Source organism: Phoenix dactylifera, chromosome 8 (assembly GCF_009389715.1).
Source record: "Phoenix dactylifera cultivar Barhee BC4 chromosome 8, palm_55x_up_171113_PBpolish2nd_filt_p, whole genome shotgun sequence".
Classification (NCBI taxonomy): Eukaryota; Viridiplantae; Streptophyta; class Magnoliopsida; order Arecales; family Arecaceae; genus Phoenix; species Phoenix dactylifera.
Window position 1 is genome coordinate 22,431,408 of NC_052399.1, and position 128,223 is coordinate 22,559,630.

Genomic DNA, 128,223 nt, shown 5'->3' on the forward strand with positions numbered 1-128,223 from the left:
TATATTTCTACTATAATTTAAAATTATCCTTCAATAATAGTATGATTAGTAATATATTATAATATAATATATATCATTAATATAATATATAATATCAACATAATATATATATATATATATAACATTGACATAATATATTGATGGTATATTGATATATTAATTTTTCTATTAAATTGAAGGGTATTTTTGTCTTTAACTTTCAACTCAGGATCAATGCCCTGGGATGATCTTGAATTTCCGACTTTAAGGACAGGTATCCCTCACCATATTGGGCGGTGATTTGAGGAGTGGAGGTGATTTAGGATCACCGTGGTGTAACCAAATGCGTGATCTCATTACCTCTACCCACATTATCCTTGATTTCAAAACTATCACCCCATGCCAAACTCAGCCTTGCGAGCCCTAGAACATGGAATGCCGTGAGCGCCTTCCTAATAATACAGAACATGGGTACGTAACACAATTAGAAATACATTTTATGTATCCTCACGTATCCCCATGACTTTGTGACATGTGAGTGATATAATATGTATAGATCAAGTTACTCATTATATGCTAAATTGAACAAATTTATGCTTTTCATATGTTCTTATCTCTTACTAATTTTTTAATTGATGTCCTGGAAGTATCTTCGTTGGATGACATCGCCTCAACCATGCTTTGATTACACTTCGGGTTATGTAAATTTTTTACATTAAACATTTTCCCTCGCCCCAACCCTTTTTTTAATTAAATTAAATAAATAAAAAAAATATTATAAATGCTAAAAGTCACATATGGTAGCCCATAAGGAACTTTGTCTCGCAATAGTTACAGCAGCACCTGATACACTCCTAGATTATATTTAATTTCCCCTACTCCATGTGACTTTCCAGTACAATCAATTACTTATTTGCAACAAGCGAATGATTGATGCGAATCTGTACCTTTTTGTGATGCCCAAAGCCTCGTGAGCTGGGAAGGGCTACTTGCTTCATCTCACCTTCATCCCATTCTCGTCATCTTTCCTTTAACATATTTTGCCAATTCACCTGATATATGTGCTTGCAATATATGAAACGTTCAAGAGTTTGTATATAATTATTTTTAATTGAAAATGGGATGTCATGAGAATGGTTCGTTGGCAGTTCCAACCCCAATTAATTGAATAATAACAAAACATTATTTATGTTACTTCAACTTAGAAGATCAAAAAATGAGTGTGGATAAATCTAGCAAGGCGTACCCCTGGCGCACAATCAGGAATAACATATATGTACATATAATTTTAATACCATGGCCATGTCCTACCCGAAAGAAGGAAGACTAGTGCGAAAAAGAGCATCGAACAGAGCCTTTTGGATTCAAAGCGAAGCATCTAGACTGGTGGTTGAAGGGCTGGCAATAAGAGGTAGTTGAAGCCCATGGACTTGAAGAGCATAGCAGTCGCTTTCCTCGAACTTTTGTTTTTTTTGCTACAACAGATGGCTCATAGGCTATGGATGCATATAAAAAGGTTAAAAAATAGAAAGTCTCGGAGTGTTCTAGGCAACTCTCTTTTTCCAACCCACAACACCTTCTTCCTGAGTGATCGGCTATCTAATTGGCGGCCCTATTAGCCTCTCTATAAACATGCTCGGCCTGAAAAGCAACGTTGCCACTAACAATGGTCCAAATGTCTCGAAGTAGGAGGTAGTACCGAGCCACGCCATCGGTGCCTCCTGGTTCCAGCCGATCACCGTGGCCGAGTCATCTTCAAGTAGGACTGCTCTAGTCTGTAGAACATGTCGTGCATAACCCAGAGCAGCCCACACCGCCCTCATCTCCACCCTCAGAATAAAGGTGTCGAAGATCTGGCACTTGCTAGCAGCAACCACCCTAGAGTACACCGTCTGAGACACTACATGAGCAGAAGAAGAGTCTGAGGTGCCTTGAGCTATCAAAGGCCCGCCTGATGGATCAGCATGGATAATCTCTGCAGCCTGCACTTGATCCCTAACTATGATGAGCCTAGGTGTCGAACTGCTCTCCCCAAACAACCAAACATTTCTAGCCAACCAAATGTGGTAAGCAACGTAAATTACCCTGATGACCAAATACTGAGTTTGAGGTGTACCGACCCACTTCTTGAGAGCATGGGTAAAGAAACTAGACTGGTGAAGTTCCTCAGGCGGGATGTTAGACAACCTCCACACCCTTACAACTCGAACACACTGCAATAACACATGATCCATGGACTCCACTACCTCACACCCAGGGCAGATCGATCGAATGCTCAGTCCTCACTTGTTAAGGATGGCCCTTGTCCGTTGGCATCTCCTAGTCACCTTCTACAAGAATAACGCAACCCTCGAATGAAGATCAAACTTCTAGATCCAGACACAATCCAACCTTTTACTCTGCTCACTTTAGAACAAGTCGTTAAATATCCCTGACACTGACCCTCGGACTGCAAGAAGTACTCTAAACCCTCACATCTGGGATATTGCATCCAGAAACCGCCAGAGAATGCATTCTCTCTTCAAAGTGCTCTCCAAATACTCTAGCCCCATCTAGACGGAGGAGGTCGCAAACTCGCAAACTACTGACAACCTCAATATTAACCGTGGTGGGCCATAGTCTCATCCGGAGGGTGCCCATCTAGGGGTTCTCTACAAGATCCATACCATTTTATTATAAATACTCTCTCTCTCTCTCTCTCCACACATTCACACACACATCATGCATGTGCGTGCATGCACACAAATAGATCATTTGAAGAATACCGGACATGGCTCGACTAAGAGTAAAGACTATAGAGTTTACATATGATATAATATGATAAATTGAATTTCCTTCATCCAGTAGTTAACCGAGTACAAACACTCAAAGCGTTTCTAGGCAGCGTTTGCCGTTTGAACGTGGCTCGACTTGACAATTGAAATCTAGAGCAGGTGCATTTCAGGTTGGCCTGCTAATTAGTGGGCTCGACATAATATATTCAGGTTGGCCTGGAGATAAATGTGCTATGGGTTTTTGAGAACTTCTCATAGGTCAGCACACCGGCCTGGCAGAATTGGTGTGCCTATTAATTTTCAAATGCTATTATTTAAACTCTTAAACTAGACCCGGTTCTTCAAAAATTAGAATTAATATATCTTAAAATGTATCCTAGTTTGTCATGGTCCGTTACGATCTTCTTTATATCCCTTCAATGAATTCATCGTAGTCCCGCAACATACGAATATAGATTAGTCTACACAGAAAAAAGGTCCATCCCTCAAGTCTCATATCAGTTCATGCTGCACTTATCTGTTTCTAGATTTGATGGAAGATTTTATTCATGAAATATGCTTGCTCCAAAAACCTTACTATAGTCAAATATATTGAAATCATAAACTGACTGGGGCAAGCCTTGAATCAGATCATTGTTACCCATTCTGCAGGGATCACCAACTAAATTAGTCAACACATTAATTCTAACCCCATTTAAATATCAAAACGTTTTGTTCTATTTATTTCCTCTTTGTAGCTTCTGTACAGAAAGTTCATGGGAAGGAAGTTGGTGTTGTTCATACAAGGCTCTGCACTTGCTAATAAGCTGCCCAACCAATTTGTCATGCTGATGAAGTTATGCTTAAACATCAGCAAATTTGATGGATTTTGAGTCGGCAGATATAAATTTAAGTGAAAAATGTCACTGAGGACTTGCTTGGATAGTATCACCCCTTGCCATGGGGGATTGAATGAAATAATCTCATGTGCCAATTTTGAACTAGTTTTGGTGTTGAGTTACCAAAACACTTCAAACTTGGGAGCTACCTCTGCCCAAGGTAGTTATTATAATACAAGTTTTCTATGAAGTGGAAGCTGAATTAGTCTCTTTAATGCAAGTGCCGAGACTAGTTGACCCAGATGTTGTACGTAGTAAATTGGAGTGCTGGGGCAACAACATTGCGGATTGGCTCACCAGAAGGACTGCAAGCTTACAAGTTACAGCATGATTTCTTGTGGGATTCTAAGCTACCTGATGATTCCATAGTGTACAATTTCCAAGATAATGTTAATCCTTTTTCCTGCCAAAAAAAAAAAAGAAAAAGAAAAAGAAAATGCCGGAACTATTTCAAACTCCAGTAAATATAAACACCGCAGTAGAACTAGCCTCGGCAAGTTGCTTACCGGGACTAATTGTTTAGGGGCCTGAACCTATTCAAACTGGAGTATAGCGCCCTGGTGTTAGTTGAACTAGTATCGGCACTTTGGTTGCCGACACCAGTTCACCTGCATATTTTAAACCTGAGTATAACCCCCCTTTCTGTAGCTGAACTCCTTGACTCTAATTGGTTGCCGAGAACAGTTGACTCTAACTTTTCCACACTTGGGTTGCCGGAAGCAATTTAAACTCGAGTATAAACCCTTGCCATGCAGTTGAACTAGTTCCGGTAACCAAGTTGCCGGGACTACTGTTCAATAATGGAGCGGTCTGTTGCACTACTAATAGCCTGACAGGCTTGCTAATATATATATGAGTTATGGACGTGCACCTTAGAACAAAACATTTTGATTGAAATGGCTCAAAGTAAAGCTTCTTGGAGATATTATTTGCTTCATGGGCATGGGAGGTTGAAAATATTGAGATGTGTCATTAGCTTAAGATCCACTGTCAACTGCGACGCATACAAACAAATGAGCAATGGCTGGAAGATATATATATTGTCATCTCCATAGCTTTTAGGTTAATTGATTGACTAATGGATGCCGAAAGAATTAAGAAATTGCTGAACTACTATATATTTCTAATCAAAACTTCAAATGAATCTGCCAATCAGAATTTGGATTTATATTAATAAGATGTTTTCTTTTTTATGGAAGCCAACTATTATTTATTGAGCGATCAATTTGCTTAGCCAACTATTAAACTGCATATGATGCAAATTCTTGTGTATTTGGTAATCACGTATCAAATACAACGGGTTTTCCTATTCCTATACATTGTCTTTTTTTTTTTCCTTTTCTTTTTCTGTTACCTAGCATGGTCTCATCTATCACTCTATCTGAATCAACACATTAGTTGTAAAAACTGATCCTACAACATAGATAATGAGTCGACTCAGAAAAAAAAAGCATGGATAGTAACTACATGGTTTGATCAGTGAAGGAATTAATAGTCTGATCTTTTGTTATTCATATGGCAGGTAATAAGAAGATATGTTTGTTTGTTTGTTTTTTTTTTTTTTGATGATACAGGGAGGCTAAAAGGAGCCACCTAGCTTTTATTAATAAAGATAAAAGAATTTACATTTTAGAAGAGAGAACAAGATCAGTTAGAAAGACAAAGGGATGAATAATAAGAACCTGAATGAAATTCAGACAACTGGATGAGAGTAAGAAATATTCTTGATTTTGTTCCAAATTCTTCTGAAAGCTGGTAACATTTTTTTATTGCATAGAATAGAACATTCATTGAAATTATGAAGACTAGTATAAGCAATAGAAGTGGCAGAGGATTGCTTATTAAGAAAAATCCGAGCATCTCTCCTTCTAGACAACCCAGATCATTGTCACGGATCGACAACATGAGAATAATAGGCTGAAATATGTTCTAACAACATGATAAATACGTTCTTTCAACCCAAATAGAATGTCCTTGGAATGAATGCAAGAACCACTAAGAACTTGAAAGTTGGCATATATCTGGAGGGAAGATTCGAAGGATGATCACTGTTTTGCCACGTTTCCCTTTTTGTGTGGCATTTTGGATGAAAGGTACCAGAAGGAGTATGACATATTTCTGTTTCATTGTTAGATGGGAAATAGAAGAGATAAGTACTCTGGCCAAATAAAACATTGTTACCTCAGTCATGATCATGTGGATGGGCCAACAAAAAAGAGATCTCCTCTATGTCATGAAGAAGCTAAGATTTGGATCAAAAACAGTTCATATGTTGAGTAGGGAAGTTTAATAGAAGTAGGATTTGGGTTCATCTTGAGCTGATTCGTTAGTGTGAGTTACACTTTTAATAGATTGTTCCAGTCAAGGCACAACCGAGTGGGTCTTTGGACTAGCAACCTAGGAGCACTCTCCATTTTGCACTCTCAAATACCTTTTTGCTGATGAAATATTAGGATCTACCATTGGTCGTAAGATTGCAAACCTGCTAAAGAAATCTAGATCAAATCAACCTAAATTTCTACGAAGTAGTTAAGTAGTTAAATCTAAAGATTATGGCAGCTGACAAGTTTGGCAGGGTGGGCTCACGACACTACAGCACTAATGGTGACCACATAATTATTATTTTATCCTTGGCATTCAACCTGATATGTACCAGTAACTTTTGAGCATTTGATTTCATATATTTGCTAGAATGATTTATTTATTTTTTTTTCAAAAGAAACCAGACAAACAAACATGGTATTTATATTAACCACTCCACTAAAGTAACAAGAGAACAATAGATGGTAAGATGCTCTCCATGGACTGTTAACTCAAAACAACTATTGTAACAAAAACAGAATCCATAGACTATAAATATCACTCTAGTATTTGGAAAATACTACCTCACGAATTACAAGTGCATGATACCACCATAAACTTTAGGAAGAAGATTTTCTTATTCAGTAGCAACTGCAAGTCTAGTCCTGTTACTGTAATGACACAAGCTTCTCCTTTATATTTTGAAACCTAGCGACCTTGTCTGAAAATTTAGTGGTGGAATAGTAATTGAGGTAGTCTTGGAAACGGTAGCCGCTCGGATAAAGAAGTCTGGAAGCCGGAGAAATGACAGCATTACCTCCGGGATTATAGAATGTAGCAATCGATAACCGGCTTCCAGTTTTCTCAGCAAGGACTTGGTGACGAACACTGTTGTAAGTACCATTGCTCACCACCTCCACTTGATCACCTAGGTTCGCAAAGATTCTGTAACCTTCTGTTGGAGGTATCGCCACCCACTCCCCATCTTTTAAAAACTCGAGACCTGGGACCTTGTCATCCTGGAGCAATAGGATGATTCCACCAGCATCGGTGTTGTCACGCCCCGAACCCGGGGCCCGGGGCGCGAGCAGACGCCGCGCACCTACAGGGCGGAACCCGCAGGCACGCAAGGCAGATAAATCAGATCAACTATTAATAACTAATTAAAAATAAATTCCAGTTTTTAGATCAAATGTCCATATATACATAAGTCAAAAGAGAAAGTCTATATCCACTAGCTAACTACATCATGATCACTCCGTCCCGTAATCCCCATATTCATATATCATCACCTGCAAAAATGTAAATAGTAGGAGTGAGCTAACAGCTCAGTAGGCGACATCATGCAATAAAGTCATCATATAACATGTCATAATGCATATAAAGCAGCTAAACACATAAATCCAAAAATCCACACAATAATCTGTAAACCCAATCCGAGACTCAAAATAACTCAACCGCATGACTACGGCCACATCACCCAGTGGCATGGTTACACCGAAGTGCCAATACAACTCTCCGAAGAGCCGCTCCACTGAGCCAACGCACCACTGTGCCGCACCCCCTGGTGCCAAACTCACGCTCCACCGAGCCGCTCCGAAGAGCAAAACGCACCCCTGTGCCGCCACTATTCTATCACCGGTGGTCGCGGTGTCGGAACTAGTTCCTCAGTACAAGTCGACAGGGCCAACGTATCATCCCATTGGCGGGGTCTAGACTATAGTCACGCGGATTTTGAAAATCAATAAATCAACTTTCTATATCAAAATCATAATCATACTCCTCACAGTAAAGCGCATAACAATTTATGAAATTAAATATTTAATTTTAATTCTAAACATAATGCCAATAATAAATCATAACATCGACATATGCAAGATCCATGTTAAAATTCTACTTTAAAGCAATAGGTCACCTACCTGGGATCGCTTAAAAATTCCTGCCATAGATATCACGAACCCCTGGTTAAAACACAAACTTTAATTATTTAATTAACTAAGAAATATAATTTAAACTATTTCTAATCCCTTAAACCCTTAAGTTCATAGATCCAAGAATGGGCCCCTAAGATCAAACATAGACTCTAAAATCAGGATCCTTTAAACTCAAGTCAATCGTGGCCCAACACAGATTAAGCCCAATTGAGCCAAACCAGATAACAGGTCCGGATCAGATTTCGAGCCCAACCCAAACCAGCCCACAGTTCCAATTTGGCCCGACTCAGCCCAACACAGACCCCTAGCCCAACCCAAACCAGGTCTGATCAGACCATAACAAAACCCATTCATGGAATAGGTGGAACCGGTTCACAATTTAAACCCGGTTCAAAGTCTGGTTCACCCTTAAGGCACGGATTTCGATGCAAAGGAAACACCCAAAGCTCATCTGTGCCTGGTTTGAGACACCAACAGGGCACAGAAAATGATGCAAGGAAAACACCCAGCCGGCGGAAGAAGAAGAAGAAGAGGAAGAAGAAGAAGAGGAAGAAGGAGAAGAAGAAGAAGAAGAAGAAGAAGGTGGCTGGTGGTCGGCCCTCGGCGGCCGACCGTGGTCCTCGGCGGCGTGCTCGGCCAGCCGCCGTCGGCTACCCCACCTTCACAGGCGGCACCGAACGGGAAGAAAGAGAGAAGAAGGAGAGAGAGAGAGGAAGAAAAAAAGGAGGAAAGAGAGAGAGACCGGGGCTGGAAGCCCGGCCCCCCGTCACCCACCTCCGGCCGAACCCATTTCGGCCGGATTGACCTCGGCCGGCCACCGTCGGCCGGTCGATCAAAAAAAAAAAAATGTCTTTCCGAAACAGGGCATGAAATTGATTAACCTAACCTTATTCTTTCCCCTCTTAAATCCATAAAACAGTAAATGTGTAGTCTTTCTCACCTCCGGCGGTCGACGAGTGGCTTCTCCGGCGGCGATGGCGGCTCCGGCGACGCCTACGGCTCCGGCGACCGTCTCTAGAAGAGGGGAAAATGAGGAGGAAAAATGAAATGGAACAAGGGTTGGGGCTCTCAGAGAAGAGAAAGAGCGAGAGAGAGAGAGGGAGAGAGGGAGAGGGAGAGAGGGGAAGGGCGTGCGGAGATCTCGCTGGCCGTTCGGCCGGCGTGGTCTTCGTGGGCAAACCACGATGACCCAACTGAAGTCGGCACTCCTTGCCGACTTCAGTTCGGGTCTTCACACTCTAACCAACTAAAAAGAAATTTCGTCCTCGAAATTAAAAACATACCTCAATCCGAGAACAAGGCTGGATACTTTTCTCTCATCTCCTCCTCCAGCTCCCAGGTGGCTTCTCTCTCACTATGATTGCTCCACTGGACCTTGACATATGGGATAGTGCGTCTTCTCAAGACTTGGTCCTTCCTATCCACTATACGGACAGGCTGCTCCACATATGTAAGATCGGCGCGAAGCTGCAAAGGTGCCACATCAATCACATGATTTGGATCAGCAATATACTTCCTCAGCATGGAGACATGAAATACAGAATGAACTCCCGATAGAGCAGGTGGAAGTGCCAGTCTATAAGCAACAGATCCAACTCTCTCGAGAATCTCGAAGGGTCCCACATATCTCGGACTGAGCTTGCCTCGAACTCCAAACCGCATGATCCCTTTAGAAGGGGATACTCTGAGGAACACATGATCTCCGACCTGAAATTCCAATTCCCGCCTCCTGATATCTGCATAGCTTTTCTGTCTACTCTGAGCTGCTCGGAGTCGTTCTCTGATCAACTGAATCTTTTCCACTGTCTGCTGCACCATCTCTGGACCCAAGATCTTCCTCTCCCCCACATCATCCCAACAGATAGGCGATCTGCACTTCCTACCATATAGAGCCTCATAAGGAGCCATCTGTATGCTTGCCTGGTAACTATTATTATAAGCAAACTCTACCAGTGACAAGTGATGATCCCAAGAGCCCCTCATATCAATAGAGCAGGCTCTCAGCATATCCTCTAGAATCTGGATGGTCCTCTCAGACTGTCCATCTGTCTGTGGATGAAAGGCTGTACTGAAGCTAAGGGTGGTCCCTAAAGCTCTGTGCAAGCTGCCCCAAAAATGTGCCACAAACCGGGAATCTCTGTCTGATACAATGGATACTGGAACTCCGTGCAGCCGTACTATCTGCTCGATATATAATTCTGCCAGCTTCTCCAGTGTCATCCCAGTCTTGATTGCCAGAAAATGAGCTGTTTTGGTCAGTCTGTCTACGATCACCCAGACTGAATCATGACCTCTAAGGGTACGAGGTAGTCCTGATACGAAATCCATAGTGATATGCTCCCATTTCCACTCTGGAATCGGCAGAGGCTGTAGCATACCTGCTGGTCTCTGATGCTCAATCTTAACTTGCTGACAAGTTAAGCATTGCGATACATGCTGGGCAATCTCCCTCTTCATGTTATTCCACCAAAACACCGCTTTCAGATCCTTGTACATCTTGGTACTGCCTGGGTGCACTGTATATCCCGTACTGTGAGCTTCATCCATGATTTCCTTCTTCAGACCAGGATTTTCTGGAACACAGACTCTGTTAATAAACCTCAAAGAGCCATCTTCATGTATACGGAAATCTGACTGTGTACCAGACTCGATATCTTTCCTGATCTTCTGGAGTCGAGGGTCATCAACTTGCGCTGCCTTAATTCTATCAATAAGTGTAGGCTGGACTCGCAAGTTTGCCAATTTCATAGTAGCCTCATGTAGATACACCTCTATCTCTGCTCTCCTCAGATCTTCCAGAATATCCTTCTGAGTAGTAATCAAGGCTGCAATATTCCCTGAAGATTTCCGGCTCAGTGCATCTGCTACTACATTTGCCTTTCCAGGGTGATAGTGGATAGTCAGATCATAATCTTTTAACAACTCCAACCACCTCCTCTGTCTCATGTTCAGCTCTTTTTGAGTAAAGAGATATTTCAGGCTTTTATGATCAGTATATACCTGACATGTCTCTCCATACAAATAGTGCCTCCATATCTTTAAAGCAAACACCACAGCTGCAAGCTCAAGATCATGAGTGGGATAATTTTCTTCATAAGGCTTGAGCTGTCTAGAGGCGTAGGCAATAACTTTTCCATTCTGCATCAGCACACAGCCCAAACCCTTCTTGGAGGCATCACTGTAAATAATATAATCAACACCCGTGACTGGCAGAGTCAAAATAGGTGCTGACACTAGCCGGCGCTTCAATTCCTCGAAGCTCTTCTCACACTGATCTGACCACTCGAATTTCACTCCTTTGCGAGTGAGTCGAGTCAAGGGCCCAGCAATACTAGAGAAGCCTTCTACAAATCTTCTGTAATAGCCGGCTAATCCAAGAAAACTGCGGATCTCTGATACATTTGTCGGTCTGCTCCAGTCAACTACAGCTTCGATCTTCTTCGGGTCAACCATAATTCCTTCTTTAGATACCACATGCCCCAAGAACATCACCTGATCCAGCCAGAACTGACATTTCTTCAGTTTCCCATACAATTGATTCTGTCTCAAAATTTTCAAAACAATTTTCAAGTGTTGCTCATGCTCAGTATGACTCTTGGAATAGATTAAAATGTCATCAATAAACACAATTACAAATTTGTCCAAGAAAGGTTTAAATACCCTATTCATCAGATCCATAAATGCAGCTGGAGCATTTGTCAACCCGAAAGGCATCACCAGATACTCATAATGGCCATATCTGGTGCGGAAGGCAGTCTTGGCTATATCAGACTCCTTTATCCTCAACTGATGATATCCAGATCGCAGATCAATCTTTGAAAACACCTGGGCACCCTGAAGCTGATCAAACAAGTCATCAATCCGGGGCAGGAGGTACCTGTTCTTGATAGTCACTTTGTTAATTTCCCGGAAATCAATGCATAGCCTCATACTGCCGTCCTTCTTCCTCACAAATAACACTGGTGCACCCCAAGGAGAGACACTGGGTCGAATGAAACCCAGATCCAATAGCTCCTGTAACTGTTCCTTCAGTTCTTTTAGTTCAGCCGGGGCCATTCTGTAAGGAGGTCTAGATATGGGTGCCGTACCAGGGTTTAGATCAATGGCAAATTCTACCTCTCTAACTGGTGGTAAACCAGGAAGCTCATCAGGAAAAACATCAGGGTATTCCCTGACCACGGGTATGTCTTCAATTTTCTGTTCCGACTGCTCAGAATCCATGACGGCCGCCATATACACAGAGCACCCCTTCCTGAGAGACCGAATACCCTGTAAGGCTGCCACTATCTGAGAGGAGACACACCCTCCATCACCCACAAAATAAAACTCTTCAATGTCAGGGATTCGGAAAGTCACCCGCTTCGAGAAGCAGTCAATGGTAGCGTGATATATAGCTAACCAATCCATACCCAGAATTAAATCAAATTCATGTAAGTCCATGACAATAAGGTCAGCTTTCAAGTCTCTACCCTCTACAATTACTGGGCAAGACTTGCATATCAGTGAAGTGATCATCTTACCCCCAGCTGGGGTACTCACACATAATTCCCTCTCCAAGGGTGAGCAAAATATATCATGCTTATGCACATATGTAGATGAAATAAAAGAGTGTGTGGCCCCTGAGTCGAATAGTGCATATGCATAAGTAGAATGTACTAATAAGGTACCTGTCACTGCCGTGTTGGATGCCTGAGCATCCTGCTGTGTCAGTGCATATACCCGTCCCTGGGTGCGAGACCCTCCTCCTGTCTGCTGTCTGGGAGCGGCTGGCTGAGAAATCTGTGCTGGATCAGGGGGAATCTGCCGCTGAGGAGCCCTAGCGCTCGGTGGCCTCTGCACAAATCCGGCCCGGGGACAACTAGAAATCCTGTGGCCCGGCTGACCACACCCATAACAGACAATAGTCCTAGACTGGGTCTGAGGACACTGAGCCATCTTGTGGCCCTGTTGGCCACATCTGTAACATGCTCCAACCCTGGGCAGTCTCCGGGGACAATCAATGGCCTTGTGTCCAATCTGACTGCAAAAATAACAGGTTCCTGATATCACCCGGTGCTCTGGTGCAGTCCTCCCAGGTGGAGCTCGCTGTCCTGCTCCGTGACGGATCTGCACGGGTCGACGTACATGCCGCTCACTATCCGAATCAGAATCTCTGGCCCTCTTCAGCCTCCCTTTATGTGCTTCCTGCGTCTCTTTCCAGATAATCTCCATATTCTTCGCTCTGTCTACAAGATCATCATAGTCGGTCCAATGAACAGCAGCCAAGCCTCGACGCAGGTGGGGTCTCAATCCCTCCTCAAATCTACTCATCCTGGCTATAGGGTCCTGGACGAGGGAGGGTGCAAAACGAGACAATCTATCGAACTCTGCCTCGTAATCCTCAACTGACATACTCCCCTGAGAGAGACTCAGGAACTCTCTCTCCAACTCTCTGACACGGCTGGACGGAAAATATTTGGAATAAAAAGCCGTCCGAAATCCAGCCCAAGTCACAGTCCCGATATCCTGTATCATGGTCCGCTCCACTGACTCCCACCAGTGGTGTGCCCGGTCCTGGAGCATATAAGTAGCATATATGACTCTCTCCTCCTCGGTGCATCCCATGGCCCTGAAGGCCTTCTCCATCTCGTCTAGCCAGTGTTCGGCCTCCTGGGGATCTGTGGTTCCCTTGAAGGCCGGAGGAGCCAACTTCCGGAATTCTGCAATGCTCCTCCCCTGATCCGACGAGCTAGCAGAGGGATGCTGTGGCTGTGGGTCCCTCTGCTGTCTGACCAGCCCAATCACCTCCCTGACCAGTTCCAATACTGGGGTCGATCCTCCCGCCTGATCCTGTTCTGATCGGTCTAAAACTGTCGGAGCAATCTCCTCTTCCTGAACTCGCTCAGCTGGGCGAGGAGTCGCCGGATCATCTCCCATCGTCTCAATCAGACGACGAGGTGGTACACGAGCACGGCGGGGCGGCATCCTGATACAGACATAATACCACAAGTTAGGGTTAAGTCAAAAATCATCCTATGAGTTTACTACCCCACTCTTATTTCCTCACATATGTCCCTATGCTCCTAGGGTTTTCATTAGTTATTGTTCTTTTGTTCTGATGTCCCTAATGATCGTTAACCTAAGCTCTGATACCACTAAATCTGTCACGCCCCGAACCCGGGGCCCGGGGCGCGAGCAGACGCCGCGCACCTACAGGGCGGAACCCGCAGGCACGCAAGGCAGATAAATCAGATCAACTATTAATAACTAATTAAAAATAAATTCCAGTTTTTAGATCAAATGTCCATATATACATAAGTCAAAAGAGAAAGTCTATATCCACTAGCTAACTACATCATGATCACTCCGTCCCGTAATCCCCATATTCATATATCATCACCTGCAAAAATGTAAATAGTAGGAGTGAGCTAACAGCTCAGTAGGCGACATCATGCAATAAAGTCATCATATAACATGTCATAATGCATATAAAGCAGCTAAACACATAAATCCAAAAATCCACACAATAATCTGTAAACCCAATCCGAGACTCAAAATAACTCAACCGCATGACTACGGCCACATCACCCAGTGGCATGGTTACACCGAAGTGCCAATACAACTCTCCGAAGAGCCGCTCCACTGAGCCAACGCACCACTGTGCCGCACCCCCTGGTGCCAAACTCACGCTCCACCGAGCCGCTCCGAAGAGCAAAACGCACCCCTGTGCCGCCACTATTCTATCACCGGTGGTCGCGGTGTCGGAACTAGTTCCTCAGTACAAGTCGACAGGGCCAACGTATCATCCCATTGGCGGGGTCTAGACTATAGTCACGCGGATTTTGAAAATCAATAAATCAACTTTCTATATCAAAATCATAATCATACTCCTCACAGTAAAGCGCATAACAATTTATGAAATTAAATATTTAATTTTAATTCTAAACATAATGCCAATAATAAATCATAACATCGACATATGCAAGATCCATGTTAAAATTCTACTTTAAAGCAATAGGTCACCTACCTGGGATCGCTTAAAAATTCCTGCCATAGATATCACGAACCCCTGGTTAAAACACAAACTTTAATTATTTAATTAACTAAGAAATATAATTTAAACTATTTCTAATCCCTTAAACCCTTAAGTTCATAGATCCAAGAATGGGCCCCTAAGATCAAACATAGACTCTAAAATCAGGATCCTTTAAACTCAAGTCAATCGTGGCCCAACACAGATTAAGCCCAATTGAGCCAAACCAGATAACAGGTCCGGATCAGATTTCGAGCCCAACCCAAACCAGCCCACAGTTCCAATTTGGCCCGACTCAGCCCAACACAGACCCCTAGCCCAACCCAAACCAGGTCTGATCAGACCATAACAAAACCCATTCATGGAATAGGTGGAACCGGTTCACAATTTAAACCCGGTTCAAAGTCTGGTTCACCCTTAAGGCACGGATTTCGATGCAAAGGAAACACCCAAAGCTCATCTGTGCCTGGTTTGAGACACCAACAGGGCACAGAAAATGATGCAAGGAAAACACCCAGCCGGCGGAAGAAGAAGAAGAAGAGGAAGAAGAAGAAGAGGAAGAAGGAGAAGAAGAAGAAGAAGAAGAAGAAGGTGGCTGGTGGTCGGCCCTCGGCGGCCGACCGTGGTCCTCGGCGGCGTGCTCGGCCAGCCGCCGTCGGCTACCCCACCTTCACAGGCGGCACCGAACGGGAAGAAAGAGAGAAGAAGGAGAGAGAGAGAGGAAGAAAAAAAGGAGGAAAGAGAGAGAGACCGGGGCTGGAAGCCCGGCCCCCCGTCACCCACCTCCGGCCGAACCCATTTCGGCCGGATTGACCTCGGCCGGCCACCGTCGGCCGGTCGATCAAAAAAAAAAAAATGTCTTTCCGAAACAGGGCATGAAATTGATTAACCTAACCTTATTCTTTCCCCTCTTAAATCCATAAAACAGTAAATGTGTAGTCTTTCTCACCTCCGGCGGTCGACGAGTGGCTTCTCCGGCGGCGATGGCGGCTCCGGCGACGCCTACGGCTCCGGCGACCGTCTCTAGAAGAGGGGAAAATGAGGAGGAAAAATGAAATGGAACAAGGGTTGGGGCTCTCAGAGAAGAGAAAGAGCGAGAGAGAGAGAGGGAGAGAGGGAGAGGGAGAGAGGGGAAGGGCGTGCGGAGATCTCGCTGGCCGTTCGGCCGGCGTGGTCTTCGTGGGCAAACCACGATGACCCAACTGAAGTCGGCACTCCTTGCCGACTTCAGTTCGGGTCTTCACAGGTGTGGCTTCGGAGCCCCATTACCATCTCTGGCTGAGAGCATTTTGGGTACTTTGCCACCTTTGTCCCGACAAACGGCTCCGAGAATGCCTTCTTCAAGTAGTCCTTCTCCAGCCCAAGGTTCTCGCTCAGAAGTTCTGCAAGCCTTTCAGCCAGCTTGATCAATTGTGCAACATATTCCTGCATTGCTTCACTGCACGAACAAGTGGATCGTTAAAACGAAAGTTCTAATACGATGACCAATAAGAATGAGCTGGCTTTTTTCCCGGAAGGGGGATTTAGAGTTTTTAGTAGTACAATTTTATTTTTAATCCTGACTTATTTCTGAGATGCATCAATCTGTTAGGTTGTAGAATGTGTCTCCTGTTATCTTATGGGAAAAATAGAGCTCTGGGTACTACCAGAGACTCACCGAAGTAGTTCAGGAATGTCGTTGACGTTCGAGTCCGGTTGATGGCGATAAAAGAAGCCGCACTCCCAGTCAACATCAGAGGCTTTGATATTAGGCCCCAACTCTTTTGCCCGCTCTGAACTGTAGAAGCTTTCCTTCATGCTCCTCTCGTAGTGCTGGTTCACCAGTCCCTTGACCTTATCCATCAATTCTTCATCAATCCCATGGTTATCGATCTGCCATCCAGTCATCGATGCAAAATTATCACAGAATGACTGTAAAAACGTAAAAAAGAAAACAGAAAGTTCCACTTCTCTCTCACTTACCCAGAAGAACCCCCACTTCTCGCATGCCTCGTGGAGAAGTGACATTGTTTTGCTCTTCCTTTCTCCCTCCATCTCTCCTAGGTTGATTACTGGGATCTCCATTCCTCCAACGCTGCCTGGTAGCTCAAGAGATATTCTAACTCAGTAGCCACGCTTCTCAAGCCAACTTTACGCACTTAGCAGGCACACCCCAAAGCCATATTTATAGGAGCCAATATCGTAAGAATAACTGGGAGCAGGAACGAAGCGGTAGATTTGAGGGGACATGCACTTTGCTTTGACTAGGGTAATATGGCATTGTAATGATGTCCAGGTACTTTTCACCATAGACGTGTGGCCTGGAATTTTTTAAAAAAAAAAACCATTTTTTTGTCCGATTTCTTTGAAATCAATCCAAGTGTTCGCCTTACCTTACTCTTCCCATGCATGTGCACTGTTCTTTGTCCCGTTCCGAAGCCTGCACGCGCGCCGCATGCACCGCTCAGACCTCTCTCCAATTTTATTTTCCATCCAAAACGCGTATGCAGAATTTGGAGACACCCGCTTCATATATCCAGGCTCTGTAAAGAGTCTTTCCAGAGCCTGGACATATGAGGCGGGTGGAATCTTTGCAGAGCTTAGGCATATGAGGCGAGTGTCTCCAAATCTCGCAGACGTATTTTGGGTGAAAAACAAAACTGGAGAGGGGTCTGAGCGGTACGTGCGGCGTGCGTGCGGGCTCCGAAACCGGACAATATTTGGTAGGGAAGCTCCGTATTCCCCCCTCATATAGCCCCCACGTGGGCACTGGGTGCCGCACGTGCCTTACGGAGGCGGGGACGTAACATTTGGTATCAGAGCCAAGGACGGCTCTTGTCCGATGGTGAGAAGGGTGTGAGACCCAATAGTCCTACATCGTAAAGACTCGTTTCAGAGCCTAAGCATATTAAGCGAGTGTCTCTAAATCCTACAGACGCGTTTTTGGTGGAAAACAAAACTAGAAAGAAATCTGAGCGATGCGTGCGGTGCACATGTGGACTCCGAAATCAGATAATATCTGGCAGAAAAATTCTATGTTCTTTCTTATATGGCTCCCGGGTACTGGATGCCGCAACTTCCCCGCAGAGGCGGGGCGTGACACAATGTTTGTTCCTTGACCTGTCCTACTCAATAATTTACCTCTCTAACTAATCCTCGGACTCCTTACTGCAAACCAGGGGAAGACCATGAACTTCCTTCTTCTTTTCCACTGGGCGGCATAAAAATCCGTTGTTGACGGCACCCACGGGAAACTCTGACGCTCAGATGTAATAATGGCCCATGTCGCGTGCTCCTTTTATTTTCACCTGGGATTGTGCTTTTGTCATTGGATTTCGTTAAGCCGTACAAATCTTAAGGTTCCCCTTAGGTTCTGAAGTTGAGAGCATTGCTAAAAAACTTAAATATTAATGCTAGCTCTTACTTGCTGAGACCTATCGGCTGAAGGCAATCAGATATAATAGATGGATTCAACTTCAAGTTATTGTTTTCTTTTTTAATGTGTACGTTTAGAGCTTCTTGCCGCTTTCAGTATTGCTCGGTGCCGCTTGTCGGCGACTGAAATTATCATAGATCTTGCTTACATTTCCTCTAGATTCGCTATCCCTACTTTTGCCAAGATCCAAATATCGGTTCCCATGTTTCATCATCGGCACTAATCGACATTGACATAAGTTGCTCTTTTTTCCTTCTCTTACGCAAGCAGTTTGATGTGAATTCAATCGTTCGAACAAGAAACTCATTGGGAATTAACTGGGGGTCAAAACTAGACAGCGCCGACGCCGACTGTAAGCAAACCAACAAAAATCCTTCAACTTCGGTGGTTTATTGCTACTCTGCGGTTTGACATCCGTCCATTCACGCCCCAAATTTAGTTCATAACATAACCGTGCTATTGCAAACTTAAGCATATAATAACACACAGCTACTTCAAAACTTCAAATCAATTATGACCAATTGAATTCATGAATCTCATCAAATATTTCATCAATAAGGAATGATTACAGAACGTCTAAAAATATCAACATTTAATATTTTATTTTTTCGATAACCCTAAAGCATGTCACACTCCTTATTTCTAGCATCTTCTATTCATCTGTAAGAACATAAATAAATTGGTGTGAGCTAAAGCTCAGTAAGTAACCCTTGGTTCCTCAATTGATTGATCCGCAATAATACCTAACTGAAGAAGAAAAGCCGATCGAAGTACCCCCCTCACCTATAAAGAAGGTGTCCGAGCGAAACAGCTTAAATAGCTACCGAAGGAACTAGTTGCTTTCGCTGCAGGCAGGGCCGGTCCGAGTGTTAGGCGACCGAGGCGGTCGCCTAAGGCCTCGAGCCAATGAAAAGCCTCCGGGAGGCATGACCAAAAGGAAGCAAAGGCTCCATATAAAAACGGGAACAGGAGCTGGCTACGAGTCTTCCCCCATGATGGAAGGGAGGTGGAGAGTTTCCTGGCCTGCAGAGGGGCAATTTGGGAAGTTGGGGACGACAGTTTTGTTTTGGGTGGAGAGAGAGAGAAAGAGAGAGGAGGGATTTGGTTGGCTTGATACACGCCTGAAGCCACTCTTATCTTTCATCCCTTCTCTTTTTTGGTTTTGGTCTTGGTTTTCCTTCCCTCATATTACTCCTGATCCAGCTGGGCCATCAGGAAGAAAGATAGGGGGATTGGAGATGGACTTCTTGGAGGGTGGAGATTCTTTTAATTTTCTCCTCTCGGTTTCTTCTCCCCTCCTGGGTGGTAGAGAGAGAAAACGAGGGAGGGGGTTGAATGGCTGCTGTGCCGTAATGTTGCAGTTGTTGCTTGGGTACTCACTGGAAGGGGAGATGGTGGGATGGGACTTTTATTAATTAGATGGAGTGAATTTCCCATAATGCCCCTACTTTCTCTTATAGAGAGTTCCATTCTGGACAAATTCTTTTCTTTACCTTGACCATGAAGTGCCACGGGATGACCTTTTCTTATTCTGCTCTTGCTTGACATGGTAAACAGTATTGACAAGCATTATCTCAGTTATTTAATCAATTTCATGGCCCTTCTTTTAGAGCAATTACATTTGTGTGCTCCTATTCAAAAATTATATTAAATTGGAAAGGCTTCTTGCCTATCTTTGTTAGATCATATATCTTTGTGGAAATAGTGTACTTGATAGCTATCTATTTCCATATTATTTTTTTAAGTATTTTATACTTATTAAAAAATCTTATCTCATATATACATTGAAAAGTGAATAATGGCATCATGATGAATAAAATTCATGATCATGTTGAAAGCTTTAAATTTCGTACAACTTCTATATCATCATAAATTTATATACATAGCATGATAATTATGATAAATGTCATCTATTTAAAATCATGTAATACTTGCTAACATATGCTTTATCCTAATTTTGTGAAAACATAAATAATCATATATTATTTCATAATCAAATAGTCACATGTATTTGATAAAACATATGATTATATCAGGGTTACTTATTTTTTTCACAATTCATGTACACAATTCAAATTGCATAAATAATACTTGTTCATCTTATAAAACGTGATACATGATCCATAATAAGATTAAGACAGGTTACTTACCTTAATTTACTCATCAAATGCCCTAGCAAGATTATTAAATTACATGTCACTTGCACATTTAAATTCTATTTATTTATAATCTTAAAGTCATTTACAGCCCATCTATAGGACTCAGTTTTATTTTCGGGTCCGTAGCCTAATTTAATTTCTGGTTCAGGCCCATGGCCCAATTCAATTTCTGGTTTTGGTCTAATCCACTTTCTGGTTCGGATTTGATTCAATTTCTGGTTCAAACCTGGTTCACCTTCTAGTTCGGGTCTGATCCTACTTCTAGTTCAGGTCTAATTAATTTTCTGGCTTAGATTTGATTCAATTTTTGGTTTAGGTCTGGTTCACCTTCTGGTTCGGGTCTGACCCTATTTGTAGTTCAGGTCTAATCAATTTTCTGGCTCAGATTTGATTCAATTACTGTTCACGTCTGATCCAGCTTCTAGTTCAAACCTGATTCAACCTCTGATTCAGGTTTGATCCAGCTTCTGGTTCAGGTCTGAGCCAATTCCACTTCTGGTTTAGACCTAATTGCCCTCTGGTTCAGGTCTGGGCCCATTTGCAATCAGACCCGAAGTTTAATCAGATTCTGGATCAAGCCCTTGGCCTGATTCAGTTACTGGCCCATTTGTATTCAAGCCCAGAAACACAATTAGTTAATTTATAATAAAACCTTATCAGTTCTAATTAATTTAAAGGGAACCAAGCCTCAAACTATATTCAACTTTTCAAGCCCAATTAGTTTTGGGTTTAAAAACACTGGGCTCGGACAAGGCCCAGCCCAGCCTCAGGCTTCTAAAGCCAAATTTATTTGAAGCCTACCTCGAAATCAGGCCCATTTCAGCCCACCACATTTTTTTCTTCTTTCTTCTTTTCTTCTTTCCTCTTCTTCCTTCCCGAACCTTCCTTTCCTGATCTCTTCCTCCTCTTCTCCTCTTCTCACATGAAGCAAGGAGGCTCGCGAGAGTGCTCGGGAGGGAGACGGGTCCGAGGTCGGCGGTGCCGGCGGCCGGCCGACATCGCCCGCGGCTCGGCCTGTGACAGCTGATCCCCACTTCTTCATCCTTCTTCTCTTCAGAAGGGAGGAAGGCAGCTCCTCCTCACGGAAGAGATCGGTCGCGACCGGCGGCGCCCACAGCCGAACCTATGGTCGTGCCCATAGCGGCTGACCCCCTCTCTGTTCTTTGGTGGAAATGGGGGTCAAAACCACCCTACTTAAGAAGAAGGGGCCTCTGGCCCACCACAGCTTCGGTCGAAGGCCAGCGGAGTCTGTGGTTGGAGCCAGCAGCTCCTCCTTCATCCCCACTACGGTGGGGGAGGGACCCACCACTGCGGCCATGGTAGCAGCCGAACTCGCCGCGACCAAGGAAAAACTGCGACTGAGTTCACCGTACTAGATTCGTGGCCGGGGACTCTAGGTAAGCTCTTCCCCTTCTTTCCTCCTCCTCATCTTCCATTCTTCCACCCTTCCTCTTCTTCTTTTTTTAATTATTACACTAGATCGACAGGATGTAGTTCATGAACAAGGGTGATAAAAAATTTACCTAGCTTCAAGGAGCTGTGAGGCTTTTCTCGTATGCTACTGTGTCCGCTCCGGTAGCTCAGTGCGGCGACGAGCCGAAGATCCCTCCTCCTCCGGCACCGCTACTTCCGATTCGGCTCCTTTGCACAGAAAGAAAAAGGATGAGGAGTAGTGAGAGTGTAGTCGATGGAGTCCCTTATAGGACTCCATAGACTTTTATAGCTTCATCGGAAGGAAGGGGGAGGGAGAACGACCACTGTTGGGTAGTTATAACCACCTCAACAGCTTCCTTCCCGAAGCTACCATCGTTGGATCTCCAGATGGGCCATTGATTATGATTCAGGTCGGCCTATCTGGACCCAATAATTACATTTTTTCTTTCTTAAAAAAAATTTCGTCCTCGAAATTTTATATATCTTAATTCCCAAACAAATGAAGGTATTTAATCTTTTATCTAACATTCCAACAAGCTTCCACTGTGCAAATTTGATCGAGCCCGACATTTTTAAGACTTAACAACTCAATCTCAATTTGTATGAACTCCAACTTTCTCGTCGAAGTGATAAAATTCTTAAACATAACATCTATAAGAATAGCTTTCTTAAGGGAGACGACATCACATAAGGACTGGTTCAATTCTTATGGTGTGCATTATAGAGAGTTAGAACCCAGAAGATACAAAGGGGTCGGAAGATTTACAATCAATTGACACATGGCCTTCATGGAATTATCTAGAATGATACTTGTCACTAATTGGTCACTTGTACCAGCATTCTACTAAATCAATACAAAAGCTGAGCTTCCGATTCAGTAGGTTCCGAATCCTTCTTCTTTTTGTTTGGACAGTCCCGTGCCAAATGTCCATGTTAACCACAATGAAGCAGACTCCCATCTTCTTAAAACAAGGCCCCCCCATGAGTCTTGTCACAATAGGTACATGCCTCAAATCTCTTTTTCTTATTTATATTACCTTCAGGGTTCCGTGGCCTGTCACTCAGACTTTCTGTCATCTTGGGTCTCTTCTGGTCACCTTTTTCTTTTTTTGATCTCTTCAATTCGGCTTCCAATTTTAGAGCTCTTTCCAATACATCTTGGAACTTGTGAAAATCAGAACGGCCAATCTGGACCTGATCCCATATCTCAGACCCTATTCAAACCTATTAGCTTTACTTATCTCTTCCTCCATAAACTGAGGATAAAACCTGCCCAATTCATTGAACTTGCTAGCATATTCCAACACTGTCATATTCTCTGTTTATCTCAGGGCCAAAAATTCATTTTGCTTTACCAATCTCACTGACTAGGGAAAGTACTGATTATAGAATTTGTCCTTGAATTCCTTCCACGTCAGTTGTTCACAATGATCTTGAACGGCAGCCTTCATCGCTATCCACCAGAACTTAGCATTCCCTCTGAGCATAGGGACCGCCAATTTGACCTTGACCTCCTCGGAAAATTGTAAGGCATCAAACATCTCCTCTATCTTCTGAATCCAGGTCTCAACAGCTAAGAAATCAGCCCGTCCATCGAACGTTGGAGGATTCAGCCTTCGAAACTTCTCATAATATGTATTTGAGGACGATACAAGTCAGAAGGTGATCTGTGCTGCTGCTGCTGAATAAGTTATGCCACCACTTGGCATACACCAGCAAGATCTGCCTGGGTGGCTACGGCATTTGGAGTTGGCCAAGCCGGCATGTTGGTAGCTCTGGCCAAATAAAATATTGTTACCTCAGTCATGATCATGTCGACGGGCAGAAAAATTGAGATCTCCTGCTGTCATGAAGAATCTGATGAGATTTGGATCAAATACAGTTAATATGTTGGGTAGGGAAGTTTAATAGAAGTAGGATTTGGGTTCATCTTGAGCTGATTCGTTTGTATGAGTTATACTTTTGAAAGACTTGGATTCACATATTGTTCCAGTCAAAAGCACAACCGAGTGGGTCCTTGGACTAGCAACCTACGAGTAATCTCTGTTTCCCACTCTCAATCACCTTTTTGCTGATGAAATATTAGGATCGACCATTGGTCGTAAGTTGCAAACATTCTAAAGAAATCTAGATCAAATCAACCTAAATTTCTACGAAGTAGTTAAGTAGTCAAATCTAAAGATTAGGGCAGCTGAAAAGTTTGGCAGGGTGGGCTCGCGACACTACAGCACTAATGGTGACCGCATAACTACTATTTTATCCTTGGTATTCACCCTCACATGCACCACTAACCTTTGAGCAATTGATTTCATATATTTGCTAGAATGATTTATTAATTTTTTTTTAAAAAAAAAAAGACAAAAAAAACATGGTATTTATATTAACCACTCGACTAAAGTAACGAGAGAACAACAGATTGTAAGATGCTCTCCGTGGATTCTTAACTCAAAACAACTATTGTAACAAAAACAGAATCCATACACTATCAATATCACTCAAGTATTTAGAAAATACAACTTCATGATCGAATTACAAGTGCGCGATGCCACCACAAACTTTAGGAGGAAGATTTTCTCATTCAGTAGCAACTGCAAGTCTAGTCCTGTTACTGTAATCACACAAGCATCTCCTTTATATTTCGGAACCTAGCGATCTTGTCTGAAAATTTAGTGGTGGAATAGTAATTGAGGTAGTCTTCGAAACGGTAGCAGCTCGGATAAACAAGTCTCGAAGCGGGAGAAATGACAGCATGACCTCCGGGATTATAGAATGTAGCAATCGATAACCGGCTTCCATTTTTGTCAGCAAGGACGTGGTGACGAACACTCTTGTAAATACCATTGCTCACCACCTCCACTTGATCACCTAGGTTCACAAAGATTCTGTAACCTTCTGTTGGAGGTATCGCCACCCACTCCCCATCTTTTAAAAACTCAAGACCAGGGACCTTGTCATCCTGGAGCAATAGGATGATTCCACCAGCATCGGTGTGGCTTCGGAGCCCCATTACCATCTCTGGCTGAGAGCATTTTGGGTACTTTGCCACCTTTGTCCCAACAAACGGCTCCGAGAATGCCTTCTTCAAGTAGTCCTTCTCCAGCCCAAGGTTCTCGCTCAGAAGTTCTGCAAGCCTTTCAGCCAGCTTGATCAATTGTGCAACATATTCCTGCATTGCTTCACTGCACGAACAAGTGGATCGTTAAAACGAAAGTTCTAATATGATGATCAATAAGAATAAGCCGGCTTTTTAAATCCTGGCTTATTTCTGAGATGCAACTATATGTTAGGTTGTAGAATGTGTCTTCTGTTATCTTATGGGAGAAATAGAGCTCTGGGTACTACCAGAGACTCACCGAAGTAGTTCAGGAATGTCGTTGATGTTCGAGTCTGGTTGATGGCGATAAAAGAAGCCGCACTCCCAGTCAACATCAGATGCTTTGATATTAGGCCCCAACTCTTTCGCAAGCTCTGAACTGTAGAAGCTTTCCTTCATGCTCTCCTCGTAGTGCTGGTTCACCAGTCCCTTGACCTTATCCATCAATTCTTCATCAATCCCATGGTTATCGAGCTGCCATCCAGTCATCGATGCAAAATTATCACAGAATGACTATAAAAACGTAAAAAAGAAAACAGAAAGTTCCACTTCCCTCTCACTTACCCAGAAGAACCCCCACTTCTCGCATGCCTCGTGGAGAAGTGACATTGTTTTGCTTTTCCCTTCTCCCTCCATCTCTCCTAGGTTGATTACTGGGATCTCCATTCCTCCAACGCTGCTTGGTCGCTCTAGAGATATTCTAACTCAGTAGCCACGCTTGCGCACTTAGCAGGCACACCCCAAAGCCTTATTTATAGGAGCCAATATCGTAAGAATAACTGGGAGTAGGAATGAAGAAGCAGAGTTGAGGGGACATGCACCTTGCTTTGATTGGGGTAAATATGGCATTGTAATGATGTCCAGGTACTTTTCACCATGGACATGTGACCTGGAATTTTTTTTAAAAAAAAAAACTTATTCGCCAGTTTCTTTGAAATCAATCCAAGCGTTCGCCTTTGCTTACTCTTCCCATGTGCACTGTTCTTTGTCTATGCTCAAAGAAAATGGATCCGTGGCTGCCATTGAACGGAAATTTGGGAAACCTAATCCATGTACTACTCTTTTCCTCCCATTGTTTGCTCCTTGACTTGTACTACTCAATAATTTACCTCTCTAATGCTCGGAGTCCATTTTGCAAACCAGGGAAAGACCAAAACTTCCTTCTTCTTTTCCAGTGGGCGGCATAAAAATCCGTTCCTGACTGCACCCACAGGAAACTCTGACGCTCAGATGCAATGGCCCATGTCGCGTGCTTATCCATTTATTTTCACTTGGGATTGTGCTTTTGTCATTGGATTTCGTTAAGCCGTACAAATCTTAAAGTTCCCCTTAGATTCTGAAGTTGAGAGTACCGCTCAAAAACTTATATATTAATGCTAGTTCTTACCTGCTGAGACCTATCGGCTGAAGGCAATCAGATATAATAGATGGATTCAACTTCAAGTTATTGTTTTCTTTTTTAATGTGTACGTTTAGAGCTTCTTGCCGCTTTCAGTATTGCTCGGTGCCGCTTGTCGGCAACTGAAATGATCATAGATCTTGCTTACATTTCCTCTAGATTCGCTATCCCTGCTTTTGGCAAGATTCAAATCTCAGTTCCCTTGTTCCATCATCAGCACTAATTGACATTAACATAAGTTGCTCCTTTTTCCCTCTCTTCTGCAAGCAGTTCGATGTCAATTCCGTCATTCGGACAAGAAACTCAATGGCAATTACCTCCTTTCAGGGCTCATGGCTGGTGGTCAATACTAGACGCGCGGTGCCAACGCCCACTGTAAGCGAGCCAACAAAAGTCCTTAAACTTCCGTGGTTTATTGCTAATCTGCGGCTTGTCATCTGTCCAGTCACCTACCGAGCCTGCCTTTCCGTAGATAGTGACGGTTTAAGCTCCGTTGCAGATAGAAGTGGGCTAATTTGGTCCGAAAAAGCAAGAGCTGAAACTTAAAAGATCTTGCTCCAAGATCCAAACTCAGCCCAGCGAGTACTAGAACATGGAATGCCGTGATCGGCATCCTAATAATACAGAACATGGGTAACACAATTAGAAATACCTTTAATGTATCCTCACGTATCTCCATGACTTTGTGACATGTGAGTGATATAATATGTACAGATCAAGTTACTTATTATATGCTAAATTGAACAAATATATGCCTTTCATATGTTCTTATCTCTTACTAATTTTCTCATTGATGTCCTGGAAGTATCTTTGTTGGATGACATCGCCTCACCCATGCTTTCATTACACTTTGAGCATAAATCACAGTAGCCAACCTTCAGGTTATGTAAATTTTTACATTAAACATTTTTCCCCATAATATATATATATATATATATATATATATATATATATATATATATATATATATATATATATATATATATATATATATAATATATGCGCACACGCGCTCGCTCGCTTGGACCCTTCGAAATTATTAAAGAAATTATTGGGTGGTTAATAATTTTGGTTGGTTAATGGAGGCTGTCCTCCCCAACCTTTTTTTTTAATTAAAATAAATAAATAAGTAAATATTATAAATGCTAAAAGTCACATATGGTAGCCCATAGGGAACTTTGCCTCGCAATAGTTACAGCAGCACGCCAGCACCTGATACACTCCTAGATTATATTTAATTTCACCTACTCCATGTGACTTTCCAGCACAATCAATTACTTATTTGCAACAAGCGAAAGGTTGATGCGAATCTATGCCTTTTTGAGATGCCCAAGTCTCGTGAACTGGGAATGGCTACTTGCTTCATCCCGCCTCCCCCCCCCCCCCCCCCCCGGCCCGAATTTCTCAGAGCAAAGGTTGCACCCACCTATGCCTTCGTACTGCTTTGGCCCATAGAACACGTCGTGCATAACCCTAGACCTGTCCATGCCGCCCTCAGCTCCACTTCTAGAATAAAGATGTCGAGATCTGACACTCGCTAGCAGCAACCTCCCTAGAGTCCGGGTCTTTGATCATGAAGCCAGTACCACCCCTCCTATCACCGTCAAGCACGCATCCATCGAAATTGACCTTGGAAAAACTCGGAGGGTGGGAGCTCCCAAGTGAAAGATATCATCCGAGGTGCTACAAAAGCAGAAGTATAGCCTCAGGTGCCCCGAACTATCAAAAGCTCATCCAATGGACCTACATGGATGATCTTCGCCGCTTGTATCTGGGCTTGCTCTACGACAAATCTAAGTGTAGGGTTGCTCTCTCCAAATATATAGGTTGGTCCAGGAGATATGGTAAGCAGTGTAAGTAGCCACAATGGCCACTTGTTGAGTCTGAGGGGCAGTGGTCCACCGTCTAAGTACCTGCAAGAAAGGGCTCGAATAGCACCGAGTATCCGACGGGATATCGACGAGCCCCCAGACCTTCCTAGCTCGTTCGTACTGAAACAGAGCGTGGTCCACGGTCTCATCCAACTAGCACCAAGGCATTGAGGTTGGATGCCCAGTCTCTGCCTGCACAGCACTTATCTCGCTGACAATTTGCTCCAAACCACCTTCTAGAGGAATAGGGCCGCCCACGAGTAGAGACCAAACCTCCCTATCTAGGCACAATTTAGCCTCGGATGTTGTCCACTCCGAAGGATGCAACAGATGTCTCCCACTCTAACTCTGAGGCTATTAGACGTACTCCAAACCCTCACATCCAGACAAGCACTCTCCGAAACAGGCAGCAACTAGACTCTCTCTGCGAGGGGATCCCCAAACAGATAGTCGATTCGGCCGGTATCCCACCCTGCCCTCTCAGGGCAGAGAAAGTCGCAAATCCGATATTCGCTTACAGCCTCAACGTTAACCATAGTCGGCTAGAGCCTCACCGGAAGAGAGTCTACCCAAGGATCCACTACATCGACACCGCACCCATCGTCGATTAGCCACCTAGTATTGGCCAAAGTAGTGGGCACATATATGCAGATCTTCCGCCAGAGAAAAGAGCACCTCTGACCCCTCTGAGCTGCTCCACCTTCCGTAGCGGGCAGTCATCATCTGACTTCAGAAGCATTACGACTCAAGAGCTAGTATTGCCACATGCCGAGCAAACAACTCTCTCTCCTCAGCTGAAAAGACTGGACACCCAGCCCTCCTTCGCGGGTCGGCTGGCAGACCGTCTCCCAAGTCGGCAGATGCACACCGTGACCACCCCCATGTGATCCCTAGAGGAGGTTCCGGAGGAGCCGCTCAATCCTTGTCAGCATAATTTTCGGAATGATAGTGTTGGACATGAGGTAAACTAGCATGGAGCTCATGATTGACCTGACCATTGTCAGTCTACCCATCATGGATAACAAAGCCGCCCTCCAACTGCTCCCAGATACGTTGCACCATGCCGAGGCACTCCGACACCCACAATCTCCTCTCCATAATGGAGACGCCCAAATAGCTCCACGATCCCTCCTACTCCATCATACCAAGGAGCCTCCTGATCTCCTACTTCACCCACAACTCAGTCTTCGGATTGAAGCAAATGGTAGACTTGTGAAGGTTCACTTTCTGTCTTGATGCCTCGTAGTAGTCCTCGAGGATACCTCTGAGGGCCAGTGCATCCTTCATCTTCGCCTTGGCCAGGAGGAGGCAGTCACCTACAAATAAAAGACAGAAGATCGGTCGGGCACCGAGGGTTGACATATAGGCGTCCAACTTCCACTTCCAACATGCAACCCGCAGAGCATAAGATAACACATCAACACAAATGATGAACAAATAAGGGGACAAGAAAAATAAAATTAAATGGGACCTATGATATTCTAGAGTAGAATGGGACCTATGAAGTTGTACCACTCTCTTTCTAATTATTTACGTTCCGATGGGAGTTCCAATGACCAAACTAAAATTAAATCCTTTATTAGCTAGAGCCCATGATAGAGCAACTATGATTGATAAATTCTTGATTTTGTCACTCTCTCCCTTTGTTGTTTTGCATAATGAGAAGCACAATTTGTTGCCTCTCAACTTGAGACTACAATGCAGCAGCTATTTTCATCTATAAGTTTAAGTCCGTTTGGTATCATTTTATTTTTTAAAAAAAATAATATCATAGATATCAAAAAAAAAAAAAAAAACATGTTTGATATCATTTTCTTAGTGAATAATTTAAAATTATTTTTATTATTTTTTAAAACTAAATAAAAAATTTAATTTTGTAATTTTTAAAAATAAAAAACTCACGTCATGTATCGTCACTACTAATACCATTTTCACCGCCAAAATAGTCATCATCGCCGAAGCTGTCTTGTCTCCAACAACATCGTCATCAGCGGCACCTCATCATCATCCTTATCACTACGGCTAACTCCCTCATCTTCACCCTTATTACCATCTCTGCCACAATAATTGCTATCACCATCTTACCACCTCCACCATATTGTCCACGATAGCCTCTGCCACACCATCACTCTATTTTTCACCATCATTGCATCATTAGTGCCCTTGCCATTGCCTTGTCTTGACGTTGATTCAAATTTGATTGTACCTTTTATATAACAATGACACAACAAGAATTGGTTTAACTTGATATTTCGATAAATAACTTTGGGTGCTCAGTGGAGTTAGTATCGATGTCATGGCTTCAAGTTCCATCTATGCTACTTCAAGTTTATTATCTCAATAAATTGAGTAAAGATCACAAATCCGTTACTTTATCTCGAGGAAGAAAAGGGAAATTGATGCATGTTAGCCGTATGTGCCTAAGTACTCAAACTTGTATATGCGATGCGTTCTCGAATGTCATGCCTTTGAGGAGAAAGCAGGTGAATGATGAGAGGCGGAAGGAGGAATTAGAAACAATCGACCCAGCACGGCCCAGCTTTGGTGTACCCAGCCCATGCCCCGATCCTTGCATCATTGCCGCAAATTAAGTCTAGGAAAATTATAGAAACGTCCCCTCAACTTAGGGCCTCTGCCAAACAGATCCTTCATATTTTCAAATTGTTCTAAACTAGTCTGCTAGCCCAAAAAAAATCAAAATACAACAAGTCACGAAGCGCCCAAGACACCTCCTCTTTGCTTGTCCAAAGAACTCCTCCAAAGTGTTTTGCAACAAAGAAGGCCATCCAGTCTGCAACTCCGTTAGCCTCCCTAAAGACATGTTTTGCCTTGAAGACAGTGTCACCACTAGTCATTTCCCAGATATTCCGAAGCAGGGGTGATGATCCTCGGTAACGCCAGGGCACTTTCTGATCCAATCGATTACAGTGGCCGAGTCACCTTCAAGCAGGATGGCACTGGCCCATAGCACACGCTAGGCATAACAGAGGCTGGCCCAAGCAGATCCCAGCTTCGTCCGAGGGACTGAGATATCAAAGATCTTGCTCCCTTCGCCCGCCACAATTCTAGAGTCCGAGCCTCCGATCACGAAGCCCGCACCGGCCCTCCTACCACCATCCAAAATACATCCATTAAAGTTGACCATGAGGAAACTTGAGGGTAAGAGTTTCTAAGTGAAGTACACCGTCTGAGACACTGCATAAGCAGAAAAAGAGTCCCAGGTGCCCCGAGCTATCAAGGGCCCACCTGATGGACCAGCATGGATAATCTCCGCTGCCTACACTCGGGCCCTCGCCATGACAGGCCTAGGTGTCAAATTGCTCTCCCCAAACAACTAAGCATTTGTAGCCAGCCAAATGTGGTAAACAACGTAATCGCCCTGATGGCCAAATATCGAGTCTGAGGCATATCGACCCACCTCCTAAGAGCCTGGGTAAAGAAATTGAACTAGTGAAGTACCTTAGGCAGGATGTCAGACAGCCTTCACATCCTTATAGCTCGATCACACTAGAACACATATAGTCCACAAACTCCTTTGCTTCACACCTAGGGTAGATCGGTGGAATGCTTAGTCCTCACCTACTCAGGACAGCCATTGTCGGTAGGCGTCTCCAATTCACCTTCCACAAGAATAATATAATCCTCAAATAAAGACCAAACCTTCAGATCCAGGGACAATCCAGCCTTTGACTCTGCTCACTCTGGAACAGGTCATACATATCCATGACAGTGACCCTTGAATCGCAGGAAATACTCTAGACTCTCACATCTCAGATATCGCTTCCAGAAACTGTTAGAGAATGCACTCTCTCTAGAAGGTGCTCTCCAAATAGATGACTAGTCCGGCTAGAGTCTCACCTAGTTCTGTTCGGACAAAGGAGGTCGCAAACCCACAAACCACTCACGACCTCAACGTTGACCATGGTGGGCTAGTCTCATCGGGAGGGTGCCCATATTCCTCCATAAATCCACACTGTACTAGTCTCTGATTAGCCACCTAATGTTGGCCAAGACAGTAAGAACATGCCTGCTAATATCTTCCTAAATGAAGAAGCACTTTTGACCCCTCTGGAATACCCCATCAGCGGTTCCTAGGTTGTATTGGGTTGTCATCACCTGACTCCATAGGCTTCGTGGCTCAAAGAAAAGCCTCACGTCTTGTCTGGCGATCAGTGCCTCTCTCTTTCCATGCAGAGACTGAACACCCATCTCCCCACCTGAGTTGGCTGGCAAACGACACCAGGCAAGCAAATGCCTTCCATGTTCACCGCCATAAGAGCCCCACAAAATGCGGAGTGCATAAAGGAGTTTGGAGTGCTTCAAGATCCATGCAATGGGTGATCCCAACTATGTGCCAATACTAATGGTGCTTTTGAGATCTGTGCAGGTGGATGAATGGAGTTTAGAGTGCTTTGAGATCTATATGATGGGTAATCCTTAACTAGGGGTGCTTTGATATCTGTGGAAGTAAGTGAATGAAGGGGTTCGGTATTACTTGAGATTTGCATGGTGGGTGATCATGAGCCATGGGTCATATATTAAGGTGCTTTGAGATCTAAGCAGGCAGATAAATAAATCAATTTGGAGTGCTTTGAGATCTGCATGATGGATGATTCTTAAATACGAGCCATTTGCTAAGGGTGCTCTAATATCTATATAGGTAGGTGAATGAAGAGGTTTGGAGTGTTTTGAGATCTGTGCGATGGGTGATCTTTAACTATAGGCCATATGGTGCTTTGAGATTTGTGCAGGCAGTCGAATGAAGGGGTCGATGTGCTTTGAGATTTGTACGGTGGTGATTCTTAACTATGAGTCATATACTATGAGTGCTTTAAGATATGTGAAAGTAGATGAATAAAGAGGTTCGGAGTACTTAGAGATTTGTATGGTGGGTGATTCTTCACATAGGTCATAAATTAAGAGTGCTTTTAGATCTATGCAAGTAGATAAATGAAGGGGCTCAGAATGTTTCGATGAGATCGGCATGGTGGATATCCTTAATTATGGGTCATATATTAAGGATACTTTAGGATCTATTCAGGCGAATGAGCAAAGGTATTCGGATTGCTTTGAGATCTATATAGTGTGTGATTCTTAACTGTGGAGCATATACTAAAAATACTTTGAGATTTGTGTAGGCAGGTGAATGAATATATTCAGAGTGCTTTAGATTTGTGCCTGAATTTCATCCTTTAAACAACTGATACTAAAAATATTTTGGTCATAATACAATTTTATACTGCTATGTGATAATCATATAATAATATTTTATTAATAAAGATGAATAGTAAGGTCAATTTGGAATAGTTTGTAAATTTGAAAGAATCATATGAATTTTTTTAAAAATGAAAGGGGTGCCTTCTGGATAGATCCTAAGTTGAGGTGGTCCTATAATTTTCCCTTAATTTTATACGGCAAGGGATTTGAAATCCTCCACGTTCACGCTAAGATACAGCGACGCCCCGATGACAGAAACGGACGGATGTGATTGTGGAATTGGGCAACACGGACGGTCCGGTCCACCACCAAACCCTACACCTGCTTATAAGGCATCGTATCTCGGTATGCCAGCTGTCATGACATGTAATCCTTAAGCAACCACCGCCATCAGCCTTCTATAAATGAGATCAAGAAGTGGGGCCCGAGCCATCACCTCGGAGTTCAGGGGTCGTATCGGTGGAGGAGCCAGACGGCAGAGCGGAAGTGAGAGACGAGGGAACGGAGTCGTCGCCGCACCGCCGAGCGGTGGAAGAGAGCGGGCTAGGGTTTCGAATGGGTTTCGGTACTCCGTCTTTCTCCTCCCTTTATTCTCTTTCTTCATTCTTCGAGGAGTCATCTTTCTCCTTTCTTCTCTCTTTTATCCGTTTCGATCAAATGCCAGAGGGCTTCTTGTCTCACATCTTGTAATATTGGTGGAAAGTATCCGATTCTTGTTCGTTCTAGGCTTTTTGACCGAATGCGGGTTTAATTCGTCTATTTCTTGATGGTTCCTTTCAACAGTAGACGGTGAAGGAGGATAGGATCTTGATGTGCTGGTCTCAATCACGGTACCTTGAACCATAGGAGGTTCTTGTTTCTTTGTTACTTTTATTTTCAGTATTTTCATTTCAATTCCATTGCAGCTTATATTGTTTTAGCAAGGGGTTTGATCGATTGCGGGAGGGTTATCATTTCTTGGTTTACTTCTTTTATTTCTCGATTTGCGATCTTGATCTTGACTGGATGGGAGGTCGTCATGATGTAAGGGGCATAGTGAATCAATCAAATACATTTTTTATCAATCAAATACATTTTTTTTTACTTCATCGTGATTTATACTCTGCTTGTGGATATACGACGAGTGCTGGTATCTAGACTAATATGGAGGAAAATCTTTAGCCGAGTAGGGAGCTCTGTTAACCCTACAATTGCAGGACCCAGAGACGGTGAAATTAATGGAAGGATAATTTCAGGTGAAAATGTAATCCGTTCTGATCCTTTTTCAAATAAAAAGTCTGAAGTCAATAGATTTTGATAATATGACATCTTTTCAGTGCCTGTTACTCTTTATGCTTTCATGTCTTGAAAAGGTGAGGCTTGCAACTAGAGTAAATTTCAGTACTACTGTTATTTTGGTTATAGAAATTCTTCCTTTTTTTTCTTTCTTGTAACATATTGATCAATTGTCTTGTTCTATGATGGATCTATCTGTATAAGCTTTGTTTGCTGGTGGTCTTCATGCAGTATATAGTACTGATCTAAATGATTCTTGAGATGTCCCACATAACAATCTCTTCGGGAATTTTGATGCATTTTTTACAGCTTGATTTGATACTTTGCTGGCGATTTTGTCTTGGACTGGAGCTCAATATTACCAAGTTCGGCTACTGCTGTGCTGGTGGTCCGGATTGGTTGTTGATCTCGTAGTTCTTACTCTTTCACATCCTTGAGGAAACCTCTCTCTCTCTCTCTATATATATATATAGATATATCTTTGACATAGATTAAATCTTTTGTTGTTCTACTAATCACAATGCTGGAAGGTTGCATGGAATTGTTATATTGCATGTTCTTTCTTTCTTTCTTTCCTTAAAGTGCTTGATAAAATTCTTATTTTCTGTGAAATATTATTATGATATTTACTGATGTTTGTGATGATTTCAGTGTTGGAATGCCTGAGTAGAATTATTACCTGCAGTTTCTTTCTCTCTTTCTGGCTTTCTGTTCTCTGCTTCATGCACTTCTAATTCTTTTTTGGAAAAAATGATTTTGTTATGTTTAAGATGTGTTTAGTGATTTCAATATTGGAGGACTTATTTCACACACAAAAAGTTTGAATGCTTGGATGGAGCATCTGGACGAGGCTTCTTGGTTATGGTTAGTGGAAATTGAGAGTGGATTGAAATCTATAATTAGTTTTCTGCTTGTGCAGTGAAGATAATATTTGTCTTACGTTGCTTCACATCACGCTTCTTTCTCAAGAACAGGTGTGATTCTGTTCATTTTTTGATTGGATTTTCTCTCAAGTTTCTATTGATCTGTTAGCTTTTTTTTTATATAATTCCCAATTATCTGTCTTCTTCAATATGTAATTGTTAATAGAGTCAAGCTGCTTGCGATAACATTGCTAATGGTCATATTTATTTGTATGCTATCAAGCATCAGATTACAAAAGTTTCCACTGACAACACAATAGCTATCAGCAGGTTTGATGTGCTGATTAATTGTTTATTTAATATTTGTAGTGCTTGATCTGCATTTATTAGTCTGATTACTTCTTATTTACTTTGTATATAGATTTGTTTTCCTGATACATTTGAGCTTGCATTGGTTATATTGGGCTGGAAATTGGAATCTTGTAGGAGAATGGCTAATATAAGGAAGAAGTGCGTTTAGATCATTATTTGCAGCCCCTAATATTTTTTCGTGAAATTGCATACAAAAGAAGTTTTCCATTATGTTAATTTTTGGTTTTTCATTACTTGCTGCTTTAATTATAAGGTATGGCTGACTTTGCTTGTGATCTCGAAATGATAATTGAAGGGATTAAAACCTATTTGCTTTGTAGTTAGATGCAGTTGTTCTTGCTCAACAACTTCAAAAGTGATCTTTGACCAAGGTTCCTCGGATCTTTGTTTCAAGTACTGCTATGCTACTAATGCTGTTACCTGTGCTAGCTTATAGTTGCTTTAACCATGTTTTGTTCTTAGAATTCTAGCTTATATTCTGCTTGGTTTCGACAACTAGTTACAACATTCTCTTTGAAATTTTGAACATATTGATCTTTGTTCTTTCAGTCATTTACTAATCAATATCTGAACATAATTATGTTGTTGATTGTTGGGTGTTCTCTATTTGCCATGCTTCTTCATGGCACATCGACTTGGTAAGATGCAGTTATTAACTTTTGTCTGACAATTAGTAATAGATTATGGAAGGTCTTCTTCTAAAAAAGTATTTTTCAGATTGAGCAATTGATGAATTTCCAAGTCTGGCTAAAATATGAGAGACTGATTGGCGGGGCAAATCTGTCTTTCTCAATGTCCAATATTCATGTCTAATATGTTTCCCAGAAATGGGCATCACCAGGACAGGTGTATCACCAAATATAGATATCTGTAATTGGCCAAAAATTGTTGAGGAGAATAAATGGGGTATGTTCTCGGGGTATTGACAAGACCCTCATGTCTAATCAGATTGGACATTGCTGAATGGAAGGTAATTTAAGGTATGGTGCTCTAGATTATGCTTACATACTATATTGTAGAAAGAATATGTGACTTGTTTTGACCCTGTCATTGTTTTATAATTTTCAGTTGACACTCATTGTTTTATAATTTTCAGCAATTAGGAACTGCATTATGTTTTTTCTCCCTGGATCTGCGGAAGTTGGCGTGTTCAAATTTTTTAACACTATACATTAGGGATATTTGCCTATTAAGAATTTTTGGGGCTGTAGAATAGTGATATAGACATTGTAATACCTCTATATATATATATCCCTATATAATCATCCATGTCAATTGTTATTATGTTAAATTGTTTGTCTTTAATTTATGCTATCATTCAACTTGTCCATGATTTTTGGACGAATCATTTGTTTCAAAGAGCTTGTTATGCTAGCAATGGGTCAGATTTAGGTCTGATCATTATTGGATCCAAAAACAAACTTAAAATCCAGATCTAGATCCATTACCTAGAAGGATCGGTGGCTCCTTTACAAGCTCCAATTATTGTATTGGGACCTCCTAAGATGTTACCCTGCTTGAAGGGGATTTTTGCTTTATGAGCCACCAGGTTCTGGCAAGATCCTCATGACTTTGTCAGATTGGGAAATTATTGTATGGAAGGAAATTAAAAAGGTATGGTACTCAGAATCATTCTTCCATACTAAATTGTAAAAGGAATGCCTGAATTTTTTACATTGTTATCCTTTTATTATTTTCAACAATATGGAAATGCATTATGTATTTTTGCCCTGGATCAGTGGAATGGACATTAGTAAATGTTTCTAGACTTCATTTCAGCAAGAAGTTGGCATGTTTGAAGTGTTGAACACTATAGATGGGGGAAAAGTGCCTGTTAAAAATTTTAGTGATGGTAGAATAGTGATATAGATCATAATACTAGAATATATCACTATCTAATCTTCTATTCCAGTTGCTGTGATATAAATTGTTTATCTTTAATTTATGCAATCGATTAACTTGTCCATGGTTTTTAGATGATTCATTTGATTCAGATTTTGGAAGCTTATGTTAGCTCTAGCGGTGCGTAAAATTTAGGTTTGGTCCTTCTTCTATCCAGATCTAGATCCAATTCAAGGTTGGTTGTCCCTTTACAGGTTGTGATCTTTGAATTTGGACCACCTAAAATGTTACTGTGCTTGAATTTTTTTCCCCTTCTTTTATCCTTTTCTCTTTACTTTTTAATCCCATTATTACTGACAAATTTGGTTACCATTCTTACCTGAGATAAAATTATATTTAATTTTGAATCACACACACATACGTGGAAAGATATATAGAAAGAGAATGCTTATTGTGATCCACATAATAGGTCTTAGTTAGAAAATCTCATTGTTTGAAACTGCAAAGAATTAAAGGATGTGGATTGTCAGGTTAGTCATTTCCTTTCGGGTAATCTTTAAGAGAAAATAGTCACAAGCTGTTATTTGCTTGCTTACCAGTTGGAACTGTCTCATATTAACTGTTACTATACCATCATTGTGTCTTATTTTGGATAAAATTCTCTAGTTGTTTATGGGCTTGAAGTCTTGAGTAATTCGGTAAGACAACAGAAAAAGAGAGATTTATTTTCTGATGCTGAGAAAGACCAGAAGGACTCGAGATGTTCAGCCTTCATGATCTCTTTTCTAAGCTGTGTATGTTACTAGCCCTGAAACCGAAACCCTAAACCGCATTTTTGATTATTTTACGTGTTTATGTTTTCAGGTGATCAAAGATGGTACATGTTATAATTTTTGAGAAGTTGATGCTATAAGTGAAGGTAGAAACTATATATGCCTCTGCTTTATATCAATGTTCACCACTTTCTTTTTTTTTCATATCATAATTAATATTATGAAGCCCTGTTGATAGAGCACACAAGAAAGATTAAGATGCCTCTAGATGATGAAACCTGTTGCTTGAAAAGAATTTAATCCAAGTGTAAATAGGAACCTTATGCAGGGAAAGGCTTACTGGGATTTGATTCTGCCTTAATATTAAATTGCTGGGTCTATCTTCCAAGGCAATCTTTCCATGAGTGTCATACTAATAGAAATGGTGTTTTACAATGGAGTTATCGTGCTTAACATCTCAAAACATAGGTAAAGACTTAAGTATCTTCCCTCTTATTTTCCTCTAATGGAATCTTCTTTACCGTGTAAACTGATTTCAGGATTAGGTCTACTTCAAAAGTATGAGAATGATATCTATATAGCTAGATATTGTTCAAAAAGTAATAAAATCATACACGGATTAAGTATGGGTGAAGCTATCCTTTATAAGTACAGCTTTTTGATTATTTGATGGATGCCAATTATCATACTCTCTCATGGATTGATAATGCATATTTAGCTTATAAGGTTGTATTGGGATGTGGAATAAATTAACAGAGAGTAAACTCCACTTTGTTCGGAAAAATTATTACATCTTACTTGGAGTGATTTACTCCTGGGTTAAGTGGGATAAAAGGTTTGGAAGGGAAAAAATTTCAAAAAGATGTTTATTCGACCATCCTAGAAGAAGTGTTTTAACTCAAGTATTCCAATATGTTTGGCTGAAAAAGGGTGGGATAACTGGGTCATCTACTCCCTCTTGTTTTGCTTCCAAATGCAGCGTTGGCACCATTGTCTGTCAGTCAGTATGTTACCTCATTGTTTTTCTTTTTCATCCGTCCTTTTTATCCCTTCGCTAGCGGTAGAGCAAGGGGTGGGAGGGCCATGCCCTCCCTGGTATTTTGCTGGGCTCGGCGCCCACCGAATCGCAACACAAACATGCGCTCGCGCGACCTCGGTAATGCCTGTCATTCACCTCTACTTCATGCTATGGGAATCTTTCCCGAAGGGGGCTGAAACGCTGACATCGTCCTCCGCTCTACCAATTCTCGAGGGCTTTGGCATCGGCAAGCGGATCACCGAGGCAAAGGACGATCTGGGCAATCCTTGTTTATTTTCCATTTATGCCATACCGTTCCACCCCTCCAGCTCTCTGCAGCAACCGTGGACACTGTTTTGCACTCTCTGAATTTGATACTGTCCCAAGAATTTATTTGAAGAGTACAATCATGGCTTAAGGATTTTTGGCTCAGCGTCCGCGACTCTTTAGGAGCCAAACAAGCTATATATATATATATATATATATATATATATATATATATATATGAGAATTGACCCAATTGGGCCTATTTTTGATTGAAGGCCGACTTCGATCAGAAAACTTCAAAAAAATATTGGGATTGAAACAGGGGGGAATGCATTCCTTCTCTGCCTGGTCTCTAGGTCATTGGGCTGAGGCTGCCCCTAATCGTGGCTGGTGGGGATTTGTTGGGCTGGTGTGAACAATCGGTGACTATTGGGGGCTGCTGCTGCAGCCGGCAAACAGTTGCTCAATTCAAACTTTATCATCTTTCCCAAAAAAAATCCTTTATAAGAACTTCGGGTCCTCTCCATTCAATTCACCAAATGCTTTCCTCCCTCGTCCTCCTTTTTCATTGGTGGCCACAACACTATCTCCGCAATGCGTTGTTGCCAAATTCCCTTCCTCCTCTCTCTAGTGCCCCCGACTGTCCTTTTTTCTCTATTTTTTCCTGTTTCAAGCATTGCTGTCATGGATCCCACCAGACCTAGCTATTTTCAATCGAGATCCACCATCTTTGTCGTGCATGGTGAGCTTCTCTTCCCTTCTCTAATCTTTCTTATGTTGAGCTATTTTTTTTGTTTTTGGGCCAAATCGAGATTTACTACTCGGTCTTGCCACCTTCGTTGGTCGCTACCATAGTCGCTGGTGTGGCTCCTCTGTGAATGGTTGTCGGATCTCCGACACCCATCGCCGGACCATTTTCACTCTTCTTTATTTTTGTTTATTTTATTTATTTATTTACTTATAGATTATTTTCTCAAATTCTCTTTTTTCTCTCTTGACTCGTGGGCCAGACATGTTGATTGATTCAAGTTGACTTAAGTTGACTCGATTAATTGACAACCAAACTCAGACCTTTGATGGAACCCGGATTGAGATTCTCTCTCTTCTGCCTCTTTCTCTCTCTAGGCAGGCTCAGAGATCTTAGTGCAAGCCTTGTTTTTCTTATTGCGCAAATCTAAGTTGACATGGTGTGGAGGCTTTGAATCGCCCCAGTATCTGTGCGATAGACTGGCCAATTACCTCGGCTCTAGCCGAATCTTTTTGAAATTTGGCCACTATTGATCTTTATTGAGTCACTTAAATCATGTTTGAACATGATTTGTTGAGTTCACCTTGCTAGGACCGACCCGAGCAGTCGGGCACTGCCACTTGACTAACTAACTTAGGTCATGAGGCCGTATTCCCAATAGTATTTTAATTTTTGACTTTGTTTGATTTTTAAGATGATAGTGAAATTAATTATATTTTAATGATTTTAAAACAGCTAAACTTGACATGCTTACTTGAAGTAGAATTTTGAAGCAAGAAGAGGTAAATAATCTAATACTTAAAAGTGTGTTTTTCGAATTTTAGTAAAATGATAATTAGTTTATTAAATATGATTGTGATATTTGTTTTATACTTAGTCAAATGGGTCGGGCTTGTTATTGTTACAACAGTAAATCTTTTTAAATATGTTAAGTGTTATGTTATAAAATTTAAAAAATATAATAGGGTAAATTATAAAATTTATTTTTTATGTATGTATTTTTAGCATGACTATGATCTGGCCTATTAATGGGGATTATTCGTTGGCCCTGTCGACCTATAATCCGAGAAACTGATTTTGACACCAAGCCGCCGATGATTAGAATACCGGTATCTGGTACTTTGTGCAATCTGACCCATGCCACTAGGTTACGTGGCTATAACCTAATGTTGGATCTCAAATATTAATTTATAAAAATAATAATAATTTTTAAAAAATATATGTTATTCAAAAATTGATTTATTTTCAATAGTTTTATGCTCTTTAATCAATCATTTATTTAGCATACTTAGACCCCATTTTGTGGTATTATGTTGCTTATCGAGCTAGTGTAGTTCATTATTTTTTTTTATTTTTTAGATCCTGAATCATGATTGCTCGGAATTTGGAAGAGTGTGTTAGATCTTTCTAAGATTTTACAATTATTGAAGTTTTAGTTTAGACTAGTTTAGTTAAAATATTTTTTTTTATTTGAATTAGTTCGCATACTTTGACTTATGTCCTTTTAGAACAATTGATTATGAGAATAATTTATTTTAGATAATAATTAAATAAATTTTTAAGAATTGAAGAATTATTATTGCTTTGAGATTACAATATGATCTATAGTGTTGCATGCTTGTATGGTTCGCTATGTAGGTATACGTCGTTTGTTGCGCTCTAGTTTAGGGTGTGACAATGTTTGTTTGTATGAATGCATATTTGTAAAATCCCGGTTCATGACCATACGACCTTAAAAGTAGGGTTGAAATTAGATCAGGTATGGATCAGATGCGAGCATATCCATATCTATATCTTCTTCTTTTTTTTACGAATATAGATGTAGATACGGATGTTAGTCAGATACAAAAATTTATATATTTATTTTAAACGGATATGGCTATAATTCGAATATCAAAAGTACAAATATAAATAAGAATATAAATTAGATAATTAAGCCTTATGGCCACAGAATTAAAGATATTACTAAATATATCATAAATCAAGTTAATTGCATGTTAATGTGGTCATTTTTTTAAATTCATGAGTGCTATATAAAATTAAATAGGATTACAAATGGAATTAGATATTCGAATACGGATCGAACAGTTATCTATCGATATGGATACAGATATGCATATTAGTCGGATATTTAAACTTCTATTCATATCCGGATTCCGATGGATATTATCCGATCCACTTTCACCCTTATCTTAAAGCAATTGGAAGAGGCATGTCTACTGTAGCCTAGAGGTATGACGAAGTCTTTAGCCGAGGTCTGCCTTGATTATTCTGGGCCTAAGATTTTAAACTTAGTTGGACGTGGTTCATCCTCAGCTCATGCCAAACTTTCGAAGTCGGGATTCATGCAGCTCCATTTGGGCAGGATGTGGACCGCAGAGTCTTCGAATCCAACATCAGGTATAGAATCATGCCTATGTCAAAGATAGAATCATGCCTTTGTCAAAGATGCAAGTTAGGCCACAGTTCCTCGTTTTCCATTTTAATTCAGTTTCACGTCAGGTCCAGCCATTGAATAATGGTCTATCCTGGATGGTCTCCACAGCTTTTATGTGATCTACAGATGCTGACTACCAGGCATTTAACCTCCTTCAGACGCTGAATAATCCCCCCATAGCCCGTTTGATTCCCCAGATAAATGGACGGGAGGAGCGCACATGATAGGAAGCAGACCGATTTAAACTTAACCTTGTTTGCTTGGGCCTTAATAACATCACATGTGTTGATGTGCACATAGAAATTGAGAGATTTTATAGGAACGAGGAATCCAAACAAGAAGGAATCATACTTTAAAAGTTAAATCCCTCTTTACCAGGCATAGAAGCTCCTGCGCACCTTACCAAACCTAATCATTTAATTTCTCATCTACTGAAACAAGAGTAATCGACAACCATTGTAATCTGAAATTTATGATTAACAAAAGAAGAAAAGAAAAAAAAAAAAAAAACTATACGAGGGTGCAAATGGAGGGAAAAGAGGAGAGAGATAATTTGATCCAGAATCGCTTTCCCAAGCTGTGGCTACTGCAGATAACATCGCAGCCTTACACCATTGACACCATTGGCTACTGCAGAAAGAACCTCATTCCACAATAATATAAATCATAAGTCCCTCCCTACAAGGACACGTCCCTAGTACCGGATTATGCGTTCAATCTTCCTGGGACAAAAACATCAACAGAAGCAAGACTTCTTCAAATCATCGGCCTTCAAGATACATTCACATCATTGCTTTGTTAGATTTCTTCAACCGGGAAGAATATAACCGCATCATTTAACCCAATCACATATGGAAAAAAACCTACAAAAACAATCAACTGATAGGAGCAGCAACCATACCATCAGAATCATTGCTTGCTACAATTGCTAGGAACAACACCATAAAACCAACCCCAATGGACCAGCTGATAACAGCAACAAAGGATATATGCATATACGTTCCCCACTGGACTTTTTTTTTTTTCCTGATTACAACACTGGACTTTGAAAAGGCAACATGCCAAAAGATGCGGATGAAGGCAACCTGTCTTTCGAATTAGATTAGCAGCTACCCTTAATAATTGCACACTTGGTCAGAAAGGACAGCATCAAATTCTACCAAATTTAATGAATATGGTAGAGGGTAGCTTAAGGGAATGAGGCGAGCCTGCATTTCAAAAGTCATATTTTGTTCTCCCACTCTTTAAGATGAGGCACAACATATCAGCCATGATGGAGGTTGAGTTGAAGAAGTTCCAAGATTCCAACATCAATCGCTTCCTTGATCCCTTAAAGTGAACAATCTGATCAACATTACACAGTTTGAAATTAGATTCTCTAACTATAATAATGAAAGTTGGAGCGATAAACAAGTGTACTGTGTATACATTTTTAGTGGTGATGCGCTAGATCATTCAAGTTAAACAACATATTGTGTAATCTTCACATAGCAATTTCTAAAGGAGAAGCAATTTTACTGACAGAAGTCAAATGATCATAACAAGTAGAAGTTAGCCATGAGCAGGAGCTAAATTTAACAAAGAAAGGGCCAAATATATATATAACCAACTCGGATATAAAAAATTTTTGGTCCTGATGAATATATTCCTGATGGATACATTTCCTTTTGTTTTGTTTAACTGCAAACCAATCATATTTAAAGACCAAGAAAATACAGATTTATATGACCAAGAAACAAATTTTTCATATGACCTGACAAAAGCCAGAAGTTACCGAATGACAGGGTTAAAGGGAAGTCCAATAGAACCAAAAATAAATCAAAGCAGTTTTTTTTTATCAGGCATATTACAGATGCAGATGCTCATCATCGTTAAACTAAATATAACTATGCTTCCAATACAATTAGGTCCGTCATAGTAACATTCCACCAAGAAATAGTTAAATGGACATTATAATACAATATCCATTTTGTTAATTCTACATTTCTACATTTGTTTTGATTTAAGTCTTAGAAATATCATGAACAAATTCAGCCTGATAAAGCATTTGAATTAAACTACAAAAATAAAATAACTATAGTGATGAGTGAATTTTATATGAAATAACCACTCCTCAAAAGATTGCTTAAAGTTTGAACCAATATACTTACCTGTACATCCAAAGGCATGCCATGAAACTGCCCAGCTCCCTCAGGTGGAGTCCAATTGTAAACAGCACAAGGTAAAAAGAGCACTGATGCTCCATTAATTTCGCCTGAAAAGGCCTCATGCCTGGCAAATTTCTTTGCAGAAAATGGAAGATGGGATCTAACAACCCATGCAAGGGCTAACTGATCACCAAGCATACGGGAGGCCTTCATATATTTTGAACTGTACACATCCAGGACTTCTTGTAGAAAGGCCTTTGCCCTACAGCAAAATAATGTTATCTCAGTTAATGAATTAATAAACCAAGGAATCAAAGTTATTAAAAGGAATGCAGGATACTAACTTATAAATTCCATCTGGAGTGCCTCTCACTGCAATGAAACCTGAGTTTAATGGTTGATCTTTATTGTTACGAAAGGTAAGAGCAAGATGAAATTGAGGATATCTCTGGAATATATGTCCAATATCATCAACCACTGCAATATCAGAATCAGTAAAAACATAATGATTAGAACTGTTCAGCCTCTCCAAATGCTCTGCAAGCCTTGTTTCCAGAAATGCCTGCATTCGTTCAAAATTGACAACATTATGATCACATGAAAGAATTTGTCATGCTTTCATTGTTTAAGAATATATTAGAACGAAAGATATGTGCATGAAGTAGGTGTGATGCCTCAGCATTATGCCATAAATGAATATTGGATATTTATTTATATAGGGATCTAGACTGTAAAGAGATAATATGTCATCTTTGGAACATTCTGCACTTGCACCAAAAGCATATAAACTGAGGACATAGAAGCTGTTGAACATCTATGCCATCTAATCCATCTACAGAACATAAATAAACTATCATAGAAGTGCATAACTGGGAAAGCAAGTATTAGAACTTAAACAGCATAGAACTTGGATGGAACACAGGCACCATAGTAGGAAACTAAGAAGCCCAACAGTTTTTCCCCTACTAGAGCCAGTTTTCCTTTTGACTTGCACCTAACCAACAAGGAATTGACTTAGGCATCTTTCTTAACTTCCATATTCACACAGCTAGTACTGTAATAATCTTTGTCCTAAGAGCAGAAGTTTTGTTAGTGTGGTCCACCGACAAGATTCATACCCTATTGAGAAGTTTCAGCAACACATTTACCTTTTGAAAAGATTATGGTGAATAGGAATGGCAGACCACCAAATTTTTGATCATATAACAGATATTCATTGGTCAGATAGCTTCAAGACATTGTCAGGAAACCACTAGATACATGTTGAAAGTCATGAAGACTACCTTTTCTTGAAACAGAATAACTAAGAATGGAATGAATTATTCAATAACATCTTAGTGGAAATCACATAATCACATGAGAAAACAGAAAGAATCATGAGAAATTGTGATTAATGCATATGCAGTTTGCTGGATCATTTGCTCATCAGAATACTCTTTACACTTCTATATGAATTCGCAGACAAATTGCAGATTTGTTTTTTGGCCTTCATATTACAAGACTCAATAAGAAGCCTAGATAGGAAAAACAGAAAAAGGAGAATTCCGGGGGGAAAAATTGAAGGTAGTTCCTTTGACATGTTTCCATCCACTTGTCTACATTGAATTAATCAATAGATCTTTATACAATGGAGCTCAAGCGAGGAAAAGGAAATGTTGCTTCAAACCTCTGAATACTAAATAATAAAATGAACTCCACAAAATCCATGGATTGAGCTTTCTGCCAAGACTCTAGAATACCTTGGAAACTGTTGAACTTTCAATGACATTCCAGTATATGTTAACCCTGGCTATGAGTGGGAGAATTTTCTTCTCCCCTGCCTTCAGGAACTTAGTCCCTTTTGAACACAACTCTCTCTTTTACTAGGTTAATATTTTGTCTTCTTTAACAGTTGTAGAAAAGCAACTCCACTTATACTTCCTTACGCGACATCACTGATTGCTGATTTTATTTTATTTTTTTCTTCAATCTGGAAGTTAAGTTTCCTTTAGTTAGCTGCTTCTTCTGCATAATGCTCAGTAAGAGATATGTGCACAAGCATAAGTCCACATTAATGAATTTATTCCACATATGATCAACAAGCAATATTCAACGCATGATATGATGGCAGGAATCATAGAATTATCATCTATTATTAATGTATAAGTTGTTAAAAAAGAAGGCATTGTGTTCCAGTGAGATGTGATGCAAGTGGCTCAAAATCGAATTGCAGAAGTGTAGAAAAGTGAGATCTTTGCAATGCTAAACCGAACAGTTGAAAAAAAAACCATATCCAACAAAAAACATCGATCAACATGTCATATCCCTTAACCACAACAGCAAAAACTAATAATAAATCATTTTGATGTGCTCTTACAATGTAGGATCTGATTCTTTGGAGCATCAACTTCCCCCGAGAATAGTCTCCTTGAATAGGTACTACTGCTGCGTTATTTCTCTCTAGTGAAAATTCAGAAGCAGGGTCTGTCAATATGATTACACTGCTTCTTGGCATTGACACCTGCAGAGTTCTACATATAAAAAACGAAGTCAAACGGACACCAAAATATTTCGAATGAAAGATAAACCTGGAATTACTTGATTCGTTTGGTTACAGTTCAGCTAGATTTTCCACAACAAAATACCTTTTTTCATTTAAGTTCACTAAGAGAATGGCACATATAACTGCAATGAAAGAAAGTTAATGGAAACCAAATACAGACTTTTTGATTGAAGGCCACCTAAATTCCAATATATATTTCTTCCATTAATAAATGAGATTATTTTCCCTTTTGTTGGGCGGGGGGTGAGGGGTGGGGGGCACGTAAGATGTTAGAACATAAATGCTTCATGGACTCAGAATATTCTATTGAAAGACAAAACTTTAATGCCATAGTATCATAATCCAGCCACCAAAAAAGAATCCTTGAATGCTGAGATGAAATTGCATAAACAGGAAGTAGGCCTTCCCGCCTTCCTTCTAGATTTCACAGCTTGTCACCATCTCACACAAAGTTATCTCGGTCATTAATCTGAAAGCAATTAAGGCAGTTGAGTCAGGCTGAGAACAGGTCTCCATGCAGCCCTACCTGCCAACTGGCCTTGTAGGTTTTATGGAAGACTTCATCTTGTCTAGCATTATCTTGGCTAAGCAACACCTGTTAAAGGATGGGCATAAGTTGGTTGTAGAATTATATCCCCAGTCCTTCCATGGAGCCTTAGTTTCCCATATAGAGCTACAGAGCTGACCCAATTTTAATTTGTAGAGCCATAGATCATCACAATGATTACAACAAATATCGTGGCAATGACTTTAATAAAGACAAACCAATCATTCCCCATTAATTTGATATTCTTGTCCATGCCATTGTTCAGCTGATGATCATAATGATTTGTTCAAATAGGGTTTAAGATACAAATTGAAGCCATAATATTATAAAGAATATCCCATGTTCTTGATTAACCTTCGATCTATAATTAAGCTGTTTGATAAATTTCAAACAAAAAAAGAAAGCATAATGGTTCCTTGTAAAATAAGGTGGATGGTATGTTTTGGAACCCATCTAACTAATTGAAGGAGAAGGCCTATGACATTGCTTCCTAGCGAAGTTGTTTTCCAATGAAATAAAGTTATATACCGTCTATTTGTCAGCTGCGACGCTTGCTTACTACAACTTCTAAAGTATGGATACCATACTAAATTATTGGACTGTGATCTTACTGGTGTCACTAACAATCTATTCTTTTGCTTTATGTTATCCTAAATCATATTGTTTTCGAATTTTATACACGACATTAGAAAAGATTTCATTCAGATACTATATGATATGCGGAGTTGGATTCAGTAGAAAGTCGTATGTCAAAATTTAAGACAAGTGGGAAAGGTTGCTATTGGTAGCAGTATACTTGAGCTAACTATCAAAAATATAAAAGATTCCTTTATAGAGAATGCTCAAATTTACCTGTATAAAGTTGATGAACGTGTTAAGGATAGCCACGGACCGTTCTGCTTTACTGTATGAAATGTTTCCAACATTCACAACATCCGTGTGGGTAGAGTCGAGTTTCAAAGAACTGTTGTAGACAGCGTATACTGTTACAAAAGAAACAACATCACTGGATTGGAGATTCTGGCCCTTGCTTGTGCTATGGATCTTATTCACAGCTTTAAGGCCTGTGATGATAGAAGAGCAAGGAGGTTAAATTTGAAACCCATACCATGCAGTGTCAATCTTGATAGCAGAAAACATGATAACTATATAAGCCATGAGTCAAAAATTGATAATGGCAAGGAGGGAATAGATAACATGACAAAAAATAGTGTCCATTTACGCCAACTTACAATTAGTGGACCCAAGTGAATTCTATATTTGTGGACATCTTGATGTCATCGATATATATTTAGTTCTTACAATTTCCAATTCAGTCACATAGTTTTATTAGTTCTTAACATAAAAAAGATTCTGTTTTAGTACTAGATATAATCAACTCCTGCTATTATTATGCCATTTATGAACGCAAAATTTTAACGTATGCCACTAAAAAGATAGAATTTGTTGCAAAAATAGTGTTTCAAGGATTTACCCTTCTCTTTCTCCCTCTTTTTCTAAAGCGAGAGAGTCAATAATTTGAAAGCATATGTTTTTGAGGAAATGGATTTGAATGTAATCACCCAGATTCAATTTTTTGGTTGTCGACATTTGCATCTTATTATTTGCCACACTGAATAGGAATCCAAGATTTTTTTTTAAATAAATGAAAAAAAAAAAATCGGGAGCAGATCAAGACTGGCTCAGAAAGAATTTATAATAGCAACTGGAACGGTCTTCAAACAAAAGGTACCATGGCACTGGAGGCGGTTGGGCAAGCCCTGGCCGGCGGCGGGGCCGAGGACCAGATGATCCGATTTCTTGGAAAGCCTCCTTGTCGGCTCTTGGTCTGGGATCGAATTCCGATTCAACCTCGAGACTGAGAAGGTGAAAGAAAAGAAAGAACAGCCAAAACAGAGGATTGGATTTTTATTAAGGATTTGAGAGGAGTGGTTTGATGGAGAAGAGAAGCAATGATTTATCTCACCTGAGAGGATGAGAGGGAGGAAGAGAATGAGAGGGACAAAGAAGAGGTAGCGGCTCCTCCATCGTCGGGAAAGCCCCATCGCGGATCTTACCTACAATATCTTCTCATTCGAGATCTCTCGTGGAAACATCAATCTCGAAATATGATGGGAATGGCTTCGAGAGATTGGGGATTAGGGATCTCCACAATGAAGGGAGACGGGAGGGGAAGGGTTTCATTCCGATGAAGACGGTGCCAATCGGCCAACGGGAGTCTCCTGGGAGCTGACCTAACCCTAACCCGATTCTCCCCGGACCCGTGGAGTGTGCGACCCCGGCGAGCCACCGACCTTCTTTTTTTTCTTTTTCTTTTTCTTTAATAGTAGTTCGTACCAACGTAGCATAAATACTATTCCTCAGTATCAAAAGAAACAAGATGACATAAAGATAAGGGGACAGAATCCGACTCCATCAAAAAAATCTTCTCCCAGTGATAAGCAACAAAGAATTAAAATTGACTCAGGCAACCAGCTTATCTCCGATGAGGCAATTTCTAACCATTTTTCATTTGTTTTGCCCCATCTAAAGAACAGTTTCGAACCAACTTGAAAATCAAAAACAATATGCCCAAGCCAACCAGCTTATCTCAATTTGTTCTCCAAAATGTTCGCGAGAGTGCTCATTGGTTCATCAATGCTATGAAAAGATTTTATTTTCCATACGGAGGGAGAGAAGAGAAGTTTTAAATGGAGTGTACTTTATTTTATATTTAGAATATAGTTTTCTTGAGGGCGAGAATGTCTTAAGCGCCAAGTAAATTGATCTTAGGATAAAGAACACGAATTAAGTGGTTACTTCTTGTCTCATACAAAATTTATATATATATATATATATATATATATATGAGAGAAAACACTCACTTTCTGTAAACTTTTTTCGTTCTCCATCTGTACTTTGGTGCCTATATGACACTACAATCATGTATATTGGTAAGAACCGCTGCAATTTTATTAAGATTTAAAACTTTTGCGTGGAAAATACTTTGGGCCATTCATCATTGATCATGAAAAGTTCTTCAAGCTTGTATTATATTGGTTCTGTAACTCATTAGTCAATTGACAACCCCTAATTTCAACCTTTTAGCCAAGCATGTCATGTGGTAAGAGGAAATTTTTTGTATATATAGAACAAGTAGCACTTAGTTTGTAATATATTTCTTATCTATCATGAAAGCATCTAAGTAGTTTACATTCAGGTATTTTGATATACCAAAAGGCACGTCATTCAAGAAACATCTACGACGTTATAGAACTACTCTCACATAAAAATCAGTGCATACATTTGAAAGATATATATGGACCTAGTGCATACACTAGAAAGATATATCTAGACCCAGACATACGACGGGGCAGGCAAAGTTCAGATCGAGCCTAGTTCTAATTCAATGAAATTTTTACACGCTAAGCCTAGCTCAACAACCTGATTTTGGATTTGAAATCCAAAGCCTGGAGGCAACGGGCGCTAACTTGAAACAATCTTGAAGGACCAAACCAACTTGGGTTCGCGTGAGAGAGGTAGAGTGGAAGATTTCATCTTCTCTTCACTTCTAGATATGCCCGATTTGTCTAAACCAGGGATGAGGCGAGAGGACACTACAAGCTATAGCTTGGTGCATGGGACGTGGCGGCAGCAACCGGGTTGTGTGGGGTGCGAGGAGGCGTGAAGGAGAAGAGCGAGAGGGGAGGGTTTGGGTCGTATCTTTTGCATGGAAGAATGATTGATCTTCTTTCATTGACCGCCCCACACAGATCTCAAAGCATTTTGAACTTTTTTATTCATCTATCTACATAGATCTTGAAGCGACAATTACATGGCGCAATGGTGGCCTTATGCAAATAAAGATGAATCGTTCTTCATAACGAAAAATACAACCCTTATCCAAGAGAAAAGAAGGGTGATGGGGAAAATATGAGACTCTTCAACTTCATGTCGGACTGACTCCGCTAATCTTGGACATGAACCGAGATGAACGATTTTAGCTCCAATCGAGAAGTCACCAGCCGAGGAGAACCATTAGCACATATCGACTAAGGTTGATAGTCCTAACATCCGATGGCTCTAGCAATCTGCAGTCATGGCAAGCCCCATGTCATGCATGAGACCTGCATTGCACTTTGCCCACATGGACTGATCTCCACATCGCAGCTATACCGCCGGCTGCGGTCTAGCATCATTGCACGTCATGTCGGCCCAGATAACGTCAAGACTAGCTCTCCTATATAAAGGGGCAACCTGGGGGACATAAGGTATGCACATAATAACCACTCACTATCACTCATAGAGACTACCCTGTGCCGAGATCTTTTTCTTCATCACTGTTGCCTTATTATTCTGACTTAGGCATTGGAGAGTCTCCCGTCGGAAACTCTCTAATAAGCAGACTTCTTGCAGGCTACCCATCGGAGGAGACCAGTGCCTGATGTCTCAACTAGCCTACTCAGCTCGGCCGACATAAGGGTCGTCGAGCTGCACTCCCACCTCGGTCCGGGTTTGGCGGCAACAGATTGGCACCAGAGGAAGGGCCCAGCTTCCAACTACATCAACTTCAATTGGAGGGAAGGACAACTAGCATGAGGTCATGAGAAGCCTGCGACGCATCGCGTGCTTCGCAATGTCGTGCCCCAACCTCCCGAGGGTCGTTACAGAGCTTCGAATCCGCTCGACCAGAACGGCCCCCCGTGCCTGTAGATAAGAAGCAGTTCAAGCTACTCACTCAATAGGTGTAGGCATTGACAGCGGCGGACCAGGCCTGCAGCAGGCAGTAGTATGACTGCAGCCAGCCCGACTGAAATCCGACAAAACCTCTCAATAGAAAGACTATAGAGCAGCCACAAGTCATGCGCGTGGATAGGTCATTAAGTCATTCGCAATCTTGGTAGCCCCACATCCTATGTTAGGCCTGTGTCGTACTCTGCCCACGCGGACGGACCCTCGTGCCACAACCATACCATCGCTCGCTGCTTGGCATCATTGCATGTTACGTTGGCCTAGGTAGCAACAATACTGGCTCCCCTATATAAAACGACAACCCGGAGGACTTGAGGTATGCACATAATAAGTACTCACTATCACTAATAGAGACCATCCTCTGCTGAGATCTCTCTCTTTCACATTGTTGCCTCATTATTCTGACTTAGGCATTGGAGGGTCCCTCATCGGAAACTCTTCGTTAAGTAGACTTCTTGCAGGCCACCCAGCAGAGGAGACCAGTGCTCGATGCCTCAACCAGCCTGTTCAGCTCACCTCCAGCAATCTTAAAGTCGTCCGAGATGTACTCCCACCTCGATCCAATTTCGGCGGCAATAAAGAGGAATATATATATATATATATATATATATATATATATATATATATATATATATATTATATTACATTACATTATATCTATCTATCTACATATAAATATATGGAGATGGAGGGGTTGGAGTAAGGTAGCGGGAGGTTGGAGAGATGGTCATGGCTAGAGGGCAACTAGAGGACGATAGCGATGAATAGGTGAGCAGGTACATGGAGGAGCGATAGTTAGGGGTAGCGTTGGTGCGACTAAAAAGCTAATTATAATAAATTATATTTTACAATTTATATATAATAAATAAATAAATAATATAAATATATATAGTATATAATGATAGGTCAAGATGGGTCGAGTTGGGTTAGGTTAAAAAATATCTAAAGTCTAAGCCTGACCTGATTATATGTTGGACCAGAAAAATTTAGCCCAGGTCGACCCAAATGACTGAAAACCCCAATCCAACCCCAGCAGAAAGCGGATCTGGTTGGGCCGGGTTGGGCCTGATGGGCGGGGCCTAGTTTGCTCAGATCTGAATATATCGGAGGCTCCTGATTACCCACGAGGCGTTAAAGCGGGTCGGCAAGATGGAATGGTCGGTTGCTCTGTAAAAAAATCGTCGGGAAAGAGGGCGCCAGTAGCGAATAACCTTTCCTCGGCTTAATTACAACGCACGGTAGAGGGAATCTTCCCAAAAGAAAAATCCTTCGCCGACCATCTCCTCTCTCTCGCGCTGCTGCGCTGTTCCGCAAGTCTCTCTCCCCGGAAATGGAAACTGCGTCTTCCTCCAGCGCCGTCCCGGAACTCGCCGGCGCCTCCGCCACTCTCCGCCGCAATCGGATCCTCTCCAGCAAGCTATACGTCGATGTGCCCCTCTCCAAGGTGACGGATTTCTTTTTATTCCTCCAACGATGACTTCTCCTAATCTCTAACAAGGAATTAGTTCTTTGTATCTCTTGGTTCCAGGTTCCGCTGATCTACTCGACTTCCTACGACATAGCATTTCTTGGAATCGAGAAGCTGTAAGCATATGTTGGTTTGCGAATTCTTGTGAATTCCGTTTGTTTTTGGTACATGTTGTATAGTTCTGGAACAGAAGTGGGGTTTAGCTGCTTCTTGTTTCATCTGGATCACTACAGATTACTATTTCTGAAAAAAAAAAATCATTACAGTTTCCTCCACTTCTTGTTTAAGTGGCTGTTCAATCGAAGTATTGGTTCTTGATTTGTGAATTATTGTTGAATCCTACCCTTCTTTTTCATGTATGTGTTTTATAGTCTTGGAAAAAAAGGGTTTTTGGTTTCTTGTTTCATCTGAATCGTGTAGAGACTGTTTTCTTTTTGTCCCCCCCTCAAAAATCTCGGATTTGTCGTTTTTATGTGGGTCATCAATGAGAAGTTATTTGTTTTTGGTTTGTGGATCCTGGTGAATTCTGCCCATCTATTTTTGGCTTATGATTTGGTAATCTTGGAAAAGAATTAAGGTTTAGTTCATTTTCGTTTAATCTAAATTGCATGTTTTTTTTATAAAGAAAATCTTGTTTTACTCTTTTAGGCAAGGTCTGCCGAACCGGGCCAAACCGCCCGGTTCAGGCAGTACCAAGCCAACACATTGCGAAGCTGGGTCGGTTCGCCATTTCAATTCGGTTCTAGCCCGTAGGGCCCGGAACTGCAAAGGAACCAAAGGGCCGGAACTAGAAAGAAATCGGCTGGAACCGGTCTTTTTTAGACTGAAACCGGCCGGTTCAATGCCGACTCGGTGCGAACCGGCCGGTTCGATGCCGACTCTACTCGGTTTCGAATCGGGTTGATTGTGTCGCACTATTCCATTTCCATACCGAACCGTACCGACCGCTGACCTTTATGGGTTCCGGTACCGGTTCGGCGGTCCTTGCTTTTAGGTGGTTCTTGGAGGATAAATTATTGGTTTTTGGTTCATGAATCCTAATGAGTTCTGCCCTTCTTTCAGAATTCAGGTAGATGATTTAGTCTTGGAAAAGAATCGGGTTTAGTTGCTTCCTGTTTCATCTGAATCTTCCGGAGACAACCACAACAGCTTTTTCCTACTTTTTGTTTTACCCTTTTAAGTGGTTCATACATAAAATGTTATGGGTTTTTGGTTTGTGAATACTGGTGAATCAGAGTTTAGTTCTTGCTTCATCTTAATCACAGGGAGACAGCAGTCTCTTCTACTTCTTGCTTACTCTTTTCAGTGTTTCATCAGTGAGAATCTATTGCTGAACTACAGAGATGACAAACATATCAGGGTAAATCCAGTTTGGAAGTTAGATGTATAATCTTGTATTGGAATGGTTTCTGTCCCTCTGGAAAATAGAACTCTACCATTAGTTGCAATAAAAGGTCTCACGAATTATGCTAAAGACTAGCACATATTAGATACCAAAAGTCAACAACTACTTGTGCATTCTAACCTTACATTTTATGATTCAAATGGACTAGAATGACTGACATAATGAACTGAATGACAGTTGTAAGCAGCTGCTTTGTGAACAGCAGCTCATGCCTTTGAAACTTATGCTGAATATTGATGCACTGTGGAGCATGGGTACCTAAGTTGCTCATGGCATGACAATTTGTCAATTGTTAGCAAGTAAATATGGTGAATGTTAGAGATATAAGTCTTTGTGCTTGCCAAAGGTGGAGATAGCACATTATTGATAAAATTTGATAAATTCAATGGATGATAGAAAGATCATTCATAGAAATTGTTGGCCTAGGATTCATATGGAATTTGGAGTTGGAAAATGTGTGGTTAGAAGTAAACATGAGTTTTGTAGTTCAATTTATGAATCAAAAAGGTGTATGCATGGGAGAAACGTTAAGATACTAGGATCTAATGAAATATTAGGTATCATTATTTAGAAACTTGGTTAATTAACTCTAGAAGTGTACTTCATGGGATATATGAATTTATGCTGTAATTTGTGGTATTCATTATATTAATGAAGGAATTGATACATTCATTTCACCCATTTGTAATTATTCATGTACCACTATGAAATAGTTGGGAGCTTCAGCAGAAAGATAACACTATTATACAAGTTGGATTTTTGTCTTAAAAAGCCAGGAATATGGAGGTTATTCATTCTTAGGTTTTTGAAGGAAATGTTCACAATATGATTCACACTGAGTACTATTATCTTAGAGAATCAGTCTTATGATATGTTATCATGAAGTCAATTGATGGTGGTATCAAAAAGAATATGTTAGAAGCAAGGTATGCTGAACCGACAGGCACCGGTACGGTACAACATATAAAAATGGTCTTGTACTTATACTGGTGCGAACCGGGCCGGTTCGCACGAGCCCAACCGTATTTTTTCCGCGCGCCCACGTGCGGGGAAGAGTGCAGGGCAGCGCGCCCCGTGCGCGGGGAAGAGTGCCCACGCGGGCTCCAGCTCACGTGGGCCACTTAATGCTACAGAGTGCCATTTAACACGTCCGCGGACGTAGAGCGGCGCACGATTCCCCGCGCAGGAAGGAACCGCGCCCGTGCGCGGTTCCCCGCCTGGGGCAGTGCGCCCGCGGGCTGGCTTCCCCAGTGGGGAATCGCGCCCGCGCGCGGTTCCCCACCTGGGGCAGTGCGCCCACGCAGGCTGCCAGCCCGCGTGGGCTATTTAATGCCACTCTGTCGCGGACGCGCGTAGACGCGTTGTTTTTTTATTTTTTTTGCTTTTTTTTTTGACGTCCGCGCGCGCGTGGCCGCGGACGCGCACGTCTCCGGTTCGGTACCAATTCCAACCGGTACCGGTGCTCACCGGTACGTCGGTACCATCGGTCCGGCAAAACTTGGTTAGAAGCAACACTACAATCAATATGCACTTACATGGAAAAGCAATGCAAGTTATTGGATTAATTTTAGTGAGACAAGAAAGTTTCGAGTTCTTGTGGTTCACAGCAATGTTGGCCTAAATGTTCTTTCTCTTTTCACTTTTGGATGGTTGATATTTAGCAAATGTTAAAGTTGATGATTACAAGATACCACAATGTGAATATATTTGTTATTCTGGATATAGTGTCAAAGCAAAGATAGATGAAGACATCTAAAAGTGTTAATTTAGAGAGGATGAAATGAAGTATTTACAGGGTTTTATGTGTGATAACAACTAACTTTCAAAATCAAGGAACAAAATTAGTGGATATGCATTAGATTGGTGATGTTTTAACATTTAAGGTCTAGTGTTAGATGAATTTTGTGATAGATGTGTGGTGATATTTGAAAGAGAGCACTAGAAATGAGGATGCTAGAGGAAGTGGAGGTGTCATCCTAGTTGAGGATAAAGTAGTGGTGAGATGTTTGAGAAGGAATGCCAATATGCAAAAGATTTGAAATTTCGGGAGAGGAGAGTGCCATAATGTGCAAGTCTTAAAACGTTATGACACCCTGATTAGGAATTTCTAGCCAACCTCAAATTTTTATGATGGATTTGGCTGGTTTGGTTGTGCTTATGAACAATCCCTTAGGGATCCACATGTATCTCAGCTATAGATGCTAGGTTCTGGAAATCTGTGGTCATGGTTTGGTTCCTTGTAGCCTCACCAATGGAAGGAGGAAATCTTTGACTAAGATTTTATTTTAATGCCGGCCTCTAATATATGACTGCATGACAGTTCAATCTTTCTTGATGACGGGCATCCTAGATTGAGATAATTAGGACCAACAGGTTAATGAAAAGAAAACATTCTTGGAATCTTCCTTCATGAAGGCTGTAACTTCAAACTGTTGTATTTCATTCTGGCCTAAGGAGAGAGCTAGTTGGTTCTGTTCTCAACCTTTCAAAAGACTGACATGGTCCCTCTTGGAAAAGGGTTCAGTACTGAATCACTATACAAGTTGAAGGCAAATCATTTTCATTTTATCCCTGATGATAAATCACATTGTTTGTTTCTTCACATTATTCAAATTTCCATTGGGCCTCAAGGAGGTGCTTTGGATCATTATATATTTTTGCTATCTGCATATTAATGCAAGGGAAAAATATCGCTTTAGAAATTAAGGAAAAATTGTTTGTGAATGAAAATCATTTTTTTCTTAATAATAGTACCTATAACATCATTAGAAGATAAAGACATCTAATATTTCCAATAGCTGAAGTCATCTTGTCCTCCATAAAGAGATTATAAGTTTTCAACAGAATTATTTGATGTTCTTATTCTTTTGCTGAAATACGCCAGTATATTGTGTAGGCATCCTTTTGATTCTTCAAAATGGGGTCGTATTTGCAAGTTCCTGATTAAAGAAGGTGTTTTAGACTGGTCTCGAATTGTAGAACCATTAGAAGCTTCAAAGGATGATTTGCTGGTGGTAAGAACCTGTATTTTGCATGAGATATGATCTGTTAGGGTGTTTTTGAGTAATTAACATAAATTCTTTAATCAGGTTCACTCAGAAGCATACCTGAGCAGTCTTAAAAGCAGTTTAACAGTTTCCATTATTATTGAGGTAATGCTTATTTAGTTTCCATGGGAATTTGTATGCTCTACACTGTAAATTTTCAACTGAAGTTTTAAGTATTAGTACATAATAAATGATGTGTGCACTGCATTCGACCCATAGGCAGTTTAATGCCCACTGAGCATGACATGGTTGCTAGTTTCAAAACCATAATTTTGAATACTAGAAGAGGAAAAAATGATGGATTAAATTATGTTTATTGCTTGCTCCAGCAAGCACTGAATATGTTATTTTTTTTCTTTTCTTTTGCAATTATTTATGAACCTTTAACATGGGTGGAACATGTTCAACATGCATGTAGGCTTTAAATACACATGACAAAAGAGACATTTGGTAGTGGTCATATATTTGTTGTTATCATTTATTACAAATGCATACATACTAACATCAGTTAGTATTTTTCAACACTTATTTTTCTTCTACTTATTCATTATGAAAGTCTGATTTGAATGTATATTAATTGCAGTGGAAGATCTCCAAGTTATAGGTAGACTCAGTTGTGTGTTTTCATTCACTTTAGGCATTTTGAACTATGCATTTTTTGTTCATTTTGGTAATGAATTTCTTATGTCCTTTATCACCCAAAATCAATTAGTGATGAATATATCGATGATGAAGTGATCAATTTCATCTTATCTTAGGTACCCCCTGTTGCAATCCTTCCAAACTGTCTTGTGCAGCATAAAGTGCTTTATCCATTCCGCAAACAGGTTAGTGTTTTCTTATCTTTATATTTGCTTATCTGATAAATTTGAAATTAATGAGGTACTAAATTATAAAGTTTGCAGGTTGGGGGTTCAATCTTGGCAGCTAAACTTGCAATAGAGCGAGGATGGGCCATTAATGTTGGTGGGGGATTCCACCATTGTTCGGCAGAGAAAGGAGGTGGATTTTGTGCATATGCTGACATTTCTCTTTGTATTCACTTTGCCTTTGTTCGTTTGAATATTTCGAGGTAAGAGGTTTGCTAATTAAAAGAATCAATTGATGCGATTTGTAGAATTTTTCTTTCACAAAGATGATATAAAACGAATGTATTATAATTTCCATAGTTTCACTTTGCCTTTGTTCATTTGAATATTTCGAGGTAAGAGGTTTGCTGATTAAAAGAATCAATTGATGGGCTTTGTAGAATTTTTCTTTCACAGAGATAATATAAAATGAATATATTATAATTTCCAAAGTTTTCTTAAGATGTCTTATTCTGCATGGCTGCAATTTGTGCAGGGTAATGATTATTGATCTTGATGCTCACCAAGGAAATGGCCATGAAATAGACTTCTCTGATGACAGTATGCCTTATTTTTCTCTAAGAATTTTGGCATTAATAATTCTGTTCTAAAATTGCTCTCACATTATCTTTACTTGCAGGAAGAGTTTATATTTTGGACATCTACAACTCTGGAATATATCCTTTTGTAAGCAATATCCTTTAGATATATTTTTTTAACTAGTTTTGAGCATTGACCATCACTTCTTTGTAGTTGCTGAACTGCTTTTGTTAAATTATCAAATAAGGGCACCGTGTAAGGACTAAAATAGGCCCACGGCTTCCATGATTCAGACCCAAGAATTGGTTTTTGTTTAATATTTAAATTAGATTTGACTCATTTACTGAAAGGGTTTGATTTATCTGATATAGTTTGTTGGACTTTGGATAGAGGTCTACGCAGAACTATCTGATTTTAGACGTATATAGTTTCCTAACTTAACCAATCTACACGTGGCGTCATATTTGATCCACTACTCCATGCCGGCTTTATTTGTGTTTGGGTCTACCAAACTCAGTTGCTTTGCTGCATAAGTTACATATGAAAAATAGAAACAAGGTTTATCACAACCAAGGTCTGCAAAACCAGTACCGAGAACCATACCGGTACGTTATCAGTTTGGTATTGTACAGTGGTGGTATGGTACAGTATGCACCCCATACCGAGATAAGCTTCCAACACTTTTTCTCACTCTCAGTCATGGTACCACTCAAAACCAGGTGGTACAGGACAATTCCACTTGGTTCGGCTCATATATTAAATCGAACCTGGGTACCATACCAATACCTTATTGATATGGTACAATGCCTGCAATATGGGTCGGTATGGGTTGATACGGCATTGCTTGATCCCAACAACTTGATCTTGGACACCATGTTGCCGTTGATGCATATACTTGGATAAGTCTTTCTCCCCCTCCCCAATGAGAGAAAAGATGGGAGACCAACCTGTACAATGACTATCTAGATCTAAATTCTTGGGGATGCACCACCAAAACTTGAACCCAGAATCTCTGGTTGTTACGATAAGTTTGCTAAAATGGGACATTTCTTTATATCATTTCTTACTATTGCTCAAATCTTCTCACATGCCACACCCCTGCCCCAGCCTGATCAACCCAAAGGAAAGGTTTTCTTCAAGTGAACTTGTAAACTTGTTTCCACATCCTCGTCTTTGTTATTCTCATCTAAAGCTTGTACGTCCCACTTTAATGTGCTTCTGTTTTCTTTTGTTCTACCCTCTCTGCCCCCCACCCAAAAAAAATGTAGTTATCTCTTATTGGTTCATTTTTTTATATAAGGATTTATGATTTCATTTACAGGATCTTGAGGCTAGGAGGTACATCGACCAGAAAGTTGAATTACTAGTGAGTTAAATGTGTCCCTGCACCCCCCCTCCCCAACCCCAATTTATATTGCTAGTCATGTAGCAAGTTGTTTTTTTTTTCATCTTATTTTGTTGTGGTGATGTATCAAGTTTTATTTTGATCCCAGTTTTTGTTTAACTTCTCCCCTTGTACATCTGCATGTTGATAGAGTGGGACTAAAACAAATGAGTATTTGGAGCAATTGGATAAAGCACTTGAGGTACATTTGTATCGCATTGTGTTTTGAATTTGTCTGTTATGCTAATCTTTCTCTACTTTGATCAATGTTATTCACAAGCATTGGTTGTAGATGTCGATGGAATCAGGGTTATTGCTATAAATGGTCATTAATCTAGAGCATGCTAATGCTCTATTTAGTCAATTAATACAATGACATGTTGCTGATAAATTAAAATTTCCAAATGGATGCGTTGCAGAGAACTTGTGGGTTGCCATGTTAAAGCTCTGGTCTTTGTGAGTTAAAAATTTGTTGCCATAGTTGTCAACATGGAAAAGAATTTGGTAGAACAACTTTCAACAAAATATACAGGATTGCAGGTAATACAGAACAAGCTTGGTTTTATGACGAATCCTACATATACCAGCCAAAGAACTGTTTATTGTTTCTTTACTAAGAACAAGCTCGTGTTCTGCAAAATATAACTTCTAAAGGTTGTATGATAAGATATTGCGGGATACCATTCTTGAACCATTGAGGAAGTCATTTCCCCCTCTTGTGGTGTTGGTGGATTTGTGACTGCCTAATAACAAAAAGGTTCTTTAGCTTTGACAAGTGGGAAGTTTTGTGAACTGCTGCAGAAGTTTTAGGTATTCAAGACAGAGGAATACATCACCTTTTCATGTAGTTAGAATCAATATCAGTATGTCATCTGCTATATGTGGATGATACTCTGGTGTTACCATGATGCCTAACAAATAGGACTTGCTCCAGGAATGCTTGAAGTTATTTCTGATTTCTAGGCAAATTTTCCGAAGTTTGCAGTGATCAGAATCTTACTGGCTAAAGAGATGGTACTTGATAGAGATGAGGTTTGTTGTTGCGCTAAGGCCTTCCCTCTTGTTTGCGGATAGTGTTTCAAATTGAAACATAAATTGTATTGTGCTTGGGTTATTTACTGCTTTAAAGTTGTCTCATGTGGTACTTCATGAATAAAGCCATCTGACCAAGAGCATTGCCTTTCTACGGTGCATCTTATCTTGGCTGGAGTTAATGTGAATAATGAGCTTAAATGGTTGAGAACAATCGGACAATATTTAGATTTTTAGACCATCTGTAGTCGAAGGCCTATGCCTATTTGGTATAAGTTCCCTTGGTAGACAACTGAACTGGCATATGATGCAGTCCCTAAAGGAATAGACCTGCGATGAGGAGGAAGTGGATTTGCAATGGGGAATCTACCTTAAAGGATGCAAGATATTTCATGGAATGATTCTGATGCAACGGTATGGTAAATTACTATCTTAGGTGGAAAATCTAAGACATTAGCCTACATGAGGATGGGAGATCTGAGAAATTCTGGATCGTCAATTTTTGGAACTTGTTATGGTTCAACAAGGCTTACATTATTAGGGATATAATCATTGATAGAAACAATGACAGATGCATTCATGAAGAATGATCCATTTAAATGGAGCAAGGCTGTGTTTTTGTGATTGTGTCTCTATGCCAAGAATTAACTGATGCAACATTTTCCATGGGAAAGCTACAGAGTTTTTTGCATTCTGGATAAATAAATTTCAGACATATTTTGAAATAATGTGCTCTAGGTCAAAAAGTTTTGACTATTGTAAGTGCATCATTTGTGGTCTATCTGCTACTGCTCTGTCTTTGATGAAAAATACATTCATTTGTCTCTTTGATTGAAAAATATATGTGCAAGCTTCATTATTACATATAAATTAAAAATTATGTCTATTTAGAGTATGAATTTTTAAATTTGGGTTGCAGGTTGCTGGAAATAACTTCAATCCTGAGTTGGTTGTGTACAATGCTGGCACTGATATTCTCGATGGAGATCCCTTGGGCAGATTGAAGGTATATTCCTGTTTGTATTTATATTTTGTTTGTCAAAGCATGTGCATCTTCAAACTTATTTTGTTTATTTGATTTACACTACAAACACACATTCACATGCGCACACATAGGGCTATATTGCTTCCGTTGGACCAACTTCTAAATTGGTCGTACTCTGAAAAAGACTCAAATACGTCATGTTCTGCATTGCCATGTGATGAAAAACATGAATGTTATTTTGATTTTTTTCGCTTATATAGTGAATTCATTAAGTTTTTTGGTACAATCACTGTAACAATCATCGCATCAATGGAAGGAACAAAATACCTTGAAAAGTAAGGTATACGATTCTTTTCCCCAGCTGGATCAACTTACAATCTGGTCAAGAATATATAGTATATACTGATGCAGAATGATGATCAATTTGAAAGAATGATCTAAGGAGTGTTTTCTTCACTAAATTTGATATTTAAAACCATTTATGTGCTGTAATTTTTTGAAAGGATTAAAAGGAATATTGGAGCGGTGGGAATCTGGGGCAGGAGCTTGGTAGGGAGGAATAATATGTCAAGAAATTCTGTCTGCATATTGTTTAAATTCTTGTGTGATCTGTGGGTGTTAGCCAGCCTCCATGTTATGGTGCATAACTACTTTATTGGTATCTCGTTGTGCAGGTCAGTCCTGAGGGAGTTTCAATCAGAGATGAAAAGGTATTCAGATTTGCCAGGGAAAGAAACGTACCTCTTCTAATGCTTACGTCAGGTGATTAGATGCAGGCTTTTGTACCTACGGGCTGTTTTGACCACAGTAAATCATTTATCCCTATTAATACTATGTTTTTTCAGGTGGCTATATGAAGTCGAGTGCTCAAGTTATAGCAGATTCAATTATCAACCTTTCAGGAAAAAAACTGATAGATTTGGATAGCCCTCTTAGGAGAAAATAATGGTAAATATTTTTTTTCACTAAAATGTATATTTTGAGAAAAGAATGATGATCAAATGCGGCAGTAATGACATGTGAAAACGCATTTTTGTATAGATATATCCAGATGTTTACATAGTTCACGTGTAAATTATGGACACTCTTTGCTGCTATTGTACAAAAATTTCAAGGAGATGCGGCTATTGGAGGACCATATTCTCTTAATGATATCATCAAATGATACCATGACAATATGCCCTTACTCATTTTATACAGTGTATTTTTGTAGCGGAAGAAGTTTTCGTTCTATATACTTTTTGCTTCTGCATTTATGTTCTATTCATTACTGTCCCAGGATCCATCATTCAATCTACATTTATGTTCTATTCAATCTAATTCAATCTACATTTATATACTTTTTGCTTGTGCATTATGTTCTATTGAATCTACATTTATGTTCACCAAGCTTGACATCACACAGCAGAAAATCTGCGGAGCGGTTGCAAGAACAGAAGTAGGAAATGTTTTTTCTCTTATTTCTTATCCCCGTTTCTGATTTTTATTTTATATGTTTGGTGTTAATTATTTTCTGTATTCCTTTGATTAATTAACCAAGTCATATGTACCTTATAAACCCGAATCACTATGCTATTAAAATATTGTTTACCTGTTTATGAATAGCTGCTGCTTGGCATTTGCATGACATTTATGCTTACATTGTAGCTTAAAGTTTCAGTGATTCTTGGTCTAATCTACTGTGTCATGGAATTTTAGTTTTAGTATGGCCAAGTAGATGCTAGTAATCTTGGAATTATGCCAACTACTTTTAGTTGCTACTCAACATCATCAAATGCTTAACCATAGGCAAGGCTAATGGATTACGCCTATGGAAGATGTCTGCAAGAGGTATTTTCGAGTACATATGTTGGATTCTTGGTGAGTTTTAGATGCCAGCTCACTATTTTATCCTCATGTCGAATATATCCGCCAAGTTGATGTTACCTGCATGGATTACATAAACTCCGAGTTATATCTTTTTACGTTCTTTGAGCATTGCTCATCTCAATGAAGCTTTACATCCCATAGTGTGCCCTGTTGGATTCAAACAAATTCACACGTCATTATATCTTAACCTTTTGAACATCAAGCAGTAACACAATAAATTGTCCGCTGGATGGCCAACTGCATCGGACGTTCCTGCTTGTGAGACCAGCATTTTTGGTGACCTCTTAACCTTTTGGCAATTAATCTCATAGAAGTATCTTTACAGGCCTACAAAATTCAGAAAATATGAATTTAACACAATAAAACAAACCTTTTGGCTAATATTTCTGTTCTCCTTTGTTGTCAATTTGTGTTTACAAAGGTAGGATACGTACAACGACTGTGGCTGTTAAAATGCCAAGAGGTTCACTGAAGAATTTTTTGGGGATGTATAGTGGACTTCTTAAGCTGTAAGCTTTGTCTCATCCATGCAGAAAAACTTAAGCTCTAAGCTGTCTCATTCATTCGAACCTGGCAAAATGGATTCATTAGCGTCATAAAGTAATATTACTCATGAAGTCCATATTGAAACAAATATCTTCCGGTTTTCTCTATGCTGTTGAGATAACAATAGCTAAAAATAAACACCTCCTGTACGAAAAATACCATTTACTTCCGCTAAGTTATTTCTAAAACTTTTCATTTTTTTTTTTTTTTTTAGGAATACAAAAGAAAGGGAGGAGGAAGGGATAAGCCATCCCCGCGTAGCAGCTTCTACTAAGTCTCCATCTCGCCGGGAGAACACGCCGATCAGTTTTATTCAGTGGGTCCGGCTAGTTACCCTGACTTTTTATTTTCCTTCACAAAAACTTACAAGTGTTAATTAATATCCATTTTGGTCTTCATAATGCCGCGTAAAAGGTGCCCATTTGCCAGCCCGTGCCGGCCTTGTCTTTTCTTTATTTTATGGTTCCGTCCCCATCACGGTAATTGACCAACGGTGGATTGTGAAACCCATCCCCCCTTTCCCGTCGCCGTCAAGTTCCCCTTCTTCTATCGGACCCCCACCCCCTCCTTGGTTTCTTCCTTCCCCAATTCCCCATTCCATTCCGTCGATCATCGCGGAGATGACTACCTATGGGACGATCCCGACCTCTTCCGGCGGCGCCGCCACACCTCTGGATTTCATTTCCCGCGCCAAGGAGCGGGGAAGAGAGGCCCTGGCGACGCGCCGCCCGTGGCGGGAGGTGGCCGATATCCACGCCATCAGCCTCCCGCCGAGTCTCGGGGAGGCGTACCTCCGGATCCGGACCAACCTGGGCTACTTCGCCATGAACTACGCCATCATCGTCCTCCTTATCGTCTTCCTCAGCCTCCTCTGGCATCCCGTGTCCCTCATCGTCTTCATGGTTATGATGGCTCTCTGGCTCTTCCTCTACTTCCTGCGCGACGAGCCCCTCGTCATCCTCGGCCGCACGATCGGCGACCGCACGGTCCTGATCGTGCTCGCCCTCGTGACCCTGGGGGTGCTGCTTCTTACCAACGCCACGCTCAACATCCTGGTCTCGTTCCTGGTGGGGCTGCTGGTGGTGGTTCTCCACGCGGCGCTGCGACGGACCGATGACCTCTTCATGGAGGAGGAGGAGGCGGCGGGGCCAGGCCGATGGTACACCGTCGTCGGGGAGCCCGCCAAGCTGTCCCCATCCGTTTCCTCCTAGTAGAACAACAACCGCCATCGCCCACGCACCAGGCTTGTATGCGTTTTCATATGCGATGACTGCTACTTCTTCTATTCTTGATTAGTACCGCAGCTTATTTGTGCTCATCATGTGTTCGTTCTTTTATTTCCATGGTTGAATTAGTCTTCCGTCTTCTTTTCCCTTCTTTTTAATAATTCGTTAGCTTGGTGGATCGGACATTATCGCATTAAATTCTTTCTACAACCATGCATTATATCCTTCCCCTTCTCCCATATTTCTTCCTCTTATTCTCACGGATCAGCAGTGCTGGGCTTTCTCTGTATTTCAGTGATAGCAGAGAACTAGAGGCTTCTCTGTGTTGTCGCAGTCGTGCATCTTCCTTGACGGGTGATCCAAAAATAGCAATTAGTTATCCGTTGTGTAAATTTGTCCGTCAATATATTAAGGCATGGGTTTTGGTGGGGAGTACCTTTCCGTGGGTCTCATCTTCGTTATTTTCCGACTTAAATACTGTGGACAATACTCTGGATATGTGCGTGATCTCATACCGCATCATACACAAACAGTTTTTCCGACGACAAAATTCTACGGAAGCCTAAGAACAAGGTAGATGGATGAATGATGATTCCTGCTTGCATTTTTGTCCATTTGACGACTGTGAAGTTGTACAGAAGCTCTCTGAGGAAGAAGAACTCTCGATGACTGGATGCGTCCATCCAGATGGAGCCGAGAGAATTAAAATGGGGAACAGCTATCCCCTCGCCTAACTGCATTCATCGGGCCATAAGCTCCTTTTTTTACTGTTTCTCCACATCCCGTTTGGGCGTCCGGTAGCAAGTTCCAGATCGCACTCACCTAGGTCTTGTGGAAGGTGGTGATTGTCATCGACCCAAATTTGTAGGACTTTTTCCTTCGGATTGGAGACTGGGACCGGTGGCCATGTATTCTTGTTTGTGTCCTCAGAAAAAAAGGTCGCTTGCATGGGCAACAAACACATGGTGGGTGGGCACACTGTCTGCCCTCTTGCTTGTGGAAATCTCGAGAGCGAAACGAAGAACTCCAAGACTTGGGAGTCACCTGGTAACTTGGGATGAAGATGGGAAATTTTGATCAAATTTTAAGGAGGTGTTTAATGATTCTGACATCGGTGCGTAAGGATAACGCGGCATATTAAAGTAATATGCATTTGTACTTGAGAGTTTAGGGCTGCTGGTAGGGGATTTGGTTATTGCTCGCAAACTAATAATCCACTACCATGTTTGATATTTCTTACATCTTTGGATGGGAAGGATTGCTTTGGCTGAAACAGCCATCAAAAAGAGGTTGCTTTAGACTCCAGAGAATGATTTTAGGTTTAATGTTTTCAAGGTCATTTTCTGGATTATCTTAAAAGGTGACACCAAGATGAACTCGGAGTGATTGATCGCAGCTGAGGAACAATGTAGAAAATACAGGGATATCTTGATGCATAATAATCAAGATACTAGAATTATCAATCGATATTGTAAATGAGATTGATTACGGTAACAATTGATTAATATCTGATATCCAGAAAATCCATAATAATGAGTAGCAAAAGATACAGTTTTGAGGGAAAATGCACACTGTGTTTACTGAGTTCAATAAAAGCACAAATAAATAACATTGGCGAGCCCTAGTTGAGATTGGAAACAATCATTCGCTGCTGGCTTGGGTGTTCAATCTTTTTTGACTGGAGTTTGAATTGAGTTATGGTACGTAGGTTGCTGCAGAAAAAAGGCCACGCACTACATTGCTCCACGTTCCCTAATATTGTACAATGTTGATGATTACATTAAAAACGAAGCTGTATCAAGTCAAACTGAATGGTCTTCCGCCTGGGGAAAGGCAACACCGCCCTGCAGTCAAGTATCGCCTCTGTTGGTTTTTTTTTTTTTTTGCTTAGAACAGGTGCTTCATACAGTACGTGTGTGAATACACCTAATAAGATCAAAATACAGTAACTCACGGAGTGCCGATGGCAACTCCCCCTCTTCTGACCAAAGAGCATACCCTGAATGGTGGGCCACGAAGGCAGCTACCCAATCGGCTGCCCCGTTGGCCTCCCTAAATACATGCTTGGCCTGGATGGCCATCCCATCTCTCATCATCGCCACAATATCGCGGATCAAGGGGTGGTCTGTGTCCCCGCCCCTCAGCCCCCTCTGAATCCACCGGATGACAGTGGCCGAGTCACCCTCTAGCACAATCGAGCTGGCCCGCAGAATAAACCGTGCATGACGAAGATCTGCCCAGGCTGCACGCAGCTCTGCTCCGGGAACCGATGTATCAAACAAGTGGCAGCCACCTGCAGCTACTGCCCTAGCATGCGGGTCCCGTATGACAAAGCCTGCACCGCCACAAGTGCCGCCATCCAAAACCGACCCATCGAAGTTGACCTTGAGGAAGCTCGGGGTGGGGGCTCCCAGGTGAAAAACACCATCCGAGGAGCTGCCGAAGCAAAAGAGGAGCCCCAGGTGTCCCAAGCTGTCAAAGGTCTGTCCGTAGGTAGGGTGGCCCTGATCTCTGTGGCCTGTGCCCGAGCAAGCTCTGCCACAAACCTCGGTGACATCCTACGCTCGCCAAGAGTGCGAGCGTTCGTAGCCAACCAAATCTGATATGCTGTGCAACTCGCTCTGATACCCTCATCGCGAGTTTGTGAACTGGCTAACCACTGTCGTATCACTCCGAGAAACTGTAATCGCGCACTCCGCGCCCCCTGCTGGATCCCAGTCCACTGCCATGTCGCCCTCGCCCATGTACACTGGAAGAGCACATGGTCCACTGACTCCTCAACTCCACACGTCTCACACTCTGTCGAGACCCCCCAGCCATGCCTGCTCAACTCGGCTCTCGTCGGAAGGCGGTCCCAACATATCTTCCATAGGAAGAGAGCTATCCTCGGGTGAAGACCCGACCTCCAAGTCCAGGTGCAGTCCGGCCCCGGCTCGTGTCCCGCCGAAATAATGCGGGAGAGATCACCTAATCTGACATTGGCCCGGCTCGAGGTGCCCCAGACCCTGATGTCCGGCCCCCCACATCCGGGTAACGGGAGGGACCGAATCCTCGCAGCTAGGTGAGCCCCAAACAACAACCTAAGTCTGGCCTCATCCCACTCTGCCCCTCCTGGGACTAGTAGGTCACACACCCGTAACCCCTCCACTGCCTCGGTGTGAACCATAGTCGGCCAGCAACTCAGGGGAAGGGAGTCCACCCATGAATCGCCGGTCACATCGATACTCCGGCCGTCTCTAATCAAACATCTGGTATGCGCCAATACAGATGGCATGTACCTCCTGATCTCGCGCCACATGAAGGAGACTCGGCGCCCCCCTCCCCCCGCCGCCACTGAAACCCCCCGACCATATCTGGCTGCCATCACCTGGCTCCAGAGGCCATGTGGCTCTAATAAGAACCGAGCCGCGTGCCGAGCAAGGAGCGCCTTGGTTTTCCCCCAACGCATCGTACGCGAAGGTAAACTGTGATGTACCCTGGCATTTGGTATCCATGATAGCCATGGATCATAACCTTTGCTATGGGAGGATGCGACCTTTATGAGACTTCTGTACGAATGATGGAGCCGCAGGCGGCCTGAAAGGGGGTCAATATATGCCATCAGAATCCAAAAGTAAACAGCATTTGACCGACAAACAATTTTGGGACCATCATTTTTTTGGATTAACAGCTGCTGCCCTAATGCCCTCTCTTAGGGATGGCTAAATGACAATTTCCAAGATGTCTATATATATCATACATGGTAAACGTTGACTAAATAATAGTACCACCTGTTCTTAGTTTGTATCGTACTACCATCTCCTATCCTCTAAGTAGGGCTGTCAACGCGCCGAGCCGAGCCCGAGCCTGGGAGAGCTCGGCTCGGCTCGTTTCACAGAAGCTCAGGCTCGGGCTCGGGCTCGAGCTCGATAACAAGCTCTATTTTGGGCTCGAGCTCGGGCTTGCTTGGCAAAGCAAAGGCTCGGGTTTGAGCTCGTAAAGCTCGTTTCAATTACGAGCTCTAGAACGAATCCGAGCTCGGGCTTGTAATCGGGCTCGAGCTCAGGCTCGGGCTCGATAACAAGCTATTTTTCTCTATGTGATTAGATTTTTATGAATTATGGTGCTGAAATAAAATTTTTCAGTGGAAGACTAGAGCTCGTTTGGGCTCGTGAGCTGCTCGGGCTCGGGCTCGAGTGTAAACGAGCCTCATATTGGGCTCGGGCTCGGGCTCGTTTGACTACCGAGCCGAGCCCGAGCCGAGCTTTTACCGAGCCGAGCTCGAGCAGCTCGGCTCATTAACAGCCCTACCTCTAAGCAAAAGCCGGATACGTGGATTCATTTTCATATTCGAATCCATCTGAATTTAGATAGAATTTTGAGCATTTGATTGATATTCGTATCCGTATTTATATTTATAGAAGAAAAATACATAGAAATATTAATTGATAGCTATCTAATCAGTATCCGAATATCTAATTTTATTTTTGATCCTATTTAATTTTATATAGAACTCATAAACTTTTTAAGAAAAATAAATAACTACATAACATGCTATTAACCTGATTTATCACCTGCTTAGTAATATTTTTAATTTTATGGTCATAAAATTTAATTATTCGACTTATGTCCGTATTTATATCCATACTTTTGGTATCCAATTTGGATCCATACCTCTTTAAAATAAATATGGATATAAATTTTTACATCCGATTAATATTTATATCTGTATCTGTATTCACCAAATAAAAATAAATATGGATATAGATATATATTAATATCCGATCCAATTTTAGCTCTAAGTTTGGGAGTTTTGATTTTGATGAACCTAGCCTCTCCTTACAACCCTCAATTAATTAATTTCGTTAATTCTGTCTACAGTGGCTTGACCCGCATGGGAGTCCAAACTCCATCTTAGATGGGGTTGGGTGGGTACTAGCTCAATAAATTGTAGCTTTGATAACATACACGTGCTAAAAAGCAAAATTCTAGAAAACATGTCGCGTCATGAAGAGCTGTGTATAAAATCTTTCCTAAATTTGGGCTCGTTTGGTTCGCGGAAAACATTTTTCTTCCTAGAAATATAATTCCTGGGAAGTAGATTCCTAAAAAGAGGATGTCTGAGAAAATACTTTTGGCATGTTTAGTTAACCATGGAAAAGTAACAGATTTTTAGAGTGCTTATGTTTGGTTAACCATCCACTTTCCTGGAAAAGCTATGTATAATTCCTATTATACCCTTAATAAAAATTAGATATTTAATGCCTCTTTAATGCTGTAGGGCCTTTTTGAAAAAAAATAAAAATAGAGTGATTTTTATCTCATGGGAAGGTAACTTTTCCATGTTTCTCATGGAAAAGACTTTTTCATGAAATGTGGGAATCATATTCCTATGGGAATACAACGTTTTTATCTCTCTCTTTCGAAAACTCCAACCAAACAAGAGGCATCTCATTATTTTTCCGTTGACCACACTTTTCCTCCTTTTTCCGTGAACCAAACGAGCCCTTTGAGGTAAGGCATCGAGGTAGAGTTTATGCAGGGCACTTGTAGGCTTTCTTGGTTATTTAAGAGTGCTAGAGAGGCCATAAGGGAGGCAGCCTTCTATGCCAAGACCTTGGAGCGAATACAAGGCTACAACAAACGTGCGTTCACAAATAGTTGCTTTGATCTGGGAACGTGAGCGTAGTGATGGATGAAAGCAGCATGGTTATGTTGTCAAAGCCACGCTCCGTGATATTTGGATGATGGTAAGAGAGGGCGTTATATTTCAGGCTATGCATGTATATCGTGAAGCTAACGGGGCGGCCGACTAGGTAGCAGCATATGTAGCGAGCCACTCAGGAGGCACTCTATGGACTGAGAAGGGTGAGATATCCGGAACACTTCATAACCTTTTATTTTTCGATTCTATTGAATGGATTTGTACCTGTGATGTATGAAATGCCCATTTTAGCAAAAAAAAAATAAAAAAAAAAAACAAAAAATGTGCTCGAGCGGCAGCTGAAGAATAATAAATCTTGGCATGTCCTTGTATTTCTTTTACTTCAAGGAAACAAGAAGAAAGGAGATGGATCAAAGGTTAAAAAGATAGGAAGCCCCAAGAGTTTCATGCTCTCCTTCTTTTCTATTTTATTTTTTCTAATTCCATCAAATTATCTTTGCCTTTCTCTATTTTAATTCTCAATAGGCAATACATCTATTTGTGTCCCTTTTTTATTTAGTACCTAATATAATACACGCAAGTTTCAACGCGATTCTTTTCCAAATATTTTATTCGAGTTCGATCCACAGTGCCATGAGATGGCTTGTTATTTTATATATTTTTTCTTTTTTGTTGGGTGATGGATATGGATGTGATAGGCTGATTGGTTAAGTTGGGTTCATAAAAATCAAACATATAACTTAACTATGACTAGGCTTTTTCACCTCAAAGAACATAGAATTAGGTTGGGTAAGAATTTACCAGAGCCAGACTTGGAGACAAAAGGTTTTATGGATCTATTTTTTGACCCAAACTTGAGCACAGACATAGATTCGGGCTAAGTCCTGGTCAAATCTAGATAGATATGAGCCTGTGGGCATTAGTGATCGCCCTAAGTTGATCCTAACTTTGTATATCTATATAAGATGAATATATCAAATATCACCATGAAGATGGCTCCATTTAATTTCAACTTATTGAGATTTATCAAATCTCTTTTTTTTTCTTTTTTATTATTCTATTATAATTTGTTTCTGGGGTTTGGGTTGAATCTTTCAAGTGAAATAATTATTGATCTTCTTTTGCGATGTTATTTGTTGGATCACACCCCATGCAGTTCTCAAAGCACCCCAAACTCTCTCATTTTGATCAGCCTGCATAGATCTCAAAGCGGCGTTTGAGCAGCATGAAGGAAGATAAATCATTCTTTCACACGAAAGATATAGCCTCTACCCTTGTTTGGGTGCCTTGTGGTTTGTCTTAGTAAATATATCCATTTGTCTAACAACTAGAAATTCTGGGATAGTGTATTATAAATATTGGGATCTAGATACTTATTATGTAGGTGAATCTCTTCTCTTTTTATTTCTCAAAAAGTGGGAAAACATTTTAGCCTCTCTCTCTCTACAAAGGTGTCTAATATGTAAATTCAATCAAATATCAAGTGTTCAATATATTGGGATCGATGGTTTTTGTCATGCCCCCATCTGCGTGGAGCATGTGAGGCACTGCTCAGATCCCTTTCCGATTTTGTTTTTCATCCAAAATGCGTCTGCAGGTTTTGGAGACACATGCCTTATATGCCTAGGCTCTGAAACGAGTCTAGCCAATGTGGAATCTTTCATTCACTCATCCTCAGACTAGAGCCGTCTTCGACTCTGATATCAAATGTCACGCCCCTGCGCGAGGCACGTGAGGCACCCAATGCCCACATGAGGGCCACATAAGGGAAAAACATGGAGCTTCCCTGCCAGATATTGTCCGGTTTTAGGGTCCGCACACGCATTGCTCAGACCCCTTCCTGGTTTTGTTTTCCACCCAAAATGCGACGGCAGGATTTAAAGATAGCTGCCTTGTTCTAAAACAAGTCTATCCGATGTGAAATCTTTCAGTTTTAATACTTGAAAAGGGTGACTCGGTGGTTGTTAAGCATCCAACTCTTTTTGTAAAGCAAGGACCGTAGTAGCTGTGTGCAATAAAAGGGTGTGCTTCTGGGTATTGCTAGCAGTTATTTTTTCATGCATTTTTTTATTTCCTTTTTGTTCTTTTTGTTCTTTTTTCTTTTTTCTTTTTTCTTTTTGACATAAAAGATCCCTACTCGTTTGAATGTCTTGTTTATATTCACAAAAAAGAGAAGGATACATTTCCTTCGAATAAAATTTGGAAGATATTCTACCTCCCTATTTCTTCAAAAAAAAAGAAAAAGAGAAAGATACAAAAAGACATACATATTGTATTTTTTTTCAAAAGACGCTGAAAAAGATATTCACGGGACAAAACTTTTTCTTAAGAAATGGGTTATCCATCCATATCAACTTTTGCAACAATATACTCTTAAAATTAGATTGGATAGCATCTTATATTCCTAATCACAGGGGATCCATTTTGTAGACAACTATGGTAGATATCCTCCTTTCTGAGTTATTAGATATTTTATTTTCTGCTGCTCACAAACATATTTATTCTAGATTAGTTTAATAAATCTGAAATACCAAAAAAACAACAAATACTCAAGAAATTTACAGCATGTTTTTCCTGGCAGGATTATGTAAAAGAAGACATTGTTGCCTGCATTAGGCAAGCAGGCGCTCTATGCCTATCAATGTAGCGCGGACTGCAGACTAAAGCTGGATTTTTGACTGTACCAATGCTGATAGCAGGCATTGCTCTCCTCTTTTTTTAAATCCATTCAAATCTAATTACAAACACCACGATAGGCCCGTAGTCAGTCCCAATGGATCTATACTAGAGTGTTTCTTGTTCCACATAGATTATGGGTCAGGTTCGCTCTGATACCAGTTGTAACAATCTAAGACTTCACCCAAAATATCTAATCGGAAAGTATTATTTAGATTTCTTTATCCTATATAAGTATCTAAAATTTACTCAGCAAATAATTGATATGGGATTAAACATACGTTCGTATGGGTCATCACAATAGTAGACCCTGAAAAAACGCAAAATATTATAGGTAGCTGAGTTGGTTCAGGCTGGACCCGGATCCGGATCCGGACCCAATCTATCGCCACCTGCCCTGCTTAATGCTGCATCTCGTGGCCTCCCTCGATCCGCTTATTAAGTCGACACCGCAGAGCGGTCTTTTCTTTCATCTGTCACGCCGAAGCGCGAACTTGTGGGGACGGCGAGCCCTTATAAGTTTCGTTTACTCCGTCCGTAGATAAAACCATCCACACCCGCGAGGGCCTCGGCCTCGCCCCTCCACTCCCCCTCGACCTAATTTCCATCCATCTTCATCAAGAACCAAAAAGAAACAAGAGGAAAACGGATCTCCCGTTGTTTCTTGGATGACGAATTGAACGAAGGAGGCGAGAAGAGAAGGCGGTCTCCTCCAGTCCTCCTCCTCCTCCTCCTCCTCCGAACTGCTCCCCTTTCTGCCCAACGCCTGTCGCCCACATCGATGGCCGATGTTTTCTTCCTCCGTTGTTATCTCCTCCTCCCTTCTCGTCTCCCGCTCTTATCCCCTCTCCGCTGCACCAACTCCTCGAGATTAAGAAGAAGGCCTCCGCAGAACACTAGCTTGGATTCTGCCGTTGCTGCTGCTTTCGCCCACCGGCCGAAGCGGTTTTCTCATCTCAAGGTATGATCTTATTCTTTACCCTTTCTTTACACCGGAATAACCGGAATAGTAGGGGATCTTTGGTTATCTTTTTGCCGAATTTTACCAATTTAAAGGTAACAATTTCAAGAACGGCATCGTTAGCCCGGTGGTGGTTCATGGGTCAGATTAGTGTGGTCTTGTAATGGAGAGGTTTTGTGATAGGATTCATGGCGAGACGAGAAAGAGGATTGTGGGTCGACACGTGAAGGAAGTCAACGTGTCCTTTGATGTCCTTGAGAGACAAAGTCGGTAAGAATAGATAATTTGGGGACAATAAAGCGGTTCTATGGCATAGTTTGGTGACCTCGTTCTGTAGTTCTTGATAGTTTCCTGTCTTTATTTGTTTGCCCATGGAGACGTTATTCTTCTTAATTGATCTGTTGTTTCAGGTGCATGCAGTTGCTGCTGACAACAACGAACCAAAGTGGTGGGAGAAGAACGCAGGACCAAATATGATTGATATCCATTCCACGCGAGATTTTCTGGATGCATTAAGCCAGGCTGGCGATAGGCTTGTTATTGTTGAATTTTACGGCACTTGGTGTGGTTCTTGCCGAGCCTTATACCCGAAGGTGACCTTACTTAAGTTTTATGCTCTGGGTTTTTGATTTCTTGCATTCCCATCTGCTCAGCATTATTGGTATTTATTCAGGTCCTGAACAAGTTAGGGTTTTAAGGTTTTTCATGTAGCTGTATTTTGTCCAAATTGGTGGTATCTTCGTCTCACTTAGTGACTCGGAAGACTCCACAAAGTCAATGCCATAGTAATTGCTAATCAATGGTGCAAGTGACACCAACTAAGAGAAAGAGAAGATCATTGCTTCTATAGACCATTCTCCGATTCTAATCATGGACACAAAATATCATCATTCATGCTTATCTTCGCCAAAAGAAGACTTTTTTTTGACTTTTTTATTGTATTTTGTTGATGTAATGATTTTCTTGTTCGATATCTGTAATTTTATGAGAATGGGTATTGTTAACTTTTATTTTCTTCTGACAATAAAGATAGTTTCTATAAATAGTTTTGCGTGCTTTGTTGTCCATACAAAAACATTGATGACGAACTGATGGCATAGGCTTAATTTAATACCAGCATAGTACTATCCCTCCAGCTGTCTCCTTGCGTGCTTAATTATTCTTTTAATTTCAGACAAATGTTATCTTTCTCCCATTCGATGTTTGGCTAAAAATTTGCCATAAGAGGACTATGCGTTTATTTTCCCGCATGCAGCTCCTGGTCAGTCATGTTTAGTTCCATCATATTGCGCATCGAGTTCTCATTTTTCCTGGTGTTTACTAAATATTCTGTGCTGGAGGTTTTATTCTGTATAATCTTAATTTTATGATGAAATACCTAATAATTTCTTTATTGGAAACATACATTAGGTTTTTTTATAGCATTTAATTATTTTAGGATGAAACATCTAATGCTTTCGATATTCGAGATGGTAGTTATATGTTGTATAGCCATTTATTCTCTCTTTTCCTTGGAATGATCTCTCAGCTTTGTAAGACAGCTCAAGAGAACCCCGACATTGTATTCTTAAAAGTAAATTTTGATGAAAACAAGCCAATGTGCAAAAGATTGAACGTTAGGGTGCTTCCTTACTTTCATTTCTATCGTGGTGCTGATGGACGATTGGAGTCTTTTTCTTGTTCCCTAGCCAAGGTGAGTCGTTTCCTCCATTTTATCTGAACCTTTTTTTCTCCATTGTATCTTAACTTGAACATGCTAGTTTGTATTCTAATGCTATAAATTCCAATTTTTCTTTGTATCCAACTACTTGTTTTTCCACCATTCCATACAAATCATTTTCTGCATGTGCTCAGCTCCTTTGACTACATTCCTAGCATCTTTGATTGCATGCTTCATTTGTTCATTAAATCTTGAACTTAATATATCACATTATTAATCAAAATAACAAATTTACCATAATATATGGAAGATTATACAGAAGTAAAGCTTTCATGAAATGATACTCTGGGTAAAATTTTTCAGCACTGTAGTTTTTTCAGCTATGTTTCTGGGGAAAAAAAGTAATGCTCGATTTGATCACAGCAATTAAGATACTACATCCACTAAAGCACTTTATGGAAGTTTAGGGCCAAATCGGAGGCATATTTATTCTCTTATTTAGTGTTGGTCAGGAAATTCTTTAGAAATATTGATGCATGAAATTTTTATTCCATGAAGATGAGCAGATACAGAATAAAACAGTTTGTACCATAAGGTTTAGGAGATGGAGGAGAAGGCCTGGGATCAGGAAGTGTCAAATAGATTTTTCTTACAGAACATCTGTTAAGTGGCATCGTGCTGGACTATATTATTTTGACGAGCGTAGAGCTTTAGTCCTTGAGACAGGATATGTGGTATTCAGATTTCATGGTAAAGGCTAGACCATCGAGTATGCTATACGTCCCTGGTGCCTCTGGCAGTATGTCATCATGTTGGCCTGTACTAGCTTCCACAAAAAGTAATTCTTCCTACGGGCTGAAATAATATGTCATCATGTTGGCTTGTACTAGCTTCTACAAAATTAGTTCAGCCCATGGGACCAATTAATATCCTTCAAAGTAAGTAATTTGGAACTCAAATCATCATGTACAAATTGAGGTGGATCTTAGTGCGTGACTAGGCTTTTAGCATTGTGAGATTATCCGTTGTTGGGCTTGGTCGTTTTCATATGTTAACAAGTCAATTTAGAGATCTAGTGAAGAAATGTAAGGTGTTAAATGATATGGAGAAAATCTACCAAATCAAACATCCAAAAGACATCTAGTCTTCATCATGGATGAAATATTTATTCCCAAATTGCATGTGTTGTGATTATGATGGATATGTTTTGGGGAACCATGGGTTTTAAAGGATTTATAATTTGAACATTGGTGGCTTCGTCATGGGGAGCTGAAGGCAAACAATGCTAGTGGGTGGTCATCTAATTTGAATGGACAGGCTACTTAAAGATTCTATGGAAGGCAGAACTTTGTAAGGATAATATCAAGGAACACGATAAGGATCTGTTTGATAACAGTCAATGTGCGTAATAATATATCTTAAATACTGTTGAGTGCGTAGTTGTAGAGCGACAAAGCTGTTGAGTGCTTAGAAACTGGGCGTGCTTATGAAGGCTGATGGAGGGCAATGAGATAGTTTGAAGCGAGAACAGTAAAGTTTGCTTATTTTTGAGAAGTCCATCTACAAGAAATTTGTATGTAAATTGGCAAACTTATACAATTATGCGTGACTTTACCTGAAAATTGTTACTCCTTGTAATAAAGGAAATAAGATATGATCTTGTTAAATCTCCGCAAAATTATAAGAAAGAAAGTTAATTCACAAGGTCCAAAGTAAACGATGGATTTTGGAGGCATATTTGTTTCTTCTCATTTTTGCATGCTATTACATAAAGATGGTACCCTGAAAGTTACATTATAGTTAAGTGGATATGAAGACATAGATTGAACACAAGATGTAGGAAGTGTGTTAGAATGTGCTCTTTTGACTATTTTTTCATCCTTTTTATATAGTTTTATCCCAAGATGGGAGGATCACTTTTATTCTTTGATTTTCAAGGTAGTTCAATAATGAAAGACTTTTAGGTATAGTCAGTTTGTAGATGGAGTTTATATTGTTCTCTAGAAAGGCACTAAAAAAAGCTGATAAAGAGAATGTTGAATTGTGTTCATAACATTCAAATGACTTTAATGGAAGAACAATGGGTAGTAGATTGTGTAGTGATTAGTCATAGGCATGTGGATAATATGAGTTGAAATAAAAGGTTTATCAATTTTTTTTAATTTTTGGAGCAAGGCTTATGATTGGTTGGACACCTATTTTCTAATTATACCACAATTAGAGGGCTACTTAGGCTTCTTCTAGAGGTTCAAATATCTAAATGGTTCTTTATGTCTTGTTCTGCTAATTGTATAGCAAGTCACTATATTATGTGATTAAAATATCTCAAGGAAGATGTGTGCCAATTGTCTTTGTTTTTGGTGAAGTTTTAAGTAATATGGATGACAAAGCATTGTGTGAGGTCTTATTTATGTTATAGTTAAGGTGAAAGGGGTAGAAACATATCTTTGTAGTTCATTATTATAGTGAAAGTGGGGTTATCTATCTTTGTAGTTTGTTTATTCTAGTTGTTTAAGGCAAATAGTGCTACTGTGCTAGGATTTTGAATATTTCCTTGGAGGTTTCGTAGGAGTGTCTAATCTATAAAGATTATGATGCCCCTTTGAGAACAGGGGAATCTTGGAAACCTACAGTGCTTTTGGTCTAGGAATAGGTCTATAGGTATGGCCTTAAAGTCTTGGAGATGTTATTTCCTTCTCTCTGCCTTATTGCTCCAGGATGCTTATGTAAATGATTTCTCAAAGATGCAACATATAGCCTTAGCTATCGCATTTCCTTGGTTCTTTCCCATTGCTTAGGGAGCTGCTTTTTTGGGTGAACCTCGTGGAAGTGCTTTAATACATGATTTCTGAGAGACTAAATAAAAGTGGCTTGTTGTCTTTATTATGGAGAGATGTTAGAGATGAGGAATTTTAAGGATTTAACCTCCTTCCTGGAGCTCGTAAAGGGCTTCTATTAGCTGTAGGGCAACTGATTTTATATGAAGGTTTCTAAGTCTTTTTATTTTCTTAGACTACTAATAATTGGTTTAATAGGATTAGTTTCACAGAAGGATTAGTGCTGAGCTAGCTTGTCATATTGGGTGGAGATCTTGACTTGGAACCACTTAGCTAGAAGAGGAAGAGAGGTTCAGATAACTTGTATGTGTTTTGAGAGGGTTGATATAGAGCACTTGCTAGTTTTTTAGACTTCATAAGGACATTTGATGAAGGATTTGAAGCATCAGCAATACTTTATGATTGCCCTCTCTCTAATTAGTCTTCCTAGGTGAAATTGGCAATGCCACCTGGACATGGGACATGGGTGTCAAGTATCCAAGTCTCTTGAGGTATCCAACATGACAATCATAAAAAAATATGTACGTGGACACGACAACATACATATAAACATATATACTATTCTAGAATAGTAGAAATTCTTAAGTAGCATGCAAATCTGATAAAAAAAGTTATACAATTAATTTGTGAATTTTTGGTTGGCAATGACTGACTGTAAATGAAGCAATGAAGAAGCAACATGTTTGTTGTGAACTTTTATGTGTGAGATTATCGTATCCCTGCTCTTGAACTATTGATATTCAAATCAAATGATGGGTGGCATGGAGAGTGTATGTTAGCGGTGTTGTGTTTCCTTTAATATACACTCTTTCTACCACCTTTCAAGGCCTCAAGGAAGCTGTCTTAAGAGATAGAAGGGGTAAGGTGTGCTATCCAATCTCAGCAAGAATTAAGAATTATAAAGTTAGAAGGAAATGATGGGGTTCTACGTTAGCAAAGACAAGACAACAGGGTTGTCGCATCTTAATGTAAAATTTGAAATATAAAAAGTTTGAAAAGAAATCCTTTTAGAAGGGCCAGGGAGAAAGGTTAAGTTGTGAAGGGAACAATTGTTATCCCTTCTCTAGTTTAGCTAAGAGAGTAGGAAATTGAACCAAAAAAAAAAAGAAAAAGGATAATAAAGTGAGAGGAGGGAGTAGAAGAGAAGATATTTTTATGGTGGAAAGATTCAAAAGGAACACTTATAAAGGCATGCAAACCATCGTTTGCAGTACCAATTTGGTACTTTTATTGGTATCATGTCGAGACAATGTTGTATAGGTCGGTTCATGGTATCAACACTTGCTAGTCCTCGATATCGAATATCAATTTGCTACCGATACAATACATTACGCCCAATATCGGGCGACATGGTTCAATATGGCTAACCATGATACAAACCATTCGCACTTTCGTTTGTTTTATCTCTCTCTCTCTCTCTCGTCTCCCCTTCTTAAGTGAGACAGAGAAGTGGGGCACTTATGGTCACATGTTGTGTTGTGTTGTGTCGTGGGGACATGGCAGAAAATGTGAAACCTAGTGTCCGAGTAATATTGAAAATTGGCCTTGAAGATTACATGATAAAATATTTGGGAAGGGTAAAGTTTTTGAATCACGGGGACAAAAGCTCACTAGGGATTGATTGACCATTCAGGTTGCGTACCTTGGGGTTAAAAAACCGTGGGAAGCTTTGATCCCACAAGGTTAGCAGTAGACCTCAAGAATTCCTCTATTATGTAATATTTAGTATCAACTGCCTCGAATCTTGATCACCTTTTCCTCATAGGGCATACCACATCATCATGTTTTCACATCTATGCCTCCATCCTAAGTATGTTTACCACTCTCTCTCCTCCCTCCCTCCACCATGTTCATGGCTCAACCACCTCTAATACTATTGACCTATCCACATTTGTCTCTTTCTCTCTGATTATGCTGCCACTTGACCACTGCCACCATGAGGCCCCTCACCTTTCCTTCGCTATTTCCCACTATGGCCGTTGCTTGACCACCACCATCACTGTGGCCCTTCACCAACCAGCCTCCTTCCCAAAACCAATGGTTGTCATCCGACTACCACCACTCACCGGTTTCCTCACAACATGGCCATCTATTGACCACTACCACTCTGCCTAACCCTCCACCTCCTCAAATCACTCTCTCCCCTCTATCTCCACCTGAACACCCCACTACCTGTCGCTCCCCTTACCTCCTTTTATTTGAAGAGTAGAGTGTAAAATTCACCTTTTCATTCAAGATGAAAGTTTGCTGGGAATTCAAGACTTTATCGGCTAAAGATTGCATTTCTTATCAAAAAAAAAATCTACTATATAATATTGCTGTTTAACTTATTGAGTTTGCTGTCCTTTTTTCTTCAAATGCAAGGCAAGAATGAAACATTTAGAATTTCCTGCAAAAGTTAAAAAATCGTGTTGAGATCATGTTCATGAGAACAGTTGGGTTGATTTTAGCCAAAATCAGTGCTGAGATCTGTTCACCCTCTAATGATTCATGCCATATATCTTTGCTACCTATTTTTGTTTTCTTTGTCCATTTTTTCTTGTCTTCAATATTCAGCAACTTTGCTTATCTTATGCAGGTTTCTAAATTGCTTTTTTAAATTATTACTAAATTAAAACATGATAAATATGACAGCATTGCTAAATGCCCTCCCCTTTATGAAACTTTTGGCTCCACAGCTCACAAAGGCCAAGCTTTCATGTTATTGAACTTGATCTCAACCCCAATTAAAATGATAAACATGAAGAATGATATAGGTCTGATATGTCGTAAATGATGGAGCGTTTTCTTGTTGTATGTCAAAGTGAACTTCAATTCCTAAAATTGAATATATGTCTTGCTATCTTTCTTTGACCAGCTAGGACTAAACCAAGTTGGTGGCGACCAATTCATCCATGGCTGGTCCAAAACAATGGGTTGGAGACTTCTCTCTTCCAAATTGAATAATCCTATATTGTGAGCCATCGAGCGATCGAGATAAGTGAAAATGCTATAGAACTTATCATTGAATTAGATGTAGTGGCCTCTTAGCTTAGAGGCATCTTATATTAAGATTTAGAGAATTTGAATGATCATCACCTAAGAGATAGAAGAGAGTAATCCTTAAAGACTTTCTTCACAAGTCCATTCCTTCTCATCTAAGTGAAACTTGAAAATTATAACCTCATTTTTCTCCACATTTATGGCTAGAAGAAGGGAAGCTCGAAGAGCTTTCTCCGCCAGCGGCTTATGTAGTGGTCGGCAATGCTGTTTGAATCACCGAGTATGTAACCAACATCAAAGTGCTTTGAGTTCAACCTGCAAAAGATCTCCAGTCGCTAATTCCATAAGGTTGTTTATGTTGGTAAACTCTTAGATTTGCTATTCTTTCAGAACCCAGAGTCATCTTTGGAAAAGGCTTGCTAAGATCCCAAACTCTGACCTCTTCATTGTTAGAAGCCTAGAAAAATATAAAACTGGCCCTTGTGATGTACGATTCCATCGCACTCAACCCTGAGCATCAAATCTTCCAATTTTGTGCATCCACCATCTCCTCCTTCAACAAACACTGGACCTTGTGTCAGCTAAAATCTTTGACATGGCTACAGGTCCTCTATTGGAATTAAAAGTGGCAGTTGTGGTAAAGCAATGAATGAACTTTCTCATGTCCAACATGTGGCATTTGTGTGTGGTGCACACCTCTGATGGGGGTCAGTTGCTAACAGGTGAGATGTGACAAGGCCCTCAAAATCATGCATAGCTGAAAAATGAGACAACATAGTGATGTATGGGAGTGGAATTGGCCTGGGAGAATGGGTTAAGTAGGTGAATTTCAGATATCCAATGTCAGCAGTGACTGGTCCCTAGATCCAAACCATCAGCAGCTACAGAGCTGTGGGACTGGGGAGATGGTGTGGGACTTTTTCTTGGAGAGCAGAAGAAGGTACATGCATTGCTAAAAGTGTCAGAGTCATAGTAAGATTAATGATTGGGGGATATAGGGACACGTGGAGACAGATGTGTCCTTTTGGACATGACGGAGGCCATGCCAGAATGAATGAGGTTGGTGAAGATCAAGCATCATACGATCATCCCCAGCAATTAGGCTTTGTCTAGTTGTGCTTGGTAATGGTAGAGGTCATGTGTTTGTCATCAATAGACAGTGTTATTAGGGTTGAGGACAAGAGGTGAGGCTAATGCTATAAGTAGTGGGATGGGTTGAAGGGAGGAGAGCAGAGCTTTTGATAAAGAAAAAAAGCGAGGGAGCCTGCTGCAAGAACCTAGGATATGAGGTGTATCAGGTAAGGCATGCAACCAAAAACCAGTTGCACTCTCAATGCAAAAATGTAGGAAATATCCAGAAAAAAGCTGTTTATTGGTGAGTCTGCCTCTTGTTCTCAACTAGAGGGACATTTAAACTGTATATATCTTAAACACGAAGACAGCAACACACACAATACATAGCATCCAAATTTGAAACTCTATTTATAAGGAGAGACAGAAAGGGTGTCCATTGTGAAAACTTTGTCGAGGTTTGTCAGGTGAAGCCCACTACCAAAAACCAGTTGTGCTCTCTATGCAAAAAATGTTGAAAAAAAAAATCGGAAAAGCTGATTTGGGGTGACCTAGATGGTTGTTACCTATTAGAGGCATGTTTAAAATCTCATGGATTTTAAACAAACTACAGCTTGCAGCCAGAAAGTAAGCAATACTTGATATATGTCCTAGTTAGGGCATGTTTGGTTGCACTAATTGTGCCACTGGAAGCCTATAACTTAGCATCACAGAAGCATGTTATCTTGCAGGTTCCTTTAAGGACCAGAACTTTAAGCTACAATGCTAGGTGCTGTAGATGCAGGACTTCAAAATCTGAGGGAGGCAAAGATGCAACAAGGTTGTTTATGTGTGCACCTGAGAATATTCACAGGCCAAACCTGATTCTTAATGTATATGGTGTGATACATGACAAAAGAAAGGGAAAAAGAGGTAAAGAAAAGAAAGAAAAGAAGCAGTGGCAACCCTGACTCGGTACCTTTCTATTGTTTTTTCTTATTCATCCCTGCAACGTGCCACCAATCTTTCGGGTTTCTGCTTAATGACATATCTACTGTTGAAATGCTTATAATTTTCTAATTGTGTTGATTAAAAACTACATGCCTCGATACTCTCTCAGATTAACCCATAAGGATTTTGTTTGTTGAGCAATACACCATTTTCTCTCTGAAGCTTTTTATATGTATTCATCTATTGCTGAGAATCTGAGATTGAGTTGAGATTTGAAGAAACATTTATCAAAGGTTTTATATATTAGGTTCTCCTGTAGTTTTCTTTTTCTTTTTTTCCCTTTTGTGAATGTGTTAAGTATAAATTGGAGTTGTTGCAAGTTATCTGCCCGCCTTTCATGTGATGAAGCTAGATTTCTTTAACATAAATTTGATTAAGTAACATGTCTTATCAATAAAATTAATTGGCAGTTATAGCATTTATTTGTTTATTAATGCTCTTTCTCTCAACAGGTTCTATATAAAAGTAGACCCAGTTGGCATGTATCAAATTTTGATTGTAAGAGCAATATATATATATATATATATATATATATATATATATATATATATATATTCATGTATCCTTAAGTTGCTAATTCCAACCACCCCAACCCCCCGGCTCACTTCTTTCTCTTGCCTGTGCCTCAAAATCATTTCTGTGCCATTGGGAGAAAGTGGCAGTTCTCAGTTGTATTTGAAGGGATAAGGAAAAACTAGCTTATCCTTAGAAATTGAGATCGGATAAATAATATACAAAATCAGAAATAATAAAGCACGGATGGCCTCCCACAAGGATAATGGAGTAAATCTTGAAATGGAATATTAAGACCTTACAGCCGTCCATATTTACAAACCCAGTCAGGCAAATCTTTGTCAGCTGAATGTTGATCATAATACTGAGGGTAAACTTAGATTTAGGTACCCATTTTCCTTTGTCCTTTAACTAATAATTATAGTAGGTGCTCATCTATCCAAAAAAAAAAGCAGTTCTCCAGCATAGAACAAGCATAGGCTCCACTTGTGGTTAATAAATGTGTCTTTTAAGGGCAAAGCACTTGTGGGTAAACTTAGCTCATGGAAACGGAAGAGTGTCATGGCTATATAATAGGAATTGCTCATGTGCATGACACATTAGAAACGGAAGAGTGCTATAGCAAATGTCTTGGAACAGGTAAGGGACTTGTGGTCAGCTTGCTGTTTTCTTCTCAATCTCTGGTGACGAGTGTCATGGCAATAATATGACTAGCATTATCTGATAGCTGCATTAGCTTTTCACTTAATTACCAAAATGACATGTTATTGGGAAAGATTAAGCTTTTGAAACATTCCCAGATATCACCATCATTTAACTGATGCTACTTCTCTTTGTGCTCGTTTCTTGTATGGACAGCATGAGCAAACATATTTAAGCATGCAATAGTTTACCTGGAGGAGAATTGGTCTATCTTCTGTTGCAGTTATCTGACCAATTGCTTAAGAAGATTGTTATAGTTGCCATGATTCGCATGAACTTTGCTTGAGATATTAAGAATTGGGCATTTGTCCTTGATTTAGGAAATTTGCTTGTAATGTTAATCCATGAAGGTTGTCATCTGAGAAAGGAAATAAATGGTAATACTGAATTGCCAAATAACAAGGGTTTCCTGGCCTTATTATGTTAAGAAATAACTAAGATGTCATGAATAATGCTGCATGATCAAGGGCACTGTGATCTTGACTTTGTTCCTACTCCCAAGGTATGACATGATGTGTACAATCTTTTTGGCAAGTTGAAAGATGTGCTTGACTCGAGGATTAAAACCTCAGGTATTAGATAGTTGTGCATCATAGTTGGTCTTGAATTCACTTAAAAATCATATGTGCTTGTATATTCCTTTTTTAAAAGTTATTGTAAATATCAGCCCATTTTGACTGCTCGTCTTCCCTGTATACCTGCAGTTTCAGAAAATAAAGGATGCCATTGCTACACACAACACTGCTCGCTGTAGTATGGGCCCACCTTTGGGAGTAGGGGACCTTAACCTGCTTGAAACACCAACTACGCAAGAGAAGCCTGCAGAAGCCAGCCCCAGGTAAATCTGTCAGTATTTAGTCTGGATCTGGGATCTTGTAGGCAATTCACATTAAACCTCCAATTCTTCTGTAACATATCTCTGCCTCGAACCAAGAAGCATACTCATGTTTTTATTCTTTTCTGACTTGATCTGCTTGAGAATTCTGGGAAGAAAATCTACAGAAGATATGAGTAGGTGCTTGCTTGGTTCTGTTCTGCATTCTTTGGGGCTTATTTGACTTCTTGCCTATTTTGAGTTGGAGATTGTTCCACATGACATGGACCGGAGGTAGCCTGGAATGAGAGCTGGTATGGATGTGAGAAAGAATGTTGAGTAGGACCTGGCTGAAGGCGTCGGTTTTTACTTCAGAAACAGAGAATGAAAGGGTTCTTATCTCCCAAAGTTCATAGTACCAAGCAGTTTATGATAAAATGCCAGAAAATGTGGATTACATCTGAAGTGCAGTTTCTCTGTAGCCAACATAATTATTTGCAATGTACCTACCTTGGTATGGGATATGAAGTTGTGAAATATAAACAAAGTGAACAACGGGAACACCTAAAATAGAAATTATCTTACAAAATCTCTCAATTTTCTAAAAGATCGCGTTCGTGACTGACACTACTGAAGGTGGAATCAAAAGAGTAGGTCCCTGAGGTGGTCTATAAAAAAAAAAAAAAAGGGAAAAAATCTTACTACCGGTGCTCAGGGCCGTCTCTCAAGTTTTGCAGCTGACCAAAGTCACAAAGTCATGCTGCCTTCAAAGTTCTTGCAGTGCCAACACAAATATCCGAACTTTATGTCAAGGTATTCTAATAAATTTTCTTGCCACTAATGGTCACGTCCAACTCTCAAGTTTTTCAGTTGAGCAAAATCTCGCACGCCTCGTAAGTTCTTGTAGCACGTGTATAACAATTTATATTAAAGATTTTTGTTTCCAAAAGAAACCTGGGAACAAAATAAATCGGCTCTTGTTTATAAACCAAACGTACTCTTGAATTGCAAGACAAATTGATTGTGATCCTAACTTGGATTCACGCATTGTTACGGAAACTACTTGAGGCTGAGTCAAGATATGAGTCCCTGAATATATCTCTAGGTAGTCCTATAAGTTAGTTTCTTGCTAATCTCCGCCCTGTCCTTACTCTAAAGTTTTGCACCTGTGCGGTCCAAGGAAAGCCACTTTTCAGTTATAAGTATTTGAGTAAATTATATATATATATTTTTGAAATTTATATTTATTATACTTACACCTAATAGTTTATAAAAGCTACACTTAACGGTGCTAGTAAATCTATTTACCTCATGTGAAAAGTCAAAATTACTCCTAAGTGATGAGTAAATTACAAAAAAAAAAAAGATTAAGGATAAAATATACTTATATCTAATAATTTAAAAAATCTACGTTTATCTCCCTGAGGTTTATTCATATCCATCATTTTAACTCATAATTTAACAAAATGTTAGCCAAATTGTTAACTTAGATGAGACTTAAAAATTATATCAGAAAAAATTTAGAAAATAACTAAATTAGCCTTAAGTGGTATAACATCTACCCAAGGAGGAGAAGAGTCGTGAGGCGCCATAGGTCTAGAGCTTGATCTTGATGAATCATCAAAAAATAGCTACGTGACAAGAAAAAGCAATTTAGATCTCTCAGGCAAATGGATACTTTTAAAATTTTCTACTGCAGAAAACTAGTATCAAGAGTTTTGTCGCTTAAGCCAACCTATTCATGGTCCAAGCCAGGCCATGGAACCACAATTGATGCACCCTCCAAAATAAAGAGTTCTCACACACATATTGATTTGGATCCTTTTGATAATAGACTGCCAGGGCCATTATAATTCTATATGTCGACATAAAAATTCTCATCCACTACAACAATGTTAAGAAATCATGTCTATGGTATTAGACAAGTAGAACTTGGAATCAGCAAATGATACACTGGCATCCCCGATCTTTGTGACTTGGTGGGCGGGGAAGCGAAAACAAACTTGATAAGAAAGAAAGCTTCTTGCCGAATGCTAGTCAGGAATTAAGGATGCTCTTTATTGAATGCTGGTTGGAAAAAAAAGCTTATCATCGGTCGCTCGATGGGAAGGGATGCTAATGGTAGGGTGGCGAAGCAAGAAAGAAACCCTAGCCACTCAAACTCGATGAGAAGAAGACTCCTAAAGATGGAAGACTTCGAAGAGATCGAAAAGTCAGAAAAGTAAAAGAGGAGCTTTATTTTCATATAAGGATAATTTTGACTTTATATAATAGATAAATGGCTTCACTAATGCTATCAATTTAACTGAGTATAATTATAGATTTTACAATATATTGGGTGTAAGTGTAATAAACGTAAGCCTTAAAGAGATTTTTGCAAGATTATTTTGGTCATTTTCATCATTTTAAAAAAATTTATGATATGGCACTTGGGTTCTCTTAAAAATTAATAGTTTGACTAATATTCTGTTAAGTTATGAATTAAAGTATTGGATAAAAATAAATTTCAGAGGGTCGGCGTAGGTTTTTTATACTATTGGGTATAAATGTAATTTATCTCTAATTTCAAGATATTTTTTTATAATTTATTCAAAATATCTTTTACACCATTAAAGTAAAAAAAAAAAAGGTTTGATAGCAATTTCTCTGAGTACAGTCAAATATCAATCTAAAAATCCTTGTTCATGAAGCCAAACCGCCCAAAACTAACCATAGAAGAAAAGAAAATGATAGCCCTATCCATCAATCATCTCATCTCCCCACCTTCAACCTTCATTAACAAGGGGGCTTCTCGCATTGTGTACTCGATCCGACCATGTCAACCTTCCTAATACGTAATCAGCTTCCGCATAAGCTTCCTTCGCGTCTAATATTAAGATGAACTTCTCATCCCCAACCTTCTCAAATTTCAAGTTTGCAGGCTCAACCGACGCTGAAACGCCTACAGGCTCCGAAACACGAACCGTGCATGCAACCGGTGGGCCGACATACTTCAAGGATCGAGGCACACTGGTGGACCCAGAGGGAGGCCAGGAGCAGCGAATAATGAGTAGCTGGAGTTCATCGGATCTGAAGACCGACGCATGGATATCTGAAGATCTGAATCGTCTGCGCCCGGCTGCGCTCGCTGCTGGTGCAGGGTCGGATCAGCGGGGGTAAGATCATACTTGGTTAAGTTAAACGGTCAAGGGTCAACAAAAAAGCGACCCTCCCAACGACCGCATGAGCCCGGTCGTTTCCTTCACGCCCGTCGACCTGTGCAGATGGATGAATGATGAAGCATGAAGCCTTTCAAGATCTATGCATTAGATGATCCAATGGTCGATGGATGCGAACGAAGGTGCGTCCTTCTTTCGCCCGAAGAATACGATAGTGACTTGGTACCTCATCCATGCTCGTTCTAGCTCTTTCTGTTTTTTTTTTGCTACAACAGATGATTCATACATAAAAGTCAAAAAACAGCAAGTCTCTCAGCGCTCTGTGCAACTCTCTTTTCCAACCCACAAGGCTTCTTCCGGAATGATCAGTCACATACGAGGCCATTCCATCCGCAGCTCTGTTAGCCTCTCTATAAATATGCCTGATCTGGAAGGATATGTTTCTACTAATCATGATCCGGATGTTTCGAAATAAGGAATAGTACCCATCCATGCTGTGGTGCCGCCCCCAACTTCAGACGAGGAAGGTTGAGAGAAGCATCCACGTACTTTCGAGGAAAGCGGACGCCCATTTAACAACACCAATTCCTTTCTCCGGTGATAGAGACCAACCAGTCCGCGTCCCCTTTCTTTACTTGGAGGAAAAGATGGGAATACCCATCTATTCATTTCATGTACCTTTTTCCACGCATCGGACCCTAAGAAAGGACCGCAAGCTGTGACACTGATGAATCTGTACCCAATGAATGAAACGAATACGTTGATGGCGAGTTGTACGCAGGAAACGTCACGCATGATGGAGGGGAAAATTTGGTTCCATGTATGCGCGCGGTGAAGTGGTTGGGTCAATGTGAACACCCGTTAGGCTTTAGATCTGCTATTTCTTCAAGAAGTTGCGCGTGCGCGATAATCTTTTCTTGCATGTTCAATGTCTCCAATGTTCCACACCTAACCTAATACGTGGTTCTTGGTTACGGGACGTTGTTGGATCACGGAACGTTTCCCGGCTTTCCTTTCGAGTCCCTTGCAAAGTGTCTCAGTGGTATAATGTTTTTATTTGAATTTATAGCAAGAGATATATATAAAGTTTTACAAGAAAAGTCTGGCAAACTGCCACCGAGACAACAAAATTTTACTTCTTCAAGGAAATTAAGATTCTGCACGGCTTCAAAAAGGGTCAAAATGAGTGCACGGAGATTTAGGTTCATCTAGAATACATATGCATGCATTAATATGAGGCATGCCTCATCTACAAGAAACTATACTTTGCACGCTACATGGCGGTGCATCATACCAGTCATGCATATCAGTTCCTACGGGCCCTATCAATCATGCACTCGTCTCATATTGCCACCATGTGGATCTCCTCTCAGTTTGTTCCGGTAGTGTATTGCTGACATGATGCATATGGTGTAGGGTATAATTTCTTCATCTATGGAGCTTTAGCAGACGACGAGTCATGATGCTAGAACCACTGGGTCTAACACGCCCACATACCCACTTTTTGAAGAGGAATGCTCGGGGCTAGTGAATGCTTTATAAGCCAACCTACAACTTGAGTATGTTGAAATCACCCCCTCGCATGTGGGCTGGACTTTTCTTTCAATGAGCGAGCTCAACATGTGAAATTTTTTAACAATAAAGTTAAAGAGTGCGAAAATAAGGTTTGAACTCAGGATCTTTGCTCTGATACCATGTTGAAATTACCACTTATCTCAAAAACTTAAATTAATAGGATAAAATAGATTTATTTATATGTTTTAATTTTCTTACAGAGTACATGGTAGGATTTAACAGACCTAAAACTAGTATTCCTGATAAAGACTCATAGTTTTTCTCGTGTGAAAACATTCACTCTAGGCTGACTTAGGTGACAACTAGTGTTTTAGAGGATTCGCAACCCGCATTATTTGTACCCTTTATTTATCAGCGAGACCGACGCCGAGTGCCTACCAAAAAGGAGCTATGATTGGATCTGAGATATAGATGTTTTGGAAATGAGCGTGATAAATATGCTTTGAAGGTGACCCATTTTAGACGCTTGATTTTTATGGGCTCGTTTGGTTCGCGGAAAAAGAAGAGGGGAAAGTGTGGTCAACGGGAAAGTAATGAGATGCCTTTTGTTTGGTTGGAGTTTTCAAAGGAGAGAGACGGAAAAGTTGTATTTCCATGGGAATATGATTCCCACATTTCATGGGAAAGTCTTTCCCATGAGAAAAATGGGAAGTTACTTTCCCATGAGGTGGGAATCACTCCATTTTTTTTTTTCAAAAAAGACCCTTCAGCATTAAAGAAGCATTAAAGAGGCATTAAAGACTTAATTTTTATTAAGGGCATAATAGGAATTATACATAACTTTTTCAGGAAAGTGGATAGTCAACCAAACATATGGAAATTTGTCACTTTTCCATGGTCAACCAAACATGCCAAAAGTACTTTCCTAGGCATTCTCTTCCTAGGAATCTGTTTCCTAGGAATCATATTTCTAGGAGGAAAATTGCTTCCTGCGAACCAAACGAGCCCTATTTGTAATGAAGGTGAAGAAATTTTTCCTCCTTCTGCCGAATCATCCACTTCTAGCTGAATCAGACCAAGACGGGGTCGTGGAGGATTGACATCCTGACATTATATAAGCCCTTGGTTTATGAGCGAGACCCACATGAAGTGACTACGAGAGCCGGCTTGTGCTTGGTATCCAGGTTTAAATGATTTGGAATTAATTAAGTAATTATTATGAACTCTGAATAACGACTAATTCGGACATTACACAAGTATGTGCCAATACTTTACAGATTACCCAGTTAATCTATCCACTCCCAGCAAACAATTGGATTTGCAGAGGATTTGGACGCTAAGCCCTTAATTCACAAGTGTGTCCGTCAGCAAAACAGAGTTGTGCGTGGATCCATGGGGAGGGCGCGCGCGTGTGTATATATATATATATAATTTTGAAATAAAAATAATTATTTACACTTGGCATCTTTATTTGTTTTGCATCAAATATTGTTGCCAGAGATATGTGATTCTATCCAGCTCTACTTTCTTACCTATTTGTAGCATTTGTGCGAGGCCCAGCCTCAGTAGGCTGACCTGTTGGCTCGATCCAACATCCAAACGCCGCTCGAAGGCCTCTTCGAATCAAAACCTAGGTAAAGCCTTGGTTGAGCACGACAGAGGACTAGTCCTCCTTGGACTGTATCGGAGACTAAGAAACCTTAGTCTCCACTCTGTATAACTCTTCTCAATCCTTCTCATCCTACCACCAGAGGTCTAACCTCAATCAGAGCTCTTCACTGGAGATTTCATCATTTTTTTCTCTTCAAACACTGAATGTCATTCGCATTGCCGCCGTGTCTAAACATTGCCAGAAACCAGATAAGGGCTCGACCATCTTCGATTTACTCATCTCCTCCTACTTTCGGACTATTTGAATCTCAATTTTGGCTGGTGATTGCTGAAATTTGACTGAGAAAAAGCAACGCGTTGTTTTCCTCTTTTTCGGTAGACTGACCCATGTCTTTCTTGAATTCGGCAATTTCAACTGCCGGTGCTCATTGTCGGGCACTTCCTCCAGCCACTGGGATACCATGTCTAGAGCTCCAGCCATTGGGATGCTCGATTTCCATGGTTAAAGGAGTCAGAACCTCTGTTTTGAGTAGATTTGGTGCTACCGGCTGTAAATTGCCTCCGACCACCAGTTGAAGCTGGCCACTTGTTGGCCGACTGTCGATACCTAACCTCAAGCACCACCTACGACCACGCTCTTCCTTCCTCTTCCTTAGTTAGAGAGGTAGAAGCTTGTTTTCTTTCTTCTCTCTTCTTTTCTCTCTTTCCCATGCTTTCTCTCTGTTATTTCTCTTTCTATCTGGACTTTCTCTCTCTAGAATTGTTGGATCCTGTAAGAATGCTTTTCGATGATTTTTTGGATCGACCTTAGTAAATGGTCTTAAATCCAGGATTCATGGGCGACATAACAGCCCCCATCTTGGTCCTTACTAAACACTGTTAGATTTGATCAGCCTCGATCTCTGTTGAACCATTTGTGTCCTAATCCAAGCATGATTCAGTGAAATCACCTTAAAATTTAAGATTTTTATTTTTAAAATAATTATGATGAAATTCTAATAAAAAATATAATTTTTGGAATATTAGGCGCTGAGAAGAATTTTTAGAATTAATTAGATCCTTTAGTTTAATTGCATTCGTAAGGTAAGTAATGTAACCCTTTTTATAAATTTATCAAAAAATTATAAATATTTTTCGAATCAAATTATTCTTGATTTATGAATTTGAATCATGGTGTTTTATTGTTATATATGCCTCTTTCTAGAATATTGTATGATTCTTAATTAAATGTATTGATTTTGATATGAATTATTCTTGATTGATTTCAATATCGTATGATTTTATGTATCTTACCATTTGGAATACTAAATATGAGAAAATAAATTTTGCTTCGAAATAGATTTAGACTCGTAGGCAAACTATGTATCGATACCTACTAATGGAGATTATTTGCTGGTATATCAATACCCTGTTAGTGGGAGTTATTCACTGATATATCAACACTCTGCAAGTGGGGATTATTCGCTGATATATCGATACTGTATTAGTGGAGGTTATTCGTTGGCATATCGACACCCTGCTTGTGGCTATTATTCGCCGGTATATCGACACCTTGCAAGTGGAGGTTATATGTTGGCAAATCGACACCTCGTTAACTGGGGTTATACGTTAGCATATTGATACCTTAGTAGCGGAGGTTATACGTTGGCACTTTTATGAGCTTATATTCTGGCCTAGCCACATGGTGTAAATATGGTCATAATTCATGGTTGTCGAGATGAACTTGATAATTTGAAAAATAATTGATTTATGAAATAAGATTTGAATTTTTAAAATGACTGGATAGCGTATTGATATGGTTTTGAATTTTATATTTTACATGCTTAATTTTTGTATATTATTATTTTATTGCTTGATTTATCTAACTTAAGTGTTTGTTGCTTATTGGGCTATTTAACTCATTATACGATTTCTTACTGTTTTTACATATCTAAAGAATTAGTTCGACTTAGAGATTTATTATAGGAAAGAGATTAGAGAGAAGATTTTCGCATTTTTATATTAAGACTACATTTTGTTTTAGAGCTGATACAAGATTTTGAAATATTATTGATTTTGTAAGATTTTTAATTTTATTATTTAATTAAAATTTAAATATTATTATTTAAATTATTTTTACTGTTTAATTATGATATTATGATGGAATGTTTTGAATATTTATTGGAAGAGTTTTTTAAGAATATGCGATGATGTGAATCTTTACCTGCTATTTTAGATCGAGGTTGCAACAATTTGTCTCCATGCATCTTATATCGGGACTCTGTTAGGGCCTCTTAATCAACTTTCTCGACAACTGACAATGGAAAAGTAGCAGAAACGATGCTGCTGCCTCGGAGGAGACAGCTCATCAGTTTACAGTTCCCTCGGCCTTCCGACAGCGTACTGGCCCCGCTCTCTTGTCCGTATTTTCGCCAAGTCTTGCACTGAAAACGAAGTAAGTGGACTTAAGAGAAGGTCACGTCGATGCGCGTTCCCATTTGACATTTTCTCTAGGGTTTTTCAAAGATGTTTACAACTTCTACGATGATTCCAGCGACGTTTCGCTTGATTGACCAATCACAGATCTAATATTTTCTTCTTGAGTTGAACCCCAGCTCATTCCTTAAGGGACGAATCCGAACAGTTGACTTTTAAATCAGTGACTTGAGAGCATTTCCAAGATGGCCTTGGAAATCTAGGATCTCTGGGCCAGTTGGCTCTCGAGAAAGCCAATTAAAGCCTGCCAACTATCCTCAAGTGAAGTCTAGGCTACGCTTGGCCCCACCGATAATTTCTGGGAACCCATCCATGTAGTTTTCCATCGCTGAATGTGCGCGCATACGTGTCTGTGGTTCTTTCGTCCTTTTTTATTATTATTATTTTGCTTAGGAAAACAAAAGGAAGGGGTGAGGAGGATCTCACCCACGTAGCAACCCTCACTGGACCCCCTTTCCACTAGAGAATGTTCGATATGGGTAGGCAAGCTAGCACCACTTAAGTACCGGCAAACCAGATGGCGACTCCACCGGACAAAACAGGCTGGGGGCATCCGGTCCCCGTATTTATCGATGCCCGCGTGTTTCGAACTTGGGCCACTTCGGTAAAATCTTAATTCCGTTTCAATCGTGCTACCACCTCAGTGGTTACCGGACTTATTTGGCTCGCTAAAAAAAAGGAATAAAAAAAATATGTCATATTTAGTTAGAATTTTTTTTTGTTGGTGTGGTTTCTCCTTATGTGAGACCAATCTTATTTAATATTAAAAAAAATAGGATAAAAAAAGGAACCACGGGCTTGGGTGAGGTAATTGCAAAGAAACATGGCTCTGCTAAAAACAGAAAGAAAAAAACAAAGAAAAAAAAGATGTTGGTTTATCGGATGATCGAATAGTTAATTTTATCTAGATTTGGCTAAAATTTCAGTATATTATTGCTGATATTAAGAGTTATAGATTGAACAGTTTAGATCTTTGAAAAGTCTTTTCTATTTATTATTCCAAGTATTAATACTTAGTGAGATCCAACCTCTATTTTGTTGTTTATTGTTGAAATATGTCTTATTAGTGATGAATGTTCTTGTTGTGAAAGCTAAAATTAAATCTTGTTGATGTTTGTGAAGCCTTTAGTTGAACTAGAGAGAATCTATTGTAATCCTATTATTCTAAATAGTAGAAGTTTTTGGCTGGACTAAGTCTCATAGTTTTTTTCTTTTAATCAAAGGATATTTCATGTTAAAATTATTCCAATCAAAGGATGTTTTTTAATAAAATTGTGTTGCCTCTTGGGTGCAGATTACTTGATTATTTTTCTTGTTAATTGCTTGAGTAGATTGTAGAGATTATTATTGTTTGGTGAGTGATATTCTATTTAATTACGCAAAGAGGAAAAAAAGGTTTGCGACATCATTATTTCTTGATTATATTTTTTTAATATTTTTAAACACGAGAAATAAAAAATAACATTCTCATGAAAATAAGATTTTTATATTTTATAAAAAAATTCATGGAAGACATGAAAAAGCTACTTTTCCACCGATTGAGAATTAGGGTCTTTTCTTTCTAAAGGTACGCTTAAGCTATCAGAATCTATAAATAAAGTCATTTTCTTTATTAAGGGTATAATAGGTATTTCATCCATTTTAGAAAAATAGATAATCAACAAAATATAAGCCATCTAGGATGTGCCACTTTTTCATAATCAACCAAATATACTAAAACCATTTTTCTAAGCATCATATCTGTAGAAATCTTTTCAAAAAAAATATTTTAGTGAGGAAAAAAAAATTTGCGAACCAAACGAGTCTGTAGAGTTTTTATTTAGCCACGAAGAGGATTAGTTTTTCTGGAAGATTGGTGTTTTGAAGTTCGAAGTTGCTTGATGTAGGATTATTGATCGTCTGAGTAAGGATAGTGTATTTCTAGATAGTAGATCTGTTACAATTCAGGATATAGAAATTTTCTATGAGCATAGATCCTCTGCAATGTTCTGTTTCTACGATAAAGCATGTGCATCACTCAATGGTGGCCATCAAAAAATAGATGGCCATCAAAAAAAAGAAATTTGCATGTTATATATAGTATATTTTGTTTGATGGTTGTCCATCTTTTGATGGCAGACATCAAGCGGGGCATCGTGGTTCATGTTCTATAGCTTGGATACGTGCTACGTGGCAGCCAGGAACTCATTTTCAACTATAAAATCCGTCTACATGTAGTGTGTTAGAATTTCCTGCAAATAGTGGTAAATGATGTGACACCTACGCGAAACTTTTCATATATCTCAAGTGGATGCCTATGAATCATGACCTTAGAAAAGCAATGAGGTAATATGAATTGACTTTTCCAAGATAAAGAATGGAAGATGCAAAAAAAATCAAGATGGAAGTGAATTTGCAACCGTAAACATCATGTTATCAACACTATGCCATAATCTGCAAAATTTTTTATTCATATAAAACTTCATGAATTAAGCTATGAAGACCTAAGAATATATTAACGATTGGTGGCGAGTGTTAAACTTGATGGTCTAATAAGAAATCAGTTAACCACAACCACATTTTATTTTTGTCGGAACACAAAATTAATTTTTCTGAGCATAGTAATTTTTTCTGCTCTTTCAACCATTATAATCCTGCTAATATACCAAACTTTACAGATTGTGTCATTGAACAACTCATGCCTCATTCAAAAAGGCTATGCAAAAGGTAATTTTTGAGTTTCTTGATCCTGTACAAGTACTCAAGATCTATCCAGCAAATAATCGATATGGGATTAAATACACATCCGCATGGATCCTCACATATTCCCCCCATTTAAGCTTTAGCGTTCTCACCAAACCAAGAATCCAAATCCAATCATAAACACCATGACCAGCTCATGATCAACTTAAATAAACCTATACTGCAATATTCTCTAATCTACATAGGTCATGGGTTGGATTTGCTCTAATACCATTTGTAATAACTCAGGACCTCATTCAAAAAAAATTAGCCAAAAGGTATTTTTTGAGTTTCTCAATCCTGTATAAGTATCCAAGATCTACCTAGTAAATAATCAATATGGGACTATACACACGCCCGATGGGTCCTCTCCTCACGGTGAGAGAGATAAACACGTCTTATATGAGGCAGAAGAGAAATATTACAAAGTAATATTCACCAGATCTTATTGGCTGCCATACCGCATCAGCGATTTGATTTTCTAAATATTCTCTCCATGATGTTGACTAGGGATAGAGAAAGGTGACGCATCGGGTAGAGGAAGCATGATCCACAAATGAAGAGATAACCCAAAAGAATAAACTGATTATTACCCAATATAAGTTACCAGTGGTCGGTCAAATTTGCCGTCGGAAGGCCTCTTTTACTTAAACAACAAGATTTGGTCCCCAAACGGCATGCTAAATCTCACACTAAAAAGTAGTCCACAAGCCTGTTGGAACAAATTAAAGTGATTACAAAAAAAAAAAAAAAAAATCTAGTTCTATTGGTCAGTCAAAGCCGCCGTCTCGAGGTCATTTTACGTAAACAGCAAAAATTTAATCACCAAACTACATCAAAATTCTTATACTGACAACACCCAAATAACTCACGTGTTAATTTAAAAGAACAAAATTGTAGGCAGTAGATGGAGATTAAAACTAAGGGGAGTTCTCCATCCTTCACTGCATCCTGCTATGGTATATCCCTGGGGAGAGCTACGTTCAGACCCATGCAAACTGTGGTCAATGAGGTTGAGCCACCAAAAGGACAACCAGCCTTCTCCATCGAATTTGAGAATCCAAGAATCCATTCGCTTCTTCGTCTAGATTTTGCCATCTTTGAATAGAACTGGATGTCGTGTGGTCATTCATGTAGTTGGAGCCAACCTCTGGAGAAGGAAGGTCAGGGAGTCGTGGTTGCTGGTGGCGCCACCACACCGTCAACCACCCTCTTCACGGCTTCTTTGAACGACTCCTCCTCCCAATTACTGGCCTGTGACATCAATAGCAGCACCCTCCGTATTAATATTTTATTAATATCAAGTTGACGAAGCCTTGATAACTACAAAGGAAACTTCTTGCGTCTTCCGGGCTACAAAGTATATGAAGATATATTATAATATTATATTTAGTCATGGGAAGTTGGTCCGGTCATCATCAGTTCTTAAATCAAAACAACTTTGTGGCTGAATGAGCCTAAAACGTATCAATTAATATTCGTGGAGTTTGGTTATTAGTTTGACAGCCGGACAGATCAGGTGGTCTTGAGGTTGGCGAGCATAAAACTTACAAAATCCATTGGACTGATTAAAAGATCGAATTAAAGATCACATTAGATGTCTTTAATTTCAATTAAAAATTGACGCGGTTGACGGGATTATATGTTACATGTACAGGAGGAAGAAATTGACCGAGCTGTTCTAACTCCGCCCATTGGCTCAAACATTTGGTATGGCAGTCAAATTTGTTGTACGAGTTATAGATGTTTCCTATTGACCCAGCCATTGACAGCCATTCACTATAGGATACAAAGGGAATTCTAAAAAGTTGAAAAGCCTTCATGAAGAGGGCGCACCTAAAAATTTCCTGATACTCTGGAGCGTTGCTTTTAGCCTTGCATAAATTCTGTTTATAAACTTTATCCTGAATGCTTTAGAACATTTTATTCCTTGCCTTAAAAAGAAAAAAAGGCAAAGGTCCTTGCCCTTGCTTTGTTCCCTGCTTCATATCCTTTCTTTTTGGAAGGGTTATTAACAAAACAAAACAATTGGACTGCAAGGAATGAGGTATAGTTCAGGTTTTTGCTGTTAGAAACATAATTTTCTTGAGATCACATTTCTAAATATAAAAGCTTCTGTCTTTTTTATAAGAAAAACTTTCTTTAGTTTGTTGAAATGCTAAGATTCCATCTTTACCAACTTGTTTCCATTATAATCCACAAAAATTAATTTAGGGATCTTTCCCCACTTTGCAGAGAAGTTTAGGCATAAACTCTTACAAACATGAATTTCTTTAGATTGCAATTTGAACTGAATATCTGGTTAATATGTCAAAATTTTAAAGTAGAATATTTGGAAGCGCAATAAAAATCGTCCAACTTGTAGTTCATCAAAATCTTTTTAGCATAATATCACAAGGAATATTATTTGGCAGCAATTCCAAATTAATATCATCAAATAAACGATGAACATTTGAAACTATATTCCGTACCTGAACTTGTAGTGTGAAATTTGAGCGTGCAAATGAATTCGTCTGTGGTGAACCTGAGCTTGCCTCCACTGACACCAAGCTGATATTTCCCATCTCTTTCAGGCGTTCCACTATGCGGAGAACTAAATCTATCATATTACATTCTACCCTAACTGTAATTATAAGGTTCATTCTTTGGGCTTCTGATGTTGATTCGGAGGCCCTTGTTATCTGAACTTCTACTCTTTCTGTTGAATCACCAACTTCTTTAATATCAACAGCAGGCTGAAGTTGCATTTCTAGCATTCGGTTTCTCTCTTCAAGCTCAGAGATTTGAGCTTTCAAAGTATTTACATACTCCCTTGTGTTGGAAAGCACTGATGCCTTGTCCTTCTGTTTCACGGAAAAAAAAGAAAGAAAATGTCAAGAGATTGTTCATCTGATAACTTCTTGTTGTACTATTCTTCTACTAATCAAGCTGTCACAAATAATTATAACAAGTATAAAATGTGAGGCTGAATATAAACTAAAAGCCTACAATGTCAGTGAATGAAAAATGCATGTCAAGGGTTTTTTTTAATGGAAAGAAGTTATTCTCAATGGTTCTTAAAACGGGCTTCAATCCCGTACTTCTTCGCAACAATACTGTTTCTGCTACTGATAAAGCTGTTGCTTATAGGCAGAACAAACATGAAACGAATATCAAACTGAATTATGGATCATATCCCCTAGTTCTTGTCTAACAAGAAACATTAATTGTTCTACTGATCGGGTTGTGATCAACAGATGGGAAAAGCAAACATGAAATATGAGATTTAATTATGAATATGCAGCCTGCATAGTTGAATTCAATACTTGTTAAGGAATTAAGGTTGCTTTTATATGATTAAACTTGCTTGACACTGCATACCTTAGAACTTGGTGGTAGTAACATTCTTAGTGCATGAAAACTCTCATTAAGCTTCTCTCGGCGCCTGCGCTCAGATATCATATGGTGCAACTGGTTGCTTGTCGGCCGTACCTCCTGCATACGAGTTTGATATCTCATATGATGTATCCTTCTCAGGATAGAGATTGCCGTTTTCACCATCTTCTGGCCATGCACTGCTGCCTGGGGTTCGAGTATTGGAGCAAAAGCTGGATTATATGCCTGAAATGACCCCACTGGACGGCTTCTTGGGCTGTGCTGGGCTTGATCCTGGCGTAGAGACTGGTAGAACAATGGAGAAGAAGAAGAAGGTGTAGAGAGAACAGCAAGCATTGCTCTCGTGAGTGCTGCATCATCACTTGCAGGGGTTGGAAGCTGGACATCTCGGTACCGAGCATAGGCTTGCATGGTCATTTGGTGCGGTGGAACCACTAGCGCTTGCTCTCCAGTCATCTCCGGCATGAAAGGAGCGCCCGAGTACTCTGGACTTCCCACCGACAAAGATCGAAGCGACGAGGACGACGATGAGGGCTTACTCTGGTCGGGTGCCGGGAATGGGTCCCCTAAGAGGGAGTGTTGAACAAAATCTTCGGAAAACACATGCTGGATGTTCGTTTGCGCGTACATCTGCCCCGAAAATCCATTTAGAATAATATATACAACTGATATTAAATTGGAGATCAAAATGATGCATGGTATCACAATCCATCCATGATAAAACGTGAGCTAAAGTTGCTTACAATATCTGACATGGTCATCCCTAATTCAATCTCCCCGCTGCTGCATCCCATAAAAATAGCTGTCTGTTGAAAACAGCAGTCCATTCCATTGGTGGATTATATTCTTTTCTTCAAGTTTCAACAAAAATAACAGCTCGTGACTCTAGTATTAAGTACAAACCTTAATTCTGGCTTCCTGAAACAATATTGAAGACATAGCCAAAGTAAGCATCTCCATAATAAGCAAATGCGATAGAAAGCGCAAGGAGTATTCCATCTCTCCTCGCTTACTGCATCCTTTACCTGGTAAAACCGCCGCTGGATTTGCATCGAAGCCGAGTTCATTAGCTCCGACTCCCCTAGCTCGATGTATGGGATCCCTTCCTTGTAGGCCGACCCAGGGACACAACTTGAAACAGAAAAAATCAAAACCCGTATCAACAAAACGGAACATATGCATCAAGCAACGCATATTTATACATAGCTTCCTTTCAGGGACTTTTAACGTACGCACCCGCTGTCGATGCTGAAACGCAAATTCCGGTAGGCCTCGAAGAGCCTCCGGGAGAGGCTGCCCGACGAGGAGCTTGGGTGGCTGCTGTCGTCCTCGCGATGCCATCCATCGATGGAGGCCAAGTGGCTGATTGAAGTGGTGGCACCAAGAATTAAGTGGTAAAGAGGACAGATGGTTTTAGAGGGAAGAAAGACGACGGAAAGAGGAGAGGAGAGGGTGACATACTTGGATTGGCGGGGAAGCGCAGTCCACAGGCAGATATACGAGCATCCGAGGATCCGTGCCGCGCTCTGGAGGAAGCGCCGGCGGTCATCGGCGCTAAGGAGAAAGACCGAGTCCATGAGTGAGATAGGGCGAGCCGTATAGCCCTCAGCTTTGGAGGTGTCGTTGCCATCTATATTCTATCCGGCTCGGGTTCTTATGGTTTATGTGTGTTATCTTGGAGCAGGTGGGATCGGACACGAGAGAGAGAAAGAAAGAGGGGAAGAAAGTGAGAGATTTCGGGTGGAAAGATTGAAAAGTAGCGAGCATCGGGCAGCCAGAAACATTCAGAGGAAGAAAAGTAGTCGTTCAAAGTCTTCGCGCGCGAGGGTTTGAAAAGGGGTCAAAATAGGAAGCAGTTAGGAGAGAGGGAGAGAGAGATGCAACTTGGTCTAGGATAAGACAAACCTAACCCGGACCGCCTGTTGTTTCAGTCTGATAGCATCGACATCTCGCTAATTTAAATTGATTTCTAGGTTAATAATTATCAAATCAAAGCAACTTGGGCTGGGTTTTGGGCAATCACAAACATGTGCTGTACGTGTTAATAACTAAGGGCTCCAAATATAATGAAAAAAATTATCTATCGTAGGCAACTCAGTCAAAACCAATTCTAACCAACCAAATCCAGCTTGTCCTAGCCCAACTCATTCTGGGATCTCCTTGGATGGAAACTTGTGCAGGTTGGTATTTTCTTCTTTTTCTCCTTCATGTAAGTGCTTGGCTCCTTATTTGGACCAATTCACCCAAATTGCACTTTCGCTTTTGCATCTGTTGAGCGAATGTCGCCATCGCTTTATCCTTTAGATGTTGCATGCATTTTAAGTGCATAAATTTTTGCATGTATTATTATGGACACTTCGAGATATTTTATTTTTTTGATTTTATTGGATATATTTATACTTGTCAAATATGAATCGGCCGTCATAGCCATATTATAAAAGAAAAAAAAAGAAAAAAAGAAAAGAAAACAAGCGCCGTCGGAAAGTTGGCATTGCGAAGGGTCAGAAGTGCTCCACGTGCATGTGAGGACGAAACCATGGGATGGAATGATGGACATGCATGCCTCACTTCCATGCGGTTGCGGTCGGGGCTCATCTAGAAACTAGTAACCTTGAATTATTTTTGTCCCTCCCACTCCAGCCCTCACGGACAGTCTCGGTCCGCATATCTCAGACAGGAATCCTTTTTCCTGCGCCCGTCTTTGCCCTCACTTTGCCACCCTTGTGATAAAAAATATCTTTTGCATCGTCCTTTTAAGTTAGTGCATACTAGGTACAAATTTTTTTGTAAAAAAATCGTATACTTTTTTGTCCAACTTCTATAATACTTATATTCAAAATAAAGTAAAGAAAGAATAATCTAGATGCACAGTGCTTTGTACGTTTCATTTTTGGACCAGGCTACTCTTCCCGTAGTCTGTTATTATTATTTTTTTCCCTGAGAGAATATGGCGCTGGAAAAATATCCTAAAAAATGTCTGATGCTGCAACAGGCCAAAAGAAGACCAAAATAATTTTTTAAAAAAAAGTACAAAAAAAACCAAGAGTATATAATATTTATATAATTTGGTCTATTAATCTAAAAACTTTACTAATATATATATATATATATATATATATATATATATATATATATGTGTGTGTGTGTGTGTGTGTGTAAAATTTTATAAAAAAGTATAAATTTTTTTTGCAAACTCTAGCCTTTAATACATCCGATCTCTATAATGCTCAATTTCTCTTTTCTCTTAGAGTTATAAGATAGAGTAATTTAATTTAGACTCGAATTATCCGAAGTTGTTTTGGATTTGACTGATGCCGTAGATTTTGATTTGGTATCCTAAGTCAATTTGGACTTGATCTTTAAGACTTATAAGCTCAAGTTGTCGTAAACAGATAAGAAATGTATATTAGTACCCTAAATTTCTAAAATAATATGGAAACGAAGCTAGACAGTGAACAGCCTATACCAGCCAAGGAAATAAGCAATCTGTGCAGGAAGGTACGTACAATTGCTCCTTTCTAGCAAAATGTTTGCAGGTCCACCATGCTATGTATTTTTTATAAACTTTTTGTTAATTTTTAAATTAAGTAATTATATCTGCTGCCATATTTATTTGGAACAGTTTCAAGCCATGGAAGGACGGCTTAAATTATTAATTGTTCTATTACATCTAATTATTCACTTCAATGCGTTGTTGCCGGTTCCTTTTTTATATATATATAAAATGGATAGAAAAAAGAAAAGAACAAGCCCACCTTTACGTAGCAACCCCGCCTGGATCCCCGCCCCGCTAGGAGAGTGTTTGATGCGGGCCGAAATGGCCGTATGTTGGGCACCCCGACCGGTTTTACTCATGCCCTTTCCATCCGTGGGCCCGACTCAGCTATCCCTTTGGGCTCTGATTCGAGTCCCACGTGTGAGTACATCACACCTGGCACCACTCCGGCTATTAGAGGTTCAAGAGTGGTCCTATACCTTATATCCAAGCAGTGGCCGAAGCCATATTTTAATCGTCGCCGCAGCGACTCGAACTTGGGACCATGAGATTAGAATCTGCGCCCAATACCCTTAGGCTACCACCTTGGTGGCTCGCCGGTTCCCTTTGTGTCCTCAAACCGGGTCAAGGATAGGAACCAAAACCCGCTGCACGGATTGATTTTTTCTTAAAGAGGTACCGTTGTACGTAACAGCTTGCGTATCAACCATGGAATAACAAAGCTCGCCTTATAAACCTCGTCTCTGAACGCACGAAGAGCACGCCTGAGGGACCTATACATGACACTAGCCAGTATCACAAATGATTTCAGGAGTAGGGATTAATGAAAAGATTGGCACTAAGTTTCCACATATTCCAGATTGAAATGTTAGTTGATGCATCCTAGCTAAGAATTTAGATCTGGATAATTATAATCAATGTGTATTCCTTCATTTCTCTTATTATGTTATATATAATTATTTTTATATAAGATAAAGTTGTTATTTATTAAGTAATGGTTATTTCTACTCTTGGAAAACTGATATCAACTGAGTTCCTGCCTGCAACTCAACTGAGTTCCTGCCTAAAATCAAACGCTGTTGGCTATTATCAAGCTTAAATTGAAATTGATAAGGCTCAGAATACCTAGTTCTTTTTTCCCCCTACCAACTTAATTCTATATATATATATATATATATATATATATATATATATGTGTGTGTGTGTGTGTGTGTGTGTGAGGACTCGTACGGACGTGTGTTTAGTCCCACATCGGTTATTCACTGGGTAGATCTTGGATATTCATACAGGATCAGAATTTAAATAATACCTTACAGCTAATCTTTTTAGATGAGGTTCTGAATTATTACATATGGTCTCATAGTAGACCTAGTCCATAATCTATGTAGACTAGGAGACACTATAACATAAATTTATTGGAACTGTTAACGAAGACATCAAGATTTAAACTGGAGGAGTATGTTCCCAAGCACGTCCCTCTTGTTCTTAGGTTGCATGGAGGCATTAGACCTAAAAATAATTTATTTGGACGACATTATCAAATTTAACCGGAGGAAGGTCAGGGAAAGGTGGTTGCCGTCAAATTCATTTGGACGACCGTTATAACGGTATGACGGCCGTTATTTTGTACCCTAATTCAGTCCGGGCGGGTGGGCTTATCCTAATTAGGACCGAGTAAGACGAGTGCCTCCCTCCCTCTCTCGACCTACGTGTCCATCGCGGCCTCGAGATTTCGGCGGACAGGCGCCTTTATTCCAGGTCTCGTTCCTTTACATCCCCAATCCCAAATCCCTCCGTTTCTTTTTCTTTTATTCCTTCTTTCCCTTATCGTTGCGTTAGGACTAACCAAGCCGTTACAGAATCTGGCGTTCTTTCGTTATTTCTTTTATAAATTTCTTCATACTTAGATCTGACGTATGCCAATATGAAACCCTAACTGTAGAAAGAGTTGGGAATGTGAGAGGACCGATCGAACACCAAGAAGAATTCTAATTCTCGATGGAAATCATATCCCCGTTTGGATTTGCCAGAATAACACTATTAGGATAGTGACTTGCCACGATTGAGTTTCCCCATCTTAGTAGAAGTTTTGATGTCAGTCGAGGCGATGAATTCAATGCAAAGATTGAGTTTTCCCTTTCTTTGTAGGATAGTGACACGCAATGTTGCAATGAACGTGTGCCGGGAGCCAACTGGGGTAAGTGCATGGTAGTATTCTTTGTAGACAGGAATCAGTTATTGCAGTTGTCCATTTTTTGCTACTGTTTGTCGGTGCATTGGACTTCAATTATTGTCATTCTAATCCGTTAAAATTTATGAATTCGTCCTTTCAAATCGCCATGACCTGGATATCTAAAGATCAAAGCTGATTGATCGGAAAGGCTTATAGCGACTTATAAGAAGGTATGTTACTGGAATTTCTGTATGTAAGTGATTTTTGTTGGAGATTTTAGTACTTGGTGTTTGTCGAGCTTGTCTCTCATCAAGCTCAGGGCGCTGCCGAGAATGCTACTAAGAATTGGACAATTATCTGCAAAATAGGATAGCACATAGGAGATCTAACAATTTACTGACAAGTTAATATTAGCCTTGCAGAACATGTCTCGTCTTTGGGGATGCATGGTTGAGATTCATTGTAGAAGCTTTGTGGTCATGTTGCTTTTACTGGATGTGAGGGTGGATTTATGGTATGGACAATATGATGGAGTTGGCCCTGGTCGAGTAATTTCATGAGATGCTTTGCTTTCAGTATCTATGTTAACTCTTTTTACGATCAATTCTTAAAGAAGAGAGCTTTTCAAAATGTGCTATACCCATCTTCTTTTTCACAATAATAAGCCAACCTTTTTTAGTGTTTTATGACTATGAAAACCTAAGATATAATAAAGCTCGCATATTGCCACTCTTACTAAACTTTGGATTTTTAAAAATTAAAATAACATTTAATTCTTATTTTTCACAATGTTGTTCTGCAAATTATGGGAATGTAACGGGATCTTCCTTATACAAACTTTGAAAATGTTTAAGAAATTTCTTATTTTATAAATCAATATTAAGTGAGGTTTAATTTGTATTATTATTTATGAAATATGCTTCTTAGTTTTAGCATTTATCTCAGATCTACAAGATCATAGTCTCTTAAGATTAAACATTAAAATAGAGAAATAGTTGGGGAAAATTTAATTTGTCTCCTGTATATTTTGAAGCCCAACACCCAGTTGCTTCTTGGTTGTCTTGAAATACATAAGCAAGTTTTGTTATAAGAAATTATTTGTGAAAGGCTGGATCTATCACTCTCAACTTAAATGTATTAAGTTGATGCAGCAACCAAGTAAATTTCAGTTGGAATCATGGGAACCTGGTATAATTGACTGAAATTGCAATGCATCCTGGATTAACATCGTTTCTAGCCAAAACCTAAATTTTTTTACACAAAAATGATTCCATTTTCGTTAAAATCTAAAAGCATGGTTAATTTAGTTTTATTTGATAGTCTTTTTCTTCCTCCAGAGAAAATTACAAATGTTGAATCTGGCACATTTACTTCTAACCAAAAAATCATGTAGTAGTTAAGTGCGATAGCTGACACTATGAATAACATATAGGAGTGCTTAATGGGCTATAATTATCAGCTGCTGTATAAATATCCCCAGTTTATACGTTTCCAGCATGATCCAAGTGATGATAGCTGAAATCATGCATTTCAGTGAAGTAGAATGAAGCTGAGGGGCAAAATAATCAATTTTCTAGGTGAAACAATGGAAATCAGTTAAAATTTTAGACCGTACTATGACTTTATCAATTTTCTGTGTTTTCCAGAAAATTGCTAATGAATATTTTGATGCCACTCTTTTTAGTACTGAATGGTTCAAATGGTCATTGCATAGAAGAGTTCATGCCTTTTGTTTCATCACCTTGCCACTGAATCTAAACATAAAGTCCCGTTGAAAAGACAGATATCTTTATAAGTGCTCCATTATGAAACCAGAAAGATGGGCCATATTTTATCCATTATTTCTTTGCATAGAGCATGCTTATGATCTTATTGCGGGCGAGGTAAGGATAAGGCCGGTGCCTGCAGAAATGACCTTTCCAACCCTTTGCTAATATAAGCTAGTATTGTTTCAAATTCTAGTCTAAGATCTTGCACGCTTCAGGATTATAGTGATGATAGATGATTGGTTAGAGACTTCTTCAGGGGATAGTTTGGAAAATTAATTTAAGATCTTATTGTATGAAGTGTATCTCGTTAGTAATTTGATTGGTATAAGCACTGAAATATTGGCTGAATTTAACCTGCTTCTTGAGAAAAATTGAGGACAAATAATACACAGAACTCATGACTAAAGAGTTGTGATGCAGGTCTTTACAGGGGGGAGGGATGAAGTTCTATATGAGTGTCCAGCATTGAGTAGTTGGGAGGAGCATATGGAATCACAAGGTGCAGGCATTAGTTCCAGGTCATGGTTGGGTCTTGTATTACTTGGTTCCACATTAACCAGGTAAAACTTTTTGATCCCCCACCCCCTACAAATGGTTTAGCCTGATCAAAGCTGAATAGGTACTGAAAAGGTACTTTTATTCTGGGAAGCAAATGGGACCTCAGAGTCATGACTTATGCATATTATGCCATACCAGTGGTTTCTCTCCTCCTATGCAAGAACACATCTCCAGCCATGAAGACATCAAATCGACTCCCATTCAACATCATGCCTCGAAGTTAGGAACAAAATATTCTAAAGCAATCTCTGTTGGTGCCAAGAATTCTGACCACATTCTAGTTTGTTCAAGAAGCTCGTTAAGCTTTCTAATCGAGTTCCTTGATTGTTTAGTCCCCTATTTTAATGCAATCAAAATGGTGTTATATCATCTTCTCAAAATCATCCATTTTTTATGTTAATTACTTCCATAAAAGCACTCATAGCTAATATCAAAGTAGTGTTACAAGAGATGTAGAGAAGGAATTTCATTCTTAGAACTCATCACTCTGTATCTCTCTTCCTGGCATTGCATATTTGATCTATTTAATTTACATTTCATGAAAGATGTACCTTTATTTGTTTAACTTCATCATTTGCTGATCTCCTGATTCTTCTTATGTCATCCTATTTTTTGATTTTTCCTTGAATCTTAGAACTTCAAGATTTAGCAGACAACCTTAAAATTAGTGCCTTGCCTCCATATTCTTTTGGATCACTATAAAAGCTAAACATATTATTGGTTGATTATACCAGTCATTCCAGCTGTTTTGTTCTGTTCTTCAATCGTCACCTCTAGATCTTCCTTTTTCATTGCTAGTTGGAAATCATTGTTCTGACTATTAGTGTTTGCTTTCATAAAATTACAAATTGAAGCATTCTTGCACTTTTCGATTATTTGGCAAAAAAATATTGATGCTCCATAATTTCTTGTATGATGCTTCAAGGTCCAGCCTTCTGTGTAATTTTTTTTGCAGCAACTCAAGGGACTTTTCAAGGTCTTGCCCTCCCCTGCTGACTAACTTGTTTTTTGATACATAGGGAACATATAGAGGTAATTATGTAGGAATCTTAGCCAGACAAGTAGATAGTTATTTGATGAGCTCACATGAGGTGGTCACATGGATTTCAGATGGGTTGGCACAAAAAGATTTGCAATTTTTTTTGTCTGTAGAAAAACTTGTATCTGCTGAGGAACAATATATTAGCTGTTATTTTCTAGTCATTTTGTACTCCAAGAAGTTCAACGATTAGAAGCAAGGATTGTACTCCCTGAGAGTTCCTCTAGGCTGTTTGCGTCTCCGGTGTTTATGTCGAGGCGGTAAAAAGCTTCCTGTTTTGCTTGGATATGCCAAAATATTAAAGAGTACTATAGTTGTGCATTCTGCCCAATCTACAGTCTTAACTGAAGGCTCATCTGTTCAACTATATAATACAAATTGTCCTCTGTTGCTGGAAATTGGACCTGGGGGCGGCCGTCGGCTGAGAAGGAGGAGCTCCGGCGTAAGATGGCGGGCGGCGTCCTCCTGGGGACTTGCAAAAAGCCGGTGGCCGGGGTTTCCAGCGTCGGCCCTCCGATGCCTAAGTCAGAGGGGGCAAAAGTATAAGAGGAGAGAAAATATGTTTCCGGAGTTTCAGAGTCCAACCCCCTCTAAGATGGAGGGATTCCCCTTTTATAGAGGGGTACAGGATTACCTGTGATGTGACGGGGCGAACGGGTTACCGTCATGATTGAGCATGTCGTATGAATTAATGCACGATCGTGTAAATTAATGCGTTGCCGTAGGAAATCAAGCCGGAGCCAACGAGTCGTTGTGGCTGATCGGACGTAGCTGAGCAGGTCAGCTGTTTGTCGTGGAGGGCTTGAGATCCGTGGATAGCATGCGCATTAATTGTTGAGTGAGCCGGAGATAAGCAGAGGCCATGCGCATTGATTGTTGAGTGAGCCGGAGATCAGCAGAGGCCATGCGCATTGATTGTTGGCAGCGGTAGCAGGGCATGGTCTCCGGTCGAGTCGCAGAAGGATGTGACCGCGGTAGGTGGATGGTGAGGCCGGGCTTCCGAGGTCGAGAACGTTGAGGTCGGGCGCCAGGTCGGGGGTCTCGGAGTCGAGCGTCTGGCCGGGTGCCGGGTCGAGGGTCCTGAGGTCGGACTTTCAGTTGGGCATCTTGAAGTCGGACGCCCTCGGGTCAGATGCTTCCAGGTCGAGCGCCCTCGGGTTGGGTATCTTGAGGTCGGGCGTATTCAGGTCGGGCGCCTTCAGTCACGTGCTGGCGATCTGCTCACATGCTTCAGGACGATTTATTTTTCCCCAACACCCCCTAAACCATTCATGAGGTGCATCTCACTGTGTGCGCTACCCCACTTTGCATCTGCACATTTACCTCGCCACGTACATCCCACCTGCCACACTTTAGTTTGTATAGAAATGTAAAGTATCATTTGAATTGAAATAAAGGCCAAACTTCCAAACTTTTTTCCTCTGCATCTGCTTCCTGTCAATTTCAGCATTCTCTTTTCCATAACTGAATATGTTGTTTTTGCTTCAGAAGACCAGTCAGATCTATGTCGATGTTTCATTGGTAATATTACTGCTGCTCCTACTGCCAGATCGAGTATGACTTGAGGGGGAGCTACTGTACCAATATAATATTGATATCCCTTGCTTGGGTGCAGGAATAACTAGAAGCCTATGATTCTATCGTGAGGAGTGGGAATTAATAATTGCCGGATATATAGAACAAAATATGTATCTGATAAAGCAAATGGTAGAAATGTGTGAGGTTACAAGAATTACTGTAGGTTAGAAGTCTCTTGCTGAATCTTCAGCTATCTCCCATGAGCAGAGATTGTGAAGACATGGTGGTCCACGGTAAGAGAGTGATGTTTATTGACCATAATAGAAGTAATATTATTCTTTGGACAGGAGTATAGAGCTGTTCTGGTCATGTCAGATGACCAGTTTCTTGTCTCTATTTTCTGATTCTAGTTGCATCTGAGATTCTTCTGGTAAAGTCAACAGTTGCCCTAGGAGCTGTCATTGTGGATGGCACAATGGCATGGGCTAAGGCGGCGGGGGCAACGAAAGCTGCAGGTGCGTGCCATAGCATGGCCACTGCTATAACAACTGCAGCAACGAGAGCCATCTCAGGAACCAAGAACATAGAAACAGATACTTCAAGACAAAAAAAAAAAAAGAAAAAGAAGAGGTTGTCCTGAAAGGTGAGCAATCAATTTTAATCTTGGCATAACAAGGTATAACAATTCTGCATTGGGATGCTACTGACATTAAAGCTGTGCTGCCGGGGCATAACAATTTTGATCTTGGATGCTGTTACTGAAAAATTATACTGCCTGTCCGCCTAGGATACGTGTTTAATTCAGAAGCTGTTATTATAGCAAAGAATGCTTTGATGGCCCAAAGCCAATTTATGTGCACCTAGAAGGTCATGTCATATATATATATTCATCTTGAATTACACTATGTTTGCATCAATTTGGTTTATTTATGCTAAGTTATAAGTCGGAAGATTAATTATGCAAAAGTCGGCTAAGCTTTTCTAAAATTTATGCTATTCTTTGGTTCTATGATGTAAACTATGATATATTGATTTTTTCTGTAGATCCAGATGATGTGGGAATAACAAATAAGATCAGAGAACTCTTCGGACCAGCAGCAACACTTATGATAAAAATTAAAAAAAATCACATGGCATCTGGTCTTCAAAATCAATACCATATTCTTTGTTTTGTCTAAGCTGGTAGAGTTAGTCAGCCAACCTTTGTTTTGCCGTACCTTTTTTGGTTATGGTGTTTTATATATATATATATGTATATATATATACTGTAGTTTAGTCTTGCCTTACTGTTATATATGATTCTGGCATGGGGAAGGAAAGACAAAAAAAAATCTGGATTAGAAGGTATCTCGAGCACTTTCTAATTTCCCGCTCGTAGCATCAATTCACCTCGGCAATTGGATGGATAATTTTCTCCGTTTTTGAATTTAGATGATTGGTGGCCTTTTCGCTTTCTTTTTAAATATTTACGGAGAGTTTTATGGAACTTGAGGGGCGGCCGTCGGTTGTAATATTCGGGCACCATGAATCAGGACAAAGGGAATGAGCGTTTGTGTGAATTCGCATATCCGAGTGACGATATTCTCCTGCCTCACCGGTCGTTCTCACTTCTCGCACTGTGCTTCGCCATTGGGTAGCCCTTCATTGAAAGATCATTTTTAAATGCAATCCTACGTCAAGCTTATTTAGCATCCAAGTGCTAGTGCTGATGTGGTTTCTTCTGTTTGGACTAATTTTAATGTTTCTATTCGATTTTCACCGTTTGAATATGGATGGTTAAGAGCGATAGTCGTTATCTGAATGATGCTTTGCTGCGATGTTCGTTATTTAAATATGAATGGTGACAAGTGATGCTTGTAATATGCCCCACAAATGTGCTGCAAAACTTTATACTTCTATATATGTAAGAGAAAACTAATACCTAACCACTTGTTGATGGTCATTTAACGACTTTGGCCCAACTATGTAATATTAAGTCCTTGATTTGATTTGCTCACCCTTGTGCTTTATTTTGCACGTATTGACTCACAATTATTTTATTTTTGCACAGATTAGGATAATGAATAATTTGCTATGAAAATGTGAATTAGGCTTGTTCTCAGTAATCACACCACCATTTTGCTCAGCAAGCGGACCTTCTGAGTTTTCTTTTTGTTCGTGTTTTGAGAGTATATTTGTGTAGGGTGAGGGTAGCAGGGCATCCCCTCAATGGTTTCGAGCGACTTCAACTGCATTGGTGGTCCTCAGGAGAAAAGGAAAAAAGAGAAGGTAGGCTCTACGCAGAAAATTGAGTCTAGGGAAATCCTGAAGTTCATCGGCTTGAACAGATTGGTTGAACTAGGCTTTTTAGGATCAAAGTTTACATGGTGCTACAATCACTTAGGTGAGGCCAAAGTTTGAGAGAAGATATGGAGGTTTGGCGTTCACCCTAGGCTTAGCCCTTTCATTTGGAAGGTGACTTAGGGTCACCTTTCCACCAGGGGGTGTTGAGAGACCAGGAGATGAACATCCCTCCGACCTGCCCTTTTTGTGATGAGGTGGTGGAGACTATGGATCATGTTCTTTTCTGTTGCCAGAGGGTGGAGACTCACCGGCCAGCATAAGAATTTCCTTCAGTCAACTACACTAGCCCTGATCTTCCTCGAGTCTTTGCAGGGCCATATCAGCAATGTGTTATTGAGACAGTGGGACATCATAGCCTCTTATATTGCCTACCGCATTTAATTGACCAAGAATGCCTATATCTTTGACCGCATTAGACAGTCGGCCAGATTTGTGTTAGAGAGGGCTATGATATAGGCGGCTGAGTTTTTTCATACTGCTTCTGTTGGAGTGATGGCGACAGCTTGGGACACATGAGACTCCTACTCTGCTCTTGCAGCGACCCTGTTTGTTACTTTTACATAGGAGTCCTCACCTTTTAGTTTCCTCAAAGTTAACTTTAATGGCGGCAACATAGGAGGGTCTGGCTTTGTGATCAGAGGGCCAAACTCGAGGCTGCTAATAGCAGGTGGATATAGGGTCTTTGATATCTTGGTTTCTGGTGCGGAACTGAGAGCGGCCTAGGCAGGCATCATCTACACTAGGTGGATCCTACGGGCTGACAACATAACAGTTGACGGTGACTCGACCACTGTGGTCGGTTGGATCCAGAGCCAGATGGGGGCAACAGTCTTCCACCCACTTTTGGTTGACATTTGGAGCAGCTTGAGAGAGTGCACATCCTTTGTAGCTAAGCGAATGGTGCAGTGGATTGGGTTGCCTTCTATACGGCGGAGCACTCGGGAGAGGTTTTGTGGACAACTTTGTCAGCTCTCTCAATTGCGCTTCATGGCATTTTACTTTCTAATCTTCTTGAATGTATCTATGATCCGTCCACCCAATAAAAAAAAAGGGAAAAAAAGTAAGATATAAAAGAAGATAAATGAAGTAATATATATATATATATATATATATATATATGTTAAATAGAAAATACATTATTTTTTTCTTGACTGATTCCAACTTGTGTTTTATTTTACTGAACCGAAATTCAAACCCATTGTTTGGTCTATCAAATTTTGAGAACTCATCGAAATCAAACCATATTGGGCTCATTGCACGTAACGAGGTAATGAGCTCATTGTCATTTACTGAATCCTGTTGCTCAAAAAAATAAAAAAGGGATAAACTGCAGCTAACTTCATCGAGGCAACGGACAGAGAAAAAACAAAGAATTTTTTGAATCATATAAACTCCAACTAGCTTCATTTAGGCAACGGATAATAAAAATACAACTAATTTACTGAATCATATGGTTTGATATGCATGAGAACATATGTTTCGATCTTCGTGTGACAAATATCAGCAAAAAATTGTAAATACAAATATAAATCTTCATATTTATATATAGGCATTAGTTCATAGAATTTCGTATGCATCAATACGATATAGGAAAGAAATAATAATAAAAATTTTAATTAATTCATTCGATAATTGCATTCTATTTTTTATTTCTATTTTTTTTCTCAGAAGAAGGTATTTAGAAAAAAAATAAAAAAATTAATTTATTCTTAATAGTTATTTTTTAATGAGGAGCATATTCGAGATCAAAATTATAGGAAGATACTTTTTAATCATTCCTACCGACTTAAAGCTCTTATTATGATTTGCCGTTAAATTTGCAGGACGGCCGGCAAATCCGGCTCACCCGGCCGGCGGCGTTCGTACTACGCTTCTGACGCAGTAAAAGTGCTCCGCATGTGGACGCCGAAAAAGTTGGCAGCGGCATCGTCCCCGCAGTTACCATTTTGGAATGCCTCATCCCATTCCTCCCCACTCCTCTCCCTTACACTAAATCGCACGGCGTTGCCATCTCAGCATCAGGGTTCAGGGACCAACCTGATACGCCACATATGGCAAGGCGATGGGAAATCCGCAGGTCCAGCTGGCATCGCCATTCCGTAACCTTCCTATAATACGAAGTCCTTCCCATGGAAACTCACCATTGGAACTTTTGAGAGCACAAGGGCGAGCGAGAGGGTCACCTTCAACATCAATGGATGCCGTTCTGGTGACTCTGCGGAACACTCCAGTTGGGGTTGTTACGTCCCTCGCTCTCGGCCTCCTTACCGTTGCCATCATCGTCGGGAAGCTTCGCGTCGGTCGGAGCCGGCGCTTAAACCGTCCCCCAGGTAATCTGTTCTTCCCCCTTAATCTAACTCTCTCGCTCTTCTTCTTGTTCTTGTTTCTCTTTATTGCCGTAAAATTTCTATTATTGTATATTTGTATTTAACTGTGATTAAAAGAAAGGACGAGGGAGTGTCTTTTATTTGATTATTTGATTGATAGGAATTTTAGTTCTGAGTAATTTCCTACTTTTAGTTCATTTGGGTGTCTCTTTAACGAACAGTTTCTTTTGTGGCGATGATGTTAACACATCGTCTCTTAATTTCTTACGGAAGAATCGTAAGGAACTGATGCTAAGAAATTTTAAGTGGATTTTGAATTGGAATATGTATATATATATTTTTTTTGATGTAGCTGTTCCTGGGCTGCCTTTGATTGGGAATCTGCATCAGCTCAAGGACAAGAAACCCCACCAGACCTTCGCGAAATGGGCAGAAATTTATGGGCCTATCTACTCCATCAGAACAGGAGCTTCTACGGTGGTCGTCCTCAATTCAGCTGCAGTGGCCAAGGAGGTAAGCGGCGTCTTCCGGTCTATTTTCCCTTTATGATCCTGGAGATTTCTCTGCTATTGTGGTTGGTTTCAGTATACAAATTTGGTTTCATAAGAGAATATAGTTTTCAATAGAACCAAATATGTGGGACGACATTTTGTAGATACCTGTTAAATAGTTGGTAATTTGAAAAAAAAAACAAAAAGACATTAGATTCATCTAATGCATCTTGAGAGTATCCAGGTTGTTGCCTAAAGTGACAACCCAAGAGGAAGGATGAATTGGATTTTCTAAAAATTATGTTCCCTAATTTTCTTTGAATTGAATACAACGGAATGATAAGATGTTATTTACTTAAGCTCTAGGCAATTACAAGTAAAGCAGTGGAAAATTAAGCCAGAGCAATTATACTATGGCTTTAGGGTGCAATTGATCTAAAATTAACTTATAGTTGTATGATCAATTTTAATCTATGTGAATGGTAGGAATGGAGTGGAAGCTAAGCAAGTTCTAAACAATCACTTATAAATCAATAGGAAACAAAGCTAGAGATATTACACAATCAAGTATGAATGTAGGGCATGAAACACAAGAGATAAGGCATCACAAAATACATACAAAGATGTATAGTAGTTCGGTGCACCCCAGCACCTACATCCACTCCCCAAGACCTCTTAGAAATTTCACTATAATCCCTCATATTACAGTTGGTTATTTTACAAGCTCACAACCTAACTTATTGTTTTCACGAGATCACAACGAACTCGGTCGGTTTTCACAGGCTCACCGACTAGAACAAGTCCGATTGTTTTCACGGGCTCACAATCCAACCCAGTTGGTTTTTTCCGGATTACCAACTACAACCTATAACGTTGGTTTTTACTGGCTCACCAACAATCCTTAACCCCTTGATTCAATCCTTTGATTGAATCAAGTTACAAGATGTCAGAATAGGAGTTTAAAACAAATACAAGCTTCTCAAACAAGCAGATATAAAAAATATAAACAAATAGAGTAAAGAGAAGAAGCTCTCAAACAAGTTTTGTAGATAAAGGAACTCGGCTTCTTCTTTACTTGACCCTCTTCTGATTTCGCACGAGGTAGAGAATCACTGAGGCAGCACACAGTTGGAAAGGAAGCTTTGGGATTCATTTAGATGCTCTTCTTTTCTCTCTTTTGCTTTGAATGACCCTTTTGTGCTTTTGGGAGGTTTCTCTTAAAATCTCTTTGAAATCTCTTTTCTATGTGTTCTCTCTCTCTTGCTACCTTCTCCTCTTGCTCTCCCCTTGATTTTATAGCTTTGGATGGCGTGGGAGCAAAGATCTAGCCGTTAGAGACAAGATAGAGCCGTTGGAGTTGAGAAAAAACTAGCCGTTATGCCTCCCAGCGTGCTCGAGTCGACTCGGCTAAAACAGGAGTCGACTCGTGAATAGGAGTCTGCCCGGCACTGTAGTTGGGAGTCGACTCGAGAACTGTAGCGCTGAAAACTACTTTCTGTCCTGACTGAGAGAGACGGCTTGAATGCAGTAGGAGTCGACTCGGCATTGTAGCTGGAGTCAGCTCGTGAATAGTAGGAGTCGGCTCGAGCACTGTAGCGCTGAAAATCAACTCTCTGTCTTTTTCCGCGGGAGTCGGCTCGTGAACAGTAGGAGTCGACTCGAGCACTGTTCCTTGAAACTCCAGAGTGCCAGAGTCGACTCTGAACTTTCAGGAGTCGACTCGAGGACTGTTCTTTTGAATTTTTCTTGAAGTTTGCTCTTCCAACTTGAATCCTTTGAACTTGAACCTTGGGCCAATGAAGTATGGCTTTCTTCCAACTTTTCTTGAGAGCTTTTGAGGCCTTCTTGTATTTTTCTAACTTGCTATGTTCCTTGCAAAACAAATTATCTTTCTTCTTGCAACGTAAACATTTGTAATTATACTTCAAGGTTTTGTGATCATCAAAATCAATCTTTGGGTCAGCACAGGTAATGGATTAAAGATACTGATGGAAGGAATGATTTCCCATTCAAAGTGTTTTTGTTGCAAAAAAGATCATTGTTTGATGAAATGTTTATCGCTAATAATGTGTATTTGTTTTGTTGTTGAGGCATAATATTTATTTTTTTGCAGGCATTGGTGACTAGATTCAACTCTCTCTCGACTCGAAAGCTTTCAAATGCGCTGACATTGCTCACTTCCAACAAATCTATGGTTGCCACGAGTGACTACGGCGAGTTCCATAAAATGGTGAAGCGCTACATCCTCACGAGTGTTTTGGGATCAAATGCTCAGGTTTGCAATACAAGAGTTGTCCCTTTGCCCATTGGTTCACATAAAAGCGCATACAGGATGCCATTTTGTTTGTTTCATAATACTTTTATATTGGGTCCTCTTAAGCTAAAATGATCTTCTGTGCTATCCCATATCAGAAGCAATATCGTGGCCTCAGGGACAGCATGATCAATAACGTCGTAAACATTCTGCATTCAGAGATAAAGGACAATCCTCAAAGTGCAGTCAACCTCAGGGAGCCATTTGAGGTGGAGCTTTTCCGATTATCCTTGAAAGAAGTAAGTGTCGTCCTACATAAATCATAAGTCCTATCTTCAGATACAAGCACGATTTATATCTAAATAGAGAATGCAGCATATGAGTCATGTCTTCACACTTAAAAATAGGCATATTGGAGCTTCTTTTTTGGTACATATTAGAGCTTCTTTTCTTGGTATTTATTATTATGTTTTACATAAAACAACTATTTTTATGTTATACCATATCTAACAAGTTTAATTCCCGATTCTTTTGTATTATGATATTCTCTCTCTCTCTCTCTCTCATGCTCTGTCCGTTTTAACCATACGTACAAAAATCAGTGTGCTTTCGGAAGTTTTTTTGGATGCTTCATTACGCTCCACATAGAACTTGTATCTTCAAACAGTTATACACTTGAAGTTTGCTGGCTGTGCACCTATAGTTTCAGGTACTTGGTGTCGAACTCTTTACCTTCAGGCAATAAAGATCCATACAGGTGGGTGATTTGTTGTGTTCTACGTAGGCTATACAATAGATAGATCTTGAGTACTTATACAAGGCCAGGAACCTAAATAATACGCTCCGACTAGTTTTTTTGGATGAGGTCTTAGATTGTTATAAATAGTATCAAAGCAAATCTAGCCTATGATCCATATGGACTAGGAAATATTACAATATGGGCCTATCTGGGTTGACCATGAGCTGATCGTGGTATTTGTGATTGGATTTGTAATACTTGGAATTGGATTTAAATAGATTTAGACTTTTAATCTAGCGAAGACATCAAGGCTTAAACGGAGGAAGTATGCAATGTGTTTAGTCCTATATTGACTCTGCAATGGGTAGATCCTGGTTATTTATACAGGTCCAAGGAATCCGAATAATACTTTTTGGCCAGCCTTTTTGGATGAGATCTTGGGTTGTTACACATACCGATATTATTAAAGTCATATATTTTTCTCAATTTAGTGAGAGCATATAAATTGAGCTTCTCATATCTTTTTCTTTTTTCTTCTTTCCTCGACGTTCTCCATATCTCAAGTCAATGCTCCCCTAGCCGCTTCGGTTTATAAACAGACACTCCATTATGGGGCATGCTGCATACCACAATGTCTTTTGTCTACATATATACTTATGGCATTATGAGCAAAAGCTACATATGTATTGCTGAGAAGCACATTGAAAGCTTATAAAACACCTGAGCATCTTGCAGGCTCTGGGCAAGGATGTAGAATCTGTTTACGTGGAGGAACTTGGGCAAGAGATGTCAAAGAAAGAAATTTTTGATGTCCTAGTCATGGATCCAATGATGGGTGCAATAGAGGTAGACTGGAGGGATTTCTTCCCGTATCTGAGATGGGTTCCTAATAGGAGCATGGAAATGAAAATTCAAAGAATGGTGACTCGTAAGAGAGCGGTGACAAGGGCCTTGATCAATGAACAGAAGAAACGCATTGCACTTGGAGAGGTCTTCATCCCTCCTTGTGTCTCTTTTTTTCTAGTTCTCATGCTTTTAACAATGATGCTCCAATCCAAACATCAAAAATGAATGTACCTTTTTTTGTCATCAATGCGCAGGAAATAAACTGCTATCTGGACTTTCTACTGTCTGAAAACAATCTGACAGAGGAGCAGTTGATCACGTTGATTTGGGAAGCGATAATTGAGTCCTCTGACACAACTTTGGTCACAACAGAATGGGCTATGTATGAACTTGCTAAGAATCCAAAGTGTCAGGTAACTGGCAAAGCACATGTTGTTAGCTTTGTTCCTCTCTTTTTTTAGATGTGCCTTATTTATCTCCTTAATCTTCAGGATCGCCTTTATCATGAAATCCGAGAAGTATGTGGGTCTGAAATGGTTATGGAGGAGCACTTGCCACAGCTACCATACCTGAATGCTGTTTTCCATGAAACTCTAAGGAAGTATTCTCCTGCTCCTATTGTTCCCCTTAGATATGCCCATGAAGACACCCAACTAGGAGGGTATGACATTCCGGCTGGGACACAGGTGAGCATTCTAAGCAACAGAGAGCTTTTGATAATCTGCTCGTTGATTCTGTAGGGTTGCGTGTGTCATCTCATGAAGCTTGCAAATGTTTACAGATTGCCATCAATCTTTATGCATGTAATATGGACAAGAAGGACTGGGATGAACCTGAAGAATGGAAGCCTGAGAGATTTCTGTCTAGCAATTTCGAACCAATGGATCTTCACAAGACGATGGCTTTTGGAGGAGGAAAAAGAGTATGTGCTGGATCTTTGCAGGCAATGCTAATTTCTTGTACGGCCATTGGTAGACTCGTGCAAGAGTTTGATTGGAGACTGAAAGAAGGAGAGGAAGATAACATGGATACTGTTAAGCTCACAACCCACAAACTTCAGCCTATGCATGCATACATTGCCGCCAGAGCAATGGATCATTCTGGATTGCAGTCATCCTAAATTCGTTTTCCCTTCTTATGCTTGTCTCACTAGCTGTGCTAGTATTTTTATTTAATAAAGCTATATGAAACAAATACCTCTGTTCCTGGTCTAGAACTTCATACAGTGTAGGATGTAATTCTGCATATATTGCAGTTGTCAGCCTATTTAGCAACTCTGCCGACTGGCTTCCTAGGTGCAATGTTTTTATTCGTCAATCAGTGATGCGACGCTGATTTTACCTGACACCTTAGTGAATTATACAAATATGTTGGTATATTTTCCTGGTATCTTTTTTAATTATGAAAGAAAATTAGTATTTTAACCAAAGTGTGTTCTTATCATGGGTATGGGTTAATGCAGTACCGGACATTTCTGCTGGACATCCTCTTTGTTTCTTTCCTACGTTTTTGCAATTATAACTCATTGCCTTGTTTCATACTATTTATTTATTATTTTGCAATCTTAAATCATAGGAAAGGCTGCAAAATGTTAGCTTATTACCAATCAAAGTACATGCCAATATAATCTCTCGAAGGGCAACGAGGAAGGCTAACCGGCAAGCATGAGAAAGCCACGAGAGCACTTAAGAAGACCTTTGAAGAACTGGAACAATCGACGACGGTTGGCAGCAAGAAAATATGAAGCATAGGTCAGGCGGTCATGTTATCAGATCAAGTCATGTTATCAGCCATGATCATGATTATGGTATCAACATGATATATAAATTCTTAATAAATAGGCTGTACATCTCTCACTTCCAAGAAGTGTTTTTGAGTTTCCATGGCTCCGCCTCATGCTATAAAGATTTAGAGGGCACAGTGAGGACACTACTCTTCGGTAATGGTTCCTGTTGAGAAGTCCTTCATTCGTGGCTTTGGAGAATATTTCATGTCGCTTCTTGAATTTTCCTTGTCATCTTTCCTGCTGAGGTCCCTCAATTCAAACGGCTCATCCATGCTACTAGTCATGCCGTCCGTTGTCGCCTGTCCTGGTTTGGGCTTGGCTCTTGTGAGCAAAGATTTGAAGCAGCCCTTTTTTCTCTCCATATCCTTCATAAATCTTGTAGTACTTCCTCCCGGACAATCAAATGAGATCTCTTAGGAATGTTGAAGTTTGCAAACAGAAGACCCGATGCATCCATCCAACTCGTTCTGTCGCTGCCCACGGAGAGTGTAAGGCTTGGAGAGGGTATGTCAAGATTGGGTTGAATTAGGCTTCCTGCAGGAACGCCGCCTGAGCTTCCTGAGCGTGCTTATGGGGACGACGTAAAATTTCTGGCCTAACATGAGCACGGTGTCAGGCGAGACCACCGCCCATGGCTGGTGGAACACATCCGGGTGAGTGACACAGCATCGAGGGTTCATCATCATGATCTCCGCAGCTAAGATGGGCCTATCATGGAGCTCGACACGGCCACCAGGGGAAACGATCTTGACAAGCATGGTGCTTGTGTTGTTGGGGCACAGCCAACTGGACCAGGCCATCTCCTCTGATGAACTTGAGGCGAGGGACGGCGAGGGACGGCGAGATTAGCTCTTATAATCAATCTCCAGCTCCTTTTGTTTCTAAGACTCGGTTGCTATCATATCCTAGCATACGTCCAACTCTACGTGTTTTGGCTCGTAGATGCTTACTAGGCAATTAAAGGTGCTTCTCGGATAAGAACTTCGCAGAATATCCAAAATTTGTGGGTGGAAAATACTTGTACGCTTCTTCTAAAAATTCTCGCGCACGCAGGTTGTTCTTTGTGAAGTTCAAAATGGCAGCGGAAAAGCCAAAGCATTTTAAGACCGTGCTGACGTCAAATGACGGAGCCTCTTGCTCGGAATATAACGCGAACAAGGCAATGACTTACTCGCATGCCGACCATTGGTGGACTCGGGGCGCTCAGCGGGCGAGAGGGTCAGCGATTTGTTAGTCTCAAATGAAGACAGGTGGAGGGAAGGGTTGGTCTGAGAGATGTTTAGGGAGCAGTTGGCAGAGATGATTCTGGATCTCCCAATGCCTCTTCGGGGGGAGTCTAACAGACTAGTCTGAGCATCGTCGGATCGATCACAGGTGCGAGCTACAGATCTACAAGCTCTTTTCTGGGGGGAGCAGCTAGACGAATTGAGGGAGGATGGATTTGGTGGATGCGGATTCACCTACGGGTAGCGCTCTTCATCTGGAAGGTGATCTGGGGCTGCCTACCTACCACGAGTGTGCTAGTCAAGCGGGGCGTGCGGGTCCCTCAGGAGTACAAGGTATGTCCGGATACCGAGAAGACCATCCGGCATGTTCTTCTGCAGTGCCCTAGGGCTAGAGAGATATGGAAAAAGTCTCCCGCCCCTATTCCCCACTCGGTGGAGTCGGCACAGGATTTGTTACACTTGCTGAGAGCCTATGTGCAAAGCCCTAGGTTTGCGGAGGCTGCGATACTTAGAGCATATCTGGCCTACTATATTTGATTAGATCGAAATGCATGACTCTTTGAGGGCAGGAGGCTCTCGGCGAGGATGGTGGTGGAGAGAGCTGTGCTTCAGGTCGGGGAGGTCTCCTCTTGTGCTTCCTTGTCTTCACTTGGGATGACTAAGGATATCTGGGACACCCGTTGTGCTGTTTTAGCGCCCAGAGTCGCTGTTGTTTCTTGGGTGCCCCCATCCCTTGGTCATCTCAAAGTGAATTTTGATGGCAGTGGAGCGATGGATGGGAGGTCGGGAGGGGTTGGATTTGTTATCAGAGACCACCTTGAGAGATTGGTTGCAGCGGGTGGCTGGTGCACGCCAGGGCTCACTGTTGCTGGGGCAGAGTTGTGGCAGCTTGGGCGGGCATATCCTATGTGAGACGGGTGCTCAGGACCGGGTGGGTGCACCTTGAGGGGGATTCATCTATAGTTATAGATTGGATCCAGGGTGCGGACAGGTATGAAGATGGTCATTCTCTTATTCGTGAGACTCGCAGGCTGGCTATGAAGATGGATGAGTTTCAGGCAGTACATGTTTTCCGAGAGGCAAATAGGCAGCAGACTGGGTCGTCTTCTATGTTGCACGGCATTCCGGGGAGCTCCGCTGGACATCCACGGTAGAGCTTCGGTTCTATTTGTATTTTTTGCTTTTTTTTTCTAACTTAGCAAGATGTACACGCGTATATGAATTACCGTTTTCAAAAAAAAAAAAAAAAAAAACAGGTAACGGTTCTATCGACGCTTTAATACGTCTTGGCCATTGTTGCTGGCATTTTGGAAGCTCTTGCCTGTGTTGTACCTGCAAGCCCAGGAAGCTATTATGAAAATGATCGGTGAGAATATTTGATGGTAGGACTGACGCCGATTTTGTTGGGCGTTGGTTGAGGTCACGGATGGTGCCGAGGCAGCCGTTGGTGGGGTTTTTCCGTGCCGCATCTCGGCCTCAAAGATCATGCCCTGCATCGTCTGGTCCTGGAGTTCCGGCGCTACCATGTCGACGACTCTCATCAGTCTGCTCACCCCAAAGAGGCGGGGGACGTCGTGGAACTCCTCGTCGTGCTCCACGGGGATGTAGGGGGCCATGAGGCAGCCCGGAGAGCACCTGCACCACCGCTACTTGCAGGCGGCGCATGCCGGGAAGGGATTCAGATAGAGCTTACACTCACTCACTCTCTCTCTCTCTTTCTCTCTCTCTCTCTCTCTCTCTCTCTCTCTCTATATATATATATATATATCTGTGTGTGTGTTCTTTGGGAGACTCCTTTTCATCTCGTCTATAGATAGACCGGTGGAATAAGAGGGGAGGATGGGTCATGGATTTATGCGAGGGAGAAGACGGAAGGGGGCTCGAGAAGTCTGGGGGCACGTCGCCGCCTGCCCACATTTAGGATTAACCATCTTGGTCATGTGCCAGATATGCTCCTCCTTCTTGCAACTGGTGGGGCCGGGACGTCCGCCCACGAATGGATGGAGGAGGGCGTAGAAGGGACTAGGGACGGTGGAGATGGTTAGTGCCCGTCTCCCGCGTGGAACAGCGGAAAGGGAGTCTGATCAGCTCACGATTGGGATACGGGTGTGGCCCTCCGACGGCAGAAATTATTAGGTGGGCCTGTCAAAAAAGGAATTAAATTCATCCTTTTGACGTTGGATGATCCACCTAATAATTCTTCTCCGACGGTCTTACCGTCCTGGAAATTAATAAAAAGAGTGAACTGGATACGGCTGACAAGAATGGTAAATGTAAAAAAATATAATAATAATAATAACTATAAACAGATTGGGTTGATCTGTAATCTAATCCGATCTGATCATGTTAGATCCGGCCTAACCTATTCTCGAAAGACTTATGAGGCTAGATCATGTTCAAATATTAGACATGTTCCAGTCCAACAACCTAGTCAATATACTATGTAGTGTCTCCTAGTCTATATGAGCTATAGGTCGAGTCCGCTCTGATTCTATTTGTAACAATATAAAACCTCATCTAAAAAATAGTCGAAAGATATTATTTGGATTTTTTTTTCTATATAAATATTCAAAA

The 128,223-nt window shown here is 40.4% G+C and overlaps 8 protein-coding genes and 1 long non-coding RNA gene across 19 annotated transcripts; 5 read left to right on the forward strand and 4 right to left on the reverse strand.

Moving 5' to 3' along the window:
* Nucleotides 1-6,600: 6,600 nt before the first annotated feature.
* On the reverse strand, nucleotides 6,601-17,007 carry LOC120111741 (1-aminocyclopropane-1-carboxylate oxidase 1-like). The gene is made up of 4 exons (XM_039129623.1): nucleotides 16,841-17,007; nucleotides 16,536-16,750; nucleotides 16,129-16,316; nucleotides 6,601-6,986 (listed from the first exon to the last, which is right to left on the reverse strand). The coding sequence occupies exons 1-4, from the start codon at nucleotides 16,940-16,942 to the stop codon at nucleotides 6,601-6,603; spliced, it is 891 nt and encodes a 296-aa protein (XP_038985551.1). The 5' UTR covers nucleotides 16,943-17,007.
* Nucleotides 17,008-24,240: 7,233 nt separating this feature from the next.
* Nucleotides 24,241-25,715, reverse strand: LOC103702049 (1-aminocyclopropane-1-carboxylate oxidase 1-like). The gene is made up of 3 exons (XM_008784335.4): nucleotides 25,545-25,715; nucleotides 25,240-25,454; nucleotides 24,241-25,065 (listed from the first exon to the last, which is right to left on the reverse strand). Exons 1-3 carry the CDS (start codon nucleotides 25,644-25,646, stop codon nucleotides 24,501-24,503), a joined length of 882 nt encoding a protein of 293 aa, XP_008782557.1. The 5' UTR covers nucleotides 25,647-25,715; the 3' UTR covers nucleotides 24,241-24,500.
* Nucleotides 25,716-33,910: 8,195 nt separating this feature from the next.
* On the forward strand, nucleotides 33,911-38,750 carry LOC120111633. The gene is made up of 2 exons (XR_005513048.1): nucleotides 33,911-34,032; nucleotides 34,251-38,750. It is a non-coding gene; the product is annotated as an uncharacterized LOC120111633 (long non-coding RNA).
* A 4,840-nt stretch (nucleotides 38,751-43,590) lies between these two features.
* LOC103702047 lies at nucleotides 43,591-50,613 on the reverse strand. 3 transcript variants are annotated; one of them, XM_039129270.1, is made up of 9 exons: nucleotides 50,265-50,613; nucleotides 50,031-50,156; nucleotides 49,151-49,362; nucleotides 47,566-47,709; nucleotides 45,554-45,771; nucleotides 45,213-45,471; nucleotides 44,174-44,406; nucleotides 43,964-44,030; nucleotides 43,602-43,868 (listed from the first exon to the last, which is right to left on the reverse strand). In XM_039129270.1, the coding sequence occupies exons 1-7, from the start codon at nucleotides 50,341-50,343 to the stop codon at nucleotides 44,278-44,280; spliced, it is 1,167 nt and encodes a 388-aa protein (XP_038985198.1). In that variant the 5' UTR covers nucleotides 50,344-50,613; the 3' UTR covers nucleotides 43,602-43,868; nucleotides 43,964-44,030; nucleotides 44,174-44,277. The 3 variants fall into 3 exon arrangements, with proteins under 3 accessions (XP_038985196.1, XP_038985198.1, XP_038985197.1); XM_039129269.1 differs by having other exon boundaries at nucleotides 43,606-43,889; XM_039129268.1 differs by having other exon boundaries at nucleotides 43,591-44,030.
* Nucleotides 50,614-54,170: 3,557 nt separating this feature from the next.
* Nucleotides 54,171-64,973, forward strand: LOC103702046 (histone deacetylase 2). Of its 4 annotated transcripts, XM_008784330.4 has the most exons (13): nucleotides 54,171-54,473; nucleotides 54,558-54,613; nucleotides 58,799-58,916; nucleotides 58,992-59,054; nucleotides 59,708-59,776; nucleotides 59,855-60,021; nucleotides 60,294-60,358; nucleotides 60,438-60,484; nucleotides 61,659-61,703; nucleotides 61,873-61,923; nucleotides 63,673-63,759; nucleotides 64,413-64,500; nucleotides 64,584-64,973. In XM_008784330.4, the coding sequence occupies exons 1-13, from the start codon at nucleotides 54,360-54,362 to the stop codon at nucleotides 64,682-64,684; spliced, it is 1,071 nt and encodes a 356-aa protein (XP_008782552.2). In that variant the 5' UTR covers nucleotides 54,171-54,359; the 3' UTR covers nucleotides 64,685-64,973. The 4 variants fall into 4 exon arrangements, with proteins under 4 accessions (XP_008782552.2, XP_008782553.2, XP_008782555.2 ...); XM_008784331.4 differs by lacking the exon at nucleotides 61,873-61,923; XM_008784333.4 differs by lacking the exons at nucleotides 61,659-61,703; nucleotides 61,873-61,923.
* Nucleotides 64,974-66,701: 1,728 nt separating this feature from the next.
* Nucleotides 66,702-67,604, forward strand: LOC103702045 (PRA1 family protein F3-like). The gene has a single exon (XM_008784329.4). It carries the CDS (start codon nucleotides 66,774-66,776, stop codon nucleotides 67,362-67,364), a length of 591 nt encoding a protein of 196 aa, XP_008782551.1. The 5' UTR covers nucleotides 66,702-66,773; the 3' UTR covers nucleotides 67,365-67,604.
* An 8,611-nt stretch (nucleotides 67,605-76,215) lies between these two features.
* On the forward strand, nucleotides 76,216-88,818 carry LOC103702043 (thioredoxin-like 2, chloroplastic). Of its 2 annotated transcripts, XR_603250.4 has the most exons (5): nucleotides 76,216-76,660; nucleotides 77,071-77,253; nucleotides 78,189-78,353; nucleotides 87,918-87,987; nucleotides 88,120-88,246. XR_603250.4 is itself a non-coding variant. In XM_008784327.4 (4 exons), the coding sequence occupies exons 1-4, from the start codon at nucleotides 76,481-76,483 to the stop codon at nucleotides 88,255-88,257; spliced, it is 666 nt and encodes a 221-aa protein (XP_008782549.1). In that variant the 5' UTR covers nucleotides 76,230-76,480; the 3' UTR covers nucleotides 88,258-88,818. The 2 variants fall into 2 exon arrangements, 1 of the variants encoding a protein (XP_008782549.1); XM_008784327.4 differs by lacking the exon at nucleotides 87,918-87,987 and having other exon boundaries at nucleotides 76,230-76,660; nucleotides 88,120-88,818.
* A 13,260-nt stretch (nucleotides 88,819-102,078) lies between these two features.
* On the reverse strand, nucleotides 102,079-104,661 carry LOC103702073 (putative transcription factor bHLH041). The gene is made up of 6 exons (XM_017841541.3): nucleotides 104,321-104,661; nucleotides 104,110-104,215; nucleotides 103,988-104,002; nucleotides 103,828-103,890; nucleotides 103,070-103,714; nucleotides 102,079-102,552 (listed from the first exon to the last, which is right to left on the reverse strand). The coding sequence occupies exons 1-6, from the start codon at nucleotides 104,659-104,661 to the stop codon at nucleotides 102,079-102,081; spliced, it is 1,644 nt and encodes a 547-aa protein (XP_017697030.3).
* Nucleotides 104,662-108,256: 3,595 nt separating this feature from the next.
* Nucleotides 108,257-124,061, forward strand: LOC103702042 (ent-kaurene oxidase 2-like). 5 transcript variants are annotated; one of them, XM_039129273.1, is made up of 13 exons: nucleotides 108,257-108,338; nucleotides 108,734-108,777; nucleotides 108,939-108,983; nucleotides 109,176-109,267; nucleotides 110,943-111,082; nucleotides 117,804-118,310; nucleotides 118,660-118,820; nucleotides 120,912-121,073; nucleotides 121,211-121,351; nucleotides 122,527-122,781; nucleotides 122,892-123,050; nucleotides 123,129-123,323; nucleotides 123,419-124,061. In XM_039129273.1, exons 6-13 carry the CDS (start codon nucleotides 118,043-118,045, stop codon nucleotides 123,755-123,757), a joined length of 1,680 nt encoding a protein of 559 aa, XP_038985201.1. In that variant the 5' UTR covers nucleotides 108,257-108,338; nucleotides 108,734-108,777; nucleotides 108,939-108,983; nucleotides 109,176-109,267; nucleotides 110,943-111,082; nucleotides 117,804-118,042; the 3' UTR covers nucleotides 123,758-124,061. The 5 variants fall into 5 exon arrangements, with proteins under 5 accessions (XP_038985201.1, XP_038985202.1, XP_008782548.2 ...); XM_039129272.1 differs by having other exon boundaries at nucleotides 108,262-108,338; nucleotides 108,729-108,777; XM_039129274.1 differs by lacking the exon at nucleotides 109,176-109,267.
* Nucleotides 124,062-128,223: the final 4,162 nt, after the last annotated feature.

What these genes read in the sequence shown, in the direction of transcription:
- LOC120111741 (XM_039129623.1), bottom strand. Translation starts at nt 16,942, where the DNA reads ATGGAGATCCCAGTAATCAACCTAGGAGAGATGGAGGGAGAAAGGAAG. An exon ending in AGAAGTGGGGGTTCTTCTGG is followed by an intron (nt 16,751 to 16,840) that starts GTAAGTGAGAGA and finishes ACTGGATGGCAG; the next exon opens with ATCGATAACCATGGGATTGA. An exon ending in GGTAATGGGGCTCCGAAGCC is followed by an intron (nt 6,987 to 16,128) that starts ACACCTGTGAAG and finishes CGGGGCGTGACA; the next exon opens with ACACCGATGCTGGTGGAATC.
- LOC103702049 (XM_008784335.4), bottom strand. Translation starts at nt 25,646, where the DNA reads ATGGAGATCCCAGTAATCAACCTAGGAGAGATGGAGGGAGAAGGGAAA. An exon ending in AGAAGTGGGGGTTCTTCTGG is followed by an intron (nt 25,455 to 25,544) that starts GTAAGTGAGAGG and finishes ACTGGATGGCAG; the next exon opens with CTCGATAACCATGGGATTGA. An exon ending in GACATTCCTGAACTACTTCG is followed by an intron (nt 25,066 to 25,239) that starts GTGAGTCTCTGG and finishes TTGTTCGTGCAG; the next exon opens with TGAAGCAATGCAGGAATATG.
- LOC103702047 (XM_039129268.1), bottom strand. Translation starts at nt 50,343, where the DNA reads ATGGGGCTTTCCCGACGATGGAGGAGCCGCTACCTCTTCTTTGTCCCT. An exon ending in CCTCCCTCTCATCCTCTCAG is followed by an intron (nt 50,157 to 50,264) that starts GTGAGATAAATC and finishes TCACCTTCTCAG; the next exon opens with TCTCGAGGTTGAATCGGAAT. An exon ending in AAAGAATCAGATCCTACATT is followed by an intron (nt 45,772 to 47,565) that starts GTAAGAGCACAT and finishes GAACGAATGCAG; the next exon opens with GCATTTCTGGAAACAAGGCT.
- LOC103702046 (XM_008784330.4), top strand. Translation starts at nt 54,360, where the DNA reads ATGGAAACTGCGTCTTCCTCCAGCGCCGTCCCGGAACTCGCCGGCGCC. An exon ending in CAAAGGATGATTTGCTGGTG is followed by an intron (nt 58,917 to 58,991) that starts GTAAGAACCTGT and finishes TTCTTTAATCAG; the next exon opens with GTTCACTCAGAAGCATACCT. An exon ending in GTTCGTTTGAATATTTCGAG is followed by an intron (nt 60,022 to 60,293) that starts GTAAGAGGTTTG and finishes CAATTTGTGCAG; the next exon opens with GGTAATGATTATTGATCTTG.
- LOC103702045 (XM_008784329.4), top strand. Translation starts at nt 66,774, where the DNA reads ATGACTACCTATGGGACGATCCCGACCTCTTCCGGCGGCGCCGCCACA.
- LOC103702043 (XM_008784327.4), top strand. Translation starts at nt 76,481, where the DNA reads ATGGCCGATGTTTTCTTCCTCCGTTGTTATCTCCTCCTCCCTTCTCGT. An exon ending in AGCGGTTTTCTCATCTCAAG is followed by an intron (nt 76,661 to 77,070) that starts GTATGATCTTAT and finishes CTGTTGTTTCAG; the next exon opens with GTGCATGCAGTTGCTGCTGA. An exon ending in TTTCTTGTTCCCTAGCCAAG is followed by an intron (nt 78,354 to 88,119) that starts GTGAGTCGTTTC and finishes GTATACCTGCAG; the next exon opens with TTTCAGAAAATAAAGGATGC.
- LOC103702073 (XM_017841541.3), bottom strand. Translation starts at nt 104,661, where the DNA reads ATGGACTCGGTCTTTCTCCTTAGCGCCGATGACCGCCGGCGCTTCCTC. An exon ending in CGTTTCAGCATCGACAGCGG is followed by an intron (nt 104,216 to 104,320) that starts GTGCGTACGTTA and finishes TTCTGTTTCAAG; the next exon opens with TTGTGTCCCTGGGTCGGCCT. An exon ending in GGATGACCATGTCAGATATT is followed by an intron (nt 103,715 to 103,827) that starts GTAAGCAACTTT and finishes TTTTCGGGGCAG; the next exon opens with ATGTACGCGCAAACGAACAT.
- LOC103702042 (XM_039129273.1), top strand. Translation starts at nt 118,043, where the DNA reads ATGGGAAATCCGCAGGTCCAGCTGGCATCGCCATTCCGTAACCTTCCT. An exon ending in TTTTGGGATCAAATGCTCAG is followed by an intron (nt 121,074 to 121,210) that starts GTTTGCAATACA and finishes ATCCCATATCAG; the next exon opens with AAGCAATATCGTGGCCTCAG. An exon ending in CTAAGAATCCAAAGTGTCAG is followed by an intron (nt 123,051 to 123,128) that starts GTAACTGGCAAA and finishes CTTAATCTTCAG; the next exon opens with GATCGCCTTTATCATGAAAT.